This window comes from Epinephelus fuscoguttatus, linkage group LG13, assembly GCF_011397635.1.
Source record: "Epinephelus fuscoguttatus linkage group LG13, E.fuscoguttatus.final_Chr_v1".
Taxonomy (NCBI): domain Eukaryota; kingdom Metazoa; phylum Chordata; class Actinopteri; order Perciformes; family Serranidae; genus Epinephelus; species Epinephelus fuscoguttatus.
The window spans coordinates 6,457,049-6,581,882 of NC_064764.1; the positions used below are offsets into that span (position 1 = coordinate 6,457,049).

The 124,834-nt window shown below is 41.1% G+C and overlaps 1 protein-coding gene across 1 annotated transcript; it reads right to left on the reverse strand.

Moving 5' to 3' along the window:
• Positions 1 to 1,766: 1,766 nt before the first annotated feature.
• col6a3 (collagen, type VI, alpha 3) lies at positions 1,767 to 95,959 on the reverse strand. Its single transcript, XM_049594252.1, has 58 exons — positions 95,679 to 95,959; positions 81,849 to 81,963; positions 80,654 to 81,286; positions 78,381 to 78,977; positions 76,382 to 76,975; positions 66,609 to 67,232; positions 65,926 to 66,513; positions 62,875 to 63,477; positions 62,149 to 62,751; positions 61,201 to 61,794; positions 60,435 to 61,019; positions 59,705 to 60,298; positions 58,927 to 59,514; positions 58,216 to 58,815; positions 56,324 to 56,923; positions 54,211 to 54,374; positions 36,913 to 37,342; positions 36,080 to 36,679; positions 35,222 to 35,815; positions 31,426 to 32,037; positions 30,619 to 31,242; positions 28,824 to 29,414; positions 28,088 to 28,696; positions 27,652 to 27,986; positions 24,627 to 24,705; positions 24,319 to 24,464; positions 24,139 to 24,231; positions 23,976 to 24,029; positions 22,514 to 22,585; positions 22,365 to 22,391; positions 22,213 to 22,257; positions 21,956 to 22,009; positions 21,796 to 21,858; positions 21,445 to 21,510; positions 21,267 to 21,320; positions 21,135 to 21,170; positions 20,972 to 21,034; positions 20,643 to 20,705; positions 20,343 to 20,405; positions 19,947 to 20,009; positions 19,387 to 19,437; positions 18,226 to 18,261; positions 18,036 to 18,098; positions 17,666 to 17,728; positions 16,442 to 16,474; positions 14,586 to 14,622; positions 14,485 to 14,496; positions 13,887 to 14,380; positions 13,648 to 13,750; positions 11,873 to 12,574; positions 11,625 to 11,727; positions 11,473 to 11,528; positions 10,657 to 10,917; positions 10,356 to 10,442; positions 8,380 to 8,565; positions 5,604 to 5,663; positions 4,482 to 4,667; positions 1,767 to 2,607 (listed from the first exon to the last, which is right to left on the reverse strand). The coding sequence occupies exons 2-58, from the start codon at positions 81,931 to 81,933 to the stop codon at positions 2,567 to 2,569; spliced, it is 16,062 nt and encodes a 5,353-aa protein (XP_049450209.1). The 5' UTR covers positions 81,934 to 81,963; positions 95,679 to 95,959; the 3' UTR covers positions 1,767 to 2,566.
• Between the last annotated feature and the right edge of the window lie 28,875 nt (positions 95,960 to 124,834).

Genomic DNA, 124,834 nt, shown 5'->3' on the forward strand with positions numbered 1-124,834 from the left:
AAGAAAAAGTATCCAGAACGCCACCATTTTATTTATTTTTTTTAATAAGAGATATTTTGCACAGGTGTAATAAACTATGGTTGAATTGCATTTATTTGCTTCAGTTTCAGGTAGCTGGTATTGTGCATAATCATGCTAACGTTGTCATGACTTACTGGGACACTTGAGTAGAATAGAGCATTATCATCATTAATGATATTAATAACACCTGTGTTTCTCTATGATAAGTCAAGTGTGCTGTGAAAAGGGCCTGATTGATTTGAGATGACTTAACCTCACGTTTCCTGGGTGCTCAGTTTTGAATTGCTGTCTTTATGCAGATGACAGGGACATCTGAGAGTTTAAGAAACAAACAGAATTTAATGTGATTTAGTTTGTGGCTTGTAAAATATCTCACGTGGACATTGGTGTGGAAGAATTGTAAAATAAAAGTGGCTCTGCTTACAGCAAATTGTGACTTTATCAGATAGTCTCGTAAATTAGGAAATGGTTTGTAACAAAAATCTCAGAAGATTATCAAAAACATGACTCATGAGGACCACAACTCAGAATATGCTAATATGATTTAAACAAATGGCTCATACCGCCAGAGTAAAGATATTTCCTGTAAGTCTTACTTTTTGATTGCTTACTTTGGGGAACATAAACACAATTTTTTTTCCTAACAAAATGTGAATCAGATTCTGGACAGGGAATAAACACATGATATACTTATACTAAAGAGAATGTGATAGTATATAGCTGAAGTTTCAAATATGGGTGAAACTTTTTAAGAATTGTTTTAAGGATGTGTGACTCTCTCTAGGAGTCACATCCTGATTACATTATTACATCTGAAGAAATTCATCATTCATCATTTCAAACATTCATATTTCTCAAAATATTATCCATAATTTCTTGAGTTTGCATGTAAATATGGCTTCTCCTCGCTGTGAAAATGGTAGCTGAACGCTGAACTCTGACCTTTTAATTGACACCTCACTTGAGCCAATAGGAGCTTCCATACTTACAGATTTCAACAGGCAGTGAGGGCCTGTGTTGAGGCAAGTCCCTCCCATCTTCGTTTTGGCCAACCAACAGTCATTGTTTTGCCCGCTGGTTTATGGGTCCTGTAGTCAGTGAGGTACCTACCTCCAGAGAAGTTTTTTTCTTGTCATTATAGACCGTTATAAATGCACTTTAATGACAAACGCATGGCTCTTATGTTGTCTTAAAGTAATCAATTCAGGTTTTCTATAAGTAGTTTTATATACAGTAAGCTCCTACATAGACATTTCTGTCTGTCATATTCACACATTCAGTACATTGTTTTACCCTCCTTTTTTGAAAGGCAACTGAACAAAACCTAAAATGTTAATTTTCTGTGATATTGTTAACGATTTTGAATTTGGACTAGGTGAGGCTTTATGCTATGGTCCCATTGAGTTTTCCAAGTAATAAGTCCTAGTTCTAGTCATCTACAGCATCTTTTTTTAAGGGGATCATATGAATTGTCACTTGCATATACAGTGTGAGCACTATGTCAGCTGTATCTCTTTTCATTCCGGTTCTAGCTTATTTTAAATTAACTTTAAGACCCAAAGGCAGTAAAGTAAAAATAAATAAATGAAAGAAGATATTTATAGCTATCAGCTTTGATTTTATGCAGGCTTCGGCTCATCTTTGAGCTCCACCTTTGAGAGGATGTTGCATTTTGTTTGTACCTTAAGAACCTCTATAACTGTTTCTTGTGTATAAATCTTAATTCAATACAAGAAAGAAAAGAATGAGTTGCTCATGTTTATTAGAAAGTCTAATTCATGTTTATTTCCCCTATACCCAGATAAACACAAATTTCAGTAAAACCAAATGAAACAAAAAATAAAAACAGCTTGACAAGTACATTCCATTTCTCAATAGCTGGAAATTGTGTGTTTGAGGCAGTGGATCCAGAAGTGCACTTAACATTACATTAATGTTTGGACACTGTCATTTAAATACACACACCACCATACAAGACTTGTGTAAACATTGCTGTGGATTTTGTGACTGTAAAATAGTGAAGTAATGATTCCACAGGGATCAAGTGAGTTCTAAAACAATATAAATCAATAAAAGCCAATGTTGCTATGTGAATGTGGAATGTAAAAAACGCAATAAAAAAAACATTACTGCATTGAATAATGCCAGTCCTGCATGTACTGATTTATTGCTAATCTCTGTCCAAGATATTCATATATGTTTCTTGCTTAATTATAAAACTGCTTTTTAAAAATTATGAAAACTCATATGATGCCATTGTTCCAGAAAATGTGACTTTAAAAACTGAATGCACTTAACAACTCCATCGGTAAAACAAACATACTATGTAGCACCAGTAGGTTAAAACAAATCATGCAGCAAATTGTTTTGCTTTCCTTCTTGTTGTTTAAAAAAAGACTACTTCAAGAATTTGGGGGATAAAGTCCATTTTTGTGGAATCCAGTGCAGCCACCATTGCTTTGGTATTGCATCTTTACAGTATGGCCATTTGGATGGTTCTCCTCAGAATCCCCTAAACAGAGGGGAAAGCTGGCCATGTTGTGTCCTATGTTCTTATAGAAGCGATGACTCCTTGGCTGACGGGTGCTGTTGATAATGGAAACAAAAAACATGATTAGTCATTTCATAAGAAAAGAGACTTCTTCACACATTTAGATTATGTCTAAAAAAGCAGTAGTTCCCAAATGATGGTTCACTTTCCAAAAGTGGGTCGCGGGTCCAATCTGAATGGACCACAAGTGACTTATGAACGTATCAAGTTTGGAAAAAAGCATGTTCTACTTTTAAGTATGGTGAATTTTCAGCACAGAGCTTTTATTTTGAAGTGATGTTTCTTGCTGTAGGTTCAGTGACTAACAAACAGCTACTTGACAGAGACAGCAAATTAGCTTGATGGCGTGACCAAATGCAAGTGTGATGCTGAACATATTAAACTGTGTAGATCTTAGACTAATGGACATATCTGGACCCTGGGACTGGACCAGCTGGGAATCACTGACTTAAACCATCTTCTCAGTAGATGGTTTAATATAAAACTTTAAAACAAAAAAAAATCTCATAGTGCACATACCAAATTATAACTGTGCATTTTTAATATACTAGTCCATACCCATTGAGTACACAGTTGCCCACGTACAGTTTCAATGGTGTGTGTTTGGGATACAGGTCACAGGAAATTGCAGATTAAATAGTCAACTGAACCCATTAAGAAGAGCAATGTATTCAGACAGAGCTTTTGTGAATTTGATGGTACGATTGCTTTATTGAAAGTACAGTGGTACCATTGCCAATAGTGGGATAGTTAATGGGCGAAAACTGTACATTAGTAGTTGAGGCAGCACGTTGAAAGGCAGATAGTTAAAGTGGTTATATGTTGTATTGACTTAAAAGTGGGCGTACTGGTAGAATGACTTACTGACTAACAGAAAGACACACTGACAGTTTCTGTGATTATGTACAGCATACCATACCATGACTTAGTCATACCAAAAATTTGAAAAAAAAAAACCCAACAACATTCAGCCACAGGGGGAGCCACAGCGATCTGTCACATTTTAGCCATTTTTAAGCATTTTTCTGTTGTTATAGCGCCACCCAGTTGCCAATTAGAGTTAAATTTCAGTCACTTTGAGGCATCCTGTTCTACATATCTACCAAGTTTAGTAAAAATCGATATGGCGGTTAGGCCTAGATAAGAAATTAGCTCTCTAGCGCCCCCATTTTGTTTGATCAGCTCAATAATGGAAGGGTCCCCTCAGATTATGTGTGGTCATAATGCCTACAAAGTTGCGTGGTGATCGGTGAAACCCTTGATATGTTATACACCTTTACGTGATGAGCCACGCCCTCCGCAATATTCATTGCCTTATAGAAGCTCAGTTTTAGTAAGTTTTCCAACTTTTGCCAAGAGGGAACTTTAGATATTGGTCCCTAGATTATGTTCACCAAGGTTCATGCAGATCGGTCAAACTTCCTAGGAAGAGATCGATTTTAAGTGTTTTTCAAAAAATGTCGGAAAATCTATATAACTGGAAGTTATGGGTTCTTGAGGCAAGTTTGTTCCTCAATGGGGGGAGGCATCTCTGCGCAATGTTTCATGTCTCTACGACATACGGGGCATGAGATATGCGCATTCAAAGTTTGCAATTTCAGTTGGTTGCTATAGCGCCCCCCTTTGGCCAATTGATGTAATATTGCTTCATTCGCATCCTCCCATGACCTTCTACCACTGTGCCAAATTTCACATGGATAAAGGTTCTTTTATATTTTCTGTTGAGGATTCAATGATGTGAATCAAAGATTACTCCCCATGATCGATTGTATTTTGTATACACTGAGACTTAATGTGTTGTTACATGTACCCATCGCCCTGCAGCATAATCTACAGTGCTGCTCTCACTCAGGTGTTTCCTTTCATTGGTCAATAGTCTGTGCATTGAAAACATGAACAAGACATGTACCTGGTTTTCCACAAGCCTTCACACACTGCTGATGTGTGTCAAAGCGATTCTGGTTTCCACCGCAGCCTCCATACCAGAAGCGGGTGCAGCTCTTGCTAGCGGCATCGTAGTGCCACTTGAGGACAAATTTGGCACAAGTACCTTCCTCTTTGGGAAGCTGGCAAATGTCCACAGCTGTAGAGGCAGCTGTGAGGGAAGTGACAACCACAAAGTTTGAGAATACATGCAACTAGAAGAGCACATATGAGGCCATATGCTTTAACTAAATGACTAAATTAGACTATATTCATGAACAACAATGAGCGGTGCAATTAGCAGTAAATATATCATTACCATCACACATAATGTCTAGTAATGAAGAGATAATGGCAGTATTTTGCCAGTGACCAATTTGTGATGTGGAAAGGAAATCAGCTTATAAATGTTTCAAGGAAAGAACAAAAGTGCTTCCATCAGAGCAGACTTTAATTCTTTCATAATCATGAGATATAGCACAGACTTTGTATTACTGTATCTACAGTATCTTGTGCCAATTTACTCCAATGCTGACGCAGTACTGACAAATTGAACGTGCTCTGTATGAGGACTGCTGCCAAAAAAATAAAGATCCAGTGAACAAGGCTTTCCATTTATTTTCTCTGTGGTTATGACTTGGCCTGGCCTGTGACAAAAGCATAACCTTCTCAGTTTTCCATGCTGGGCTTTTTACTTGTTCCATCAGTCATTTAGACCATCTGAGGGGCAGCAGAGGAGGGTTTCCAGTTGAATACAAAGAACTTATTGTTTTGCAAAGTGAGCACAGTTTGTGGAAACTGAATTATGTAACAGAAGATGCATAACTGGTGACTTGATGTCCAGATATGTGCCCAACATTAGAGGTGGTTTGACAAAGTTTGATTCAAATCATGTTTCGAGGATGTGGATTGCTTGTTTAAACCTAGACTAGGAAGGAAGTGCTTTTTCTTTGCTATTGGCTACAATTTGCATAGCATACACGTGCACCCACATCAAAGTCAGTTATGGCTTCAAAACAGGGAGCGAGAAGGGAAGGAACATCCACATAATACTGTAGACCGACAGAAAACTCTTCATGTTATTTAGTGAGTGTATATCAGATCTCACCAGGAGCCGGGATGATCTCCACCTGTTCAACCTGCTGCACCTCTGGCTGAGGCTCTGGCACTGTGGAAACATAAAAGTAGTTTCAGCTTACAGAAACATACTTTCCCCAGGTGCAGGAAAACTACCAGGAGGATTTTTAACATGGTGGAAAATGGTCATTAATGACCACAGATATTTACTCAGACACATTTGTCATTATCAGTCACAAATTATCATCGGCAGGTTGCTTTTCTTTTCCTACTTTGACTTCCAGCACAATCATCATTCGTATGAATGACGTGAGCCGCATTTTCCTTGTGATCAGTCACAGTTTATAGGACAATTTCAATATTCCCTCAATTTGAAAATATAAAAAGTTATCAGAAATAAGAGTAACATTTCTTTAGCTTGTATGAATTGCATGTATTTTTTGACTGTTTGCTAAGCCCTGCTCCCTAAATTACTGTTGCTCTCAAGCTTTGCATCCTCGCACAGTTTACAATGATAACGGTGGCCAATTTACTGCTGAAATTTTGCAGTAATTTTTGAAACAATGGGTTTTTAGTTTTACACACAAACAAGGGCAAGTGTCTCATTTCTAGCCAGTGACCATGGGTTTTGTCAGCTAAAATGACAACCATGGCTTGTAGGTTTTATCAGCTATAGCTATCCAGCAAACACAACTGCTAAAGCTACAGCTTTGTGAGTTGGTTGGAAACACCAGAGATATAAAGGGTATTAAATATGCTCATCTTCAACATTGATATGTAATTCCTATGGTCTTAGTAGTAAACAATTAGTTAGTAAACATCAACAACTGTCTCCCAAATCCAAAAACTAGAGCACTAAAACTCAAATGTGTGATGACATAGGGTGTGAGGTCTGGAGTTGCTCTATAGACAATGAATTGGGAAAGATGTTCTAGATCACACTGAGAGCACCCACAGGAATGTTCTGAATATATGGGTACATTTTTTGTTTCAGAGCAGAGAACACTACAATAGAAGAAAGCTGATCTGGGTATAAAGAAGTAAACAAACATTCTTAGGCCTATGGAGCAGCTCTAGACTCTGTACCCTGTGACATCACCATTTTGAGACCTACTTCTCTGGTTTCTGGTTTTGAAAGAGTGTAGCTCATGTTCAAAAATACTGATTGATCTTTACTTGCCACTAAAATAACATAATGCAATTCTTAATTTGGGTGTTGTTCCTGATGGCTACATACATGATATTGTTCAAAATCTTCTGAAAATGCATTTTAAAAAAAGCACTGTTGTTTATGTATTCCAGGTTACAGCTAGTCATAAATAAACATAATTGAAACAGTATTTGCTCTAAGGGCCATTCAATGGTTTAAAAGCACACTATAGAAAAACGTGCCAAGACAAGTTAGCTAGTAATGCAAGGGTTTGCAGCTTGCATGTGAGCAGATAAACACACTGTTACATCTAGAATTTACAGTTTTCCCCTTTTCTTTTTGTTTTTGGTGTGGTGATTGAAAATAAAAAAAAAACACCCCACAAATAAGAATACCTCTTATAAAAATGCACACCGCTTAAGCACGTGGAGGAATCCAGAGCTTGACAGGCCTGACATTCGCTGCTCTGGAGCGAGGTTTAGCAAACAAGTTATGACTGTTTCAGTGATGAATTCTTGATCCATGTTAGGCTTGTGCCAATTTCCGGTTTAAGCGGTTCGGTCCGGTTTAAGAGCTCCACCCGGTTTAATTCACCTCAACTGGATAAACCGGAGGGAAAAAAAAACTTTTCACATCGGCAGCATGTCAAGGGACTATATTAAACTTATCTTGCATTGTAACATGCATTATGACAACTTAATAAGGTTTATGTTTGTTTATAAATGAAGTGGAGGAGCCTACAAGTGTTTTGTTTAGTTTGTCTCAGAGGCTTCCTCCGCAGCTCCCCTCCGCTCAGCTGTCTGCTGCTGCTGCTGCTAGAGATCAAATTTTATTGGGGGCAGGGAAAAGTGCGAGGGGGTCAGCAGTCATTAAGTGTGTTGCCCTAGTAACCCGTTTCCACTGAAGAAGTTCCTGGTACTATTTGGGGGGCTGGAACTACTACTGGGACGTCCTCTTGCTCAGCCCTCTCAACCGCCGTGCCTCCACTAAGAGAGCGGAATCGGAGGAAGGTTCCTTGGTGGCCTTCTGCGTCGTCTTCTTCTTGTGTAACCTTGTGTGTATTGGCAGTTAATACAGCATTACCGCCACCTAGTGGATTGGAAGTGCATTACACCCATTATGGGCTTTTTTTTTTTGGGAAAAATAGCTCAAATGCGACCCCAGTGGTAAAATTAGGTATATAATTCGGTATATCGGTTCGGTTAGATATTTGGCTTTAAATCAAACCAGTTGGAAAATTTTCAAACCAGCACAAGCCTAATCCATGTAAGTTTTATATTTGTAAAACTTTTCTGAAGCCGAGATAAGCAATTTTAAAAAATCTGTCATCACAATATGAAGTCTATAAGCCCAGCAGAAATGCGTGAACATGGCAATAGGAGAAAAACACTACTGTGCATATTCAGTGGGCCACATACCCTGGAGGTAAACCCAAAGGCTAGAAACATTTTTGGCATATATGCCAGGCGAGCAGTTCCACTGAATAGTGGATGCTTTAACTGAAAACTCGCCACCTTGGGATGTGGTATCCAGATCTAATAACACATCCACGGTTTTGTATCTGGAGTTGAAGCTTATAATATGCCACGTTATATTGCGCCATCACACCAGGGAGTGGCACATTCCCTCAGAATGCCTCACACTGACAACCACTTACCTGACCTCATGCAGTTTTTCAAGCAGAGGGCCTCAGTGTCGAACCTATTTTCATTGCCTTCACAACCTCCATACCAGAACTGTGTACAGATCCCGTTCTTTTTGTCAAAGAACCACTTAGCCTGATAGTCTTTGCACGGCATTCCAGGGTCATAGTCAAGTGAGCATGGGTCTGCAAATTCATTAACTAGAACATGCAAAAAGAAAAAAAAAACAACAGCATTGATGGACGACAGACAGAGAGAGAAAAGTTTGTGTCAAGATTAAATTAAAAACTACATGAGGCAGCAGTTACTGTGTGCTGTTAAAGAAGATGCTGGTAATGGATACATTCACATTAGAAGAGTAGGGGTGTTGAGATTGGTCTAATGGGGTCAAATGAGTCTTAGCGCTGATACAGTTCATTCTCATGGGGCAATGGAAATGGCATTCAAAATGGCATTACATTCTTCAGAGGGCTCAGGCTATTGGCATTATTGGGAGGCTGGACATTGAAAAATCAAGCAGTCAGTAGAAAGAAAGTGGTTTAAGTTAGGTTTTCATTGGGGAATAGGAAAGTTAGTTATAACTAGAGCTACTGTTTGTTAGTTCATTTTAGTCATCTAAGCCCAGCATGTCTCATGCTGTGTCCCAGGTTACCTGCGTCCCAGAAATTGCAAGCCTTCTTGTCAGCATGAATGTAGTACATTTCTACTAACCATGGATACATTAAATTTGTATGTTTTATATGTTGCAAACTTATGAAACTGTATGTCTTTTTATGTTTTTATTTTCATTTCTATGTTGAGACAACACTGTGGTTAACATGTGGTTAGATTGAGGCACAAAACCATTTGGTTATGACTAGGAAAAGCTCATTTTTTGGCGTAAAAGACTGGCCACAACCATGGCTGGAAATGTCACTGGACTCAAACAGTGGCCTGCTGGTTGGCTTGGCAACCGTCTCGCAAAGTCTCATACCTTCCACCATCCCCTCCTTCTCCTAATTAGTAGCTCAGCCAGTGTACATGTAATTTGAACTACATCACTGTAGAGGTGCTGATATAATACTTATGAAATGTACAAATGTATCATAACTGTGGTTTGTAGAAACATACAATGCCAACATATTGTTCTGGCGACTGGGCTAGAAATGGACCCCCTAGAAATACTATGCCACAACTAATTATGACAGAAAATCCGCTGGACTCTTGCCTACATCGTCTGTAAGTTCATTTCTGGGACATTATTTTGCAAACTTCAGGCTGCTAGTAAAAAGCATGCTCTTGCTCACATCAGCTTATCAAAGTCTTAAAGACAGCATTGATACTCTGATAATTCTAACTGAATGAAAGTAGGACCTCCTTAAAGAGCCTCCTGAATTTACAGCCGGTTCAGTTATGCCTGAAGGATTTACAGCATACAGATTTGTTTTAGGAGTGAAGCTGTAGAGCTGCTGCTTCTCAGAAGACAACTTGTCATGTGTTCCATTTTCCCACTAACAAGAGGCATTTTCACTCAAAAGTGACACAGAGAGTGCAACCTCAACTCCTTTGATTGTCACAACATATTAAGGAAAAGATTAAATCTGCAAACTAGTAGATTTCTTAAGTTTCCCTGAATGACCCACAGTATACTCTGGCATGTACTAGTGAGTTGATTAGTAACACATTTTGTGTAGTATTTTAGTTGAAATACTGCTGTATTATAGCACTTGATTTTCTTTGAGTTGAACGATCAGATTAAATTCATGCGATTAACATTCTGCCTAAGAGAAATAAATAATACAAATACAAAATACAAATACATCATGAATATTAACGGAGCAGGCAAATATAGAATACATATTGAATAGATTTTTGCTGAAAGTTTAAAGACACCACATTTTTTTTCTGCTAATTAACACGTTTTAAACATGACAGAATACAGGTAAAAGCAGAAAAAAGTAATGTATACACAAATGTGCATGCATATGCAAATGCATGTGCAGTCACTCACCAGTTTCTGGTTTGTCCAGAGGTGCGGTATTTACAGTACTGGTGCCTTGGCTGGCTGGCTTATGCGCTGGCTTCAGCTCTGCTGTTTCTGTCAAAATGAAACCGTCAGTCATGGAGGAGAGTGTTTAATATTAAGTTTTAGTTTTAAATTAGTTTAGCTTTAGTTTATATATTTGCATTTTGCTATCCTTTGTGTTATGGGGCAGGGAAAATATGGCTTATGGCTTTTTAAAATAATATGTCATCTTGTGGGGTAAGAAGAAACCCACAATATATTTGTATTGTTGTGTTTATGGACTTACTGGTAGTCATGATGCCTTTGCGGGTGGAGACAATTTGACCCTCTGCAGTGTGGGCAGTGACCACAGCATGATATGTTTGAGCGCTCTCTAAGTTGTCCACAGAAAGCTCTGTGCCTGACACATTGGTCTTCAGCACCAGGGCATGGTCATGCAACCGTGTCACCACAATCTCAAAGTAGACGAAGAGCTTCGGGTCTGGGCTGGTCCAACGCAGTTTCAAGCTGCTGGAGGTGACATTAGAGACGTGCAGCTCATCTGTGTCTGAGGGGGTAAGATAAAACAGTGTCAAGGCAGGACAGTGCAGAATAAAATTAAAAAAATAAATAAAAAGTTTGCAGAAAACAACAACAGGCCAGTAGCTGTTGTGGGTACATGTCAGTATGACTAAGATAATGTTACTTTCATGTCCAGTCATAATTTTTGAGGTAATTTCCTGTGTTATGAACATGATGGTGAATGCTAATATATGGGCAGCCAGTGTTAGCGGTTAGCTATGCATTACTCGCATTTTTTAGGTACATCAATTTCCCAGTATAAACACTCAAATAGCCCTTATTTAAATCAACATGTCCCCAAAAGTGGTCACTAATAGTCAAATCAAGACTTATTTTCAACTGTCATTCATTGTGAGCAAGACCAAGACCAGGGCAGGGATAAAGGAAACACTAGTGCACTTGCTCAATTTTTGCATTTTTTAAATGGACCCCGCCTTCAGTGCTGTATTCACTTCTCTTTACACATCCATGGTCCAGCTCTTTGAACTTGCATTGCCTGCTGAAGTATTTTAAGTTCATTTTAGTACATCCACAATCTTACCTTTGTGCTGTCTGTGATGAACTTCCTGGTGGTTTTCATGATGTTTCTGATGTTTCCTATAAATGTACCAATAAGTAGTGAATCAAACCATCAGTGTTTCCAACAATGAATGGAAACAAATGATAGGGCATTGAAATATCAACAATACTTACTCCTGTTGGCGTGATGATGTAAAGGGGTTTTTTAGTGGCTGGTCACTCTGGAACCACTTGCAGTTTTTGGACACTTCAGGGGACATGTAGAAAGCATTTTCAACTAAGAAGAAAAATAAGAGAACACAGTTTGTCACTCACAAGGGCTAAGTTTAACTGATACAATTGTTATGAACCTAAAAAAGTATATAGTTTTTGCAAAAAGGCAATGAAATGGATTGACTGACAGCAGTCTAACTTGAACTTACTGCTGATATACTTTGGTAGCAGAGTGCCAAAGGTCTGGATGTGTTTGTCGTAAAAGTGTGAGATGCTGTCCAACCGCTTAAAGAAGACATCTGATGGTTCACTGGCCATGCGAGACAAGACGCGAGCGTCTCCAGCACTCAGCTTCTTACCCACACCCAGGATGACCAGGAAGTAGCCTCTGCACTTGACCTCAGTGGCAATACGCACCAACTGCGCCTCTTCTTCTTCCACACTTCCTGTCACAAAGAGCATCAGTACTTTCCTGTTACGCTGGAGAGGAGCTTTCTCGAACACCTGCTCCACTGTCGATTCAATAGCCGCCGCCAGTGCACGGCCGCCCTCTAACTGCGGTGTCTTCTCCAGCAGAAATTTGACAATATCCTGAGCTGAGTTATGCTCAGTCAAGCCAATATCCACATGGATGGGGGAGCCAGTTTTGTTGTGAATGAACTGGTAAGGTGCTTGCTGGATCACAGACACTCTGGCCTGGTGAACGGATGATGTGGGATGTGAAGAAACCTGTAGCTGATCCACTATGTGCGCGATGTAACGTTTAATCTCAGTGAAGACGGTTGGGTAGGTAGACTCAGAGCTGTCCATGACGAAAGCCATGTCGATGTCAACATCTGTGGTGGAGGATCTCCTATCTCGGCTGGATGGTGGAGGCTTGTAGTCACACATTTGGTCTGGAGAGCAGATGTCTACAAAAAGAAAAGGTAATATACTATCATTGCTACATCGAAGCATTGTGTTTCTAATCAACAGGAAACGTATTGGGATTTTTGCTTAAATCTGAGTCACACATGGTTAAAATATTCTATGATTTGGGCTAATCTTTCTTATTTTTTCAGAAACAAGAATTACGGCCTCACAGTTGTATGCCTCTGTGGACTAGTCAAGTTTCTCTTACAGTTTATATCCATGTCTGTGAAAACATGGATGCTTCACACACATCTTCCCCTGGTAACACAGAAGATCTTTACAATCAGCACAGTTTCAAGGTGGACACCCCAGGTTAGTGTCACTAATTTAGTACCGGACCAAATATCTCCCCCTCTGTTCCTGAGATATAACATTGATTAATGGCAGAAAAGTGTTTTATGCAGAATGTTATGATGTCACAGTGAAGCTGACCTTTGACCTTTTGGATATAAAAAGTCACCAAATCATTATTATATCCTATTAGACGTTTGTGTGAAGTTTGTCATAATTACCATACAAATTCTTGAGTTATGGCCAAAAACATGTTTTGTATCTATTTGGTTCATTGTTGAGTCCAAGTGAACATTTCTGTCAAATTTGTAAAATAAATTAATAAATAAATCCTCAAGATGTTCTTGAGATGTTGTATTCACAAGAATGAGACAGCCAAGGTCACAGTGACCTTGACCTTTGACCACCAAAATCTGATCAGTTCATTGTTGTTTGCACCAGATTTGAATAAATTCTCTCAAGGCACTCTTGAGGTACGGACGGACAGACGGACAGATGGACAATCAGAAAACACAATGCCTCCAGCTACAGCTATTGTCTGTAGCAGAAATCTGGCATTGCATTTGGTTTATTCATCTTTTTTTCCTACAGAATTTTCTTAACAAAAGCATAGCAATTTCTACAGAAAATAAAGCTATTGTGTTAAAATCAGATCAAGACAAACTTAAAAAAACGCTGAAAGTGAAAATGTGAAAAAAAAAAAATAAAAATAATAATAATAATAATAAAAACAATAGGCCATAACTGTGATGCCATTAATACACAAACACAGAGCTCTTACCTAGGCAGACATGGCAGTGCATCACCTTTTGGATTACTGAATCGTACTGTGCACTTCCAGGGTTGGGAAGGGATATCACCTGAGCTAGAGCGGTGTTGTTGACCTGGTGTACAAAAAAACAATATTTAAAACTATTGAAAATACAATGTTCACTTTATTCTTTGGAGACAGATATGTGAATATGCCTAACAATTGTATGTACTGCAAAGTTTCCCTTTGAGATCTCAGCTTTGTTTTACCTGCAGTGCGCTGCTTAGTGCTTTGTCATCACCTCTGACCAAGAATAGAGTTGCGATTCCAGCATCATGGAGGCGAAGAGCTGCATTAGTAATTTCTTGTGTCTGACTGACAGATCCACCAACAAAGAAGATGGCCACCTTCCTCATGAGGAAGCCACTGCGCACTCTCTTGAAGGTGTTCTGGGCCACAAAGCTCATGGCCGTCTCCAGGCTGCGCTTCTTGGTGTTCTGTGGGATCTGCAGGCCCTCGATGCGCTGCACCAGGGCACGTTTCTTCAACGCATCAGCAAAGCGGACGTCAGTCAACACGTCTTCATGGTACAGGGCTACAGCAACACGAGCTCCTCTCGGACAGTTACTTTCAGAGATGGTGATGTCTTTGACTAGGCGCAAGACTGTGTCACGCATATTGTTGAAGACTGGGCGGCCAATGCCTTGAGTAACATCCAGGACAAAGGCCAGCTCAGTGGGGTAGAGTGGGCATTCCTGCTGACCTAATGTTGCACACACAGAGAATTTTATCCATGTATAGTAGTGCATACAGTATATAAACACTCAAACAGTTATTATCAAATGAGCACTATTTTATGGTACTTACCATAACAGCAAGCTGGTAGAAAAACAGGACAAAAAAATGTGGTGAGAGATTTTTGGAGCACATGACGCATGACTATCATTGTCTTATGAAATTATACTCACGACAGTTATCCCTGATCTTCTTAACCAGCTCACATTGCTGAGGAATACGAGAAATTTGGAGAAAAATAATTATGATCACAGGCACCAGAAATGAGTTTTGCTTTGTTCATTCAATACATTTTTAGGTAGCACTTTATAATACAGCCCGTGTTTTACGACGTAACTCCCCGTGTCTTACGGCGTAACTTCCCATGTCTTACGGCGTAACTTCCCGTGTCTTACGGCGTAATTCCTCTAAGACCTGCCGGGGTCTTACAGTGGAACTGCTACTGTCTTATGCTGTCACTCCCAGTGTCTTATAATGGAACTTCATGCGTCTTACCTTGCACTTACTGGGACTTCCCGGGTGACTCTCTGACATCTACCATGACATTTTGGGGGAGCCTATATGGTTTAGTTTCACTTATGACTTACAGTGTAACTCGCTATGTCTTACAGTAAAATGTCTTACAGTCCAACTCCTTTTGTCTTACCATGTAGGCCTACTTATTAAAACTTATAACTATAAAATCAGATATGATTTACAGTTTTAAAATACACGAAAATCATACTGCAATATGTAACCTGTTTAATCACACAATGAGTGTAAGTACCAGGTACCTGCATGGTAAGGAAGGGTGAACAGTGTGCACTTTACAATACAGCCCGGTCCCTGATAAGTACAGTGTAGGTCTCTGGTAATTACAGGGAAAGTCCCTGGTAGGTACAGCAGAAGTCTCGGGTGCTTAGAGTGTAAGTACCAGGTACCTGCATGGTAAGGAAGGGCGAACAGTGTGCACTTTACAATACAGCCCGGTCCCTGATAAGTACAGTGTAGGTCTCTGGTAATTACAGGGAAAGTCCCTGGTAGGTACAGCAGAAGTCTCGGGTGCTTAGAGTGTAAGTACCAGGTACCTGCATGGTAAGGAAGGGCGAACAGTGTGCACTTTACAATACAGCCCGGTCCCTGATAAGTACAGTGTAGGTCTCTGGTAATTACAGGGGAAGTCCCTGGTAGGTACAGCAGAAGTCTCGGGTGCTTAGAGTGTAAGTACTAGGTACCTGCATGGTAAGGAAGGGTGAACAGTGTGCACTTTACAATACAGCCCGGTCCCTGGTACTTACAGGAAGTCTTGGGCACTTAGCATGTAAGTACCAGGTGTCTGTAAAGAATAAAGATATTTTATAACTCTGAAGTTGTCATTGTGTGATTAAACACGTTACATATTGCAGTATGATTTTCGTGTATTTTAAAACTGTAAATCATATCTGATTTTATAGTTATAAGTTTTAATAAGTAGGCCTACATCGTAAGACATCAGGAGTTGGACTGTAAGACGTTTTACTGTAAGACATAGCGAGTTACACTGTAAGTCATAAGTGAAACTAAACCATATAGGCTCCCCCAAAATGTCATGGTAGATGTCAGAGAGTCACCCGGGAAGTCCCAGTAAGTGCAAGGTAAGACGCATGAAGTTCCATTATAAGACACTGGGAGTGACAGCATAAGACAGTAGCAGTTCCACTGTAAGACCCTGGCAGGTCTACTGTAAGACAAGCGAAACTACACAACAGGTTCCTCTAAAATGCCATGTAGATGTCAGAGAGTTACCATGAAAGTCCCAATAAGTATATGGTAAGACACGGGAAGTTATGCCGTAAGACACGGGGAGTTACGTCGTAAGACACGGGAAGTTATGCCGTAAGACACGGGAAGTTATGCCATAAGACACGGGGAGTTACGTCGTAAGACACGGGGAGTTACGCCATCAGACACGGGAAGTTACGCCGTAAGACACGGGGAGTTACGTCGTAAAACACGGGCTGTATTATAAAGTGCTACCCATTTTTAAACAGTATGATTAATGAGCACATACCACAACCCCTGGTCCTCTCGGTCCTTTCTCACCCTATGGGAACAAAAACAGTTGCGTTAACTGCTAGACATGGCCAACGATAAAAAAGCACTTTATTTTGGCATTGCTTATATACAGTGTTGGGTAATAACATGTTACAGCAGTAATATTACTTTTTCCAGTAACAAGTAGTGTAAGGAAGAACTCATAACATTTCAGTAATAATATAACAATTACCCCAAAAACATATCATTTGTTACAACCTTACTTGTCAACCCCCTAATGATTTGAAATCCAACAATCAACCACATTGATGGATTCATTTTCATTAACATTGCGCATCCACATCACCATGCAGCAAGCTAGCATGGAAGATGGAAATGCTTATATTCAGCAGCTAGACATATTGCCATTACTTTGATTTTATTGCTGCAGGTATGGGTACTAAGACTCTTTTCACTGCGAAAACCACAACCTTAAACCTCCTGAAACACCTACTACAACCGACAGCACAACAACATAAAGTTCTAGGAAATACATCCCACCAAAGGTGAGTCCACCTCGGCCGTGGAGGTTGGCTGTAGCCCAACACTTTCTAAACAACCAAAACTGTTTTTTAATCGTGGGACAGCTGCAGGCTACAAAGAACTATTGAAGCTTATGGCTGGATGTGTGGTGGATGGAATGTTGCCTACACAGTTGACTTTTCATACCTGTCACAGGTAGGTAGAGGGTAAAGAGGGTAAAAAAAACCCCATCAAGCTAGCCTTAGTTGTGCTTAATGGAGATAAACCTGGCATTCACACAGAGGTGCACATGCAAAATCTAAATTTTGAGGAGAAATGACCCAATTTCCAATTTTGTAGGGTGTAATGCAAAAGTCATATAACAAAGAGTGTAATAAATTACTGTTGACACAGAGAAATAAGTACAGTACTTATGTTACTTTTCAAAAGTGTAATGAGTAATGAGTAATTAATTACATTTTTTGAGGCAAAATAGACAAAACATTGTCCATATTTTTGTTAAATCGTGTTAAGGACTTAACAATTTTACATTTTGCAGTGTATACTACGTATCATACGTTTTACTGACAAGAGAAGACAAGACATGATCATTAACTGACCACTCAAGATAGTTTATATTGTTAGTCACAGCTACACATATTCTGCTCCAGTGGCTCCATGACATTTATACTGACTTTACACAGCTTTTTAGCAATGGGTATAATTTCATGTTGCTTACATATGGCCCAGGATATCCAACCTCTCCCTTTTGTCCAGGTGGACCAATCTCCCCAGAGACACCCTGGAAAGAATTAAGAGAAAAAGATTTAATTTTTGGACCTATTCGATTGTCAATAAAAAGCTTGACTTAAAATATTCACTCTATTCATTCAAGTGTCAACATTAACATCCATGCTCGTGCAACTCCCTCACTGCTGGAATTCCATAATTCATATTGGAAATAAACTTAAAAACTAGTCCTCGAACTCATCAAGCTGAACACATATCCAGTGATCTTTGGTGTTTGTAGTGATACCATATAGTATGTTGCATCAAGAATATATGCTCATAATAGCCTAATCTACTGTAAGATGGGTGTGAAAATGTACCCTCTGTCCACGATTTCCTCTGCGTCCAGGTCCGCCCTTGGTGCCAGGGTCACCAGCCGCTCCCTTAAATGATGGAAGTAAAGAGAATGAATGTACATGACCAACGTTAAAAGGAAGGCCAACTGGCCACAATGTGCAATGCAACATTATCACATGCAAAGTTTATTGAAGTTACACATGTTTTCATTACCTTTGGTCCTGGAAATCCTGGGAAGCCCTCATCACCCTGTAGATGAAAATGGTAACATACTTTAAGTATTATTTGTATGATAATTGTCTCATTGAATGAGTATATCATTCTATTTGTCCTGAGATTTTTAAGAGTGGTTCACTGATAATTGTTTTAATGGGCTTAAGCCACTCTTTATAGCGCTATTCATCATCATAGATGGGATGTGCTGTGTGTGTGTTTGGACATTAGACTAACTTGTTACATGGCTTTGTTGAATACTTGATTCTGATTTGGTTATTTCTTTTCTGAAGAGTGGGCCATTGGTATGAATGATAGACTGTTGCTCTGGACCAAGCTGCAACCTCAGGGGTTGAAAAATTAAGCCAACGAGGAAGGGCAGTTCCTTGAATGGCCACGAGTCCGGTTTTAAAAGCAAGTCAATCCCAATTGAACTTTTTATTACAATGCCCAACTTCACAGCAGAAATAAGTTTACAGTCTGGTACAAAAAACGCTTTTGGTCTCTACAGATGATTTCCGTGTTCATGAATTTTTATTTTTATTTATTTTTTCATATCCCCGTTTACATTAGAAGTTATAAATAATTCGGTCAGATTGCCCCTCCCTCCTCCACAGTTCCACCCCCTCCAAATTTTGTGACTTCTAGCTCCAAAAAGATGGTGACAGCCAAAAACTCAAGGCTTCAAAACAGGAGTCCACAAACCAATGGGTGATGTCATGGTAGCTATCTCCACATTTTATACAGTTTATACTGGATGCAGCTCTGATTATAGATGCTTAGCAGAGCCAATAAAATAATTTTTAAATCAATATTATTTGTCAAATTATTGATTGCTCGAGTAAGTAGCTGTGTAATAAGCAGGAAAATGTACAGTGAGTGGGTCATTGTTGCAAAATGAACCTGTTCCGGATGAGTTAAGACCACTCTGCTGCACAATAGGGTTCTGCATTACCTTTATTGGGATTCATTTTGCAATAATGACCTGCTTGCTATACATTATCCCTTGCATAGTAGTTAGACTGACAGTTCTATAACCACTTCTTTTCATACTTCTTTTCATTTCCGTTCATAATTTTAACATTCTCTTAGTTTAATTGCTAAAATATCAGTGTGCACTTTACCTGTGCCGTTTACTACTAGGGGTCAAAATTCACTTGCCTTTCTTCCTTTAGGCCCTGCGACACCAAATCCATCTCTACCATCTTCACCCTATAAACGAAATAAGAGTAAGGATGTAAAGTGCTTGGTAGTAAAAAGGAAGCAAGGGAAACACCCCCTGTCCCAATATAACTGTTGTTACATGATACTAAGCAATGTTATGGTCCTCATTCAAGACTGAACATATGTAATAAGATCCTTCTCAACAAAAACACCAATTCCTTCATTAAAACATACTGCATACCGCACATCTTCAGATATAAAACACACAGCAATATAAGTCTTGCTCCAAACCACACATGGCAGTGCTGCAAAGAATATAGCCTCTTCAACTTGCAGCCTGAAGCAGAATTTCTCCTGCCAAGGCATCCTTTTTCACCTGACAGTTATTGAGAAGATTTTCTAATAACCATCTACTGTAAGTATACACATTAGGTTTCACAAATAACATGACAAACCATGCAGCTCTGTTATCTAGGAGAGCAGAAAGTTTTTATCTTGCTTATTTTCACCAGTATTACATTACAGTCCATGCAAGGAAGATAAGGTTTCATTCTTACAGGCTCTCCACGGGGACCAAGAGGGCCAACAACACCCTTAGGTCCTGGCTCTCCCGGCTCTCCCTACAAAGGCACAGAGATAGACAGATACAGAGAATGAGACAGAGACATACAGTACACAATAGTTAGAGATTTAAAGAATGCGAAGGCTTCAAATTAAGAGTCAAATATTTCTATAAGCCGTCTATAGATTTAATTAAGTTACTATGCCTTTTCTGCAGTAGATCTCAAGCTGAGCCTTGATGTTTTCTTATAGTGCTTTCATGTTTGCTCAAATAGACTACACATGTGTGTCCAGTAATGTGAGAGAGCTAGGCTTAGGCCAGCATGTTTATAAATGAAACAAGCCTGTTATGGAAGAATCTAAGCCATGCCGAATTACGTTCCACTCAATACCTTGCGACCAAGAGCTCCTCTCCTTCCCTTAGCTCCTGCGGGACCTGGTTTACCTCCAGGACCCTAGAAAACAAAACATTTAGCCATCAGAGGACAAGAACAAAGGCAAGCAGATGTTTTCAAAATATTGTGCACATGATTTCCAGTCAGTTTAACAAGTTTTGTTGTGGTAATGTGGTGTAGACATAGGTTATAAGTGAGATTTTAATGGCTGGTCTGTGCTATCTGCATTTTATCATTTAAAACTGATGCTGGATATGATCCATTAATATCTATGATAGCCCTAACAGATTCACTCACCCTGGGTCCTGGATTTCCAGCTTCTCCACCGGTTCCAGGTGCACCTGGTGGTCCAGGTGGACCCTTAAAAAACACAAAGCAGACATCGACAATGCATCAGTTTCTTACATATTAGAGCTGGACTTCCAACCCACAAGTGAAGAATGAATACACATTTCTAGATATATAAATATTCCAGTCATAGTCCAGTCAAAACAATATTCACATTGCTAATGCAGCCAAGAAAAGCATGAACAGTGATGACAATATCCACTATAATACATGTTCTGGCAAGTGTAGTCATAGATTGAATAATGTGCTAAATACCATGAAAAGAATGACAAACTTACTCTAGATCCTCCAATACCAGGCTCTCCCTGAACACCATCAGCTCCTGGCTTTCCGGGAACTCCCTTGAATGACATGCGAGCAGCAAATGTCACAATCACTGCACCTACAAGAGTTACTGTCTAAGTATCAAATTATGTATGTTATCACCAAAAAGCGACTTACGGCCGCACCAGGTGGGCCTCTTCTGCCATCAGCTCCCTAATGAAGTGGGGGTAGAAATAAGTCTTGATTAACAGCAAACAGTGGTAAATCACTATTTAGTAAAGATAATGAAGACATAGTAAAATTATTTACCTGTCTTCCGACTTCACCAGGGCCTCCCTTCTTTCCATCCTCACCAGGCTCTCCCTGTCATTTCAGAGCAGATGTCCCAGTAAAATAAACACATACAAACACGACCAACCATGTAATGTTAATAATACATGAGCAGGATTATTTCAATAGCAATACAATGTATATAGGAAGATGTTACCGCTGGTCCAGCATCACCAGGGTCTCCCTTAGGTCCTGGGCTGTTGTTATCTTGTCCACTTGTACCCTGTTAAACAGAAATCACTTGTTCATTTTTATCTACATTCAAATGCTGACGAAGAATGTATGTATACAAACTGCATGGGAGGGCAATGGCAGGCTGAGAGGGATGTTGACAATCATATGCTGCACGATCAAACACCACCATTTTTTTTTAAACACTGGCCAAAACTGAATGCTAATACAGCATACATTAGAACAGTGGCCATAAACGAATGGATGGATGTCATTTCAATCCAAGCTGGTCTAGGAATTCGTACATGGTAATATAAACAATTTCCATAATACTCACAGGGTCTCCTCTGATTCCCATTTCTCCTCTGTCTCCTGCTTGTCCTTTGATACCTTTGGGACCCTAAAAGCAAACAAGCATTTCTCAGCTCTAACTGTTTGAGATTTTTAATGAAAAATGGACAGAAAAAGCTGAGCTAAAATTGTATTCAGTCACTAACTCTCATGCCAGGGTTTCCTCTTTCTCCCGGGGGTCCAGCCACTCCACTTTTGCCCTGAAAACATACAGCAAATGCAAATTAAAGCCCACAATCATTCATAAACCAAAGCACATTAACATGTTTTTGCCACATGAACACATCTTGCCACCAGCCTAAGACAGGAAGCAATTGTACATAATTCTGCATGATATATAATACTAATGATAATAATAATAATAATAATAATAATAATAATAATAACAATAATATACACTTACCTCTTCTCCATTGATGCCATCAAGCCCAATTTCTCCAAATTCACCCTGCAACACAGCAACAGTTGGTTAAGTAATCAGTGTATCAACCTTTCTTTTTCTAATAATGAAGACTTGGTGATTTTTTTTAATGAATTAAATAGAAAGATACTCACTTTTTCACCTGAGTAGCCACGGCCGCCCTGAACAAAAAAAGCCAGTGATACATAATTTTATTGAAGAAATAGATAAAATGATATTGACTTGAATTCAAAGTGCCAGATACATTTAATTTGAATGTTACAGTTAATATCAAAGCCTTTACCTTGAGACCTCTTGGTCCAGGACATCCCTGGAAACCCTGAGTTCCATTCACACCAGGAGGACCTCTCTCTCCCTGTCAGTACACAATGAAGACAATAAATATTATGAGAAAAACAGAATACAATATAAAAGAATACAAAGTATTGACAGAAAAATGACAGTTGTCTCTGAACTCCTTAAGAATAAAAAAGATTTAACAACAGTTATGGATCAGGACAGTTTACAGCAGGTGTCTAAACCATCCCTGAATACTAGTAATTATGTTTGTATATTACTAAACTGTGTTAATAATCGAGTGGCCCAGGAATGAGTCCTAAAACCCAGAAATTAGTTAGTATCTTAGCAGTTCCAGCTCCCTCGTCTTAAAGTCAACAGGTTTTTGTTTTTTGTTTTTTTTATGGATTTTTGATTAGATCAAATTAGATAGGTCTGTAGTTAAAATAAGCTTAAGAGATTTTCACAGTTTGTTCTATGACATAAAATACATCAGTAAATACCCCACTCATGAATTGTGCAGCTTTTATGTGTCTTTAAAAAAGGTGGTTGCTAACAAGTGGCTAAATGAGACTACAAACTGTCATCACACTGAAAACGGCTTTACAGTTTCACTGTGGTGACAGTGGTGTGGTTTGTTTATAGCCTAACATTAGCTTCTCATTTTTTGAGATTGCATTTAGTCTTCAGAAATCATCAAAATTATATTCATTTGTGAAGATAAACTTTCTGAAAAAATGTGTAAGTATTATAAATGTTTGTTTGCCATGAAGTTTATTTCCTGCAATAATCCAAAAATCAAATGGAAAAATCCCACAGGCTTTTTGATGAGGGAACCAGGGCGATGCTAACTTCCTCATCATTCTACAGAAAACATCACCCCTGCAGCACTCTATTACATTGTGGTGAGAATGTAATCACTGCCTGGATAATGTTCAAAGACAATGTTTTTTTAAGTTAATGAAACACTACAGTTTTGTACTGTTCTGGATTCACAGAGAGGGGGATGGTGGACATACGGCAGGTCTGTGACGCCAGAATCTCTGGTTCACATCCAGACTCCTGTCTGATGATAGGTTTTTGCTTCAAAGGCACTTTGGTTATGGTTAGGAATAGACTGTGATTTGGGTTAAATGATTACAAAAAAGGTAATAATAAAAATATAATGACTTAGTCACAACAACTGGATAATATATTGCACAATTGCCTATATTGGTGTAAAACAAATAAATAAATTGTCAGTGAACATTTTGCTAATACGTTCAGCAGCAACATTTTTGCGACCTGCCAGGCACGTTAATTCACAACATTTCCTCATAGTGCTGATACAAAACATAATTTGCTCGCCTTTACATTTCCCTCACAAAAATATCTGCTGTTTTTAATTTGTTGTATAATTTCTAGGATATAAGGCTTTCGTGGAAACATTGTCAGAGTGTTACATATGTAAGCAAGCTATTCAGACTTACAGGTCCACCCTCATCTCCAGGATGTCCTTGGCTTCCTGCTGCTCCTGGACTGCCCTGGAAGACAAAACAACAAAGTATTAGCCTCTGATAAACAATTATTTTCTGGTTAAATTAAAGACGGTCTAAAAAATTATCTTTTCTTATTTCTGTGAACATTGCATACCTTAGCACCTGGAAGACCAACTGCTCCTCGGTCTCCTCTGGTGCCAGTACATTTGCATGGCACTCCACAACACTCTCTCTCTGCGATATTATCCTATACAGCAAAAAAAAAAAAAATTAAATACTTCAAAGAGAAAAAAGAAAGCTCATAAAAGTCCTCTGACTTCTGATTAGTACTCACCAGTTCTTCCATTAGCTCATAGTCCAAGTCCATGATATTGAGGCGTAATGGTCTGGTGTACCTGAAGCCGCGACCAAATTCCAGCTGCAAAGCCTCCTCAAATTTGGGCACCCGCTCCAGCCCGACTAGGATGAAACTGTTCACTCCTGTTTTGCACATACAAGAATTTTTGAAGCTCTAATTACCTAAATATTGAAATCTTATCTTCTTATCTTCCTATCATATCTAAATATGATATTGCTATAATTTCACAGAAGTTTAAGGACAGATAGTCATGAAGGGCCGTTTGTACGGTATCATCTCTTTACCTGACCCCCGAAGCTCCTCAACTCGCCTTTTCATTTCAGGAAATGGGGCGTCAATACCATCAGTCAGATGAATGACAACCTTCAGAGGAAAAACAATTCAGTTTAACACTTCCTTACATTTTCCATTAAATTTGAGTATGACTTAAATGGTCATATACCTCGGATGGTATAAAGGTATGAAAAATTAGACACTGACAAAGCCTACTGTATGCTTGAGTCTGGCAAGTTTAAATGTGAGTTTTTGGATATTGGAAATGTTTTATATGTAGGCTGCAATAGATTGCTTTTTTTACTGTGTTTAATTCAAAGTGACAGCCGCTGGATGAAAACATCATTGGTAAATTGTTTCATATTTACAACGGAGTATTAGGGCCACATTGAAGAAGAAAAAATTTGGAGATTTCGAGAACTAAGTTGTAATATTACGAAGAAAAAACTCGTAATATTACGAGAATACAGTCGTAACTGAGAAAAAGTCATAATATTATGAGAATAAAGTCTTAATATTATGAGAATAAAGTCGTAATTTAATGAGAAAAAAGTCATAATATTACAAGAATAAAGTCGTAGCTTTTATGGAAATAAGCAACAACAAACAGAATGGATTACAGGATGAACCTGCTTGTGGCAGCTGCTCTTTGTCTCAGGTGTGTTGCCTTGACACACACATTTGGAGGCAGGGCCGGAGTGGCACTCATTTTCAGCCCTGGAGTTTCATGCCTCAGACCGGCCCACTTTAGCTCCCGACCTGAATATTTCCAATTCAGTGCAAGTAAGGGTTGCTTCACAATGTAGATTTATTTCAACATGAGTGCACATCTCCAACATTATTCTTAACAACACAACATCTTTTTCAGTGATATCAGAATCTATATTCTGTTCAAATAAGTAGTGGACCTGTGGGCTCATGGCTGGTGCTTGGTGCTGGATCTTGCTTCTGAGGGGCTACAACTCTGAAATTGTATCCACCCATCTAAACACAAAATCAGGGAGAAAGACATCAGTCTTTAGTTAAGCAAAGCGTCTAAAGACTGACTTGTGAGTCTAGGCACTGGGTATCACGTATGCTGCTGCTGCTATCCCTGGGCCGCCTTCACTGGCGCCCTCTGAGTTGGAGACACTGGCTCCGCGCGGCTGTGTGAGCCGCGCTCCGATTATGCGCGTATCTCTGGCGATGAATTTTGGAGTCGTTTACCGACACGCCTCTTCATTAACAAAGCGTACGGATGAAGGTGAAGTCTCTGCAGCAGCTGAATTGGTGAGGTGGAGACAACGGCTCCATGGAGCTCAGCAGCTGCGTCTGACTACGCATACATCTCCAACCACCACCGTTCAAGTCAATTAATTATCAAGTCAATGAATTGTGTGGCGTTGTAACATAGTATAACATAACATTCTATAATGTAAATGATAGTATGATGCAACGCCACATAACTGGGAAACTTTGTCTTGTAGCCCCTCAGAAGCAAGATCCAGCACCAAGCACCAGCCATGAGCCCACAGGTCCACAGTGGGCACTACTTATTTGAACAGAATATAGATTCTGATATTGTTGAAAAGGATGTTGTGTTGTAAAGAATAATGTTGGAGATTTGCACTCATGTTGAAATAAATCTACATTGTGAAGCAACCCTTACTTGCACTGAATTGGAAATATTCTAGAAAAATACACTGAATTACAAGGCTTTAGAGAACAGTGCGCTATTGTAGATTTAACATGTAAGGTTATCTAAAGTGGGCCAGTCTGAGGCATGAAACTCCAGGGCTGAAAATGAGTCCCACTCCAGCCCTGCCTCCAAATGTGTGTGTCGAGGCAACACACCTGAGACAAAGAGCAGCTGCCACAAGCAGGTTCATCCTCTAACCCATTCTGTTTGTTGTTGCTTATTTCCATAATATTATGACTTTTTTCTCATTAAATTAGACTGTATTCTCATAATATTATGACTTTATTCTCGTAATATTATGACTTTTTCTCAGTTACGACTTTATTCTCGTAATATTAGGAGTTTTTTTCTCGTAATATTGCTGCTGCTTATGTTATAGACTGCTTTGTCTGGTTGGTTATTTAAGTTATTACATTAATGGCGGCAGAACACATGCTGCTTTCACACTACTTTGTTGTCATGTGTGGATTAATTGGGTAATGTTTGGCATGGCTGTGTGGCTGTAACTTATGGGCATCCAACATCACTGAATGTAAAACTGTGTACTTATTTGCCTCATATCCCTGGTTGCCTGCACCACTAGTTAAAGGGGAACACCACCTAAACTAAAAATTCCAATATATTATTTCCATGGCCAAGGAAAGTTCATTCAATGTTTGTGTATGTGAGCTACTCTCTCTCTCAAAGCCAGAAACCAGAGATGTGAGTCTCAAACTTGTGATGGCATAGGTTAGATAATGCTTCACAGGCAATGGATGGGAACCTGAATTTGTGGATCTACAGAATGTTTGTTTCCTTTGTTATTCTTAAATGAGCCTTATGCTATGTAGTGTAGTGTTCTCAGTTTTGAAACAGAAAATGTACCCATATACTCAGAACATTCCCCTGGGTGCTTTCAGTGTCATCTAGAATATCTTTCATCTTATTGTCTATGGAGCATCTCTAGACTTTATACTCTATGACATCACAAATTTGAGTTTTAACACTTTAATTTTGGGATTTCAGAGAGAGTTGTTCATTTTTAGTAATATTTTTGAACTATCTTAGACCATAGGAATAACATGTGCAGAGTTCCCCTGTAAGTCTCTCTTACTTTTTTGTCCTTTATTTCTGAGGAACTGGAATGAAGGATAAAGAATTACCATTAACAAGCAACAGCCAATAGGACTTGCCTCGACAGAAGCGATGGTTAGCAATTGCTAAAAACAAGAGAGGCTACTACCTGTTTCGTACACTGCCCTTTGCAGTGTTTGCACTGATTAAGACAGAGTCAAAGTCTGAGATTAGACATACCATGTACATTTCCTATGTTATTTTGGCTCAGGACATCTCTAGTTAATACTTTTTCAGTAACCAACCTTGACAACGTCATCTTGTCTGGTTTTGAACCTATTGGTGTAAGCTGCAATGGTCTTGCCATTGAGGACAAAGGGGCCACGACTCCGTAGGGCTCTGAAGGCCTCAAAGAGCTCATCAGCATTGTCTGTGAAGTCCAGCTGGACAGGCTCAGAGGCAGAGTCCATAGCCAGCATGCCCACTTGCACAGAAGGAATCTGCCCAGATGAGCAACTGATAGCTGCCATTTTGGAAATCCTCTGCAAAATGGCCCCCATCTTGCTCTGGAGGTTGGTCTGAGCACTGAAGATGTTCTGGGCAGAAACGTCAAAGCCCACCAACACCTCTATGTTGCAGGCTGTAAAACATTTTTTGTGAACCACAGAAAACATATGAAACATGAAACAGCTTACCAATAAAGTTCATTAGCTAGAAAAAAAAAATTACTATGTCTCTTACGTTTAGATGTTTCTGGCACACCAGTACACAGCTTCCCTTTCACTTCATCATCCAAAGTCTCCAGGATTTGCTCAGTTAGATCCTCAAGTTTCTCAAAGTTCCTTTGTCGAGCCACAGTTGTGGACTCGCTTGCTAAGTCTTCTAACTCATTCTGAACGTTACCCACTCCTACAGCAAAGATTCTTGCACCTTTTTGCTTCAGACCAAGGGCTGCTGTTTTTCCATCATCAGCTGAGCGTCCTCCAGTGAAAAGCATTAGGATCTGAGGAGTGCCCTCATCAATCCTGCTGCCTTTTTCTTTGGTAAAGTGAACATCTTGAATGTGGCGAATGGCTGCACCCGTGTTGAGTGTACGTCCACCTTTGTACTCTGCTCGGTTGATAGCATCTACAATGTCTTTCCTGTTTTTGTATGTGTTGAGGTAGAAGACGTCATTCACATCTGCTGCATAATGCGCCAGGCCGATCCGCAGGTTGTCTTTATCGGTGAAGAACAGATCAAGTAAGCTCGTGATATACACCATCACTTTTTTAAAGTTGTCCCTGCCCAGGTTAATGGAGCCATCCACCAAAAACACTATATCAGCCTTTTTGGGTGGCATGTCTGGTGCTGTGAGAAGGAAGATGAGATATTGATGAGGACAAGGTAAAGATGAGTGAGTGAGTTTAACCATATTTATGTAGGACATGTGTTATATAAATATCTGTAATATGTGTAAATTTTATGCACTGCTTACAAGGATCTGTAGGTATTTCCTCAGGGATGTTCCCACTCAACCTGTCAATAACCCCCTGCTGGATTGCTGGCAGGCCACGGAAGTCGCGAACCTGGAGAACATCAGCTGGGGTGGTGGCAATTTGGTTTAGCTGTGTTGTGTCAGCACCAGCAGCTCCAACACCAATGCAGTTGACCCGTTGGCCCTTAAGCAGAGGTCCAAAGAGGTTAACATCTTGGGAGGAACGTCCACCTGTGAGAACCACAAGATGCTGGGAGGCCTCAGTTGGACGAACACCAGCAGCAGGTTTTAACTCATTCTGGATAACATATTGAATGGCATCAGCCAGATCTGATGACCGACCACCCATCTGACGAAGTCTTTTGACAGCAGAGACTACAGCTGGCTTGTTGTTGTGAGAGTTAAGTGAGAACTCTGTTTTAACACTGTCTGCATACTGGACAACAGCCACACGCACTTGATCCGGCTGCACATCAAGTTGTTTGACAATGTCCAGGATGAAGTCACGGATATGAGCAATGCCAGCAGGACCTGTATTATCTGAGCCATCAATAAGGAAGATAATGTCCTTTTTCCCAAGATCTAGGATTCCTGCAAAACAAGCAAACAAAGAGTAAGGGATATAGTCTTCATTTTGAAATATATATTTTAAACAGATTGATGTATTAAAAAAAAATCTACTACTGTAACAGAACTCTGAGAGAGAATTAAGCTCTGGGGCTTTGCAGTGGTAGATGGGTGACACTACCCCTGCAGTCAGTGCACCCTAACCGCTGTCTTTTTTTTCTAAATTACATGAGGAATGTAGGGATGCACTTATTTATCCGCTCAAAACTGGTATCGGCCCATACCCCTGTGGCCTATTGGAGAATAAGATGACATTTATGGATGGCAGTGGCCAATGTTTTTTCTGTTGTGTTACATCAATTGTGCGCAATCAATAAGCCGGTACAAGAAGAATACAGTCACTGTTTGGCAAATGGGCTCTGTGATCTCACTGTTGTGTGATGATATGGCTAGTAGCAGCTGGCATCCCGGCATCCCTAGAAAACATGTTGGGGTTGGAAAAGACCTTCCCTGGGATGCCTTTGGGATGAAGGGATGCAATAAACTCACTATCATCCCGTCAGAGGATGCACCTTATTGTTTCCCTGACAATAATGCACTGTGAACAATAAATCTGTATTAAAATCAGCAGGAGGAGTTAGTACATGTTTCCTGTTAGCAGCTGTGGCCACAACTACAGGTCACAGAGGTTGCTTTGAGTTACATTCTAATGTGTTCAAGCTCTGTTCAGTAAAAATGAGTATTGGATGAAGGTAAATTTTAACGTTCTAATGATGTGCTCAATGTAACCTTGTAAAATATCATTTTTGGTGAGAATCTTGAATAAATACAGCTGTTTAATGGACAAATTTGTGGGTGCTTTCACAGCAATATAAAACAGATAAAAGAGAGGGAATTACGATATAGTAAAACAGCTTTTGAAGCAGTTAATTTTGGGTAGATGTTTTGATGTAAATGTTGTAGTAAAGGTTGTTTCATAAATTTAGATGATTGAATTTGTGATCATTCAAAGATAGTGTAATTCACTATATAATAATTTTTATAGTGTAAATGTATTTGTTTCCCTGGCACAAATGGGAAATAAATAACAGAAAAACAATAATATTAGCCAAATTATTATTTTAAACATCACTATCAGCCCAGAAATTTTAAAGCTGGTGCATCCTTAAAGGAATGTCAAACAATGCTAAAAAGGAAACAATAGTAAATGACCAAAGCTTTGTCTTACCTATATCCACTGCGGGAGTAGTATAACTACTGATGATATCAGCGGTGGATATTGTTTTGACTGAATCAATGAGCTGTGACTCCACTCTTGGAAGCTGCTGGAAACTGTCAACTCTATATACCAGTTCAGGCTTCAAGGAAATTTTTCTCAGTTCATCAGGGTCTGCATTCCTTGAACCAATGGCTAGAGGTGCAACCTGGTTTCTCTTAAGTTGGTCAGCTGCAGTGGATACATCATCTGTAGACTTGCCACCTGTGACTAGAATGAGGAACTGAGGCACACCATCCTCAATGCGGCTTCCTGCTGCCCTCTGGTAGATATTTCTGTAGACCCACTCAAGAGCACGACCTGTGTTTAGACGGGTCCCACCTCTGCTTCGAAGTCTTGTCACAGCCTGGCGCACCTCGTCTTTGGTGGAGTATTCATTCAGAAGAAAGTCTGCTCTGGCGTCATCACTGTACTGTACCACTGAAATTCGAACCTTATCCAATCCTACATCCAGCTTCTCCACAACTCTTCTTATCATTTCACGGATGGAAGGGAACTCACTACGCACTGCTGTTGTGCCATCAATAAGGAAGACCACATCCCTCTTTTCTCCTTCTGTGGGTTGTGGTGTGATGACTGCTCAAAAAGAATGCAAGCACAATAACAAGGCATGATTACTAATTACAGTTTACAGTAGATATTGAGAACATACAGTATGACTGAGAAAGTAAAATATCGTATAGTAAAGTGGGTGAGGTGTGTGGGAATGTTTTTTAGGCTGTAAACTATTTTTTAAACGACTTAATTGAATTACATTACCTTCAGTGGTTGGGAATACTGGACGCATTCTGGTGATGTCATCATCTGATAGCTCAGTCAGAGTGGTGATCAAGTTTTCTTGGACTGTGTACAGGCCAGGGAGGTCATCTACAGTGAAGGCAAAGTTAGGCACATATGACACCACCTGAAGCTCTGTTGGGTTAACATCCCTGGTCCCAATACTGAAGGGAAGAACTCTAGATTGTTTGAGTGAAGTTGCTGCACTACTGATATCATCCGTTGAAGACCCACTGGAGACGACAATTACAAACTGCGGTACACCCTCTTGCTTCCTGCTACCACGTGCTGCTGTAAGAACATCCCCGCTGACAAACTGCAAAGCCTGACCCAGGTTCCGTTGTCTTCCTCCTCGCTGCCTCAATCCCCTGACAGCATTCAAAACGCCTTCTTTGGTTGTATGCGTGTTCAGAAACATGTCAGCCTGAGCGTAATCACCATACTGGACCACGCCAATCCGAATCTTATTCTCGCCCACATTGAGACTCTCCACAACCCTGCGGATAAACTCCTGGATGATAGGAAATTCCCGTCCAACACCATCAGATCCATCAACGAGGAAAACAACATCCTTCTTGGGGCCCTGTGTCTCAGCTGAAAGAGACAGAGAACAAGTAATATGACAATCTGCTTCAGAAGTTATCAAAATATGAAAAAAAAGGTCAAAGTTATGTACCAGCGGCAATTATACATCAATATATGATACATTTTTGAAAAGGTAAGCCCATAATATGTTCCTAAACCAGACTGTATGCTTAGCTGCCAAATGTATGGTAATCTGGTGTATATTCAGGAATGCTTTTACATTTTCTTCCAATTTTTTCTTTTGTGTGTGTGTGTGTGTGTGTGTGTGTGTGTGTGTGTGTGTGTGTGAAATTACTGTATATTCTGAATTCTTCTCATTGCAAGTGTACTTTGTAAACACTGCTGAACAGTGTCTTCCAGCATAAAATCTGGATGAAAAATAATGAAAGTTAAATTGGTTAAAAAAAAGTCTGAGCCTGGCAGCTAGAAGTCAGACCAGTTAAAGATTCACGATGAACCGCTTTGATGATTGCATTTTTCACAATAAACATTCCTTAAACTTGTGAACTACTTCTTATAAGTATAGCTGCCGTAGTCCTAAACTAAAGGACTTTAACTAGTGCACAATACTGCTGCTATGCTTGAATAATGCCATGAATACATAACTTCCATTTGATCTGCTTTACAATAGCTGCTTGCGTGTATTTAGAATGAGTTTTATGTTACAATAGGATCTTTTATTTCAGGGTTTCCATCTATTGCATATACAAGCTAGACAAGTCATCTGAAACATCAACCTCCTCGAAAGTCTACACTGGTTCCAAATGTATTTCCCAGAGCTGGAATTATTCTGACAAATATGGAGATCAACCCAGCAACCCTATTATCTTACTTTAAAACATCCCTGAAAACTAAAAACAGTTTCAAAAAATGCTTTACATTTTTGTAATTTAATTCTATGTGCATGTTACTATCTCTCTGCTGTTATAATTTGTTATTTACCAGAAATGCACAATATATTGAAGGCTGATATTATCCTTCTATCAATGTGGAAATTAGGTCATTGCTTGTGAGATGTGTTTTCCAACAACAAAGCCAGCATATGTAAGCTCTTTTGCAGCCAACTCTCATATCTGTCAGAGCTGACTTCACAACAACTTGAAAATGTCAGACTTTACAAACCATGAGAAAAATACAACAGAAATCCAATTTAAAATTAACACAACTGTTTTTTGTATTGATTAAAATTTGGGCTAACAATGTCTGTCATGTAATTCTAAATTGATTTAGTCTTGAAAATGTAATATTTATGACTTTACATTTCTAGACAACAGCTTTTTTGTCCCTTACGGATACAACGAAACCTGTTCACGTGACTGTCCATGATGATCTTCATCATTTATCATTCAAAAAACACACAAGTTAAAAAAATGTAAAATGTTCCACAGAACTGCTGGAATGTAGAAAGACAGGCCTTTTGACAAGAAATGGAAATGGAAAAAATATTATGACTGTTCTCCTTTATTCAGACTCAGTAGAAATGATTTTTCCATGAGATACTGACACAGTGTGGATGTGAATATGAGTAACAATAATCAAAAAGAGTCTATGAATAGGATTTAAAAGAATGTCAGGAATATAAAAATGGAAGATGAAAAAGAGAACAAGTGGTTGTTGGTAATGGAAAGGATGTTGCTTTAAAAAGATGCTATGTGTGCATTTGATACAAGTTGTAACGTTGCCATTGTTATACCAAAATTCAGACTCAAGAGCCTTCTCAGAATAAAAAATGACCTTATTTTTTAATACAATTTGCACATTGCAATACAAACAATGTGAGGGTTGACTTAATTTGTACAATATGTATTGTGTGTCCTGTTGAAAGATGAGAAATAACTGGTTGTTTTATTTGGCATGTTTTAAAATGTATAACGTACCTACTGTATGTAAAATGCATTAGCTTACACTTTTTCTTTCACATCGTCATTTTATTTATTCAGCGACATATTTTCATCTGCTTTCATTAAGTACGAATTAGTAGGAATGTAAGATTTGTGCCGTTTTATGTTCTTTGACAGATAATGACGTCATATGCTCTAAGGGCAGAGCATTCGCACCAGAGGTTTCTCATAATGAACTTCTGGTTTAGCCCTATGCCAGCTTGAATGGAGAAGAAATTATTCCATTGTGCAGCTCTTCGAGATTTTCCAAATGTTTCTGGACTGAACTGATGAAATTCTGATGGCGAAAGAAGTCATTTTGCAAAGTGGAGACAGTGTATGGGATGTTGGAGCCAATGATGAAAGCAAGTTCAAGTAACTTGGTTGTGACTGGCCGGTAAGACCAGTCCATAACACAAATGCAGCACATTGTCATGTCCACCCCAAATGAATGGCACATAGAGAGGGCAAGACAAGAGATAGACAGGGCCGGATGTCTGATCAAATCTTTATGGATTTCATGTTCCATAGGGGTTTATCACAGTATGCCAGATTGCCAGTAGAACACTACATGTCGTAAAATCAAGAAAGTCAGAAGAAGTCTATGTAAATATTGCAAAGTACTGGAATGGATTGCAGTACTTCTCAAAATGGAAAATGCAGAATAGTTAAATGAGAAAGGAATGCAGCAATGGATAAAAGATACCGTAAGAATCATTCATATGAATTTGAAAATCATTGCATGTGGTCCCTGATATTTCTAATATATATTAAAATTTTATGATTAATACATTATATCAAAATGGATCTACTATTTGGAAAGCATGAATTTATAATTGTTGATTTAATTCAACTTTATTTGGTAATTTGTTAACATTTTCTTGGACTATTTGGTTTGTTGTTGTCAACAAGATACCCAAATTGCAACAGAGATGACCTAACAGAAGAAAGAGGTAGTTTTAAAGGATCTGTAATCACTGCCACCCAAATTCCCCCAGACTGACAATAACATGCATAACCCTGCCCCATCTGAATTTAAAAAAAAAAGACAAATTCCATTGTCAGAATACTGCTCATGCTGATTGTAATAATGCTACCTAAATGAAATATGTACTGTCATTCACTTGGTGTTTATGAAATGCAGTGTTTTTAAAACGTAAAAAGCTAAATAAGTCAGGGAGCCTTGACTGTAAACATACCAGGTGAAGTTGGAAATTCTGGGGTGATTCCAATACCAAAAGCCACCAAGCCTCAAACTGCTGAATTTGCATCTTAATGTGATGTTGGAATGTAAAAATCAGTCACTTTCTTACCAGTTACTGTTGGTGTCATAGGCGTGGCCCTCGTTAGTACTCTGCTGATTACAGAGGAGAGCTGTTCTTGGACACTGGGGAGGTCAGTGAACTCAGACACTAATAGAGCGTAACTAGGCTCATGTGATATCTTCTGCAGCTCTCCCCTGTCAGAGCTCCTTGTTCCAATGCCAATCACAAAGATGCCCTTCTGTTTGAGAGCAGAGGCTGGGGTATCTACATTGTCATAAGATCTTCCACCCTTTAGCAGGATCAACATCTGTGGAACGCCTTGCAGGAGCCTACTCCCGGTGGAGTTTGTAAAGACGTTGTCCCTGACGAATTGGAGAGCAGCCCCGGTGTTGAGGGGTCTGCCTCCTTTGTGTCTCAGCCCTCTGAGCACATCCACAATATCCTCTCTTGTGGTGTATCTTTTCAGATCGAAATGGACCTGTGCATCTCTGCTGTACTGGACTACAGAGACACGGTCTTTGTTTTCTCCCACATTGAGCTTCTCCACCACCCTCTCAACAAAATCACGCATGGCAGGGAAGCCATTCCTTGTGCTATCAGAACCATCCAGAAGGAATACAATATCCTTTTTGGCAGTGTCAACTGAGAAAAGACAGGAAGACAAAAAATAAAAACCTTTGCCAAATGTACGCTCCTGGACTCATCATCAAGTGGTGGACTATTTTCGTCAAAACATCTAGCACTGCCTATTTCAATTCACAACAGAAGGACAGCACACCACCACCTCTATTTAAATACACACGTGGAGCTAAACATGTATATTGCACTAAATTTCTTTTCATCAGTCTAGGTGAAACAAGTCAGGTAGCCTTTCAGGCCAGCAAGTGGCTGTGCTTGTTAACATACCAAGTACAGTTGGTGGTTCTGAGGTGAATTCAATAACCACAGCCTCCACGGAGGACTGAAGTTGCTGTTGGACACTGGGAAGGTCAGTGAACTCAGTCACAGACAGAGCATAACTGGGATCGTGGGATATCTTCTGCAGTTCTCTGCTATCAGAGTTCCTGGTTCCAATTGCAAAGGTCAAGACACCCAGCTGTTTGAGAGCAGAGGCTGGTGCATCAGCACTGTCAAAAGACCTTCCACCACTTAGCAATACCAGGATCTGTGGAACTCCTTCCAGGCGCCTGCTTCCGCCAGAGGCCGTGAAGACGTTACCCCTCAAGTACTGGAGAGCTGCTCCAGTGTTGCGGGGTCTTCCGCCTTTGTGCCTCAAACCTCTGACAGTGGCAAGGATCTCGCCCTTTGTTGCGTACGTGTTCAGATAGAACTGGACAGCTGGATCTCTGCTGTACTGAACCACTGAGACACGGTCTTTGCTGTCATCCACACTGAGTTTCTCTACTAGTCTGTGGACGAAGTCTCGCATAGCTGGGAATTCACTTCTAGTGCCATCAGATCCATCCAACAATAACACAATATCCTTTCCTAGTGGCTGTCTCTCCACTAGGAAAACATAGAATTGAGACATATTTAGGTTCATGTGTCAAACATTTGCCATACAAAAGTCACACGATGAAAGCTAACCTCAAGGTTTACAACATTAACTCTATTGATTCTGGCACAACTGTTTTGTCAAAGTGGAACTGGTTGATCTCAGCTGAGTGAAGTACACTTTCAAACTGTTGAATTTGCATCCTAACGTAATGTTGGAATGTAAAAATCTGTCACTTTCTTACCAGTTACTGTTGGTGTCATGGGCGTGACCCTCGTTAGTACTCTGTTCATTACAGAGGAGAGCTGTTCTTGGACACTGGGGAGGTCAGTGAACTCAGACACTAATAGAGCATAACTGGGGTCATACGATATCTTCTGCAGCTCTCCCCTGTCAGAGCTCCTTGTTCCAATGCCAATCACAAAGATGCCCTGCTGTTTGAGAGCAGACGCTGGGGTATCTACATTGTCATAAGACCTTCCACCATTTAGCAGGATCAACATCTGTGGAACGCCTTGCAGGAGCCTACTCCCGGAGGAGTTTGTAAAGACGTTGTCCCTGACATATTGGAGAGCGGCCCCGGTGTTGAGGGGTCTGCCTCCTTTGTGTCTCAGCCCTCTGAGCGCATCCACAATATCCTCTCTTGTGGTGTATCTTTTCAGATGGAAATGGACCTGTGCATCTCTGCTGTACTGGACTACAGAGACACGGTCTTTGTTTTCTCCCACATTGAGCTTCCACCACCCTCTCAACAAAATCACGCATGGCAGGGAAGCCATTCCTTGTGCTATTAGAACCATCCAGAAGGAATACGATATCCTTTTTGGCAGTGTCAACTGAGAAAAGACAGGAAGACAAAAAATAAAAACCTTTGCCAAAAGTACGCTCCTGGTCTCATCATCAAGTGGTGGACTATTTTCACAAAACATCTAGCATTGCCTATTTCAATTTGTAACCAAAGGAAAGCACACCACCACCTCTATTTAAATGCACACGTGAAGCTAAACATGTATATTGCACTCAAATGCTTTTCCTCAGTCTAGGTGAAACAAGTCAGGTAGCCTTTCAGGCCAGCAAGAGGCTGTGCTTGTCAACATACCAAGTACAGTTGGTGGTTCTGAGGTGACTTCAGTAACCACAGCCTCCACGGAGGACTCAAGTTGCTGTTGGACACTGGGAAGGTCAGTGAATTCAGACACAGACAGAGCATAACTGGGATCCTGGGATATCTTCTGCAGTTCTCTGCTATCAGAGTTCTTGGTTCCAATTGCAAAGGTCAAGACACCCAGCTGTTTGAGAGCAGAGGCTGGTGCATCAACACTGTCAAAAGACCTTCCACCACTTAGCAATACCAGGATCTGTGGAACTCCTTCCAGGCGCCTGCTTCCGCCAGAGGCCGTGAAGACGTTATCCTCAAGTACTGGAGAGCTGCTCCAGTGTTGAGGGTCTTCCGCCTTTGTGCCTCAAACCTCTGACAGTGTCAAGGATCTCGCCCTTTGTGGTGTACGTGTTCAGATAGAACTGGACAGCTGGATCTCTGCTGTACTGAACCACTGAGACACGGTCTTTGCTGTCATCCACACTGAGTTTCTCTACTAGTCTGTGGACAAAGTCTCGCATAGCTGGGAATTCACTTCTAGTGCCATCAGATCCATCCAGCAAGAACACAACATCCCTTCCTAGTGGCTGTCTCTCCACTAGGAAAACATAGAATTTGAGACATATTTAGGTTCATGTGTCAAACATTTGCCATACAAAAGTCACACGATGAAAGCTAACCTCAAGGTTTACAACATTAACTCTATTGATTCTGGCACAACTGTTTTGTCAAAGTGGAACTGGTTGATCTCAGCTTAGTGAAGTACACTTTCAAACTGTTGAATTTGCATCCTAACGTAATGTTGGAATGTAAAAATCTGTCACTTTCTTACCAGTTACTGTTGGTGTCATGGGCGTGACCCTCTTTAGTACTCTGTTCATTACAGAGGAGAGCTGTTCTTGGACACTGGGAGGTCAGTGAACTCAGACACTAATAGAGTGTAACTAGGCTCATGTGATATCTTCTGCAGCTCTCCCTGTCAGAGCTCCTTGTTCCAATGCCAATCACAAAGATGCCCTGCTGTTTGAGAGCAGACGCTGGGGTATCTACATTGTCATAAGACCTTCCACCATTTAGCAGGATCAACATCTGTGGAACGCCTTGCAGGCGCCTACTCCCGGTGGAGTTTGTTAAGACGTTGTCCCTGACATATTGGAGAGCGGCCCCGGTGTTGAGGGGACTGCCTCCTTTGTGTCTCAGCCCTCTGAGCGCATCCACAATATCCTCTCTTGCGGTGTATCTTTTCAGATCGAAATGGACCTGTGCATCTCTGCTGTACTGGACTACAGAGACACGGTCTTTGTTTTCTCCCACATTGAGCTTCTCCACCACCCTCTCAATAAAATCACGCATGGCAGGGAAGCCATTCCTTGTGCTATCAGAACCATCCAGAAGGAATACGATATCCTTTTTGGCAGTGTCAACTGAGAAAAGACAGGAAGACAAAAAATAAAAACCTTTGCCAAAAGTACGCTCCTGGTCTCATCATCAAGTGGTGGACTATTTTCACAAAACATCTAGCATTGCCTATTTCAATTTGTAACCAAAGGAAAGCACACCACCACCTCTATTTAAATGCACACGTGAAGCTAAACATGTATATTGCACTCAAATGCTTTTCCTCAGTCTAGGTGAAACCAGTCAGGTAGCCTTTCAGGCCAGCAAGAGGCTGTGCTTGTCAACATACCAAGTACAGTTGGTGGTTCTGAGGTGACTTCAGTAACCACAGCCTCCACGGAGGACTCAAGTTGCTGTTGGACACTGGGAAGGTCAGTGAATTCAGACACAGACAGAGCATAACTGGGATCCTGGGATATCTCCTGCAGTTCTCTGCTATCAGAGTTCTTGGTTCCAATTGCAAAGGTCAAGACACCCAGCTGTTTGAGAGCAGAGGCTGGTGCATCAACACTGTCAAAAGACCTTCCACCACTTAGCAATACCAGGATCTGTGGAACTCCTTCCAGGCGCCTGCTTCCGCCAGAGGCCGTGAAGACGTTATCCCTCAAGTACTGGAGAGCTGCTCCAGTGTTGAGGGGTTTTCCGCCTTTGTGCCTCAAACCTCTGACAGTGTCAAGGATCTCGCCTTGTGGTGTACGTGTTCAGATAGAACTGGACAGCTGGATCTCTGCTGTACTGAACCACTGAGACACGGTCTTTGCTGTCATCCACACTGAGTTTCTCTACTAGTCTGTGGACAAAGTCTCGCATAGCTGGGAATTCACTTCTAGTGCCATCAGATCCGTCCAGCAAGAACACAACATCCCTTCCTAGTGGCTGTCTCTCCACTAGGAAAACATAGAATTTGAGACATATTTAGGTTCATGTGTCAAACATTTGCCATACAAAAGTCACACGATGAAAGCTAACCTCAAGGTTTACAACATTAACTCTATTGATTCTGGCACAACTGTTTTGTCAAAGTGGAACTGGTTGATCTCAGCTTAGTGAAGTACACTTTCAAACTGTTGAATTTGCATCCTAACGTAATGTTGGAATGTAAAAATCTGTCACTTTCTTACCAGTTACTGTTGGTGTCATGGGCGTGACCTCTTTAGTACTCTGTTCATTACAGAGGAGAGCTGTTCTTGGACACTGGGAGGTCAGTGAACTCAGACACTAATAGAGTGTAACTAGGCTCATGTGATATCTTCTGCAGCTCTCCTGTCAGAGCTCCTTGTTCCAATGCCAATCACAAAGATGCCCTGCTGTTTGAGAGCAGACGCTGGGGTATCTACATTGTCATAAGACCTTCCACCATTTAGCAGGATCAACATCTGTGGAACGCCTTGCAGGAGCCTACTCCCGGAGGAGTTTGTAAAGACGTTGTCCCTGACATTTTTGAGAGCGGCCCCGGTGTTGAGGGGACTGCCTCCTTTGTGTCTCAGCCCTCTGAGCGCATCCACAATATCCTCTCTTGCGGTGTATCTTTTCAGATGGAAATGGACCTGTGCATCTCTGCTGTACTGGACTACAGAGACACGGTCTTTGTTTTCTCCCACATTGAGCTTCTCCACCACCCTCTCAACAAAATCACGCATGGCAGGGAAGCCATTCCTTGTGCTATCAGAACCATCCAGAAGGAATACGATATCCTTTTTGGCAGTGTCAACTGAGAAAAGACAGGAAGACAAAAAATAAAAACCTTTGCCAAAAGTACGCTCCTGGTCTCATCATCAAGTGGTGGACTATTTTCAAAACATCTAGCATTGCCTATTTCAATTTGTAACCAAAGGAAAGCACACCACCACCTCTATTTAAATGCACACGTGAAGCTAAACATGTATATTGCACTCAAATGCTTTTCCTCAGTCTAGGTGAAACCAGTCAGGTAGCCTTTCAGGCCAGCAAGAGGCTGTGCTTGTCAACATACCAAGTACAGTTGGTGGTTCTGAGGTGACTTCAGTAACCACAGCCTCCACGGAGGACTCAAGTTGCTGTTGGACACTGGGAAGGTCAGTGAATTCAGACACAGACAGAGCATAACTGGGATCCTGGGATATCTCCTGCAGTTCTCTGCTATCAGAGTTCTTGGTTCCAATTGCAAAGGTCAAGACACCCAGCTGTTTGAGAGCAGAGGCTGGTGCATCAACACTGTCAAAAGACCTTCCACCACTTAGCAATACCAGGATCTGTGGAACTCCTTCCAGGCGCCTGCTTCCGCCAGAGGCCGTGAAGACGTTATCCCTCAAGTACTGGAGAGCTGCTCCAGTGTTGAGGGGTTTTCCGCCTTTGTGCCTCAAACCTCTGACAGTGTCAAGGATCTCGCCCTTTGTGGTGTACGTGTTCAGATAGAACTGGACAGCTGGATCTCTGCTGTACTGAACCACTGAGACACGGTCTTTGCTGTCATCCACACTGAGTTTCTCTACTAGTCTGTGGACAAAGTCTCGCATAGCTGGGAATTCACTTCTAGTGCCATCAGATCCGTCCAGCAAGAACACAACATCCCTTCCTAGTGGCTGTCTCTCCACTAGGAAAACATAGAATTTGAGACATATTTAGGTTCATGTGTCAAACATTTGCCATACAAAAGTCACACGATGAAAGCTAACCTCAAGGTTTACAACATTAACTCTATTGATTCTGGCACAACTGTTTTGTCAAAGTGGAACTGGTTGATCTCAGCTTAGTGAAGTACACTTTCAAACTGTTGAATTTGCATCCTAACGTAATGTTGGAATGTAAAAATCTGTCACTTTCTTACCAGTTACTGTTGGTGTCATGGGCGTGACCCTCTTTAGTACTCTGTTCATTACAGAGGAGAGCTGTTCTTGGACACTGGGGAGGTCAGTGAACTCAGACACTAATAGAGTGTAACTAGGCTCATGTGATATCTTCTGCAGCTCTCCCCTGTCAGAGCTCCTTGTTCCAATGCCAATCACAAAGATGCCCTGCTGTTTGAGAGCAGACGCTGGGGTATCTACATTGTCATAAGACCTTCCACCATTTAGCAGGATCAACATCTGTGGAACGCCTTGCAGGAGCCTACTCCCGGAGGAGTTTGTAAAGACGTTGTCCCTGACATACTGAGAGCGGCCCGGTGTTGAGGGGACTGCCTCCTTTGTGTCTCAGCCCTCTGAGCGCATCCACAATATCCTCTCTTGTGTATCTTTTCAGATCGAAATGGACCTGTGCATCTCTGCTGTACTGGACTACAGAGACACGGTCTTTGTTTTCTCCCACATTGAGCTTCTCCACCACCCTCTCAACAAAATCACGCATGGCAGGGAAGCCATTCCTTGTGCTATCAGAACCATCCAGAAGGAATACGATATCCTTTTTGGCAGTGTCAACTGAGAAAAGACAGGAAGACAAAAAATAAAAACCTTTGCCAAAAGTACGCTCCTGGTCTCATCATCAAGTGGTGGACTATTTTGTCAAAACATCTAGCATTGCCTATTTCAATTTGTAACCAAAGGAAAGCACACCACCTCTATTTAAATGCACACGTGAAGCTAAACATGTATATTGCACTCAAATGCTTTTCCTCAGTCTAGGTGAAACTAGTCAGGTAGCCTTTCAGGCCAGCAAGAGGCTGTGCTTGTCAACATACCAAGTACAGTTGGTGGTTCTGAGGTGACTTCAGTAACCACAGCCTCCACGGAGGACTCAAGTTGCTGTTGGACACTGGGAAGGTCAGTGAATTCAGACACAGACAGAGCATAACTGGGATCCTGGGATATCTCCTGCAGTTCTCTGCTATCAGAGTTCTTGGTTCCAATTGCAAAGGTCAAGACACCCAGCTGTTTGAGAGCAGAGGCTGGTGCATCAACACTGTCAAAAGACCTTCCACCACTTAGCAATACCAGGATCTGTGGAACTCCTTCCAGGCGCCTGCTTCCGCCAGAGGCCGTGAAGACGTTATCCCTCAAGTACTGGAGAGCTGCTCCAGTGTTGAGGGTTTTCCGCTTTGTGCCTCAAACCTCTGACAGTGTCAAGGATCTCGCCTTTGTGGTGTACGTGTTCAGATAGAACTGGACAGCTGGATCTCTGCTGTACTGAACCACTGAGACACGGTCTTTGCTGTCATCCACACTGAGTTTCTCTACTAGTCTGTGGACAAAGTCTCGCATAGCTGGGAATTCACTTCTAGTGCCATCAGATCCGTCCAGCAAGAACACAACATCCCTTCCTAGTGGCTGTCTCTCCACTAGGAAAACATAGAATTTGAGACATATTTAGGTTCATGTGTCAAACATTTGCCATACAAAAGTCACACGATGAAAGCTAACCTCAAGGTTTACAACATTAACTCTATTGATTCTGGCACAACTGTTTTGTCAAAGTGGAACTGGTTGATCTCAGCTTAGTGAAGTACACTTTCAAACTGTTGAATTTGCATCCTAACGTAATGTTGGAATGTAAAAATCTGTCACTTTCTTACCAGTTACTGTTGGTGTCATGGGCGTGACCCTCTTTAGTACTCTGTTCATTACAGAGGAGAGCTGTTCTTGGACACTGGGAGGTCAGTGAACTCAGACACTAATAGAGTGTAACTAGGCTCATGTGATATCTTCTGCAGCTCTCCCTGTCAGAGCTCCTTGTTCCAATGCCAATCACAAAGATGCCCTGCTGTTTGAGAGCAGACGCTGGGGTATCTACATTGTCATAAGACCTTCCACCATTTAGCAGGATCAACATCTGTGGAACGCCTTGCAGGAGCCTACTCCCGGAGGAGTTTGTAAAGACGTTGTCCCTGACATACTGGAGAGCGGCCCCGGTGTTGAGGGGACTGCCTCCTTTGTGTCTCAGCCCTCTGAGCGCATCCACAATATCCTCTCTTGCGGTGTATCTTTTCAGATCGAAATGGACCTGTGCATCTCTGCTGTACTGGACTACAGAGACACGGTCTTTGTTTTCTCCCACATTGAGCTTCTCCACCACCCTCTCAACAAAATCACGCATGGCAGGGAAGCCATTCCTTGTGCTATCAGAACCATCCAGAAGGAATACGATATCCTTTTTGGCAGTGTCAACTGAGAAAAGACAGGAAGACAAAAAATAAAAACCTTTGCCAAAAGTACGCTCCTGGTCTCATCATCAAGTGGTGGACTATTTTCTCAAAACATCTAGCATTGCCTATTTCAATTTGTAACCAAAGGAAAGCACACCACCACCTCTATTTAAATGCACACGTGAAGCTAAACATGTATATTGCACTCAAATGCTTTTCCTCAGTCTAGGTGAAACCAGTCAGGTAGCCTTTCAGGCCAGCAAGAGGCTGTGCTTGTCAACATACCAAGTACAGTTGGTGGTTCTGAGGTGACTTCAGTAACCACAGCCTCCACGGAGGACTCAAGTTGCTGTTGGACACTGGGAAGGTCAGTGAATTCAGACACAGACAGAGCATAACTGGGATCCTGGGATATCTCCTGCAGTTCTCTGCTATCAGAGTTCTTGGTTCCAATTGCAAAGGTCAAGACACCCAGCTGTTTGAGAGCAGAGGCTGGTGCATCAACACTGTCAAAAGACCTTCCACCACTTAGCAATACCAGGATCTGTGGAACTCCTTCCAGGCGCCTGCTTCCGCCAGAGGCCGTGAAGACGTTATCCCTCAAGTACTGGAGAGCTGCTCCAGTGTTGAGGGGTTTTCCGCCTTTGTGCCTCAAACCTCTGACAGTGTCAAGGATCTCGCCCTTTGTGGTGTACGTGTTCAGATAGAACTGGACAGCTGGATCTCTGCTGTACTGAACCACTGAGACACGGTCTTTGCTGTCATCCACACTGAGTTTCTCTACTAGTCTGTGGACAAAGTCTCGCATAGCTGGGAATTCACTTCTAGTGCCATCAGATCCGTCCAGCAAGAACACAACATCCCTTCCTAGTGGCTGTCTCTCCACTAGGAAAACATAGAATTTGAGACATATTTAGGTTCATGTGTCAAACATTTGCCATACAAAAGTCACACGATGAAAGCTAACCTCAAGGTTTACAACATTAACTCTATTGATTCTGGCACAACTGTTTTGTCAAAGTGGAACTGGTTGATCTCAGCTTAGTGAAGTACACTTTCAAACTGTTGAATTTGCATCCTAACGTAATGTTGGAATGTAAAAATCTGTCACTTTCTTACCAGTTACTGTTGGTGTCATGGGCGTGACCCTCTTTAGTACTCTGTTCATTACAGAGGAGAGCTGTTCTTGGACACTGGGAGGTCAGTGAACTCAGACACTAATAGAGTGTAACTAGGCTCATGTGATATCTTCTGCAGCTCTCCCTGTCAGAGCTCCTTGTTCCAATGCCAATCACAAAGATGCCCTGCTGTTTGAGAGCAGACGCTGGGGTATCTACATTGTCATAAGACCTTCCACCATTTAGCAGGATCAACATCTGTGGAACGCCTTGCAGGAGCCTACTCCCGGAGGAGTTTGTAAAGACGTTGTCCCTGACATACTGGAGAGCGGCCCCGGTTTTGAGGGGACTGCCTCCTTTGTGTCTCAGCCCTCTGAGCGCATCCACAATATCCTCTCTTGCGGTGTATCTTTTCAGATCGAAATGGACCTGTGCATCTCTGCTGTACTGGACTACAGAGACACGGTCTTTGTTTTCTCCACATTGAGCTTCTCCACCACCCTCTCAACAAAATCACGCATGGCAGGGAAGCCATTCCTTGTGCTATCAGAACCATCCAGAAGGAATACGATATCCTTTTTGGCAGTGTCAACTGAGAAAAGACAGGAAGACAAAAAATAAAAACCTTTGCCAAAAGTACGCTCCTGGTCTCATCATCAAGTGGTGGACTATTTTCGTCAAAACATCTAGCATTGCCTATTTCAATTTGTAACCAAAGGAAAGCACACCACCACCTCTATTTAAATGCACACGTGAAGCTAAACATGTATATTGCACTCAAATGCTTTTCCTCAGTCTAGGTGAAACAAGTCAGGTAGCCTTTCAGGCCAGCAAGAGGCTGTGCTTGTCAACATACCAAGTACAGTTGGTGGTTCTGAGGTGACTTCAGTAACCACAGCCTCCACGGAGGACTCAAGTTGCTGTTGGACACTGGGAAGGTCAGTGAATTCAGACACAGACAGAGCATAACTGGGATCCTGGGATATCTCCTGCAGTTCTCTGCTATCAGAGTTCTTGGTTCCAATTGCAAAGGTCAAGACACCCAGCTGTTTGAGAGCAGAGGCTGGTGCATCAACACTGTCAAAAGACCTTCCACCACTTAGCAATACCAGGATCTGTGGAACTCCTTCCAGGCGCCTGCTTCCGCCAGAGGCCGTGAAGACGTTATCCCTCAAGTACTGGAGAGCTGCTCCAGTGTTGAGGGGTTTTCCGCCTTTGTGCCTCAAACCTCTGACAGTGTCAAGGATCTCGCCTTTGTGGTGTACGTGTTCAGATAGAACTGGACAGCTGGATCTCTGCTGTACTGAACCACTGAGACACGGTCTTTGCTGTCATCCACACTGAGTTTCTCTACTAGTCTGTGGACAAAGTCTCGCATAGCTGGGAATTCACTTCTAGTGCCATCAGATCCGTCCAGCAAGAACACAACATCCCTTCCTAGTGGCTGTCTCTCCACTAGGAAAACATAGAATTTGAGACATATTTAGGTTCATGTGTCAAACATTTGCCATACAAAAGTCACACGATGAAAGCTAACCTCAAGGTTTACAACATTAACTCTATTGATTCTGGCACAACTGTTTTGTCAAAGTGGAACTGGTTGATCTCAGCTTAGTGAAGTACACTTTCAAACTGTTGAATTTGCATCCTAACGTAATGTTGGAATGTAAAAATCTGTCACTTTCTTACCAGTTACTGTTGGTGTCATGGGCGTGACCCTCTTTAGTACTCTGTTCATTACAGAGGAGAGCTGTTCTTGGACACTGGGAGGTCAGTGAACTCAGACACTAATAGAGTGTAACTAGGCTCATGTGATATCTTCTGCAGCTCTCCCTGTCAGAGCTCCTTGTTCCAATGCCAATCACAAAGATGCCCTGCTGTTTGAGAGCAGACGCTGGGGTATCTACATTGTCATAAGACCTTCCACCATTTAGCAGGATCAACATCTGTGGAACGCCTTGCAGGAGCCTACTCCCGGAGGAGTTTGTAAAGACGTTGTCCCTGACATACTGAGAGCGGCCCGGTTTTGAGGACTGCCTCCTTTGTGTCTCAGCCCTCTGAGCGCATCCACAATATCCTCTCTTGCGGTGTATCTTTTCAGATGGAAATGGACCTGTGCATCTCTGCTGTACTGGACTACAGAGACACGGTCTTTGTTTCTCCCACATTGAGCTTCTCCACCACCCTCTCAACAAAATCACGCATGGCAGGGAAGCCATTCCTTGTGCTATCAGAACCATCCAGAAGGAATACGATATCCTTTTTGGCAGTGTCAACTGAGAAAAGACAGGAAGACAAAAAATAAAAACCTTTGCCAAAAGTACGCTCCTGGTCTCATCATCAAGTGGTGGACTATTTTGTCAAAACATCTAGCATTGCCTATTTCAATTTGTAACCAAAGGAAAGCACACCACCACCTCTATTTAAATGCACACGTGAAGCTAAACATGTATATTGCACTCAAATGCTTTTCCTCAGTCTAGGTGAAACTAGTCAGGTAGCCTTTCAGGCCAGCAAGAGGCTGTGCTTGTCAACATACCAAGTACAGTTGGTGGTTCTGAGGTGACTTCAGTAACCACAGCCTCCACGGAGGACTCAAGTTGCTGTTGGACACTGGGAAGGTCAGTGAATTCAGACACAGACAGAGCATAACTGGGATCCTGGGATATCTCCTGCAGTTCTCTGCTATCAGAGTTCTTGGTTCCAATTGCAAAGGTCAAGACACCCAGCTGTTTGAGAGCAGAGGCTGGTGCATCAACACTGTCAAAAGACCTTCCACCACTTAGCAATACCAGGATCTGTGGAACTCCTTCCAGGCGCCTGCTTCCGCCAGAGGCCGTGAAGACGTTATCCCTCAAGTACTGGAGAGCTGCTCCAGTGTTGAGGGGTTTTCCGCCTTTGTGCCTCAAACCTCTGACAGTGTCAAGGATCTCGCCCTTTGTGGTGTACGTGTTCAGATAGAACTGGACAGCTGGATCTCTGCTGTACTGAACCACTGAGACACGGTCTTTGCTGTCATCCACACTGAGTTTCTCTACTAGTCTGTGGACAAAGTCTCGCATAGCTGGGAATTCACTTCTAGTGCCATCAGATCCGCTCCAGCAAGAACACAACATCCCTTCCTAGTGGCTGTCTCTCCACTAGGAAAACATAGAATTTGAGACATATTTAGGTTCATGTGTCAAACATTTGCCATACAAAAGTCACACGATGAAAGCTAACCTCAAGGTTTACAACATTAACTCTATTGATTCTGGCACAACTGTTTTGTCAAAGTGGAACTGGTTGATCTCAGCTTAGTGAAGTACACTTTCAAACTGTTGAATTTGCATCCTAACGTAATGTTGGAATGTAAATCTGTCACTTTCTTACCAGTTACTGTTGGTGTCATGGGCGTGACCCTCTTTAGTACTCTGTTCATTACAGAGGAGAGCTGTTCTTGGACACTGGGGAGGTCAGTGAACTCAGACACTAATAGAGTGTAACTAGGCTCATGTGATATCTTCTGCAGCTCTCCCCTGTCAGAGCTCCTTGTTCCAATGCCAATCACAAAGATGCCCTGCTGTTTGAGAGCAGACGCTGGGGTATCTACATTGTCATAAGACCTTCCACCATTTAGCAGGATCAACATCTGTGGAACGCCTTGCAGGAGCCTACTCCCGGAGGAGTTTGTAAAGACGTTGTCCCTGACATACTGGAGAGCGGCCCCGGTTTTGAGGGGACTGCCTCCTTTGTGTCTCAGCCCTCTGAGCGCATCCACAATATCCTCTCTTGCGGTGTATCTTTTCAGATCGAAATGGACCTGTGCATCTCTGCTGTACTGGACTACAGAGACACGGTCTTTGTTTTCTCCCACATTGAGCTTCTCCACCACCCTCTCAACAAAATCACGCATGGCAGGGAAGCCATTCCTTGTGCTATCAGAACCATCCAGAAGGAATACGATATCCTTTTTGGCAGTGTCAACTGAGAAAAGACAGGAAGACAAAAAATAAAAACCTTTGCCAAAAGTACGCTCCTGGTCTCATCATCAAGTGGTGGACTATTTTCGTCAAAACATCTAGCATTGCCTATTTCAATTTGTAACCAAAGGAAAGCACACCACCACCTCTATTTAAATGCACACGTGAAGCTAAACATGTATATTGCACTCAAATGCTTTTCCTCAGTCTAGGTGAAACCAGTCAGGTAGCCTTTCAGGCCAGCAAGAGGCTGTGCTTGTCAACATACCAAGTACAGTTGGTGGTTCTGAGGTGACTTCAGTAACCACAGCCTCCACGGAGGACTCAAGTTGCTGTTGGACACTGGGAAGGTCAGTGAATTCAGACACAGACAGAGCATAACTGGGATCCTGGGATATCTCCTGCAGTTCTCTGCTATCAGAGTTCTTGGTTCCAATTGCAAAGGTCAAGACACCCAGCTGTTTGAGAGCAGAGGCTGGTGCATCAACACTGTCAAAAGACCTTCCACCACTTAGCAATACCAGGATCTGTGGAACTCCTTCCAGGCGCCTGCTTCCGCCAGAGGCCGTGAAGACGTTATCCCTCAAGTACTGGAGAGCTGCTCCAGTGTTGAGGGGTTTTCCGCCTTTGTGCCTCAAACCTCTGACAGTGTCAAGGATCTCGCCCTTTGTGGTGTACGTGTTCAGATAGAACTGGACAGCTGGATCTCTGCTGTACTGAACCACTGAGACACGGTCTTTGCTGTCATCCACACTGAGTTTCTCTACTAGTCTGTGGACAAAGTCTCGCATAGCTGGGAATTCACTTCTAGTGCCATCAGATCCGTCCAGCAAGAACACAACATCCCTTCCTAGTGGCTGTCTCTCCACTAGGAAAACATAGAATTTGAGACATATTTAGGTTCATGTGTCAAACATTTGCCATACAAAAGTCACACGATGAAAGCTAACCTCAAGGTTTACAACATTAACTCTATTGATTCTGGCACAACTGTTTTGTCAAAGTGGAACTGGTTGATCTCAGCTTAGTGAAGTACACTTTCAAACTGTTGAATTTGCATCCTAACGTAATGTTGGAATGTAAAATCTGTCACTTTCTTACCAGTTACTGTTGGTGTCATGGGCGTGACCTCTTTAGTACTCTGTTCATTACAGAGGAGAGCTGTTCTTGGACACTGGGAGGTCAGTGAACTCAGACACTAATAGAGCGTAACTAGGCTCATGTGATATCTTCTGCAGCTCTCCTGTCAGAGCTCCTTGTTCCAATGCCAATCACAAAGATGCCCTGCTGTTTGAGAGCAGACGCTGGGGTATCTACATTGTCATAAGACCTTCCACCATTTAGCAGGATCAACATCTGTGGAACGCCTTGCAGGAGCCTACTCCCGGAGGAGTTTGTAAAGACGTTGTCCCTGACATACTGGAGAGCGGCCCCGGTTTTGAGGGGACTGCCTCCTTTGTGTCTCAGCCCTCTGAGCGCATCCACAATATCCTCTCTTGCAGTGTATCTTTTCAGATCGAAATGGACCTGTGCATCTCTGCTGTACTGGACTACAGAGACACGGTCTTTGTTTTCTCCCACATTGAGCTTCTCCACCACCCTCTCAACAAAATCACGCATGGCAGGGAAGCCATTCCTTGTGCTATCAGAACCATCCAGAAGGAATACGATATCCTTTTTGGCAGTGTCAACTGAGAAAAGACAGGAAGACAAAAAATAAAAACCTTTGCCAAAAGTACGCTCCTGGTCTCATCATCAAGTGGTGGACTATTAACTTCAAAACATCTAGCATTGCCTATTTCAATTTGTAACCAAAGGAAAGCACACCACCACCTCTATTTAAATGCACACGTGAAGCTAAACATGTATATTGCACTCAAATGCTTTTCCTCAGTCTAGGTGAAACCAGTCAGGTAGCCTTTCAGGCCAGCAAGAGGCTGTGCTTGTCAACATACCAAGTACAGTTGGTGGTTCTGAGGTGACTTCAGTAACCACAGCCTCCACGGAGGACTCAAGTTGCTGTTGGACACTGGGAAGGTCAGTGAATTCAGACACAGACAGAGCATAACTGGGATCCTGGGATATCTCCTGCAGTTCTCTGCTATCAGAGTTCTTGGTTCCAATTGCAAAGGTCAAGACACCCAGCTGTTTGAGAGCAGAGGCTGGTGCATCAACACTGTCAAAAGACCTTCCACCACTTAGCAATACCAGGATCTGTGGAACTCCTTCCAGGCGCCTGCTTCCGCCAGAGGCCGTGAAGACGTTATCCCTCAAGTACTGGAGAGCTGCTCCAGTGTTGAGGGGTTTTCCGCCTTTGTGCCTCAAACCTCTGACAGTGTCAAGGATCTCGCCCTTTGTGGTGTACGTGTTCAGATAGAACTGGACAGCTGGATCTCTGCTGTACTGAACCACTGAGACACGGTCTTTGCTGTCATCCACACTGAGTTTCTCTACTAGTCTGTGGACAAAGTCTCGCATAGCTGGGAATTCACTTCTAGTGCCATCAGATCCGTCCAGCAAGAACACAACATCCCTTCCTAGTGGCTGTCTCTCCACTAGGAAAACATAGAATTTGAGACATATTTAGGTTCATGTGTCAAACATTTGCCATACAAAAGTCACACGATGAAAGCTAACCTCAAGGTTTACAACATTAACTCTATTGATTCTGGCACAACTGTTTTGTCAAAGTGGAACTGGTTGATCTCAGCTTAGTGAAGTACACTTTCAAACTGTTGAATTTGCATCCTAACGTAATGTTGGAATGTAAAAATCTGTCACTTTCTTACCAGTTACTGTTGGTGTCATGGGCGTGACCCTCTTTAGTACTCTGTTCATTACAGAGGAGAGCTGTTCTTGGACACTGGGGAGGTCAGTGAACTCAGACACTAATAGAGTGTAACTAGGCTCATGTGATATCTTCTGCAGCTCTCCCCTGTCAGAGCTCCTTGTTCCAATGCCAATCACAAAGATGCCCTGCTGTTTGAGAGCAGACGCTGGGGTATCTACATTGTCATAAGACCTTCCACCATTTAGCAGGATCAACATCTGTGGAACGCCTTGCAGGAGCCTACTCCCGGAGGAGTTTGTAAAGACGTTGTCCCTGACATACTGAGAGCGGCCCGGTTTTGAGGGGACTGCCTCCTTTGTGTCTCAGCCCTCTGAGCGCATCCACAATATCCTCTCTTGTGGTGTATCTTTTCAGATCGAAATGGACCTGTGCATCTCTGCTGTACTGGACTACAGAGACACGGTCTTTGTTTTCTCCCACATTGAGCTTCTCCACCACCCTCTCAACAAAATCACGCATGGCAGGGAAGCCATTCCTTGTGCTATCAGAACCATCCAGAAGGAATACGATATCCTTTTTGGCAGTGTCAACTGAGAAAAGACAGGAAGACAAAAAATAAAAACCTTTGCCAAAAGTACGCTCCTGGTCTCATCATCAAGTGGTGGACTATTTTCGTCAAAACATCTAGCATTGCCTATTTCAATTTGTAACCAAAGGAAAGCACACCACCACCTCTATTTAAATGCACACGTGAAGCTAAACATGTATATTGCACTCAAATGCTTTTCCTCAGTCTAGGTGAAACCAGTCAGGTAGCCTTTCAGGCCAGCAAGAGGCTGTGCTTGTCAACATACCAAGTACAGTTGGTGGTTCTGAGGTGACTTCAGTAACCACAGCCTCCACGGAGGACTCAAGTTGCTGTTGGACACTGGGAAGGTCAGTGAATTCAGACACAGACAGAGCATAACTGGGATCCTGGGATATCTCCTGCAGTTCTCTGCTATCAGAGTTCTTGGTTCCAATTGCAAAGGTCAAGACACCCAGCTGTTTGAGAGCAGAGGCTGGTGCATCAACACTGTCAAAAGACCTTCCACCACTTAGCAATACCAGGATCTGTGGAACTCCTTCCAGGCGCCTGCTTCCGCCAGAGGCCGTGAAGACGTTATCCCTCAAGTACGGGAGAGCTGCTCCAGTGTTGAGGGGTTTTCCGCCTTTGTGCCTCAAACCTCTGACAGTGTCAAGGATCTCGCCCTTTGTGGTGTACGTGTTCAGATAGAACTGGACAGCTGGATCTCTGCTGTACTGAACCACTGAGACACGGTCTTTGCTGTCATCCACACTGAGTTTCTCTACTAGTCTGTGGACAAAGTCTCGCATAGCTGGGAATTCACTTCTAGTGCCATCAGATCCGTCCAGCAAGAACACAACATCCCTTCCTAGTGGCTGTCTCTCCACTAGGAAAACATAGAATTTGAGACATATTTAGGTTCATGTGTCAAACATTTGCCATACAAAAGGCACACGATGAAAGCTAACCTCAAGGTTTACAACATTAACTCTATTGATTCTGGCACAACTGTTTTGTCAAAGTGGAACTGGTTGATCTCAGCTTAGTGAAGTACACTTTCAAACTGTTGAATTTGCATCCTAACGTAATGTTGGAATGTAAAAATCTGTCACTTTCTTACCAGTTACTGTTGGTGTCATGGGCGTGACCCTCTTTAGTACTCTGTTCATTACAGAGGAGAGCTGTTCTTGGACACTGGGGAGGTCAGTGAACTCAGACACTAATAGAGTGTAACTAGGCTCATGTGATATCTTCTGCAGCTCTCCCCTGTCAGAGCTCCTTGTTCCAATGCCAATCACAAAGATGCCCTGCTGTTTGAGAGCAGACGCTGGGGTATTTACATTGTCATAAGACCTTCCACCATTTAGCAGGATCAACATCTGTGGAACGCCTTGCAGGAGCCTACTCCCGGAGGAGTTTGTAAAGACGTTGTCCCTGACATATTGGAGAGCGGCCCCGGTGTTGAGGGGACTGCCTCCTTTGTGTCTCAGCCCTCTGAGCGCATCCACAATATCCTCTCTTGCGGTGTATCTTTTCAGATGGAAATGGACCTGTGCATCTCTGCTGTACTGGACTACAGAGACACGGTCTTTGTTTTCTCCCACATTGAGCTTCTCCACCACCCTCTCAACAAAATCACGCATGGCAGGGAAGCCATTCCTTGTGCTATCAGAACCATCCAGAAGGAATACGATATCCTTTTTGGCAGTGTCAACTGAGAAAAGACAGGAAGACAAAAAATAAAAACCTTTGCCAAAAGTACGCTCCTGGTCTCATCATCAAGTGGTGGACTATTTTTGTCAAAACATCTAGCATTGCCTATTTCAATTTGTAACCAAAGGAAAGCACACCACCACCTCTATTTAAATGCACACGTGAAGCTAAACATGTATATTGCACTCAAATGCTTTTCCTCAGTCTAGGTGAAACCAGTCAGGTAGCCTTTCAGGCCAGCAAGAGGCTGTGCTTGTCAACATACCAAGTACAGTTGGTGGTTCTGAGGTGACTTCAGTAACCACAGCCTCCACGGAGGACTCAAGTTGCTGTTGGACACTGGGAAGGTCAGTGAATTCAGACACAGACAGAGCATAACTGGGATCCTGGGATATCTCCTGCAGTTCTCTGCTATCAGAGTTCTTGGTTCCAATTGCAAAGGTCAAGACACCCAGCTGTTTGAGAGCAGAGGCTGGTGCATCAACACTGTCAAAAGACCTTCCACCACTTAGCAATACCAGGATCTGTGGAACTCCTTCCAGGCGCCTGCTTCCGCCAGAGGCCGTGAAGACGTTATCCCTCAAGTACTGGAGAGCTGCTCCAGTGTTGAGGGGTTTTCCGCCTTTGTGCCTCAAACCTCTGACAGTGTCAAGGATCTCGCCTTTGTGGTGTACGTGTTCAGATAGAACTGGACAGCTGGATCTCTGCTGTACTGAACCACTGAGACACGGTCTTTGCTGTCATCCACACTGAGTTTCTCTACTAGTCTGTGGACAAAGTCTCGCATAGCTGGGAATTCACTTCTAGTGCCATCAGATCCGTCCAGCAAGAACACAACATCCCTTCCTAGTGGCTGTCTCTCCACTAGGAAAACATAGAATTGAGACATATTTAGGTTCATGTGTCAAACATTTGCCATACAAAAGTCACACGATGAAAGCTAACCTCAAGGTTTACAACATTAACTCTATTGATTCTGGCACAACTGTTTTGTCAAAGTGGAACTGGTTGATCTCAGCTTAGTGAAGTACACTTTCAAACTGTTGAATTTGCATCCTAACGTAATGTTGGAATGTAAAAATCTGTCACTTTCTTACCAGTTACTGTTGGTGTCATGGGCGTGACCCTCTTTAGTACTCTGTTCATTACAGAGGAGAGCTGTTCTTGGACACTGGGGAGGTCAGTGAACTCAGACACTAATAGAGCGTAACTAGGCTCATGTGATATCTTCTGCAGCTCTCCCCTGTCAGAGCTCCTTGTTCCAATGCCAATCACAAAGATGCCCTGCTGTTTGAGAGCAGACGCTGGGGTATCTACATTGTCATAAGACCTTCCACCATTTAGCAGGATCAACATCTGTGGAACGCCTTGCAGGAGCCTACTCCCAGAGGAGTTTGTAAAGACGTTGTCCCTGACATATTGGAGAGCGGCCCCGGTGTTGAGGGGTCTGCCTCCTTTGTGTCTCAGGCCTCTGAGCGCATCCACAATATCCTCTTATGTGTATCTTTTCAGATCGAATGGACCTGTGCATCTCTGCTGTACTGGACTACAGAGATACGGTCTTTGTTTTCTCCACATTGAGCTTCTCCACCACCCTCTCAACAAAATCACGCATGGCAGGGAAGCCATTCCTTGTGCTATCAGAACCATCCAGAAGGAATACGATATCCTTTTTGGCAGTGTCAACTGAGAAAAGACAGGAAGACAAAAAATAAAAACCTTTGCCAAATGTACGTTCCTGGACTCATCATCAAGTGGTGGACTATTTTTGTCAAAACATCTAGCATTGCCTATTTCAATTTGTAACCGAAGGAAAGCACACCACCACCTCTATTTAAATGCACATGTGATGCTAAACATGTATATTGCACTCAAATGCTTTTTCTCAGTCTAGGTGAAATAAGTCAGGTAGCCTTTCAGGCCAGCAAGAGGCTGTGCTTGTCAACATACCAAGTACAGTTGGTGGTTCTGAGGTGACTTCAGTAACCACAGCCTCCACGGAGGACTCAAGTTGCTGTTGGACACTGGGAAGGTCAGTGAATTCAGACACAGACAGAGCATAACTGGGATCCTGGGATATCTCCTGCAGTTCTCTGCTATCAGAGTTCTTGGTTCCAATTGCAAAGGTCAAGACACCCAGCTGTTTGAGAGCAGAGGCTGGTGCATCAACACTGTCAAAAGACCTTCCACCACTTAGCAATACCAGGATCTGTGGAACTCCTTCCAGGCGCCTGCTTCCGCCAGAGGCCGTGAAGACGTTATCCCTCACGTACTGGAGAGCTGCTCCAGTGTTGAGGGGTCTTCCGCCTTTGTGCCTCAAACCTCTGACAGTGTCAAGGATCTCGCCCTTTGTGGTGTACGTGTTCAGATAGAACTGGACAGCTGGATCTCTGCTGTACTGAACCACTGAGACACGGTCTTTGCTGTCATCCACACTGAGTTTCTCTACTAGTCTGTGGACAAAGTCTCGCATAGCTGGGAATTCACTTCTAGTACCATCAGATCCGTCCAGCAAGAACACAACATCCCTTCCTAGTGGCTGTCTCTCCACTAGGAAAACATAGAATTTGAGACATATTTAGGTTCATGTGTCAAACATTTGCCATACAATAGTCACACAATGAAAGTTCACCTCAAGGTTTACAACATTTCCTATATTAATGCTGGCACAACTGTTTTGTCAAAGTGGAACTGGTCGACCTGAACTCAGTGTACACAATAATACAGTTGAATTTGCATCCAAACATGACTGCTACAAACCCTGCCCTCTCCATGTTTGTAGTACACCTCAAATAAATTTTCTTAAAGATGGTTTTCGTCATTTTACAGTGTTCTGATCACACTGCTGTATGTTCAATTGTTCATTTTTCATTCGTTTGATTTTATTTAGTTATTTGATACTATAAAAAGCAGACATCTGACATTCTGACTGACAGCTATGTGTGCTAATTGGTGTGTTTGTAATCAATGGCACTCCTCACAGCTGGAACGAAAGGGTGTTTGGGCAGGAAATTGACAGCTGAGATCACTACTGCGGATACTCTGACTCCAAATGACGTCACCAGTGCAAGATGGCAGCGGACGTATCCGTGACATTTTGTCTTCATTTTTGTACAGTGAGGGGAAGTGTAGATGCATCATCCATCTTCAAATACAGTCTATGATGTCATAGTTGTGTGCACCTCTTTTTAGTGCTGACAATGATGTGATGTTTTCTAAATACTGCGCATGTGTTGTCAAATTGGAGGAGATGTTTAACTTTATTTGCTTGTGTTGTGTCTGTTTGTGTCTTTTTGTTATTTGCAGCTTGTTGAACTCTCAGGACCACAATAGAAAAGTGTAATTCACATTCAGTCTCCATTTGGGGTGGTAGCATACTAAGTCCTCTGTTATATCTGGTGTTGTGTTGATACTGTTTTAGAAAAAAACAGAGCTTGCACTTTGCTTTTCTGCTGATGTTTTATGCATCTGCATAGTGATCCCCTGATTAGTTCATATAATTCACACACGAAACACTGGTTCTATTCTTCTACAAAAGGCCTGGAGTTTAATTATGTTTAACGAAGGAGAGTTAAACAAAATGCTTAATGTTTGACAAATCATTTAGCAGTATTGGTCTCTGTATTGATATTGGTGATTCTGACCCTGGTATTGGACACCTCTTTCTGTGTATCAGAGTAACAGACACAAATAATACCTAATAGTAAGTGTTAATGAGGATCCATGTATTGAGATCATGTTAAAATGGCAAACTAAACATGAATTAGATGTGTACTTGTACTAGGTGTACTTGGGTATAAAATAAATCATGCAGTATACAGTATCTATGGGATCATTCTTACCAGTGACTTCTGGTTTTGAAATTTCATTTTTCAATTTTTCTTCTGTTATTGCCCCTACAACCTGCTCTTGTATATTTGCAAGTTCTGCTACTTCAGAAACTGATATGATGTAGCTTGGGGCATGTGATATCTTCTCCATTTCCTTGGGATCAGAGTTTTTTGTTCCAATGGTTAATATTGTGACACTGCTTTCTTTTAGAGAAGCAACAGGCAACTCTACACTGTCAGATGATGGTCCACCACTTAAAACAATGAGAATTTGTGGCACATCTGCAGTGTATCTGCTCCCTGAGGCAGCTGTGAATACATTGTCCCTAACATATTTTAGAGCTGCACCCGTCTTCAGAGGTCTTCCACCTTTGTGTGAGAGTCTTCTGACAGCTGTTAGAACATCCTCCTTCCTCATGAATGAATTCAAAAAGAAATTGGCTAGTGCCACATTGCTAAACTGAACCACAGCAACTCTGTCTTCATTTGGTCCAATGTTAAATCTTTCTATTACTTTGTACAGGAAATCCTGAATGGCTGAAAATTCATTTCTGGTATTATCAGATCCATCCAAAAGAAAAACTATGTCTCTTCCCTTTTCATCACTTTGCTCTGTTAACAAAAAAATGGATATAATTTGTGTAATGTTATTCACAATTTCACAATAAATATATCACACCCAAAGATGATTTAAATAATTGATCAAATAATCTAAATTCTTACCTGCTTTAGCTTCCTCCTCAACCCCCATTTGAGTAAGATGACTCATCAAACTTTGTTGAACACGAGGGAGATTTACAAAGTCAGGGACTGAGTAAGCAAACTTTGGGTCAGAGGAAATGACTTGCATCTCAGCTGAATTTGACAGTCTTGATCCAATTGCAAATGTAACAACCCCCGCAGCCTTGAGCATACTTGCTGGGCCTCGTGGAGAATCTCTAGATCTTCCACCAGCCAATATAACAAGTATCTGCTTTGCATCTTCCTGATGTCGTCCTCCAGCATTTGGAACAAAGACATTATCCCTCACAAACTGCAGTGCCGCCCCAATATACTGAGGCCTTCCGCCTTTTGGTTTTAAGCTTGCAACATGCTTAAGCACATCAGCTTTTGTGTTGTAAGTATTCAGATTGAAATTGAGTTCAGCATTGTTGCTATACTGTACAACAGCGACTTTATCTTTTCCTTGGTTCACATCAAGGCTGTCAACAATGTTTGCAACAAATTCACGTATGGCAGAGAATCGACTTCTGACATCATCAGATCCATCAATGAGAAAGACAACGTCTCTATTTGCACTGGAGCTTGAACCTAGAAAAGTCCACAATCATGTAAATTGTGTTAGTTAACAATTTAACAGAAATCTGTTTTCTGTTGGTATAGTATGCAGTTTACAAGGTTTGAATATACTGGATATAGATATTATTAGATGTGCCTTTTAAAGAAAGATAGAAATTTTAAGAAATAAAGTTAAGTAAAATTAATTCTTATTTTCACTCACCTACACCAGTGCCTTTGTGAGATGCAATGTCTGACAGCAACTGTTCTCTCACAAGAGGAAATTCAGAAATCTCCTTGATGGTATACTTTGCTCGTGGGGTGTGAGCTAATTGCTCCATCTCCTCCCTATCTGCATCAGTCACTCCAACACCAAAAAGGACAATTCCGGCTTTCCTCAGTCTGTCCACCGGACCTAAGACATCATCTTCTGACTTTTTCCCACTTAAGAGAATAAGTATCTGTGGGACACCCTGCTGAGCTCTGCTTCCACTTGAAGCAGTGAACACATTGTTCTTCACATAATCAAGGGCTGCACCTGTGTTCACAGTGAACCCCCCTTTCAGATTTACATTACTTAAATCATTCAAGACATCATCTTTGAGAGAGTGCGTGTTCAGGAGAAAATCAGTGGTGGGCTCTGTGCTGTACTGAATCAAAGCAACTTGCACTTTGCTAGGCCCAATTTCCATTTGCTTGACAAGCTCTCTGACAAAATCCAAAATTTGTTTTTCAATTCCTTGCATATTATTAGATCCATCAAGGAGAAAAACAACATCGGCACTCTGCAGTTTTAATTCTGCAATTGTGGAAGTGTCTGAAATGAATACAAATAAACATTTTACAAAGCCAGCTTTTGTTGTAGACAGAAACATTTTTAATTTTCCCCAACTTCTACAGCCATATAGAAAAAATGATCTCTAAAATGATGAAATTATTTCGCTCTGTCTTACCAATGACAGTGGGAAATTCAGTTGTTTCATGAGCACCCCTCATTGTGGCTTCCACAGATGGATGTATGCTTTGCAGATTGTTAAAGTTTGTGACATGAAAATAATGTGCTGGCGTGAAAGAGATGGTTTGCATTTCCAATGTATCTGCATTCTTTGTTCCAATAGTGAAAGTCTTTATCCCATTTTCTTTAAGAGACTGTGCTGGTCCTCTGACATCATCCCCTGATCTCCCACCACTAAACACATACAGATATTGAGGAACTGATTCTTCACGTCTGCCTCCAACTGAAGCAGCAAAGACATTGTCTCTGACAAACTCAAGTGCTTTGCCAACGTTGAGAGGTCTCCCCAACTTATGCCTTATTGTTCTAATGGAATTGAGCACATCGTTCTTTGATGAATAGGAATTCAGGTAGAAATTGACTGTGGCATCACGGCTGTATTGAACAACAGCCACTTGGTCTCTGTTCTCATCTACATTTAAACTTTCAACCACTTTTTCGACAAAGCCTCGTATCTCTTCAAAGCCATTTCTTGAGTCATATGATCCATCAATAAGAAACACTATATCATGTTTCTCAGAATCTGCAACAATGACAAAAGATGTAAAAACAAAGATAATGGGATTTTCTGCAAGTTAGTATCTATAGTCACAGTACCATGTAATTCAGTCACAGAAATCATTTCAGTCCACTATGAGCCCATTCCCCTCTTGTCTTTACTAAAAATAATGTTTTAACTTAAGGGTTAAAATAATACATCTTACCAGAATCCTTTGTGGGAGCCGTTTGCTCTACATGGTGGGAAGCATCTCTTAAAAATGACAACACATTCTGCTTAACAGTGGGAAGCTCCTCATAATCAGTAACGGTGACTGCATAATTAGGTTCATGAGATATTGTCTGCAGCTCTAGAGTGTCAGCTTCAGATGTTCCAATGGCAATCGAAGTGACACCAGTCTCTTTCAGCCTTCTGACTGGGATTCTTATGTCATCTTCAGATCTTCCACCACTCAGTAGTATGAGTATCTGTGGGACTCCCTCAAGAAGTCTACTTCCTGAGTCAGAAGTATATACATGGTCCCTCACATACTGGAGAGCTGCTCCAATGTTGTGAGGATAGCCTCCTTTGTGACTTAGGCCTCTTACTGCATTAAGAATGTCATCCTCTGTTGAGTAACGTCTTAGGTTAAAATCAGTCTCTGCCGTGTTGCTGTACTGCACCACAGCCATGCGATCTTTGTTTGCATCGATATTTAGGTCTGCCACTATTTTCTGCACAAAATCTTTAATAGCTGTGAATCTTCGCTGAGAATCATCAGTTCCATCAAGCAAAAATACAATGTCTCTTCTGTTGGGATCTGTAATCACACAAGCATTTAAACAAATTGATGATGAAATTTGTAATGAAAACTTTCATTCCTGCAAATGTTCAGCAACCTCCATGTGTCAAATTTGCTCAACATTTCTGATGACACAATCCCCACCACTGGAACAGTGCAGCACAACTCTTTGCTTGACAGGATTGGCCACAACTAACAAAACAACATGAAGCAAAGCCTACACAGTTACCATGACCAAAAGGCCACAAGTCTGCTGTTGTTCATCATTCACCCTCAGTTGGAATAAATGACTTGAGGTTAACATCAATCTGACAGCTTGTGAAGTTATGCACATGGCGTACAACACAAAGTCAGTAATGTCTACATTCTTACCGAACAATGCTGGTTTGATAGCCGGGGTTTCAGGCTTCTTGATGACAGAAAGTATTTGTTGTTCAATGCCTGACAGATCACTGGAGTCTGCCACAAAGAAAGCATGACTGGCGTCCTGTGAAATAGACTGAATCTCAAGGGTGTCTGCATTCTTTATTCCCACTACAAATATCATCACACCAATTCCTTTTAAGTTTTCTACAGCATTTCTGATATCATCACTGGACTGTCCTCCAGTAAAGAGAACCACAATCTGAGGGACACCTTGCTGGTGCCTACTTCCTGAAGAGGCAGTCAAAACATTATCCTTGATGTACTGAAGGGCTGTGCCAGTATTGAGGGGTCTACCTCCTTTATGCCTCAGATTTTGCACATTGTCAGCAACGTTTTGCTTTGTTTTGAATGTGTTCAGAAAAAATTCAACAGAGGGTTCTCTGCTGTACTGCACCACTGAAACACGATCTTTGTTCTCATCCACACTGAAATTGTCCACCATTCTCTCAACAAAGCCAAGCATTGCCTGAAAGTCATTTTGCATTTCATCTGAGGAATCCAGTAAAAATACAATATCACGCTGAATGGATTCAGTTTGATCTGTAGAAACTTTAACAGACACAAAAACGATGGTCAGTTATTTAGTAATGAAAAAAACATTATGAAATAGATAGATAGATAGATAGATAGATAGATAGATAGATAGATAGATAGATAGATAGATAGTCTTACCTAATTCATTCTGTGGTTTTTGTCTTGGCAGCTGTCGGGGCACCCTTTTAATAAATGACACAAGTTGTTGATGGATGCTCCCAAAATCATCAAACCCAAGCACAGAGAAAGCATAGGAAGGGTTATGTGCAACCATTTGGAGCTCGAGTATGTCTGCATTTCTTGTTCCTACGCAGAATGGAACAACTTTGTCCTGTTTAAGAGCCACAGCAGCACTTGCAACATCATCTTGAGATCTTCCCCCATTCAACAGAATCAGTATCTGAGGGACACCATCCTGATGCCGACTCCCAGAAGAATCAGTGAAAGCATTATTCCTCACATACTCAAGAGCTGCTCCAGTGTTGCGGAGTCTGCCCCCGATATGATTCAACTGCTGGACAGCAGCAAGGACCTTTTGTTTGTCTTTGTAAGTGTTCAAACTGAAATGTGTCTGTGGATCTCTGCTATACTGGACAACAGACACACGGTCTTTGTTCTCTCCAACACTGAGCGTTTCTACCACTCTTTGGACAAAACTTTTAATTGCTGGGAAGCCACTCTGTGTGTCATCTGACCCGTCCAGTAGGAACACTATGTCTCTTTGTGGGGATTCTAATTCAACTAGAAAAGAATAGGAAAATCTTGTTTAAGAATCAGACAGATAATACATAAGCTAAAATACAGTATATTGTGGTGCAACTATTTAACATTTGATGGCTAGCAAAGCCAAAGAGCTAGTAATTGAAATTCAAACAAATTTCAGTAATAAACAGGGTGTTAGATGCAAGAACATTTAAGACAACTGGTAGATGAAGAAGTTATTGAGAAACTTGGAAATGACTACATGAACTACAAGATAAGGAGCATATTCCTCTTTCACAAAAGAAAATGGAGAAAGCTGAGAAAAAGATTTCAATATTCTTTAACTCTAAATATTCCATCAATGATGTGATTATCATTGGCTCAAGGAAGAGCATTACATTGGCTGATGGGGGGCTGTCAAGAAAAGACTCCAGAGAAGAAAAAGGATGAGAGCCAAACAAGAAACAGCATTACCAATAGGTTGCCTCTAGCCAGTGGAGACCGTTTGAGAAACATGAAACTGATCAACTGACATTCTTCAGAAGATGATGCAGTTTCATTGAAATTCAAACTATGAAAGGCCAAATGTATTAAATCATAAGTGGCGAGTCAGTTTGATTCTCAAATATGAATCTGTGACACATCTTACCTACAACAGTGGGAGGCTCAATTTGTATTTCAGCCTGGACAAATGCAGCTATCTCTGGCTGAATGGACAAAAGTTCACCAAAGACAGGAAGGTTGAAAAGAAATCTGGGGGAGAAGGCAATTTTTTGAAGCTCCCCCTGTTTAGTGTTTTTCATTCCAATGGCGAAAGATAGAACACCTATTTGTTTTAGGTCTAATGCCGCTCTTGAAACATCATCATTGGATTTTCCACCAGTCAATAAAAACAGAATCTGAGGGACTCCCTCCAGGTGCCTACTCCCAGATGAAGCTGTGAAAACATGGTCTCGCACATACTGTAGAGCAGCTCCAGTGTTCCGAGGTCTTCCTCCTTTATGACGTAGACTTCTAACAGCATAGATGATAGCTTTTTTGGATCTGTGAGTTTTTAGGTTAAAGTAAACCATGGTGTCATTACTATACTGTACGACGGCCACTCGAACCTTATCTTCGCTAATGTCTAGCTCCTCTGCCATTCTTCTGATGAACTCACGAATAGCGGGTAGTCCATTTCTGGAGTCATCCGACCCATCAAGGAGAAACACTATGTCCCTCTTATCGCTTCCTGTGCCAACAAGGTGATACACGGAAAGACAAAAAGAGAATTCACGGACTGTGCGTTCAAGACTTTTCTACACTCATGCATATTTATAAGCATGAGCAAGCTCAGAAGAATGAACTGAGCATGGAAAGAAAGATGAGCCGCTGCTCTGAAAGTGTTATTTCAAGTCAAACTGCTAGAGAACCATCTTTTTATCAGAAAGATGTATGAAAGAATTTCTTGACTCATTTTCACAGTTACATCGATGTGGACAGTTTGAAAGAAGTATAAAAGAGGGCAACATTCTTGTAGGAAATATAGAACACTTCCTTTATCAAACAGAACTGATTTTCTAATAAGGGTAATTATGCATGTTATGCAATAGAAATGTGCCAAAAAATTCATAACTGTTTATCATCATTAGATTAGAAATGTATAGTATATTGAATATTATTGTGAGAAAGAGTATTAAAGAAAGTAAAGAAGGGTTATTCTGAAGACAGATAATGTAAAGATGTACTCAAATTTTAGGCATATATTCCTGTGTGATGTTCTTACCTACTAAATCAGAGATTCCAGTTATGGTTTCCTCAGTGTCTTTGTTTATATTCAGTGTTGCAACAAGTTGTGAGTGGAGTGAGGGCAACTCTGAGAAATCAGTGACCTTGTATGTAAAACCAGGTTTGAAGGCAATTATTTCCAACTCTGAAAGATTGGCATCTCTTACTCCAACCCCCACTGACACAATGCCATGTTCTTTAAGAGCAAAAGCTGGGCTTCTCACATTATCAGTGGATGGTTTAGTACTTAGAAGAATTAAAATCTGGGGCACTTCTTCTAGTCGTCTACTGCCCATGGCAGATGTGAAGACATTATGCCTCACAAACTGGAGAGCTCTCCCAATATTAAGGCGCCTCCCACCCTTGTGCCTTATATTATCTATGGCATTTACAGTGTCATTCTTTGCCTTGTGAGAATTCAGATAAAAGTTGACCTCAGGGTTATCAGCAAACTGAACCACAGATACTCTGTCTTGGTTTTCACTGACAGAGAGGCTCTCCACTATGCTCTTAACAAAGAGTTTTATCTCTGGGAATCCATTTCTTGTATTATCAGAGCCATCCAGCAGGAAGACAATATCTCTTTTTGCAGCATTGCTTTGTACTAAGACACAACAAATAACATTCAGTTATTCTGATAAAGCAGCAAAAATATCAGCAGAAGTGTTGTTTTTCTTAATGCAAGTGCAACACGCCACTCAGAAAAAAGATTTCACTTACCTTGCTGTAGAACTATGGCCAGCTCCTCCCTTGGAAGGCTCACGTAGTTATTAAGCTTTTGTGGTACGCTGCTAAGTTCACTGAATTCCCTCACGGTGAAGGCAAAGGAAGGGTTGTGTGAAATGGCCTCAATCTGCTTTCGGTCCGCATCCTTGACACCAACACCAAACGGTACGACTCCCTCTGTCTTCAGTGCACCAGCAGGATCCTTCACGTTATCCCTGGACCTGCTTCCAGCCAAAATTATCAGGAACTGTGGTACATTTTGTGCAGCCCGGCTACCATGCCTTTCAGACAAGATGGTGTCCTTCATGAATTTTAGAGCAGCTCCTGTGTTTAGGCTGCGTCCACCAGCCACTGACATTGAGTTGACAGCATTTATCACCTCCTCTTTGGTTTGATAACTGTTAAGGTAGAAACTTGGAGTTGGCCTCTCACTGTGTTGAACCACTGATATTCGCACTTTATCAATCCCAACATCAAGCGGTTCAATGATTTTAATGATGAAATCCCGAATGTAGCCAAATTCCGCTCGTACATTTTCTGTGCCATCAATGAGAAAGGCAACATCCCTCTCAGCTCCAACAACTGAAATAAAAATTTTAAAAAATGTTACCAAGCAAAACTTTATATACACATACACACATCTAGTTCATTAACAGAAACAGAGGTACAAAACTCACCAGTCTCCTCAGGGAATTCCGTCACATCTGTATCTCCAACCACTGTTATCAATTTTGGCATGATCAGTTCAGCCATAGCTGGTAAATCAGAGAAGCTTGCTTCATGGTAAGCTAAATCTGGAACAAAGGCAACTGTTCTCAGTAGTCCTTCATCGGCTTGCCCAGAACTGACTGTGAAGGTCAATACACCAGCCAGAGCCAGTTTATCAGCTACTCTTTTAGCCTCATCTTGGGCCGGACCGCCTGTGATCAGAACCAACACCTGCTGGACTCCCTGCCTCCTGCGTGAGCCAGTTGATGGCTGGAACATGTTGGAGAGGGCATAATCCATGGCAGCTCCTGTATTCAAAACTGAACCTCCAGTCAGCCTGATTTGGGAGATCTTATTCACAACATCTTGCCTGTTGTTGTAGGAGTTCAGATAAAATTCAGTTTTTGGACGTTCAGCAAACTGCAGGAAACCAATCTGGACCCTGTCAGGACGTACATCCAGCTGGTTGACCACGTTGATTATGAAGTCTCTCACATAGGGAAAGTTACTGCTGCCAATGTAGTTAGAGCCATCCATGAGGAAGACAATGTCTCGAACCACTTTTTGAGTTTGCACTGTTGTTATTTCCACCACTAGGGAAAAGCACAAAGGCAAAACAGATTATCCTTTGTGTAATACCATGTACATTTACTTTCAGAACCTAGAAGATGTAGCACTTTTAGTGACATATTAAAATGTAAAATGAAGTCCACTGAAATTGTTATCTGTTAATGCTTTAAGGTTTTTTGCTTTGAGCATTTCCTGACAAGAACCTGTCACTGGAAGCTGAGTTAGGGAAGAGGCTACACATTTAGCACTGCCCAGCACCGAAAAAGTTGATTCTGTTGTCTCTCCAGCCTGTTCTCATTCCCATGTCATGAACTACCACCACTTTGTCAGTGATCTTGGCATCAGATATTGACTTAAAAAAGCAGTTTTCGCCGCGGTATGATATGCTGCAGGGGATTGTCACTTTGGAACACTGCCAGATGGCATCAGTTTGTGACACTGTCAGCAACAACATAATATAAAATGTTGACAAGTTCTGTAGGTTTTTTTTTTTTTTTTTATAAACCTAATCCTTGATTTTGTTGTACGAGGAAATAACGTAAAAAGAGGTGTTTATGTTTTAAGCAGGCAGAAGTGACGTTGTTGTTGTTCAGGGGCAGGGGAGAGAAGCAGCAGGACCTAGCAAGCGAGGCTAACGTTTGTCTTGTATGGCGTGGTTACAGCCAACAGTTACCAAGTCTGTTCTTGAATCAACACTCAGTTGCAGGCAGGTCAGTCCTGCTGTTCATTCAACGCAACAGTATGTTAAAATAGTCCATGCAGTGTAAGTTATCATTGTAAATTGAAGAACATATTGATGCATCTATGCATGCTTCATTATAACATTTCATTGTTGGTGCTAAGTAAAGTGTGATACCTTTTCATGTATTTAAAAGAATCAATGCTGCTTCAGAAGTGATTAATGCCAACCATACACTAGAATACTTCAAAAAAGACTTTGAAAATAATTTCAAAACACCCTCTCACATCTTAAGACAATGTGTCATGAGTCTGAGAGTTTTTAGGATTGGATGGTTTTTGTAAAAACTGGGTATCTTGCATAATCACTATTTGCTAGATTGTTAGCTTCAGCAAGTTGTTACAGCCCTCAAAATTGCCAGGAAGTATATGTTTTGCAGTAGCTAGCAAGCTAGCTAAACACTTTCCCCATTTCAAACAATGCTGTTTGTAAGTTAAAGTTACCTACTGGAATGTTTGCTAACCATACATTTCAGCTCAAGATTTCTAGCTTCACTCATATTTATGGTTATATGATGTCATTTTTGAAGCAAGCAGTCTTCAGCTGAAATGTACAGTTAGCTTGTAAGCTACTAGCAAACAGTAGGTCACAATATCTTGCAAGTAGCCCCTACAGTGGTTAGCTAGCTAGCTATGTAGCATACATAATATAGCCAACAATATTATAGACCAAATGTTAATCTAATTATTAATGTAGAATGTATTTAGCAAATCACCACTCTCAACTGGAGACAGCAGCAAAAAAAAAAAAAAAAAAAAAAGGCATTATAAAAAGCCGACAAATAGTGTTAATTAATTGACGTGAGACATTGAAGAGGTTGTCTCCTATAGTCTGTAATTTTTTTTAATTTTTTTTTATCATAACTTCTCGGAAATTACTCAAAAGTAGAACATGCTAAAAGTAAATACAATAATAGGCTAAACAGTATCTAAGCAATAATAAAGTGTCTAAACAATAGTAAATATTATCTAAGTTATCTATTAGGCTACCATTCCACTCTGTAAATAGATTTTAAAATTTCAATATGATTTTAATATTATTTTTGCTTATTTCATTATTGTTATTATTGTTTTTACTTTTTAGTAGTATTGTCTGAGGATGACTCATTTTAGTAACTATCTACAGTAAAAAAGAAAAAAACAAGCAAAGAAACAAACAAAACTCATTTTATACACTGGGCCTTCAAAGTGCTCTCTGAAAGTACACCTGGCATGGTTTGTGTCCAAAAAATGAAAAAATCTAAACGTAGAGCTAAACCAAATACATCATTGGAAAGGTCTCAACCTGGAGAGTAACATATGTCAGTATGAAGATTCTACATGGCTCCTGCTTTCAGCCATTGACCTTTGAACCTTGACCTCAGTGCATGTTTGAGGGCTTATAACTCAGCAACGAAAGGGGGTACAGACATGGGACCAACTGTTATAGAGAGCTCTTGACCTCAGCTATCATGTGAGTGTAGTCACCAACTGAGGGTGTTGTCAGATATGGATAAAATATGGATAAAATTAATTTTCACCCATTTAGAAATTAGATATTTAAAATCTGATTTCACAAATGTGTTTACCATCCCCTTAAAGTCCACAGTGTACTCTCAATTCAGTATTTACAACTTCCAAATCTGGGAAAAACACTTAGATTTTTAAAAAAAACTACAATTCCCTGGGACCGTGCCATGCAGTTTGATACATATCAGCAACATAGTTGTAGTTCTTCTGATTTGCAAAGTAGGGCTCTAAATAGTGTTGTAAAAAGATATATCTACTGAATATATCTAATATCTAGTAAAGCCGAACTAGTTATTACACTCCACCTAGATGAACTATGGTAAGAAAAAGTGAAGATGTTGGCTAATTTTCGATATTTTAGCGAATACACTAGAAACAGCGTTTTTGGGACAGTAGGTTCATTTGCGGCTTGTAAAATAGGGTTGTAAAAAGATAGATCTACTGAATAAATCTAATATCTAGTAAAGCCGAAGTAGTTATTACACTGCATCTAGATGAACTATGTTAAGAAAAAAAGCAAGGATGTTGGCTAATTGTAGTTATTTTAGATAGTACTCTAAAAATGGCGTTTTTGGGACGGTAGGTTTTTGCGGCTTGTTGTAAAACAGGGTCGTAAAAAGATACATCTACTGAATATATCAAATGTCTAGTAAAGCTGAACTAGTAATGACACTGCACCTAGATGAAATATGTTAAGAAAAAGTAGGCATGATGGTTCATTTCAGATATTTTAGCAAGTTCTCTAGAAACTGCGTTTTTGGGATTGAATATTTGAATAGGCTATAACAAATATCTAGAACAGCCGAACTATCACGTTATCATCATTATTATTATTATTATTGGTGGGAAATTATAACAGAGGAATGTAATTGCCGTTTTAATATCAAGAACACTTTAGTGTTTTTGTGTGTATACAGGAATGTTAAAGATATCATTGAGGAAAACGAGGTTGATGTGACGTGATTGAATCAGGGAATCCGTGTGTCCACCACGGGAGAGGACCCTAACTGACTTTACATTGGCATTGTTTTCATGGTGGCAGCACGTAATTTCAACCCATTATGTGCTGCCACCACGGAATGCGGTGTTAAGAGGTCGTGGTCATTTCATGTATTTCTGTGAGATCAGGTTGCCACGACTCTGCTTTCTTTAACATTCCCTCACATTTGTGCCACAATAGAGAGGAGAAGGAAAAAAGTGGACAGAATTTGCTGCAGCCCTCAAAATTTCCTGTAAATATGCAATACGCTACTGAATTGTTTGCTATTAGCTTATAAGCAAACCATACAGTATGTTTCAAGTAAAGATTACTTGCTTCAAAATCACATCATGTAACCATTAGTATGAGTGAGGCTAGAAATCTTCAGCTGAAATGTATGGTTGGCTTATATGTAAATAGTAAAGATTCAAGAAGCTAACGTTAGTTTACAAGTACCTAGTTAGGTAACCATGCTTTATGCTATAGCTAGCACTGGGGATGTCGAGGGCTGCAACCAACCATTTCTGTCCAAGATCCCCAGTCTTTGTAAAATCTGCTTCTGTGACTATAAACTCTTTGACTCATGACACATTGGGCTCTATTTTCCTGGCGCAGCGCAGGGTGGCGCAGGGTGGCGAACCCCGCGCAGAGCTATTTTCGAGCAATGCAACCCAAGGCGCGCTCAGTTTGGCAGTTTGACAGACCAAGGTGCGCTGAGATGGGTGTGGCGGCGCAGCAGGGGGAGGTGTCGACAGATCCAGCTTGGCGCAGTGACAGTTTCATGCCAAAAGGCTTCCCTGAAGGTGCGCTAAAAGCTCGCCAGCTGAAACCAGGTCTACTGTCAGCGCAGGCGGAGCGCAGCCAGTGTAAGCCAAAGTTTGGCTGACCGGCGGACAGTGCGCACACGTCACCAAAACCTCGCAGGCAGGTTTCCAGAATATCAGGCAGGATAGAGGGGCTCATTTGATTGGTGTGATGTGTGTAAAACCCACTCCACACCTTCTCTCCTCCTTCTTTCCGACTTGCGCAGGTAGGAGGGACGGGGTGGGAAAGAGGAGTAGCTGCGCCAGCGCGCACGGTGTGCCAAACTTGCAAAATCTGCCTGGCCACACCCAGTTGGCGAAGCACAAGCGCACTGTGCCCCTGCCTCACCCGGTCTGCAAAACTACAGCCCATTGTCTTTAGGTGTGAGAGGGTATCAGACTTTAGTATTTTAAAATGCATTATTAATGCAGTGCATTAGCCTATATAGATGCATCAATATGTTCTTCACTTTACTTAACACATACAATTATAACTGGCATGGACTATTTTAACATACTATGAGTCCTTACTACAGTTGATTGTTTAGGTGTGTATAGGCGAGTATAGGCAGGGCTCAACAATAAGGATTGCCCGATTGCCCGGGGTAAGTAAAACTCACGGTCGGGCATGTAAACTAACAACTCACTTGCCCGATCGGGCAAGTTGCTAAAAATAGTAAAAGTTAATAACTAATTGATAAAATAAATGTATTTTAAAACGTGCTCTTCTGCTCTGATGCAGCAGTCTCTCTGCCTGAAGTCACAGGCAAAGCTGTGTAACGCTGTCCTGCCCACAGCCCCCAATGATATTATTTTGTGCGACAGACGCTTCATATAATAACATAACAATATACTATTTATGGTGTTATGCTATCGTGTCATTTCTGTCTCTACATGGTCATGTGTTAACAATTCTCCTCTGCTCTCTGTATCGCGCACGGAGGAGTTCCGCCACACACACAGGTGATCACTCTAGAGTGGCTCGGGCATTTTCCTGACCAAACCTGACCCCAAGCCCGGTGCAGTTTGTCAGCTGACAAAGTTATTGTTATGGACAGTGTGTAAATAACCACCAACAGACTGCTGTTACGCACAGACAAACACGCTGCTCGCACAGCAGCTCAGCACGGCACTCATGCTGAGCTTGTGTTGCATTCAGGCATTGTCACGTAAATAACAACTTCCAACACTTAAATAGGTCATAGCACAATACAGCAGCATGTCAAGTGACTTTTTACTTTATTATATTCAATAAAATTGTATGTTCCTAAATCTTGAGACGCCTCATATGTAAGCTAGACAGACATTTCACCTGCTCATTACTGTGCACACATGTACTGTATGTACTTAGTCCTAAAGAGCCCTTCTGGTGCCAGTAGATACAGAGAAGCATCCCAGCAGGCTGTGCTTTGCAAGCATACAAAAAAGTTTCACGCATGTGAAAATTATTTTTCAAGTGTGTGCTTCACCTCCGCTGCTACAACTCCATCCTAGGGGAAACACTGCTGTGTGCGTTTTGTGCAGCAGGTGGATGTGGTAGTCTACTGGTAGAGTAGAGAGAGCTAAGTAGCGTTGAAGTACAGTAGAGCAGGGCAGAGAGATGGAAGCAAAATATATTAAACCCAGTGTTAATACAACAGAACTGGAGAGAGGGGTGAAAAATAAATAGAGGTGGGCATGGCTCACGTAGGGCGCAAAATTATAAACGGAGAACAACTGACAAATTTTTCACTTTAAGCTTTGACACTGTCATATTTGTGTAAGAATTAAGCTACAATACATGACATATGTTGCTTTAATTAATAACTACAGTGTGAATAAAGATTACATAACATAAAAATAACTGCAGTCTTTGTTATTTGATAGCCGCTTAAATTAAACAATGTTTATAGGGCAAGTACAAGCTGATTTCGGGAAAGTAGATCTCTGACCAACTTGCCTGACCAGGCAAGTGGAAAAAAACCTTAGCGCTGAACCCTGATAGGTAAAATGCATTATAAGTCCCATCAGCCAGCCTCTAGTTTGTAACTCGTCAAGAGCATCTATAAGACACTTAACACCTGTAATTCATTATAAGTCACATCTATAATGTTTTATGACTGTTGATATATTGCATGAGGAAGCATTATGTGTGTTTATGAGTGCAGTCATAGAGCATTACAAATGCGTTATAATTCACTATGAATGCCCTTGTAATTTATTATAGATAGAAAGCATTACCAAAGACTGTAGGCACGTAATGAGTAGAAACTTCACATTTCCTGTGAAAACGGAAGTGTATTTTGAAAATACAGTTTGCGAGTAACAAGCACAAAGTGAAGCTGTCCTGGAACATCTACAACAGATGGAGAAGGGTACCTAGCGTGTTATAATTAGTCGAGAAACTCTAACAAAGTTGCCATATTGGGAGGACACGGTCTCTCAGCAATGAAACACAGAAATCTCTGAGATGCTGAATGCTATAGGTCAGTACATTCAACTAACTAACTAGCACTTTAGCTACAGAGACATTGAACAAGTTAACCTGACACGTGTCACGAACAGAAAGCAGAGTAGCTTGCAGTATTTAAAAAAAAAAAAAAAATCACCCTTAACTCAAAAACAACATCATCTGTTGTTTCAGGAAATATCCGAAAACTGTATAGGCCTATGTATAACTATAACTAAGCTGATGATGCAGCAAAGGTAGCGCTAGCTGCAACGTTAGACATTGCCAGCAAACACACTAGGCCTATATTACAAGTTTACTGCCTATAGCCATCAGCATCAGTCATGGAATTTTTGCTATTCTCTTCACCAGTGAGAGACAATTCATAAAATGTGTAGCCCCTCCCTCCCATAGTGAACAACACTTAGGCACACTGCAACTTTCGGCTTGCAGAGAGGGTACTCTCCTTACAGATGAGTGACAAGGTTCAGGTTGTGGAAGGGGGTACTCACTCTGAAACATGAGCAACTGACTCCACAGTGTGCTGAACATGTGCTGGCTTACACAAACTGCAATAAGAACCTGTCAACTCCAGCTCTTCAGCTGTAGAGGTCCCCGTGCCTGTTCCTTTCTGGAATATTTAAAATTACCCACTCACTGTTTTTTTCTTATCTAGTAAGGTAGGTCGGTTTTTATTGAGATATACCACAGATAACAAAGTAAATCTTGGCTTTCTTGAAATTGCTTTATGATAAAAGTCTCAGAGCAGTATGCTTAGTATGCTTTAATCTAAAGCAGCAAGAACTGTTCAGTTTCTGCTAGCGAGTATATAGATTAAATTAATAATAAATCAAAACAGCTTAAAGCTTACAGCTGATGTCTGTTATATGAAGAGCCAAAGGGACTTAAAGGAATCCTTACCCCCAAATGTATTTATACACCCATTTCTCTCCCTGTTTAACATTGCATTTGTGAAAAATCCCCAAACTGGAGGAAATTATTGATGAATTGAAGTCACTGGGGACCATGTTTAACAACAGCATCCATTTACACTTGACATAATTTTGCTGTCGTTTAACACAGACCCCTATGATTTCAATTCATCAAGGATTTTCTCTCTTCTTGACATTTTGTTGTTTTCAGGCTGGTCTCTTGTATCCCACTATTGTTGGTCACTTGTATTGCACTGTTAGTTCTCATGTTTTACACGTGTAAATAAATAAATAAATTAAATTAAATTAAATTAAAAAATAATGTATATATTGTTTGATTTTTTTTTTGTTCACCAGAGGCATCCGAGCAAAATAAAGTTTTCTTCACAAGTCCAACGTACCACAGGTAGAGTAGTTGATATACAAATAGTCAGTTGGAGAGTTAAAGTATTTCCTTAAGAGTCAAACTAAACTTCACACACTGACAAGAAAGAAAAACACTGCCAACTGAATACAAAGAGTCTTTTTGTCATCAACATATCCCCCTATAAGGGTGCACACATAGAGTAATCATGATTGTGATAAGCACGGTACAACTATAGGTACGAATGGGTATGACACAGCAGAGGTGTCAACTCACTGGACTCTGGAAAAGTTTAAAAAAAAATGCAGTATTGTAGGGGCTCATTTTGCTCAATGTGAGATATGGTGACGGAGGGAGCCTTCTGTCCATAAACTGCATTTATTTTGTCTGTATTTGAGCACGTGTTCTTAAAGCTTACAGATACGGACAAAACAGCAGTACTACAGGAGATCATGGAGGCAGTGCAGCATATTTTAAGCAAGATAGGACTGTAGGACATGGTAAAGAAATTTAATTAATGGCGAAATGGAACAAATAAGTAATATAGAATAATATATGATGAAAACAGTACAGAGAATTCTCCGTCCACATGTCAGGATGTATGTAATTGCTGCACAGACCATTGCTGTCCACAAAGCTGCCTCCATTTAAAAGTACAATGTTATGACCTCCTCCACTGTTGCCTTGTTTGCCATGTGAAACTTTTTTTTTTAAAGATATTTTTAGCCTTTATTTAATAGGACAAACAAGTGTGAAAGGGGGAGAGAGAGAGGGAGTGACATGCAGCAAAGGGCCACAGGCTGGATTCGAACCCGGGCCGCTGCGGCAACAGCCTTGTACATGGGACGCCTGCTCTACCACTAAGCCACCAACGCCCCTGCTGTGTGAAACTTTTAACTCTGCCCTCTAGTGCCATCTATTGGGTGTATCCATGCCATCATAAAGGATGCATGGCAGTATGAGGGCCCGTTAACAACATTTGAAACGGATGTATCTATTTTCGTAGGCAAAGGGAGTATAAATTAGCCTTAAGGCAAAACAGTTGAACCTGGCCACTGACAAAGCGGCAATATGTGACAACTTGGAATGAGAACATGTTTGAGTATTCTAATCTGCTGTTTCATTGGCCGCCATTCTTCCAAAAGGTAGTGACAGAAAGTGCTATCAAATAAGTTGATCCAGAGTTTCCCAGTTGTGTTTAGTTGGGTTTTTCATACATTAAAGTGCATGCAGGAATTTAATGGCTTAATTTCTTCATGCAGTACCCTTCGGAAGCATCTGCATTTGTTGTTTTTCCCCATATTTATTAGAGGTTTTTCTTTAACTTGTCACTCATCTGTAAATTTCCATTTCATCACTTAGTTAATTCACTGAATCACTCTTAAAATTACTGAATGTGCATAGAACACAAAGCGTTACCTGGTTCGGTGGGTACTTCAGTTACCAACACCCCGGCTAGAGTGGAGAGCGCATCAATAATTGCCTTTGGGTTGCGAAGCAACACGCGGAAGTCCTTCATCATGAATGCAACACTGTCAGCAAAGGCAATGCGTTTCAACTCCTGCTCATCAGCAGCTTTGGAGCCTGCAGCTAAAGTCAATACACCCATTCGCTGCAGGGCCAAAGCAGGTGCATCCACACTGTCACTGGACTTTTTACTTGTCATCAACAGTAAAACCTGGGGTACACCCTGTTGAAGACGACTGCCCCTCTCAGACCGCAGCATGTTTGTCCGCACAAAGTCCAAAGCTGCTCCAATGTTGACTGTCTGTCCGGGTCTTGGTTTGATAGTGCCCAAAGCCGCAACTAGTTCATCTTTGGATCCATGGGTGTTGAGGTCCATCTCAAGTCGAGGGACATTGCTGAACTGGGCCACACCCACTTGAACTTGGTCTGGACCAATTGGCATGATGTCGACGAACCGCTTGATGAATTCACGTACGGAGTTGATGATGGTGGCACCCATTGTACTGTCGATCAGGAAAATGATGTCTCTTTTTCCGACTGCCAGGACTGAAAAGAAAAGAAAAACATTAATATGAGAATAAAAAATTTTTTCTGATTTTGAGAGATGTTACAGTAATAAATCTTTAAGTATCAAAGGCATACAAAGCCCACCAAATATATTCTATAATAAGATTCATATTTTATATCTATATTAGATTATTTGGAATATGTGGAAACAGATATTGACATAAGAGAAAAAAATAGTCACCTTCTAAATGGTTCATCTTAAAGACGTGTTCTTATAAGGCATAAAATAATACTTGCACTCAGAATTTAAAAAATTAACTGATGTTTAGACATATGCATATGGCTATGACATTATATGAAGATATATTGTACCATTAAAGGTATAAATTAAGCTTAGAATGTGAATAGAAATGCTCAGTAATAATAATGGTTAATAAACAAAATGGGCATTATAAATACATAGCCTGAAAGTGACACTTGAGCTCAGCTTTTTTAACCTGCTAAATCCTATTTTTAGGTCCTTCGTATAGTTCATAAATTTAATTTAATTTTATAAGGCCTAATATAGGTGGGTCATATACTTGAAGGGTGTTCTCACCCTTGCAGTGATTGTTCTCTTTCTCACAGGCTGACAACAAGAAGTATTCAGAAGTGAGCTGCATGCTTTTGCATTCAAACAAAATTGTTAACTTGTGGGATTGATTATGGGTGCATTCGGAAATACTCAGTGCTAGAGCGCACTCTGGAACAAACTGGACTGTTTGTAAATTTGCAGCGGTGTTGGAATGTACTGTTTGGTTATTCGGCTCTCAGAGTAGCAGAGCGCACTCTTGGCACTCTGGCTGGGGAGACGGAGCAGAGTGTTAATGTATGATTGTCTTAATCGTTTGTGAATTCATGTAGAAATAGAAAGCTCTGTTACTTCAAGCAGCAGTGCCCTCATTTTAGTGTAGAGTGTCAGGTGTAATTTAGGAACACACCCAAAGTCTAATCTCATCTCGAATGCAGGATCTTATAACTACAAAATTTTTAAGATTTATCATGGAGTATATATATATATATCAAGTAAATATATCACATATGCCCTGTGATTTGATTTGGACACAACCCCTTCAGCAATCCTATGCAGATTTTCGGATCTTGGACTTGAGTCTCTTTTCAATAGATTGATGGAAGAATGTAAATCTATGCTGTACCTTTGCAGCAGCTGAGTCAAATTCCAAATAAGGAACACTAACAAGAGTTAGTATTTCCTGCTTTTAATGTGTTTTTACCACAGCTGTAAATTGCACCTTTTTACAATTGAGAATATAGCAATTTCAAGTTTAGCACAAGCATATCTTACCTGGCATGCTATATTCTAATAATTATGAGCTCTTTTCCTTTTTTAAGTCCCTTTTCACAACTACATTGCCTCGTCAACATTTACAGAAAAGTTACATACCTTCTGTGAACTCATTCTGAACTATAATGGTGCGCTGGACCACCCCGTTAATGTATGGGAGCAGCTGGTCACCCATGCTTGACAGTGCTCTGAAATCAGAGGCTGACAGGACAAAACTTTTATCTGTCGCAACTGCTTCCAGATCTGTTGTGGCTGTGTCACCAATTGCTGCGCCGAATGTGATAACACCAGCCCTCTTAAGGGCCCGGTCACCAGCACCAGTATCATCAGTGGATGGCCCAGCACTGATAACCACCAACATCTGGGGCACACCCTCGTCTGCCCTTCCCCCAGCAGATTGGCTCAAAAGGCTACTGGCCACTTCCTCCAAGGCGTACCCCAGGTTAGACTCGTCGCCCCCTGAGTAGGCAAGGCCCTTCACCGCTTCCAGGACTGATGACTTGCTGTCATAGCTATTTAGATAGAACTTTATGTCTGGGCTGCCGTTGTACAGGGCCACAGCCACCCGAACAGTGTCCCTGCCCACATCAAGGCGCTCAATGATTCTCACAACCAAATCACGCACATAGGGGAAGTTTGCTGCTCCAATGTTCTGTGATCCATCAATTAAGAATATTAGGTCGGCTGAATCTTGTGCTTTAAGGAGAAAGAGAGAAAACAAAACAAAATGGAACTTGTGAAAGCGTTAACATGGTGAGACAGAGACAAAGAATCCAATCAAAGAACTCGTGCTAGCATATCATTGCATGTGTCAAGTAACACTGAAAGTGAACAAATCAATAACAACATTGCAAAACACATCATACTGCATGTAGGCTGAACCAAGGAGATTTCCTAAAGTTATGTCATTTGTTCATTTTTTTCTTCTTTTCCTAAATGTAGATAGATAGATAGATAGATAGATAGATAGATAGATAGTATTAAAGATGTGTAAAAAATATTATAAATTATTTTAACTGTTCAGAATGATTGATTTAAAAATTAAATTTGTATAAAACAGTTTATTAAAACTTAGTCATTATTTGTTACAGAATCAGTTTGCAGAGGAAAAAGTTCAAAAACATGCATAATTGGTCAGGGAATATTCAGAATAAAATTTATTTAAAACCAAGGGTTCTCTATCATAAGATGATACTATGATGACAACTGCAAGTCAAAAGAAAAACAATGCATAAAAAGAAATATTACACTGTTTTATCTTTAAACCTATAACAAAATCCTTATTAAATCTGTGTGGTTTGTATCCCTTTTATACTGTAAGCTCCATTGAGTTCAGCCATTCCATGCAGACTCTTGTTATGGACCTCAGATTAAGTGACCAGTCATGACCCTGTGGCATATCCTTGGGGCCTACAAGTTTACAGTACTTGAGAAAATATTGCATGTGATTCTATGAGTAAAAGAGTAAAATTTGTACATAAGTGATGTTTCTAATTCATTCTAATTTGAATCATGTATACTGGCAAAGATAATGCCGTCTTTGGGACACTTCATTTTTTATGTATATAGTTTCATAGGAAATGTATTACGGAGCTGCTTCAAGGAAACATTCCAGCAACTTCCAGTTACTTATTGTAACATAAAGCATATAATTACTGGGCATCTATATATACATTTATTCTCAAAGTACTTCTGCAGGTCAAGGATGAGTCCAAGCAGGTTCATCACTGTTTCAAATACAGAATATTGCACATATTTTACACAGATAGACATTGTGACTGATAAAGACAAACACAGGAAATGCAAGACACATAAGCAGTGGTGCATGGTTAGCTTTTGTTAAAAGCTCATTGATTGATTTTGTGACGTCTTAAGAGGCAAGGCATCCTCGAGTCCATTTTCTTTTCCAAAGGTTTTCTGAAGGAATGTCAGTCTGAGGTGTCAGTATCTTGATTTTACAATGTTATTCTGTTGCTGTCTGTATTGTGTCCTCTCACCTACAGCTGTGTCTAATACAAACAAGCATTATCTAAAGATGTTGTCTTAAGTTATGAATGAGGTTATGGCTGTGTGCCAATACAGGACTCAAATCACTATCAAATGTAAAAGCACCTTTTTATACTTTAGAGGCTGTCAGAATGTCAATCACATGCAGATCTTATTGTGATTTTTAAAGCATTAGGGTCATATTAAGTGTGGTAAGACAAAACAAGTGATGTTAATTTTGCAGGTGGACACGGAAAGGTTATTGTGGTTAAAAAATACTTGATTGTGTTAATAATAAAATCCAGTCATGGCCACATATGCAGCAGTTTCGTCCTGCACATGTAGACACGTTAGTAATGGTAGTGACACTGGTCCCATTTCATTACCTGTCCCTCCTCCAGCCACGGGGGCCTCGTTTGCCACAGGACCACCCCCTGACTGCGTCACTGCACCGCAAAGCCCCACTACTAAATCTTGGATTATATCCCGCAAAGTCAGAAAAGAGTCTACACTGAATACATGAGTGTCATGAGGCTTGCTAGCCATCTCCCTGAGCTCCGAGTCAACTGCGTCCTGAACTCCAACTGCAAACACCTCCACGCCTGCCAGCCACAGCACCTGAGCTGGTTCGGCCACGTCATCTTGGGAGCGCCCGTCTGTTAGCACCACCACCACCTGAGGCACACCTTCAACAGCACGGCTGCCTGCAGCAGTGGTCAAGTGTGTACGAATCAGGAAATCCAGGCCCAGGCCAGTCCGGGTGCCCCCCCCACGGTACGGCATAGCATTGATGTGTGACAGGACTCCCTTTGTTGTTGGGTAGCTGTTGAGCTGGAACTCAGTTTGAGGCTTATTATTGTACTGCACAAGGGCAAATTTAAATCTGTCCCCTCCAACGTGGTGCAGTGATTGTATCAAGCTGTATAGAAATTGTCTGACATGCTCAAAGTTCTCCGCTCCCATACTCCAGGATGAATCCACTAGAAAGTAAATGTCAGCTCCAAACCCTTGTGCACAATCTTCGAAGGAGAGTGTTTGGAGGACAAAAGTGAAGACCAGTGAAAAGGTGCTTTGGTGTTTGGTACCAAAGTATTGTTTAAGTGCTTAACACTAATACTGTTGCACAATACAACTAAAATATTAAGGGTAATTCTAGGTTTGACAGCATCATTCTGCTTTATTTATCAAAAGCATCTGACTGGACTCAGTACTCAAAAACTGCTGAGGCGTCTTTTGTAACTTTTGTCCAATATTGGGATACATATTATAATTCAGATTAAAAAAAAATAATAATAATTACAATAATCAATAACTGAAAAATAGACAGTTTACCAACAATGCTCATTAGAAGTGAAAAAAAATGTGTTTACTTCATCTATATTAATGTTTTGGTTTGCTTAGAATATTATAAATCTCGCTCTTTCTTTGCAATGTATGACCACATGTAGCCGTAGATATATGTGAAAAAATACATGTATCCCACTGAGCATTGCTGAAAACTGGAAAAACCATTACAAGCAGACAGATCATCTGCAAAATGAGCACACCCTGCTAACTGCAGCTGAGATGAGTTAAACTTACCTTCCTGAGCCTCAAGGTTAGGGAGGAGTCCTGCGAACAGGACACCCAGGAGGGCACATAGCGGTAACAACCGATGCCTCCTCATCTTCTATCACCAAAACAGCAAAGGGGGCACCTGTGAGACCAGAAACAAATATGAATATGAACCAGCTGCTCTATCCTAATATCACAAGACCTGACCAACATGTCACACTTTAAATGAGTCAACTGTTGTTACATAATTATTATAATACAATTCCTACTGTGTGTCCACACAGCACACAATCTACATAAAAATGCTCAATCCAGTGCAAGCTGGGTTTAAGGTTAAAGAAGTAGTTCACTGCTGGAAAGATGGCCTTTTAATAAAAATAGGATGTCTATGCAGTAGAAATATGCAAATACTTTTGACAGAAAAAACCTGAGAAAAAAGCAGGCTTTTGCTCAAGAGGGAGAAAAACTACAACCACCAGAATGCAGTGAGCCACACCAGATGGTGGGTGACGTAATGTGAACACGTCTGTTTGAAACAATGGCGGCCAGCTGCCAAGAACTGATCTTGTATTGTATTACAGTTAAACAGTAAGCTAAAATGTGTTTCTGAAAACATTTGAGGTAAAAAAAAGGCAACTCAGTGACAGAATCTTAGTTTATATTTTATTAATGCTGCTTAGTTTTATCGTTTCATCTCCAACCTCCATTTTCACTGAGCAGTATGGCACCCACTTTCTGTTCACAGACTCTCACTATTATTGAACAGGGCACTAAAATGTGTTTCTTTAAACACTGTAGGCAAGAAATACCCTGGAAATCCAGAGTTCTTGCAAGAGCACAATTTGAATTTGCTCAACGAGTCACTCTGGCAATCAGTAATGATGCTCACTACCTATGCCCACGAAACTGAGCTGCACCAATCACTTCGGTGTATCTGATATAGGCGGGCCAGAGGCGAGCTAAACAGATGACGACAGCACTGTGACGACGAAGTCCAGAATCAGTCAGTAAACATTGCAAGATGGCTATGGATGAACACCAGTTGTTTGAAACGGCTTTGGCCGCTACAATGAACGAGTTAGAGTTGGCTTTATCTCTAAAAGAGGAACAGAAGATGGCGCTCGAGTCTTTCCTTAGCAAGAAGGACGTTTTTGCTGGTTTGCCGACCTGTTACGGCAAGTGTCTAATCTACCAGTTAGCTCCGCTGGTAGCTAAGCGTATACGTCACCCTGTGTATTGTTCTGATTGGTCGTAGTGTGCAGTGATATTTACAAATGCATGCTTGGTGCTGCCCCTTGAGTTGGGCCATTTTCATTACTCATGGCCAGACCCTAAATCTTTCTAGATTTGGGCCCTAGATCTAAACCCTAAATCTTTCTAGATTTGGGTCTGGATAGGCAATACAGTCACATAATCTTGTTATATTCAATCAGCACAGGTTAGTTTTACCATTTGATCGGATTTCAGGCTGAGTTGGAGTGAGAAAGAGGGGCTGATCTGTCTCTTGATCTGCTTCTATACTCTTTGTGTGCATGGTGATGGAATAGTCCACCAAGGATGATGTTTTCTGTAGGCCGATTTGGAGTTAGCTTCTCCCAGGTTCCCTAATCAAAAAGCCTATGGGATTTTTCCATTGGCTTTTGGATTATTGCCAAAAATAAGATCTATGACTAACAATTGTTTATGTTATTTACTTGTTTTGTTCAGCAAAATAATCTTTACAAATGAGCACCACTTTCATGATTATTGAAGTCTGAATGCAATCGCCATGAGTAAAACGCTAACATTAGGCTTTAAACAAACTCCACTTCAGTTGCATGGTGTATTGTTCACAGAGGGGTATTTACTGTCATATTTTATGTCGTAGAACAAAACGTGAAAATCCCTCAAGTTTGTTTTAACCACAGACCCATATTCCAGGTTCCTAACCAAAAACCCATAAAAAAAAAAGAAAGAAAAGAAAAAAAAACGTCAACTTTGAGACAGGGGAACTGGAAGCTCTAAAATGCAAACTCACTTACGGGTTTTAGGACTCATTCCTGGCAGGCTTTATGGGTGGCAAGCAATATGATAATGCATAAATACAGCCTGTAGTTCAAGCAACAGCCTGAGAGCAAGCCAAACTCCATGGGGGGGTGAGGCCGTATGGTATATCAGTGCACTAGTTAGATGAGCGGAGGTTTACCAGAGTTCATTTACACATACATTGTTTTGATAGATACTGTACATTCTTGTCTCATACAGCTTGTATTTTGGGAGTGGTTTGGTGAACAAAATTGGGATATCCTTTTTGAAATGTGCATTTTTTGTTTCACTGCTTCTCTAACTGTGACACTCAACACTCCACGTTTTCTTCTGTCAGCCTTTGTATGTATGTGCAAAAATAGGGGATTTCCTAGTGCTTAAAGGAATACTTTAATCACAAATTGATCATTTGCATGTCAATAACTGTAACCCATGTTATGTTGAATTTGTGAAGAAAACCTTTTTTTCACATGCCTCCAGAGTTGGGTATAACGTGTTACAAAGTAATGCGCTATACCCATACAGTTCTGGCAGTGACTCAAATAATAGTCAAAGTAGGCCTAATAAAAATAGGACAAGAATAACCCGATGAACTGTATAGTACTTTGATTACGTTTTGCAGTAACGAGTAACCTAACGCGTTAGTTTGCTGTTTGAGTAATCAAATACTTAAGTAGGCTACATTTTCAAACAAGACATCAGTTACCGTTGGACTAATGGGATGTCGGACCAATGGGCTGTTGGACCAATGACATGGACCCCATGCTACACGCTGGTACTCACCAATTATCTCCGGTCATCTTTCACGGAGTGTGTGATGTCATCGGGTTATTCTTGTCCTATTTTTATTACTTTCACTATTATTTGAGTCACTGTGTGTCTGTTCATGTGCCAGCCGACATGTTGTTGTAGTCACCTAAAAGCGTCAGCAGATGGCAGGAGCTACATTGGAAGCGCCACACGTAGACTGTCAAGTTACTGTATCTTACACAGGAAGTTCTGACAAATGTTTCAGAATAAAAGCCTATTTAGAGAATGGAGGGATTCTCTAGGCGAGGTTATAAGGGGCTTTAAATTTGAAACAAGTGTTGAGTTTGAAATGACGGTGCGATATGTTAACTTTACAAAGACAACAGATCGGATTAAAAGGAAATATGTAAACACACAGAGGGATTAATAAATAACGGACCGTCTATAACAGGGGTGCCCAAATACTTCTCAGTGGAGGGCCAAAAATGAATCAGGGTGGAGGGTCATGGGCCAAAACTAAACATTCATGTTGCAGTGCATTTAATTAAATGACTATGATATAACTATGCAAAATAAACAGTCATACAAAGTAATTTAGAAAATGAATAACATTTCTGTTTATTGAAAGCAGAAAAATAATAAGTACCAGGCCTATGTCTCTAAAAACATGGGACACAACATGTCCCTACAAGACCAATATATTATAGTCTCCACTGTCTTGAACAATCATTTTCAAATAGGAATATAATTGAACAACAGCTTTAGCTTTTTAGCCTTTTCTTGTAAATCACTGAACTGTGTTTACATTAATTTCAGCTGAAACATTAACCATACAGAGCAGAACATGCTCCAAAGTGCCAGACATTTCACGCCTAGGCCTCCAATACATTCATCACTGCTGACGGGAGCTAAACAGCGCCACCCTACCCTCAATGTAACACAATGCTGATTTGTGGTCAGTAGAGGAAGTGCAACATTAAATAAATATTTAAAGAGATATTCCGACTGCTGGCAGCGGGAAAATAATAATTATTTAATTATTGAAAATTTGAGCATGGGCCGCGTTGGCCCGCGGGTCTATAATGTAGTCTGTTTCAAATGAAGCTGGGAGCCTCTGCAGTTGTGGTGAGTAAAAGCCCCGCCGCTATTTGTTAATGTTATTACTTTATGTCTGACTGTGAGGATGTACCATTGTTTGCTAGCTTGATGCTAATGACAGTAACGTTAACTCAGCGGGTTGACAAAGTGCCTCTGCTGTTTCACACCATCATTTCCCCCTTTTACTCTGTGTGGTAACATCCCTAGAGGAAATATTAAAAAGGCTGGGGTGGTGTTGTCATACAGTTGTCTACGGCAGCAGATCGTTCTGTGTTTCTACTGGTCAAAGTGACGGCTGTGATGGGAGAATTGGATCTCAGTGAAGGGCAAGTGGTCCATAACTTTAATTTTGGAGACAAAAAAATGTAGGCTTAGCGCCCTGTGGTCCATTGCCCAATAGGAAATGTAGAATACTCAAAAGTACTTTAAAAGTGCTTGAGTTACTTTTCTCAGGGAGTAACGTTGGAAGTAGTTTTAAAGTAACTGAGTTACTTTACTCAGGGAGTAACGCAGTACAGTAACTGGTTACTTTTTTAAAAAGTAACGCAGTAACGTACTCTGATTACTTTTAAAGTAACCCTTACCCAACACTGCATGTCTCTATGATGAATGGAGAATCTGTGCACGAGACTGTTTATGCAGGAGTCTTTTAAATACCAAGGCTTTAGCTAAACTATTTGGACAGTACTGAGCATATCACTGGATATATGAAACTTGGATTTTACTGCATGATTTGTGTGAGAGTTTGTTAATAGATATAGACATCTTGTTAAACACAGACCGCTTTTACTCCAATTTATCATGAATTGGATTCTTTGTTTACCCTGGAAGCATGCAAGAAAAGCAATGTTTTCTTCACAAATTCAACATAACGCAGGACAAGTAATTGTTGCACAAATGATCCTTCTGTGGCTGGAGCATTTTTCACATTAACACAAGGCAGCAGCAAGCCTGCACATCCTGCCCAAGCTTTAAAACAGACATGATATCTGTCAGTAAAGGCCGCAATGTTTCAAAGGAAAAATAAGTAAATAAAAACAAATGAAAATAAATAAAAATTCCAGTCTCAAGCACTTCTGATAACAGACATTTTTAACCTTCTAGATTTAGTTTGTATGTGAGGGAGCAGCAGTGTGTGCTGGTGTATCAGTAGCAGACCTGAAGCACAGAGTGGTAATGATCAAAACCACCTGTTAAAACTACCAGCCAATGTGCTTTAGTAATTAACTGCTTGGCAAGGATGGAATTTTCCAGCTCACAAAATAAAGTGTTCTTAAGAGGGGTGTTGGACTGGAAAGTCCAGTTTCACAGCAGGGGTGTGTGTTTTCTATTTATTCAGATTTTCCCCCATTGTGATGTTAGGTAATGTCACAGGAAATGAAAGGAAGGTCATATGTGGCCCACTACTGAGAAGGTATGCATGTACAATATGTATGTAACCCTGAGAGAAGACAGAGAGAATATGAAGGTTTTCATGCTTATTTATTAAGCCTATTGTACAAGAAATATTTCAAACTTTAAATCTAACTTACATTTTAAATACTGTGTGTAATCTCTGTTGTCTCACCTAACCATTTCTCTAATTTCAGGTCACAAGCACAATTGTTACCACACACACACACACACGCACACACACACACACACACAATCGTTCTGTAGCCACAGCCAGAGTGACCCCAAAATAAGTCCTGTGATGAGCCTCATCACACCAACATGTCCTCATTATTAAATCAACTCTCACAAAGACAGATATAAAGATTCAAACACACACATTTGTACTTCAATACTTAGACCATACCAGTCCCTAGCCTGTATCCCTTCAGTGAACTATTGCAGCTACATGGTAAACTCAAGTCATTATTCTAGCCTTAACTCTCAAACAGCCCTCTTAGAAGTGAGGAATTCATTCACTCCTACAGGCCTCAAACTCACCACAGTCCTCACAAAGATACATGTCAAGAGCACAAAAACACACATAACTTATTCAATTTCAGACCACCCTGAGGTGATAATATGGGTCCAGAAAAAAAAAGCAGCCAGGGCAATTACATTTTAATTACACTGACGGAAACTTAAAACTACAAAACTCTGATGTGAGAAAAACAAATGCCACCCAAATAAACCCTAACTCCCCATTGTGATGTGGCAGCTTCGCCACCCTGCTATAAGGAATGATTTTCACACAAGCATTTAAAGACTTAACTACAATAAAAAGGGGATCCTGAAAAATAAAATTGTGTTAGATGGCACATATGGCCAATTACGAATGAAGCCTTTACCATTAGGCTAATGATTGGGCAGTGAATAACTCTTAAAGTCCCAGAGGAATCTCTTTAACAGTCTTTATGCCTGCTGGCGTTGAAGGGCAGCTCTAATGAGTGAGCTGTAAGTGGTATTTAGGTAATAACAGATTTACTAGATGACTACTTCACTGGGAATAAAAGAAGATGAGGTTTTCAACAATGTGCACGGAGTTTGCATTTTGAAGTTCCAGAAAAGGAATGATAATAAGCTATGCTTTCTTTATCCATTATGAATTTACAATGATGGAAGAGGGTATCATAGACACTGAGGCACAACTGGGACATGGCTGAAAAGGACTAATGCCCTCTAGTGGAGATTGTAGGGATAACACACTATGATAAATCCTGATTTTCTAGAACAAAATAGCACATGCACTGTTCATTTATCTTTAATCAGGTTATTTAATGGAATATGAATAAGACACAACAAGAATAGATCATGTAGAACAGATACCCAAGTCTGTGTGAGTGAAAAAGCTTGGGAGACTGCCTAATTTACAGTATGATTATTTAATTCTATCCCTCCCATTTTGTGCTTTCTCAGATTAGCCCGTCAATTATTTTCAGTGAAGTTGGACATGATCTTTACTGCACTGGTGACATCAGGTGCTGGTAGGGTTTTTTACCTGCCTATGGGTCAGCTGAGTGTTATACCAAGCTGTGAGGGTGGCTCATTTTTGCTGTTTGGGCATCCCAGGGCGACTGCAACCCAATATGTTTGGGGTTGAGCAGCTGGGGGTTCACAATCTTGCTCAAGGGTACCTCCCCATCCAGACTTATTCTACTGTTCCAGGGATCCGACTGGCAACCCTCCAGTGCTTCCCTAAACTTTAGGCTACCTCTTCAGTACAGCAAACTAAATTTTTGAATAGTGCTATAATTGAAACGCTAATTGGGCTTACCATTGCAGCAATTTGAAATGAAAACTAAGAGAGAGAAAATTCTGACAAGCAAATAAAACATAGACCAAATTAACACAAGGCACAGGCTGCACAGGTTTTATGCCGGAATGCAAATTAGATCATGCTAAAATTTATTTTGTTCTAAATCTTCACAAACAACTAAAACCCATATTCTCAGTTGTGGAAAAAATGTATCTGTCTACAGTGGATTCTTGGACCCTCTGATCTTACCAAATGTAGACTTCAATCCTATTGAAATTAAAGGATTTATTTGCTGTGGAGTAAAAGAGACCCTTTCATGGGTATAGGAAAACCTGGGTCAGCTAGGCTTGAATCAAAGCCATCCACAATACACAGCAATAATGAATTATAAACACACGGCTGTCGAATTTAATGCAACACTGCAGGCGTTGAGTCTCCATGTTTATACTTTGCTGTGTCTGCTGTTTATGTAGACTGCACTTTGCAGATGAAAATCAAACTCTGATCTGGTGAGGAAAAAAGCAGTAACAATGGCATTTGTATTCAATTTTTAGACAGGCACATCAGCGTGATAATGAAAACACACTGACCAAACACACTTAACAAACAACTTTAAGAGTGAGGAAAATTACTGAACTAAAAATATTAGAAGGCAGCTGCAAAGTTATGGCACACAAAATTTCAGTGTCTGCCCACTGTGAACTGGGTGGGGTCATTTTATGGTGCTGACAAGATCATGATTGCGTTTAAGAACTTTCTGTGATAAGCATTGCCTTATAAAACAAACATGTTAAACACTTGGAGAAAATATTGCAACTTGCAGTTAGACATATGTTTCACTTCAGCCCCCCAGTGCTGTCACTCTCCAGATATAGGACCTAAATCACCAAGTTCCTTTATTTCAAGGAAATCTAAGCTCTCTTGGATACTGAAACAGATGTTTGTGTTCTCCGCTCATGCTCATGTGATTTCAGGTCACTCAAAAGCCACTGCAGAGTTTGCCAGGCCTGGCCAATGTGTCAACACTATGGCTTCCCCTCACCGCCACAGAGGAAAACACAGTAGCACAGTGGAGTCCTGTTTTCCCTGATAGAAGCAGCCAAAACAATGGCAGCATGGGGAGTTACTAAAGTGAGAAAATTAAGAGCGAAAGTAAAAAAAAATAAGCCATCTCCAAATGATTTCACTAACTTAAAGCTGCATTTATTTTTTATGCTAGTTGTTATGGCAAACATGTTAGCAACAGACATGGAGAAACACTTGTGTTTGTTTGGTCCTCTGTTTATGGCAACATTTTGGTCTTCACCAACTCCTGACGGAAACATCAAACTATGTTCACCACCTAGTTGTTAACTTTGTCTGTCAGCAGTTTGGTGGTGGGCAGGTCATGCACAGTGGGTTTATCTGAGTTTTTTTAATTCAAACAGCTGCCTGCTGCTGCTGCTGCTGCTGCTGCTGCTGGGCATGAGATTAATTAGAGCAAAGAGAGTGAACCAAAGTGTGGCTTCATCACTACGAGCAACCCCTTTCACATTACACGTTGTCTTTCATCCATTGTGAATAAGAAATGTTGATAAGTGCAGCTTTAATATACAATTTGTCATGCAGCTTTAAGATCCAGTATGTCTGCAATATTATCAGGGACAGTGTAACAGCAGAGAGAAGGAGCTCACAAACTGTAGGGAAAACTTCCTCACTAATGAATTTGATTATTACATAAACTCTCTGGCAAACACCTCCCAAAAATGATCACTAGGTCTCAGCCCAAATCATCTGCACCAAACATGCTTCTGGCATTCCAAAGGAACTCAATAAGTCCATTGTTAAGCTCTTGTCCTTTCAGAAAACCTTTCTCTCTCACTCACTGCATGTTCCATATACTTCAGCCGCATGTGAGATACAGGTCACAGCCTCAATACTGCCATCCCTCCAAACCCAAAGCCCCTATGTGACAAACATCTTTAAAATTATTACATTTTGTTTGAAGATGAATCAGAAAGTGACAGTAACAACTAGCATCAGTCTTTGTGCTGCTTTACGCTCATTCCATATCGGTGTTGTCAAAAATATTGACTTTTCAATACATGTTGATTCTGAACATTTGAAATGAATATTTTGTCCATATTTGTGCAGGTTTCCTGAAAATTATTTATGGTTAGGGATAAAAATGGAGCAGTACTACCAGAGATCATAGAGGCAGTGTAGTGTAGTTCAAGCGAGATACGACCAAGTCATTTAAAAAAATTGAAGACCGTACTGAAATGGTGTTTATAGTGAAAAGAATCCTCCATCCACATGTTGCAATGTATGTATTTACAATGCTGCCTCTGTTTAAATGTACTACAACCTTGCCTCCATTGCATTGTCTGTTTCTATGAGAAGCTTTTGAGTCCACCCTCTAGTGCCATCTATGGCTGTATCTTTGCCATCATAAAGGATGCATGGAAGTATGAGGGCAGTGACGTTTACAACGTTTGAAACAGATGTATCTATTTTCATACGTAAAGGGAGTATAAATGAGCACTAAGCCTGCATGGCCCATCCAAGTACATCTATTAAAGTGCATGTTTGGGCCCTTTAGCAGAGCAGACAACTATATGTAAAACATCATGATGGCTTACCATGACAAATAGATTTAAAAGATGAGTCATGATCTGTTAGCATGTTTGTTTGTTTTTTCATCTGCTGAGGTCCACTTGTGTGCCACTATGATATGCTGAGTCATCATTTATTCAGTTACCACATTAAGGTGACTGGCTTCAAAGGGAACTCGTCGTTTAAGCATTAAGCAGTTTATGTTATACAGTGAGCAGAACACGCTGCACCGTATGGCGCATATAACAAGCATATCTCGCTCAGAGGTAGGCTATTATTAGTATTTATTAGTATTTATTGTTAATACTGTCAGTTTGCATTTACACAGCAATATAGACACTGCAATGTGCCTGTGAGCACTTAGAAGCATGTTCCCAGCTGGACCTCACACAATCATTTATAGCAAAGACCACACACATACACACACACACATAAACATGCACATACATAAACACACACAGTGCAGCACAGCACAAAATTTCATCAACCTCAATGACAGATAGCAGTATAATTGACTGCATGTTACACCAGCTACACCAAGCAGACCTCCTAGGATAGAAAACAAAAGCTGCTAAAAAAAAGAAAAAAGAAAAAAGGGTCTTTGTGCACAAAGGGTGGCTGCAATTGGTAAATGTTCACATTGGTTAAGATACTCTAAATATAGAGTTTTAAAAGGTGTCCCTTAAATTATACTGAGCAAAAGCTACAAGACAAAAAACTACACACTGACATTTCAGTTAGTGGGGACCAGGGCACAAAGGAGAGTGAAAGATGAATTCACATTCATCAGGTGGTCAGAAACATTACTCTAAACAAACACTAATCTAGCTCTAAATGTGTAAAAACACAATTGTTTGCTGACAAGTTTGCATATCAGCTTAAATGTTTTATGTTCACAGCTGGTTTCCACTGCCACAAGTGGCCAAAAAATCTGCTTTAACTCAAGTCTAGATTCTATAAGTCAAATTACAGTGAAATACATACCTTTCCCATACACCCTGAACAAACACTTGCTTTACTCAAAAAAAGAATTTCTGACGTAGTGTGATGTCTACATGTGAACATTTTGCCAATACAGACATCCAACAGGGGCAGTGACATTTGCCCCCCAAAAATATTTTCCAACACCAAAAAAGTTGCATGTGAGCATAATGGAGATCCTGTCACAGTGGCACAGCTGCATTTCTTTTGGCAACCAACTCCTCAGCCACAGTGCAGCTGAAATTACATCATTTAAGATGTTAAATATGTTCCCTACCACCTGTAGACGCTGTGTAGTATTATTTCATTTTTGTTTTAATTGTGTCATTGCATAGTTCACATTAAGCAAGTGGAATTTGTCCAAAATGATACGCATCTAATAAGAAAACTTAACGTACAACCGCACGTTACGCTCTGGGCTTCATGGGTCATAGTCAACTTGGCTCAACATTAGCAGCTCCCTTAACACTTAATTACAGACTGAAATCCTTGTACATATCAATTATACTGTCAGCAACAGTTATTTATGCTAATGTGCATCAATAAATTCTAAAGACCTGTTTTTTTTCTGTGCACAAGACATCACTTCACCAACCGTTGACAAATTTGAAGCTGAGAGATCAGTAAAATAAGTGAAGTCACGGGGGACATGAGTCATTTCTACATTATAATGCAGCGTCTGAGAGTGAGACAACTCTACACTGCCACTCACTGGTGCAGACCTGCACACCCAACCAACCCTCCAACTGGAAGGATGTGACGTGACATATGTGGCACAGATGAGAGGAGGATCAATGATAAAGTATAAAAGAGGGAGGGGGAGGCAGGCCGGGCGGGCAGATCCTCACAGCTGGTGTGCATTAGTCCGTCTGACACCTAGCAGATGTGTGTTTAAGCATCGTGGCCAATGTCAGCCTGCAGGCTGAGTTCGAGTTTTGAATGTGACACTCATGCACCATTGGTTAGGATTGGAGAGAAACACATGGGGATGGCTTGTAGCAAAGATGGAATATACTTTGGGAACAGCTCAGTGAGATCAGTTAGTCGGACAACTTAATGTCTAAGATTTTTCCCCTGATACACCTTTTAGCCAAGTGGGGGTCCTGTTATCTCTTATCAACGTTAACAAAAACCTGACAACCCATGGACCTGGTGCTTACATACACAGTAGTGTCAATGGTTACTCCTGACTTACATCCCTTGCGAGTTGTAATTATAGATGGTTTTTAGCTGCAACCACCAACTCTGTAGGTCACTCTTTTGGTCAGTCGACAAAAATTTCCCCACCTCTTGGCTGGCAAAGTTTTTGCCTTAGGAGCACATAATCTGGCATGGAGGAAAAGTGTGTGAAGGTGTAAACATAAGTTTTTATGTTTCTGCAATTTGGCAAAAATGGGAAGGGCCTATTGCAAAAAGGCACATAACTTCATAATGGATTTACAGACTTGCCTGAGATTTTATAGAAAGACTGGCCATGAGCAAAAGGACAGCTGGATTACTGCTGACTTTTTCCCAGGTGGCAAAAAAAGGGGCATGACATGGATAATTGCATGTACGTGGTTGCAGTTACAGTATTGCGCATGTTCCCTTAAAAAAGAACATTGGAGCAGTAGTTCTGAGGCTAGACTTTGCTGACAAATGTTCCAACCTTCCAGACATCTGTGCTGCATCATGGAAAAAGGCAAAAATCCTGGACAGAGTTCAGTAGTCATAAAACATAGTAATGCTGATTTACACAGTATATCCAAAAACCCTTTGTTAAAAATCCTCCTGATGTAACTCTGCCAATAACAACACAGATATTAGCTTCCATGGGGAGCTGTTGCATTGTCGTAAGGCTGGTAGTAAATTATGTGAAAATATTTCAAACACATAAAACTGAATCTGGAGCGCACACCAAGTTTCCTCTCGCTTTTGAACAATGACCAAGTTCTGTTGTATCATAGCAACAGATTACATGCAAACATAAAACTGTGTGAAGGCAGCAGCTCATGAGATTTAATTCCAATGTAATTTTATTATGTTTTGACTTGGGAGTCACAATAAAATAACTTAATTTGTGCATCAAATCCCACATGCACACACAGCAATGAAGACACAGCTGAACTCCTCCGTCTCTGTTTTTACAGTCATGCAGGAAGATTAATGGCTCACACCTGGTTCACTTAACAGTGCAGCCCACCACCCACCCACCCCACCTCTTTTGTCCAATGGAATAAAAAAAATCTCCTGGTTCTCCTGATTCTTCTGGCCAGTAGTGTGGAAAACACTTCTCCACACTTTTCCACTCGTGCACTCATTTCAGAGAGGGTGTGGTTTTGGGCTACTGCTGCAGTGGAAACATCTACCCATCCAACTACTCTTCTTTAGAGCTCACATGTGGGTGTGGAGATTTTATACATTTGGATGTGACTGTACCATTACCAAGAGATTCCCTATTTAGATTTGATTGAATGTCCAACAGATCCTTCCAGAATACGAATACAGTGTGAAAAAATGAGCCATTGGAAGATGATCACTGACATTTCGTAAATCTTGACATAACATACAGCATATTTAGCGGCTTTAGATAGGAGACTTAAATAATCTTTTGCATTATGTGACAGATTAATTACACAAAATTCACAATCTACCATAGAAAGTACATCACAAAGTTTTTATAAAATGACATTTCTGTCCTTACAGGTTCATAGTTCTAACACTGATCTGGAATCACTTCAGAGGTAGCGTCTTGGGGATCTTACTTTTATCTCACCACATTTATTTCAGACCTATGCAGTTAATTAAACTCTGTACAAACCAAGAATGTCAAACACATGCAAAGCATTTTAAGATTTTTTGAAGAGAAAAAGAGACTACTGGAACACATCCCTCTACACTCACATGCATCGTACATAACATTGCTGAGGTCTCCTCCTTCACCCTAAGTGCGGCTCACCTCTTGCCCTTGCAGCTCTCTCACCACTAAAGTATAGGTTTCACTCATGCTGCTAAACGCATGCTCTCTGATATTTATGACCTATAAGCCAAAATCTCTGCGCAGCCCTGTGATTATGACACCCATCATAAGCTTACATGTTATGACTAGAAACTTTGCTAAGGTCATTGCACTAGGTCAGTCTTTAAAAAATTATAAATAAAGCGTGCCTTTGTAAAGACCAAGCAGAAACCTCTTTCTGCAACATGAATCAACTAAAGAACACTGCAAATTCAAAACTTACCCTGAGCTGAAGCAGTTGTACTCCACTGTATTTGTTTTTGAAGAAAAAAGTAATATTAGTTATGTAAAAGGACTTTTGGTCATTATCCTCCGGGTAAATTCCCCTTGCTGGCTTTTCCAGCACCTCCCAGAGGAAGGCGCCTGGGCAAAGCTGTGATAAGGTCACTAATAAGAGATGTGCAGAGAGAGAGGTCCTGAGTGAAGGGAGGAAATGGTTGAGACAGAAAGAGACAGACACCCTCCCGGTCTCAAACCAGAGGAGCTGTGGTGCTGAGTTCAAGGCTGGGATGGGACAAACTTCCAAACTTCTGGAGTGCTGCCACCTCTTTCTTCCTCCTCCCACTTTCTGAAGAGAGGAAAAAAAGAAAGAGAGGAGGGTGAGAAGAGGAGAGGGTGAGCGGGTAGTAAATGAAAACCAGACACATAGCCCTGTTTGGTCTGGATGTGAGCATTGGGGAGGATGATGTCACAAATCTGGAGTGGGATTTTCTCCTTACCTTTTCCTACATTCTGCCATTTCTCCCTCTATCTCTGTGGGTCCTTTTCCCTTACATTTCATTGTTTGGATGTTCATTGTTACACTGTAATGACACTTAAGTAAAAGCATACTGTGGTTTGAGTAACTAGCATAAATTGGTAGAGTAATTTAGGCCACATTTGTCTTGAAGATGGTTAATTAATACCCAATCGCCAGAAAAATGTTGGCATTGTACGTTTCTGCAAACCACGGATATGTTACATTTGTATGTTACCATGTAGCAATGAAAATTATTTACCTGTCATTAATATTTGGTTATGTTTAGGTACAAAACAAAACAGTTTGCCATCTTAGAAAAAGAAAATGTCTTTCACAAATGCTGCAGGAAAAACATAAAAGGATTGCTAAAAGAAAACACCAATGTTCTGTGGCATAAATGCCCCTGGGAAAAGCAAACGGGTAATTAAAAAACACCCATGTTCATGGGCAAAAAAGACCACTGGAAAAGCGGCAACAGGTTGCTGAAAAACACCTGTGTATAACTACACAAAGGCCACTGGAAAAATGGCAGCAGTGCATTGATAAACACCCATGTTCAGTGGCACAAAAGCCACTGGGAAAGCAGTAAAAGGGTTGCTAAAAAAAAGATACCAATGTTTGGCTGTATAAAAAGCACAAGAAAAGCGTCGACAAGTTGCTCAAAACACCCACATTCTGCGGCACAAAAGCTGCTGGAAAAGCAGCATTGGGTCTCTGAAAAACATCTACATTCGTTGGCACAAAAGCTGCTGGAAAAGCAATAATAGGTAACTAAAAAAACACCTATGTTTGGCAGCATAAATGGCATAAGAAAAGGGGTCAACAAGTTGCTAACAATACACCCACATTCAGTGGCACAAAAGCCAGGGTTGTTGGTCTCAAACAGAGGTCTGCAGCTTTGCAATCACCTCACCTAGGTGTCATGCCATCCATCATCCAATGACAAGGTCATTTCATCTGCTACATCCTTTAAAAAATGCTCATATGATAGATATGAACTTCCAAATGTGATCTATCAGTGGTGTGTAGAAATGTACAGTGGTAACATTTTCTTCTGGCAACTGAGTTGATTAATGACTGACTACATCCTCTGTCAATTTATATCCAATTGTCTCATCAGCTGATAAATATGATCTGTATTATCTGCGGACCAATCTGTGAAGTCTTACCAAATGAACAAATCAACTCACAAATCTCCCACGAAGGAATTTGCACGATAGCGCTCTGGCAGAGGTTGAAAATGTGAATGCTGTTAAGTAAGAGAAATGACACAGTGCCATGAATGTAACTGCCCCACAACAATAAAATTAGCATTCAGCAAACACAGCCTATTACATATGAGTTCATTTTTATTACTAACACTCTCACACAGTCAAACATTGCAAAATATATGGGCCTTGTTTAGATTTAGCTAATGGAAAAAACATGTGGGAGTACATGAGAGACTGGAGCTGTGTCCCAACTGCATACTGTAAATTAACCTTGTATATAAAAGTGTAGTGCATTCACACTGGGAAAACAACTAAAGAAAGAATATAGTCAAATTCCAGCATGTATACTAAAATTCATTCAGTTTTGAGTGGGCTGCTGATGTGTTGTCAGAGGATGCCCTGGTCATGGTATACAAAACAAAAAATAATAAGTCTTCGGATGGCTGTGTAATGTTGAAAAGGATGTTCGTAATGATGAACCCACAGAGATTCATCACTGCGCCCTGCAGTTTCCTTTAGTCCAACAAAACCGTTTAGCCTGTTTGTGCTCATTGTTTTGGTTTTCTGGGCTGCAAATTTGCTCTCATCAACTTTGTTTCCAGCCACATTGGGGTGCTGTTTGCAGCAAAAAAAAGCTTAAATAAACATACTACACAATACTTCCCTACCACCGGGCAGCAAACAGAGAAAGTTAGCAACTAGCTGGTAAACCTAATGAAGCATTGAGCATCTAAAGAAACATTTCAGTCCATAGATGGTGGAGACCAAAAAAGAGCTAAAGGAGGGAAAGATAATTTACTCACAATTTTCAGGCACACAATAACACATTCTCACATGAATGCTAATGTTGCTCTGTGTCTGCTGCTAACATATTTGATATATATATTTGACATATATTGTATATGTGTTTTGAGGTATATTCTGCTGCATGGTCCAGCTGCAGCTTTAAACATTTCAGCTTATTCTTATCAAATGAAGACACAGTTTGACTGCTGTATTCATGTGCATACCTTGTGCATATAATATCAACAAGAACATCAGTGTATATTTTAAAGCATTAATAGAATGTATAAAAAGCATGCATGTTTTTATCTATCTATATATATATATATATATATATATATATATATATATATATAGATATATATGGACTACCCAATTTATTACAGTATCTGTCAACAGGAAGAGAGTCCTCAGCAGTGTAAGTGCAGGCCAAATAAAGGGAGGGTTGCAACAGCATTTTTCTGTCAGTGAGCAAAAACAGACTTTGGTCCCAAAGGTCACTATGCTGTGAAATCAACTTCCTCACTTCAGTGTGAATAAAAGTCGAAAGCTGAGTTCTAACAGCAGTTGATTTTCAGGCAAATTAACCTCTGTTACCCAACAGCCCAGTCACCAGGAGAAAATTTTGGCCTTGTACATTTCTGCAAATCACGGAAATGTTACATTTGCATGTTTCATACACATCATATGAACATTTCTAAAGTGAAGTCAAATATGAGCTGACTTTGTCAGCAAGAGCTTGAGGGGATGGCAGAGTGTTTTATGTAAGCAAGATGCCTGCCAAGCTGCAGACCACTGTTTGAGACAAACAAACAACAAAACTGATTTTGATTTAGTGAGTCATTGCTGTGTTTCCAGCAGCTTTTTAGGCTCCAAACATGCGTATTTTGCAGCGACCTGTTGCTGTTTTTTACAGTGGGGATAGTGACACAAAAAAGCGATTGTTTTTACCAGGACATCGCTGCTTTTCCAGCAGAGATTGTTGGCTTAAAACCAGGTATTTTAAGGCAAAACATGTTTTTGTTCCATAATCAAGTTGTTCTAAGGCCTTAATTTAACCACACATTAACCACAACATTGTAGAAATAGAATGTTTCAGCGTGCCCACGACATAATAACGTTCAAATGTAACGTATCCATGGTTTGCAATGGTGACATTTTTTTCTAGCGATAGGGCTGCATTAATTAACCATCTTCAAGAAAGTGTGGCCTAAATCACTTCAGATTTTTCCTAGTGATTGAGTTGCCGCAGAACCATCTTGGCATATGCACTGTATTTCTTACATGCCTATAAGAGGCTCCAAAATGCACCATATGGAAGTATTTAGAACACTGGCCCACTGCATCCATGTTCTGTTGTCTGTAGGTCATTACTCAAACCCCTTCAATATTTCCTGCAAAGCATTGCACTGTTATGGTGGTGCTAGGCAACCAGTGTTGTAATATTCATTGAGTTACAAGCTGTTATATGTTCTGAGAGAAAATGTGATAAGCAACTAGATTGGCCCACTATGCTGAATAATTAAAATGTTTGTTTAATGATGATTGGTGACTAAGTTTGTCCTTTTGTTTCAAGACTGAGTATCAGTTATGTTGATCTATGTTGTATGTTGAGATCAAAGCAAGAATCGGGCAGATCAACTACATCCAAATATTCCGTCATCATTTAGGAAACAAGTCTCACATACGTGTACATTCCCTTGTGAGTGCACACTAACTCAACACAGACCCTACAAAATCAAAACCTTTCACATTCACAGTGGGACAAGGACTAATAACAATATTGTTGGTTGATGTTAATGTCACGCTTACAGCTTTTAACAATTACCTGATATGTCAAGGCATAGCAGAGTTGACATCTGTGGTAAAGGGATTCTCTGATGCATGCCACCAAGGTGACTTCATGTGGGTGGATAAAAGTGCAGATTGTTTCCTGTGATACTTTTAAAAGCTGCCCTCACTCTTGTTTCTCTTATTAATAACTGCCAGCTTTGATAACACAGACAGGTATGTGACTTAAGATGAATGAAGATCGTTCAACTTCTTTTTTTATCACTTTTAAGATAAAAACTAGAACAAACGGACATTTTCTGAAGCATCCAGATGATGTTTTTGGGTATGGCTGTAATGTCACAATGTTTCTACAGTATGTGGAAATTATGAAAAGCATAGGAAATGTGTCTTTAAGCTCTATAAAACCGTGAATACACACTCAGTGTTTATTCTATTCTCAAATAAAAGCATGAGACTCCCCTCCACATAACTGGAGTATTCAATCTGGTTTCTGGAAGTTGCTTTCCTTGCCTGTGAAGACGTTACCATTAGGAACAAACTGTTCACTGGCCAGTTTGAGGAAAATGCATGTGTTGATTCCATCAACACACTTATTTCCATCGCAGCATAAGCAAATAAATGGGTGGAGATGGATTGGCCTTACCTCACTTCAACCATGTCTGATGAGGAAAGTATTAATACTCACAGTAGTGGTACATGCTCAACAGAAGGAGGTGCTAAAAAAGGGAGAATAACACTGAGCAATTTTTTTTCCTTTATAAAGCTGCCTTCCTTCAGCTGTGAAACAACATACGCGTCCTGCATCCTAGTAGAAAGGTAAAGTGCATATCAGGTTAATCTGCGTAGGAACATTATACTGACAACAGTACTTCTATCTTTGTCCTCTGCTTCAAGGTTTTATGAGTAGTATGAGAGCAAGTTATTGATTTTTGATTCCGAGTTAATTCAAGTTGTATTTTTATTTTATTTATTAATCTCCCTGAGGGGAAATTCTTTTTTTTCACTCTTTTTGTCATTAACACACAGGTCCGAAATACACACACATGCAGAAACAGGAACCTATACATGCACAAAGTGGAGAGATGTCAGAATGAGGGGGCTGCCTTGGTCCGGCGCCCCAAGTGGTTGGGGGGTTTGGTGCCTTGCTCAAGGGCACCCTGGCAGTGCCCAGGAGGTGAACTGGCACCTCTCCAGCCAGCAGTCCACGCTCCTTATTTGGTCCGGACGGGGACTCGAGCAGGTGACCCTCTGGTTTCCAACCCAAGTCCCTATGGACTGAGCTCCTGCCGCCCTTTCCTGTAGATGGATTTCTTTTAAATTCATAATATAACATAACATAGAGCCTATCTATTGTCATAAAATCCTGGTGCTAATCCTTTTTGCTTTCACACCAAGCAGCAGCCTCCGGTGCTGAAAAATGATGCCAACATTGAATGGCCAAAAACTGCAGTTCCACTAATGGCCACTTGAGGTTGGCTCTGGAACTGAGTCAGTCCCCATAGACCCCCATGTTAAAAAGCCTTATTTTACAGCAGAAATAAATAAAATAAACCTGGTACAAAAAAAATGGTCTATAGAACTACTTTCCCACTTCATGACAACTGTACAGAAGTGATTTTTATATAACTCACCCATTCACATTAATCATATTAAGGTTTAGAATTACACATAACTACAGGCCACTTTGAGTGACAAGCTGTCTGCTGATGGTGTCCTCGGCTTCTCAGTCAGATCAACCCCTCACTCCTCCACAGTGCCACCCTCTCACTCAAATATGGTCGCTTCACAAACCACAAACCAATGGGTGGCATTGCAGTAGCTATGTCCCTTATTTTTAAAGCCAATGTTCACACCACAAACAAACTGCTCAGTTGTTTAGTTCATACCAGGGTTCAATCTAAAGCTTTCATCGCAGTCCAAAAGAACCAAACTAAACAGTCAAATTGGTTATATCAAATCAATATAATAATTTGGCTTGGGGTAATTTGGCTTTACTGACAGCTGCAGACAGACAGGAAGGTTGGGTGAGAGAGTAGTGATGACATGCAGCAAAGAAGCAAAGGGCCACAAGTCAGAGTTGACTGCTGCAAAGGACTCATCCTATATGGGTGCAATGTGCAACCCTAGCCCAGTGATTCTTGAGGCAAATTTGTGCAGTGATTATAGATAAATGTCTGTACCAAGTTTCATGTATATTGGACAAGTTGATTGGGGTCATATTTGTTGAATAGTATTAGGTACCAGCTTCATTAGTGAAAACGTGAAATCATGTGACTTTGATGTACAATCTCACAGGAATATGAAAAAAAGAATAAGAAATTAATAATTATTTACAATAATAAAATATAGGGCTTCAGCCCGTTGGGTCCCCTAATAAGCAAAGTCACTAAGTTTTAAAAGTCTCAACAAGCAGTTGAGTTTCAAAAAAATTGAAGTTTTGTAAATTTTGATGTTATTAGTCTAGTTTTGTTTAGTTAAGCAAATACAATGTACACTATACCAATGATGCACACTGTACACTGTGTAGGGCTGTCAAAATTGCTCAAAAATGACGTTCAAATATTCCTTCTAAAAATAACTCATAGGTTCGAACCAAACTAATCGAAACTAATACAAGGAAACATACTTGTATATGAAACATAACTACCTGTAGGTATTTTTTTTTCAACATAAACGTCTTTGAAAACATTTCCATACCTACGCATTAAAACACATAAAACAATTATCTATAATATTACGTTATAAACGACCACGGACCTCTCGCTCGCCCCCCCTCTCTGACCTGTGACCACACCCCCCGCGGAAGCGCTGCGAATAGCCTCGATCCACTGGACCATGACCGGCTCGTGCCAAGCAGCGATCATTTCGGCGTCTGGTCTATTTTCTGTGCAAGCCGCGAGCGAATGTGTCAAGCCGGGTGACGGAGACAACAGCTGGGAGCAGAACCGCTTGTCGACCAGCGTGGAGAAATGCGCGTCTGATGCCAACGCCCACTTGCAAAGAGGACAGCTGCGGTGGTGTTTTTTTTCTCTCTCCACAATCGAATATCAATTTTCACATTCGAAGGTCCATTTTTTCTTCAAATTCGAATTTAAATTCGAATTTAGAATATTCGTTGACAGCCCTAACACTGTGTAGGTTTTACCTGCATTCTGTAACTTTCAGGCCTCACAAAAAGGTAGGATTCTTCAAAAATTCCTGTAATCTGAGATCAACATGACAGCATGATTGAATCAATGTCAGCACGTGAGAAGAGTCAAAATGTGTGTACACTGACCTCTAGCAGGGATGAGTTCAGGATAGGAGGTCAGATGCCAAATATTCAGTTTTGGACAGGTTCAAAAGAACACCAGAGGTCTGCTGAGAATTTAAATGAAAGCCAGTGATACGCCTGGTGAGGTGATCTGCTTTTTCTTTTGAGCTGGATCACACAAGAATTACTGTTCAGTCTCTTATGACAGCGCAAGCATGTGGTGCACTAGACACTACACAGCCCCAAGTCAGCTTCAATCCAACAGAATAGTCTACATTGCTTCTAATAACCGTTTGGGTAATCATACTGGTCTGCTGTGTTTGACAAAAGACCAGTAACATGGATGGCTGAAGCACAAAATCATAGTCAAATCTTTTCTGTGGTTTTCATATCCTGCGTGGTATAATGCTGACTGGTATATGTGCTGTACTTTCCACTTTCTGAATGACTTTGACTCAGTACCACCCAATGACTCATGAAAATATGAGACTCCTATGAAACAAGCATTTTTTTGTTTTTTTACTCCAGGACCTATGGTCTCTTCTATTATGAATTGCAGAGGTGGTACTAACTCTGCATTAGTACATAATGTACCGATTAGTTTAGCAATAACAAGACACTAAAAGTGAACAGAATCTATTGTGATATCTAGTGTCTTAGATGTGACTTAACGATAGAATCTGCACTGTAAGCATGCAGAGAGGGCGAGTCTTTGAGTTACTTTTTGGCCATATCAAAAGCCCAAGCTACTGTTCATTTCCTGAAGTAGGATATAGCGATCACATCTGGACCTACAAGCCAAGGCATCAGTCTAAATATGGAACTTATCTAAAGGCAATTCTGGTGAGCCCTGACTTGAATAAGTGGCCAGATCTTAGGCTTCATTCGTCCGGAGTAAAATGCTGAGTAATATCTCTAAGTTCGCTCGGCAGGAAGATGGAGGTCAAGCTAATGCTTAGGAAGCTTTTTGTTGTTCATTCATCTTCCGTAACCGCTTATCCTGTTGGGGGTCATGAGGGAACTGGAGCCTATCCCAGCTGATGTTGGGTAGGAGGCAGGGCACACCCTGGACAGGTCACCAGACTATTACAGGGCTAACTCATAGAGACAGACAACCATTCACGCTCACATTCACACCTACAGTTAATTTAGAGTCACCAGTTAACCTAGCCTGTATGCCTTTGGACTGTAGGAAGAAGCCGGAGTACCAGTAGAAAGCCCATGCTGACAAGGGGAGAACACGCAGACACTGCACAGAAGGGCTACCTAATCCTGGATTCGAACCACAAGCCTTCTAACTATGAGGCAACAATGCTGACAATGCACCACCATGCTGCCACTTTTTGTTGTGTACATGGCAATTTGAGTGTGGCGTTAAGCAGTGATTTCCCCTCACAGATTTTATGTATATTATTTCTACAAATATTCATGTTATTCTAGGTTTATACAGTGAAAGGTCTTTTTCACAAGAGTAGAATTGAGTGTACTTGTAATAGTGCCAAATGAAAACGGAATACCATTTACTTAAGTACATTAACAAGTGCCCTATGAATATATATTTTGTTTGCTCATTAGGACATTTGATGTTTATTATGTTGTACCATGCATATCTGGGCCATTGTTGCTAATCTGTATTGTTCAGTTCAAATTCTTGCAGTTTGCTGTGAAACATGAACATAATGTTGCAGAGACATTTGTACAGGAAACAATTTATCACAGAGGCTGAAAAATATCACTTTTTCAGACAATGGGCCTCAAAAGACCATATTGCAATGCTGCAACAAATAATGTTGCAATTATGAGAAGGTTCAACCAAAGACATCACATCCTTTCCCCTCTAATCCTCAGTCCATTCTTTCTTTTTTGCAATCTCTTGGCTCCTTCCAATCCCTTACTATATATTAGTTTAAATAGTCAAATAAAGGTGGGAGGTGCGGACCACGGATGGACTGGGGGGCTACATGATGGGGCAGGCTATGGGACAGTGGTGTCCGGTAGCCCTCCATGCTGCCCCCCAGCCCATCCTTATCTGCTCTCCAATTTTAAAGCACCACATACACCTACATCTTGGGGGACAGATGGGAACAGGTTCCAGGTGCCTTATGGCTGCACGGGCTGCAGGACAGCAGTGGGCTGTAGCCATCAGCCTTGTCCCCACCTGTCTCCTATGTCCCTCAATTTTAATGCACCACATCACACTTATGGGCACTCACATTCACATTCACGGTGTAGGGTTAATGTTTCTCCGTCAGGGATCGGAGAATCATAGTAAGAGGGGGGGTGGTGGGTTTACACACACTGTAGATACGCATGGCATGGCTAGTGGGGCCCGGCCCTCCTGGGCTGAGGGTTGAAGCCAGGGAGCCCATTTACATCATGGTGGTTTGGCTGGGTTCCCGGTGTCCGGGGGGTCCCGCGGCCCCGTGGCGGGTGGGCCGGGTGGCGCCCTGGGGGCTCTGTGGGTTCCTGCCGGGGTTCTGCCTCCTGACCGGCTGTGGTTTATGGGCCCTCTGCTAGGGGGTCCCGATGGGGGATTGACTGCTCGTGGCGGTCCGCTCTCTCATGTGTGTTGGTGGGGGCCCATCCTGGGGTTGGGCGGGTGGCCTTCGCGGTCCCCTGGTTCCCGATGCGCCGGGACATATGCCTTGCAGTACCACCGCCTCCTTGCCTCCTCGTCCGCCCGGGCCTGGGTGGGCTCTCATTACTGTCCGGTCCGGCGTCTGCTGGTGGCCGGCGCCTGGTGCGGGCCCGTCCGGTGCGGTGCTGGTTCTCTCCCCGGGGGCGGTGCCGGGCCCCCGCGCCTGGCTCCTTGGGTTGGGGGTGGTCCCTGGGTGCATCCGTGGGTGGGGGGTGGGGGTGGGGGCGGGCGGGTGGTCGGGGGCGGGTGGTGGTTGGGGTGGTGGGGGCGGTCCGCGTCGGGCGGTGGGCGGGCGGGCCCTCCTGCCCCGCCTGTCTGGGGTGTGTCTCTGGCTCTCTGGGGGTGCCGGCCTTCGCCGCCCTGGGTCCTTGGGCCTGCGTGGTGTCCTGCTGCCTCTGCGGCTCCCTGGTCTTGGGGTCTGGGTGCTCCTGCGTTCTTGGGATGCCATACCGCCCCCCTTCCCCCGCAGGGCTGGCCCTGGACCCTGGTGATGGTTTTCATAAACACATTGGGAGGGTTCAAATACATGCATGCATGTTCAATACTTCAGCTCCGTGGACGCATCGCAAAGAACCGATGGGATCACTCCAAAGGGGCCCACTTGCGTCTCAGACCTACCACACCGCGCTGGCAACTCTTCTCTGCAATCAGGCTTTCCCCCTCCACCAAGACTCTCACATTTTTGGTGTTCAGTATAGACTTATCTTTTGTTTTTGTTTTTCAGTACAGTATAGTAGACATGTATATGTTTATTTTTGATAATCTGCATGGAGCACAACCACCTCAAGGCCACAATACATCAGCTACACTGCCTGTTTCTCCCCTGTTTTTTTTCTTTCCTTTGTTTGTTTATTTGTTTGTTTTTCCTCCTTCTTCTCCGCATGCACTGTCACTATATAACTCAGGACTTAAGCACCTACCCCCTCCCCCTTGCTTGTTTCCTTACTTTCCCCCTGACACACTTTGGTGTATCACGGCCCTCTCTGACTCATATTAGGAAGTTTTTCCAATAAAGGCTGTTAGGCTAGTCTCCAGGGAGGGTGGGTGACGGTCACAACCACGCATTAGAAAAAAAATAAAAGAGAGAGAAAAAAAAAAATTTAAAAAAAATAAATAAATAGTCAAATAAAAGGGATAAGAGTGTGATATAAAAAGCATTTAGTGGTATCTGAGTTTATTAGCTTGTATGTGCTTTTTGTTTTGGCTATTTGCTGAAATATTTACACTGATAGACTGATTGTCCTGTTTTGTCTTATTTGTAGTTTAGTTGGTAGTGTTTGTCTTCCATACCCCTTAGTTTCAAAAATGGTCTTATCAGCTGTTATAATCCTATTTGCCCTCAGCTTGATTTTTTTCCTGTTTATGTTAGAGAGGCAAATTAAGCCTTATGAGGCTCAAGGGCTTTCATTCTGTTTGTCCCAAAAAAGATTCAAAGCTTTTCAGCTCCAAACCCAGAAAACCCAATGAGTGCATTTACACTGATAATAATAAACTGTTTATGAGGCTTATCCTGGTTATAATCATATTTGAGATATGGTGTTTACATGAGCACAGTGGTTTATTCATATCCCCCATATACATAAAAAAAATGCTTATGGCCTGGTAACCATACAACTCCAATTCATACCTCTGGCTTTTATTTGTTTCAAACACTGAACTTAAACAGTATATAGGTCTATCTGGGACAGACATCTATATGGGACAGACCTTTAATAACTTTAATACAAAACTCTTACTCAGCAAAGATGTGAAATTCTATCAAACTGTTTATTTGGATGGGTCCAGCAACTTTATCTGTATCTGTATATCTGTATGTATGCATAAATATCGCTTAGCAAAAGACAAACTGAACCGAGCGCTGACCTTTGAAAAATGTGAAGATTCTGAAGTGTTACCAATACTGCTCTTTCTATTCCCTCAGTCACAAATAGCTAGATGGCAGGACAGCCTAGTTTTATGAAAAGACTTTCCAGCAGTGAAATACTTCTTTAAATGTGTTAAATGTTAGTTGATGTGTTGTATAGGGGACTTGTAATGGACACAAAGGAAGAAGACATTTTTCCACTAAGCTGCCACAATTCATAACAAAAAAATCATTCTTTGTAAAACTCTTTATGAATCAGTGGTGACATCTGTGTTTCCTGCTCTAAACTGCCCTCCCTGGGACTTCTTTTATAAAAATGAATGCATGCAGGGTGCAACAGCAGTCAGTGGTTTTTCTTTATTGAGAACACAGCTCCCCATTCTGAGCACAAAAAGAGCAAATCATTGTGTCAAAGTTACAGCTGTCTAGGCAGTAACAGATTATCTGCATATTTCCTCCTATTAAGACTTTCCACTTTCCAGTTGTAGAGTACTCTTACAAAGTTTACCTTAATGTTGTCACCAGGGCTGCTATTCCCATTAGGAAGGAGATACAGAATTGGATGTAGCTCATAACTCTGACAGATGCACCAGATGTACGTGTGTGTGTGTGTGTGTGTGTGTGTGTGTGTGTGTGCGTGCGTGTGTGTGTGTGTGTGTGTGTGTGTGTGTGCGTGTGTGCGTGTGTTCAGGTGTTAAAGCAAACTGCTTACAGATGACCTTGGAAGGAAGAGCAGAGTGGGGATTGAGGGCGGAAGACAGTAGAGGGGGAACACACTGGTCCTCCCTGAGTGAGGAAACAGAAACTTAACTCTCCTGCCAACCAGGCATTTTTTGAAAACTGCCTTTTTTGCTGTCTACGTTGTCCCTCTCTTGTTGTGTCCGAATGTGTGTGTCTGTGTATAGACTGTACTTGGGTGCATGAGTGTTTTGCTACTCTTGTGTAAACCAATTTGTGTTTTCGACCATTAAGATAGCAACATTTTTGTCAAGTGAGGTCATTTTGGCCAGACGTTGGGTTTTAGCTTTAGGGCTGAAAATAGAATAATGATACGACTTTTATCACGAGTCAACAGTAGCACTATCGTTACAAAATCAAAACTCTGAGTTTTTGTTGATATTAGTACCTATTATTTTAAATGTTTTCGTGTTTAACATGTTTTGCTTTAAAATAAATACTTTAATAGTTAATGGTGGTCTGACTTTGACATCCAAATTCAGTTATGGACTATGTACACTCAGTTATGATAGGAAATGTGAGGCAATGGGTTGCAGTGAAACAATGATGGATTGGGTATTGAAACAATATTAACTCACACTTCACAGCCATGTGCAGTTGAAGTGGAATTTTGTTTTGTTACCTCTAGACAAAGCCATGCAACTCGTTCCCTATTACCAGTCTTGTGCTAAATTAAGCAGCTGCTGGTGGTATCTTCACAGGAGTAGGTTTTACCTCAACACTGGTGGTGACACCAATTAAGTGGGTGGTCTGGGGGCCCTCCCCCAGGACATTTTGAGCATCAAACACTTCATTCACTGCATTCTGGTGAAGTTTCATGTGGTGATTTATAGTGGAAATATATTTTTTAATGTAAAGAAAAACACAAAATAGAGGCAATAGGTGACAATGCAAAATATAAAAATACAATGGAATATGATGCAGTATAGCTCTCAGACATTCTGAATTGCTTTCAAATATTTATCCTCCTATAGATCAACTTTTTTCATCTAATGTTATCTGCTGAGTCAGCACACATGTAGGCATGATTGTTTACTTTTACGTCCTACTTTGTGTCTTTAGTTTGAGAAAGTCACCTCTTTAAATGTGCATGTGGCACCTATTCACATTGATAATAAACAATTCATTAATTTCATTGAGGCCATAAACTGCTGGACTTTACGAGCATATATGTGTTTCAGCAAGACTTCTGCTCAAGTTCAAAACTGTCTGCACATTTTCAACATATCCAGCATTTCTGCATTCTCTGAGAAGTTGCAAATTAAGTTGTAATATTATGAGATTAAACTCATAATCTAATGATAATAAAGTCATAATGTTTAAAAAAAAAAAATAAAATCTACCTGCTTTATAGTCTGCTCTGCATTACGTTACTGCTCTGCTGATATGGTAGTAGTCCCTTTAGACTGTCTGACAGACACAAAGCCCCGTTTGGGACTCTCTCTAGACAAGAGGGGCCATGCCCTGCAGCAGAGGTGGAATACCAAAACTAACTGAAAATGCTTTTTATCAGGCATAATGCAAGATCGCCCATATTGAAAACTAAAATGAACTGTCCCTTACTGAAACACCAGTGAGAACACCACTCCCTCCAGACACTGTATGAATAGTCTGTTCTCAGACAAGCACAGAGAATACTGTCTGACTCTTCCCACATTCTCCATGCCAAGTACAAGCTTTTACCCTTGGGTCGATGATACAGGATGCCCAGATTTAAGCTGAACCATTAAAAAAAATAATTTGTACCAACCTCAATTAAGATTTTAAATAATGTCGCCTGATGCTTAGGGGTTGTGTTGTTTTTGCTTATGGTGCCCTGTTGTGTGCTGGTGTTATGTGCAATACATGAGTGTCTGATGTGCAATACTGTTATGTGTGGTATGTGTTTTTATGGGGGTTTTTTTAACTATGGTGTATGCTTTTCATTGCTTCTGGACTATTATTGTAAGGCAGCAATACTGGTGCAGCTCCTGATTCAAAGACAAATTTCTCTACAATAGAGTATATTGTATATATAATATCGTATCGAATCAAAACGCGACACAATTAATTGGCATAATTCCAATGAGTTGACTCAAATACTGGAAGGGAAAATTCTGTCTTCTCAAAATATTGATGGAGATATGTCTCTGGTGTTCACTGGCAACTTTACACCCTCGGGTAGCTTCATATTTTCTACCATTTATTTTCTACCATTTATTTGTTCTCAGCAAGAAAGCAATTACATATATTTTCCAGAAAGCTGAACTTTTTCTTTAAGGTTAGGGAATGCATTTAATCAGTCAGGGTCCTCAAAAAGTACCAAATTAGAAACGTGGGTTTGAAACTCTCTATGTTGGTGCTTGGTTATCCATAATATAAGTTTTTGAAATATATATGTATGTATTTTTCCAACACATTTTCACTCCTACCTCGTTACATATCAGTGCTTGGTCATGAATTTGCCAATGTCGACCTGTCATGCAAGGTACCCGGATTGCACTGGTTATTGACATTCTGGGGCGTCCTGTCAACTTCAGCCTGTTACATGCACTGTGCGTTTTCAAACTACCCTTCCATTTTCACAGGATATGTACGTACAGTTTTTATACAAAATAAATGCATTACGTTGGTACAAAACTGCAAATTGACATTTTTCTCCTGCAACAAACGCATGTGGTTACATTTAGCTAAGACATGCACATAATTGTGTTTAGAAAACAAAAGCACATGGTTAGGTTTCGAAAAAAATAACAGGGTTTGACTTTACAGTCATACAGAAAGTGAACGGTGAAGCAGTGATTGTTGGACCCATCCACTACCCCTCCCACCTGTCTTACTTGGGCTTTTTGGCCCCTTAACTTACTGTACATTGTTGTCCGGCTGCATTTCCCCCTGATGCCACTAGGCACCGTTATAAAATGGCCAGCCAGATATCATGCCAATGTGAAAGGACAGCTTTTTAATCTGTGTCTAATGCTGGAAGTCATTGCCCAATTGCTGGTAGTCAAAGACTTCGGAATGACACCGGGTTGTTTTTTCTCTGTGTGTATGTGTGTCTCTGTCTGTGAGCCGTTGCTAAGGGACATAGACAGAAACACGGCTAAAAATTATTTATACAGGCCATTTCCTCTGCAGGGAAGAAGCCAGCCAAATCTGCCAAATGAATCTGCCAAATCTGCCAAATGACTTGACATTCAGTTGTTGATGTACTCATCAAATTGTGCATCTGTTTAATCTCATATCCTCCAAAAGCTGTGCTTTATCTCAAATATTTGTATAATCTCAGATCAGCAATAATGATCAGGGAGAGGCATGTGCCTTGTCCTTTTTTCTGCTTCATCATCTCCAGCTTCAAAGCTCAGCATTTCAACATCTGAGGAAGTTACAGACAAACACTGAAACATGTAATCCTTACTGAGGTAGGCGGAAGGCATAAAACAGTCTTTTATTTAGCTATTTCTGCACAGTGGGAGGTTCCCACCTACCTCTGTTTTGGGGATTTAATGTCTTTTATTTAGGCATGTTGTTTGTGAAACAAACAATGGCAACAATAATTGGAAAAACATGGATGAATGTTAATAATCCATGATGTGCACTGAGCATTCATAAACTAAATAAAGTCAGTTTCAGTCATAAAGAGAGCAAAAAAAGGTGCAGTACAGCTCACCGCTGAGAGCTAACACATTCAGATACAGACCATTCTTTGTATTTTGTAGATAAACAAAAACATATGTCCTTTTTGAGCCTATGTGATTAACACAGACTAATGATTTTTTTGCCATTATTTTTGACACCCTCTATGGGGTCACTAAGAAATGAAAGATTTTTGAAAGACAAAAGCTAAATAGGAAGCAGACAGGCCTAACAGCTGGCCAAGAGGGGGAAAAAGCAAAAGAAGAAATGTTTTAGGCCCACAAGGAGTTATATAATGGAAATGTGTTGCACACATGAGGAGCACAGCTGCATACCATCCTTCATTTCCTTTGATTTCCCTACCCTAAGTCTTATCGGGATTAAACACTGATATTTTGGAATGACAGCAGTCCAGATGATCCACACTGGTGGACATTACACTGACGTGGCCTCTCAGCTACATACCTGGATCGTCATCTGGCTGGCCACATATGTGCAGACACTCCAAAACAGTCACGTTATACAAACTTACAAAGAGAAATTAAAGCATTTTAGTTCACTCTGGGTCTTTTTCAAACTTTTCTTATGTCTTGATGCCTTCAAACAAATTGTTAAAGTGCATCATCAATTAGAATTCAAAAATACAACCATCCATCCAAGCCCATCCATCCATTTTCATCCACTTATCCAAGACCGGATCACAGGGACAGCAGGCTAACAAGGTATTAAAGATGTCCCTCTCCCCAGCACCACTAGCTCCACCTGGGGGCATTCCCAGGCCAGATGGGATTTATAATCCCTCAGGCATGTTCTGGGTCAACCCTGGGGCTTCCTACCATCTGGGCGTGCCCAGAAATCCACAGGGGGTGCCCAGGAGTTATCCTGATCAGATGCCAGAACCACTTCAACTAGCCCATTTCAAAGCGATGGAGCAGTGGCTTTACTCCAAGATCCCTTTGAATGTCTGAACTCCTTACCCAATCAACCTGCAGAGGAAACTCCTTTCAGCTACTTGTATCCATAATCTCATTCTTTCTGTCACTACCTAATGATGCCACACCAAACTGCCTGACCATCTCAAGCTCCATTTTACCCTCACTTGTAAACAAGACCCTGAGATACTCAAACTCCTTTGCTTGAGGCAGCAACTCACTCCCAACCCGGAGGGGGCAATCCACCATTTTCCAGCAGAGAACCATGGCCTCAGACTTGGAGGTACTGACACTCATCCAAATTGCTTCCCATTTAGCTACAAACCACCGCAATGCATGCTGGGGTCACAGTCTAATGAAGCCAACACAACCACATCATCTGCAAAGAGCAGAGATGCAATTCTAAGGTCTTTCCAATAAATGAACAACAATAAATCTTGGGGCATCCCTGGCCTCTTTTGAAACCCCATCTAAATATTTAGCCATCTCAGGCCCAGTGCACACTGTGTAGTTTTGGACTATCCCAGGCAAAACATTAAAGAAATGTGGCAATATCTTTGGTCATGGCTCTAAAACGATCGTCCTACGTCACACAGTGAAAGAGGTTCAAAGATGGCTGTTGTCACAGTCTTGCAATTTTAAGACAACCTGGGATAAAATTCTGACAGTGTCAAATTTAAATGCTGTTACAACCTACGTCTGCTAACCAACCAATAGAAAAGCAGCATGAAATGATGCACTGGTGCTAAACCCAAACAAATAGATGGTGAGCAGCTTGCCATGGAGGCAAAACACGCTAAAAGAAATGTGTAGAATTCAGCGAAGACGACCTTGTGAAGTTGTGGCAGCAGAAGACTTGCCTGTATGATGAGTCCTTCAGCTCTTACCATGATCACGTAAAGAAGGATGAAATATGGAAGGAATTAGCGGCAGAGTTGCAGCTGCCAGTGCCAGGTGAGCAACCCAGCAGCTAGCAAACACACAGACACACTGCAGTATATTGTGCCCACAAAAACTTAACAGTGTGACCATCTATGTTGTGCTTCACTGTTAAAGAAGTAATATTCGGTGCAGTATCCTTGTGCACTCAATATGGGAAGATATTGCATCGTACATCATAGCTTGCAATTCAGTAGGCACTGTCATCATACAGTCTGCATACATCTAAAGTCTATCAGATCCATGTTGCACAGCGTCACTGCACTAAACTTATCAAACTGTTGAAATCTCTGTAGGTGACACTTTAGTAACTAGGCATACATGCTAAACACAACAGAATCAACACCGAAAGTGAAACCATTATCTAAAATAAAAGATTTAACTTTTATGTGTCTGTTGTATGGGCTTTTATTTGGATAAGAGGATTCCTAAGGCTGCAGAATATGAAAGCCCCTAAATCTGAAGGAACCAGTCATCTCTGTCCAAGTGTCATTACTCAATAATTTCTCTTTGAAATACATTCACATGGCTCCAACAGTATTTTTTTTAACAAACTGCTTTGAGCAAAAGAGACCACTAACATGGTCAGTCACGTGATGCACACATATTTCCATCCCATTTTGGGTTTGGAAAGCCCTTCTGGAATATTCCTCTCTTAGTTTTCCCATGGCCAACCTCAGACCCTGTTACACCTCTTCTTACATGAAAACGATGGAGTAACTGACCACACCTTCTTCCCACACCACCCACTCAATCTCACTGGGAGGTAAGCTCAAAAATAGGACCAGATACTATCATTTCACAATCAGGAACAAACCCCTCTAAACTATGTTGTGGACCACTGATGTTCTGTTATCAGTGGTTTTTATTTAGGTAAAATGTAACTTCTGGTTCTGATAACTTAAGGGCATACCTACGTTTTTTATACAAGCTTTCCACAAATGTCTATTCTACAAAAAAGTAGCTGCTGTTTCTTTGGCTCCCACTCGTCCCCACAAAGAGGCTGGGACTGAATGTCTTTCCAACACTTAACCGTTGCTGTAACTTGCTTCTGGTGTATCACATCTCCCTCTTGCTCTGCCAAGTGCAGCCGCACAGTCCCCCCGCCTCCGGTGCTCCTCTGACTCACCAATCCAGCTGAACAATGCCCACCATTGAACTCTCTATGGGTGTCTTTAATTGACAGCTGGAATCTATTAATGCTGTAGCCAGTTGCCATGACTACTCCACAATAAATTACATACGTACATATTCATGAATGAGAATACATTTTCAGCTTGATTCAAGATGGAAACGTGGTCGGACTCATGTCTCATAGTCCGTAGCTGTCCTGAAAAGGCCCTTCAGAGCTGCAGATGTTTAGGGGCTGACTCACTATACCGTCGCCTTTTCCACCCTTGGTCCATGAGTGGTATTTACCTTGAGAAGTTATAATTTCCATGATTTGGATAAATTAGTTGGTTTGCATGACATCTGGAAATAATTTATGCTCATCAGGCTAACAGTTTTGTTCTCCCATCTCTCTTAATGTCAAGTACAGTGCTGACAGTGTTTCACACCACTGTGGGGGGATAACGGGGGATTAGACAACCAGACTTGTGTGCTGACATGTTTGAAATTGATAGTTACGCAATTCTGAAGCATTACATAGTTTAACCCTCCATGTGATTTTGTTAATGTGCAAAATTTGTTGCAACTAAAGTTAAGCGACATGGATACTGAACCAACTGTTTGCAACTGGACAAAGTTTGCAGCCAAACATGACTCATTTTAAAAGAGCATCCAACTCACTGTCATGACACAAAAGGTAACTTACAATCTGTAGCATGGGTAATCATAAAAAGCCTGAACTATGCAGCAAGATGCACAGTGTGGTAGAGGAGAGGCAGCCAGCTTTCTGACAGAGCGGAATAATGTTTAAGACTCTGGATGTTCTGCTTTACAGGTTCACTTGTGGGAGCAGCTGTTACGTAATGGCAGAGGCATGACAAATGCTTCAACATGGGAGTAAAGTAAACACCACTTTGAAAGAATGCATTGCCATATTCCAGACCTAAATTTGCATTTACACACAGTGTTGTACAGTATATAACAAAGAACAGCCACTTCAGCATGGTGGTATTTTGTATGGCAAAAGGTCATTGTCCAATTTGGATAACTGGGTTTCAGTGACCTAACCTTGGCTTCTCTGCATCATATAAATGATTTGTTCTAATTGTGGTTTTTCAGTGTGTCACTGCACATCCATTAGACGGTCAATCTTCATCTCTATTCTTTTTTTGTCATCCTCCTCTTTTGTATGAGCTGAAAACTGACCTAAGTGGTGCCCCCATTTTCCAGGTGGCCCAATAGTAAGAATATTACATGGCTTTGAGGTTTCTCAAGGAAATTTTGTAATTCCATACCCATTAACACTTGGACCATGTGAAACCCCCTTTGCCCATAGTTTCGAGCTGCATGAAGTACCAATGTGACCAATATTTAAATTAAAATGCATTTGCAGAAATGCTTTTTCATTTTAAGAATGTGGCTGCATTTTTTGACCCATAAATAAAATTAATCATCAATCATCCTATTTGCATTTTAATTTTCTTCTTCAAGACTGCTCATTTTATGCCATAATCAAAAAGAAAACAAAGAAGACATTGCTATTTCATTTTTGTGGTCTGCCCTGCAAAATAGTGCCCATAATTCGAAAATGAGTTGGCAATCTGAGCGGCGCAGGAGAGTGACGTCAGTAGCCGCTCTTCTTCAGCTCCGTGCTGACCATGGTGCTACCCATCTAATACGGTAGGGGCGGGGTGCACATTTGATATAAGGATGCATCACAGATCATGGCGCTCCCTGAGATTGTGCTTTCTAAACATCGTAATTTCCCAAAAATGAATAAATACCACACATAGCAACACCAAACTGCTTTGCTAGCTCAATCATGTTGTAACTAAGATATCTGCTGGAAAAAATAATTTTTTCATGGACTGTTCATTGAGTTACGGTGTTAATACGTCTGCTGACTTGACAGTCATTTAAGCTAGTAGCATGTTATACTTGTACTTATAGCTTATACTTTGTAGACATCGTGATTTCCCAAAATTGAATAAATACCACACAGTCCAGCAACTTTTCCGGGGGAAACCCTGTGACATTGACACGTTAAATAATTGTCATACATACAAAGCTGCCTAATATAATTTAGATCTGCCCTGTAAAAGTGTGTGTATAGCGCACTGAATGAGTGTTTGGTGCGAAGAGGACCTTACAAGTGTTTTCTTATGACAAGCGGTAATAACATCCTCGCACAAAACACTCATTCAGTGCGCTATACACACACTTTTACAGGGCAGATCTCAATTATATTAGCCTAAATATTTAAGATGATAACTTATGTATGCAATGATTTATTGATATTAAATTGTGCTAATATTTATATAATAGATAATATAGATAAACATACAGTCCAACAATTCCTTTGATCAATGGATATTTTTTTTGCTTAAAAATTTAATGCAGAACAGCTAGATGGCATGATGCAATTTAATTTCTATCAGGCCTCCAAGCTTAATACACACTGATGTCAATAGGTACATATCATATCAGTTAATCTTAGCTGTGCATAATTTATTAATTTCACAGTGCAGCAGATTCCATATCTGACAATCATATTTTATTGGTTAGAATCAAACCAAGGCAGCTTTGTATGTATGAAAATTATTTAACGTGTCACTGTCACAGGGTTTCCCCTGGAAAAGTTGCTGGACTGTATTGTATAAACTCAATCTGAGTGTATCGGCAATCCAACTACAAAAAATGCCAGTTGAGGGAATCCGAAGCCATTTTTAACTCATGTTGGTGTGCAAACACAAGGTCCTCCACGGTACACTTTGAACACTTTGACTTACAAAAACGTTAAAACACCTACAAAAAGCCGAGTGTAAAAACGACTTAAAACGAGCTTGTGCAAAAGGACAAAAATACTACGATTATAACGAAAACCCATTCACTCAACACACACACACACACAGACACGGTTGAAAAACTGTGTGGCCTCCCCTGATTCTCATTCCCTGACACTGATCAGCTGTGACTCCCCTATCTAACCTACATGCGACTGATCACCACCTACGCCCACAGCTGTGCAGGTAACCCGTAGCAACCATAGTGCCTACCATAAACACACCCACATTCACACACACAAACAGAGACACGGCACCTGCTACTAGCTTAAATGACTGTCAAGTCAGCAGACGTATTAACACCATAACTCAATGATCAGTCCATTAAAAAATGATTTTTTCCTGCAGATATCTTAGTTACAACATGATTGAGCTAGCAAAGCAGTTTTGTGTTGCTATGTGTGGTATTTATTCAGTTTTGGGAAATTACGATGTTTAGAAAGCACAATCTCAGGGAGCGCCATGATCTGTGATGCATCCAATGGCCCAATTCAAATCCGGCCCCTAAAGACTCAAGCCCTGAACCCTCACTGACTTAACTGACGTCAACTGTAAGTGACTGAGTGTGAGAGTCTGAAAGGGCTCCGGATGCTACAAATAGGAATGGGACAGCACTTATACCCCTCTCTACAAAATATTGTTAACATTGGCGGCTCTGGGCGTGATCATTTATCGGTTATTGTCATCATATAGCCTATTCCACACACAAAGAATATATATTTAGATATATATTCTTTGTGTGTGGAATATAACCACTGGTATTCCTCTGACTTCATGTGTGTTTATGTACCATCTTAAATCCTTGTTAATGTAATGTTTCATTGTTTATCTAGCCTATCTGTTTTTTCGCTCTCCTTCCATAACTTTAACGTTTGCATATCTGCCGACCGTGTTACTTCCGGTGTTCCGAGGGCAACCCCTGTATTTGATGTCACAACGCTATGAACTGTGGGTAATTTCCTTACCGTAAGTCCACATCGATGCTGACCTACGGTAAGGGGGCATAAAGGGCTCACTCACTGACTCACTGACTTGACGATTTGACAGTGGGACAGCCCTCACACACTCACGCACTTCACATGAACGCGCCTCTAAGTCAGTGGTCCATAACTTTAATTTTGGAGACAAAAAAATGTAGGCTATGCGCCCTGTGGTCCATTGCCCAATAGGAAATGTAGAATACTCAAAAGTACTTTAAAAGTGCTTGAGTTACTTTTCTCAGGGAGTAGTAACGTTGGAAGTACTTTTAAAGTAATGGAGTTACTTTACTCAGGGAGTAACCCAGTAAAGTAACTGGTTACTTTTTTTAAAAGTAACGCAGTAACGTACTTTGATTACTTTTAAAGTAACCCTTACCCAACACTGTTCAAAATACACGTACTACATTGGTACAACACAGCAAACTGACTTTTTTTTTTCCAGCAACTTTTAGCTTACTGTGATGGTTATCTGAGTGAGGAGACCAAGATATTTTACTGACGGAGTGCCACATCATGAATGTTGGATTTCAAAGAGATACTCCTGTTTGTCTGTCTTTATGCGTGAGTATCTGACTGTTTGCTAACTTGTTAGCCATATCGATTAATATGTAGACTCATTGCTGAGAGGTTGTTTTTGAGTCTGTCTGCCCAGTACAGGACAGAAAAGGTTTAATGCAGTATACTCATTAGCAACAAATAAGTAATTTGAGCCTATATCAATTTTCAAAAGAATTTTTAAATTATATTATTAACTTATTCATTTTAATTTTAGAATTATTTTCATTTAACATTTAGCCCAAATACACTTCTGTTTTCATAGGAAATGTACAGTTTGCATACAGTCTCTTTCAAAATACATGTACTTCATTGGTACAACACGGCAAACTGACGTTTTTTTCCTTCAACAACAAACACGTGGTTACATTAAGCCAACACACGCAAGTGATTGGATTTTGACAACAAAAGCACATGGTTGGGTTTAGGTAAAAAGGACAGGGATTGGCTTTACAATCTTACAAGAAGTGAACACCAGCCTCCTGGGTAAAAGTTGGTGGCTGCCGGACTCATCCACTACCCCTCCCACCACCCTACTCGGACTTCCACCCCCTTAACTGACATTGTTGTCCGGCCACGTTTACCCCCGACACCCCCGGCACCATTACAGAATAACAGCGACCAGCCGTGTATCACGCCGACTTAGTGCGGCTTTTGTTGGCGCTGTCTGACACCGGAAGTCACTGACCGGGCCGATATTCGACGACTTTGGAGTGAGACCAGGTTGCCCACAAGGCAAGAAGCTCAGCCAATCAAACAAGCAGGCAGCTTGTAACAAATAGTGTTTTTCTCTGGCAGACAAGTGCTGGTAGGGCACTGTGGGAGTCCTTATCCCAGTGCCGAGCACTTTTTTGATGAAGCAAAAGGACTTTTTTGTGTTTGTTGTGATCATTTTTGACTGACATATACAGCTCAGGATCGACAGTGGCTAAAGGAGCAACAGGGACTACACCAGTGCCTTTTTGAAAGACTCAGAGATTCTCAACTAGAAGCGCAACAAGTGGCTGCACAAAAAAGCCAGAGTGCTTTAAATTACAAAAGCTGAGTTTTCTTAATGAAAAAAAAAAGCTGAGTGCAGTGCCATTTCTCCAGGCAGCCACATGCAGCCACATATGCTCCCTCCTCATTGGGAACAATTGAAAAAAAAGACACTGATGCTCAGAAAAAACACTATGTGGACTCAGGCCCCAAAGCTACATTCTTAAAACAACTTAAAAACAACTATTTGTAGATAAAACCCAAAGTTAGTGTATTAAGTGCTAGTAATAATTGGTTACTATAACACACAATCTGTGTGTGTACATGACAAGTAAGGCAGGTCATAATGGAAGCAGGAAGTCTGTAAACTGTGACAGATGTTTACAATGGACAGTTTATGCAATTATTTTACACCTTTTGTTTTTTTCATCCAAATACATCTGGCCAACCTAAGAGGGTTGTTTAAAACCTGTTTGATCATCTGACTGCTCATGTTTCTTTCTACATTTAATGTATTTTTAGCAATACTGTCATGTTCCCAGATCTCAGTCAGTACTTAACCTGGTGAGAATAATGTAATCATGACTGATGGTAATTATGGTCAAACCTCTGAAAATAGTATCCATGTTGCAAAACAGAGTAATCATCCTTTAAGTCTGAGGCCCATAATGGTGTGATATTTAGACCTAGTATGTTTTCTTCAGCTAAGGTGTATCAGCAAGATTAGGTGTTCTTTTATTCGCATGAAGAGATTTATTCGTGCTTGTATTATTTCCACGCTCATACTGTATCTCCCTTTATCCATGACTCAGCAAGAGAAATATCTCCCGTCTCCAGTCAGTGCAGAGTGCTGCTGCCAGCCTGTTCACACTCTCTAAGAGATGAAACCTCATTACTCCAGTTTTTGCTACCCTTTGCTGGTTGCTCACCAATTTTTGAATTGAAACAACACACACAGCTCAATCACTGCAAGAGATCTTGTGGCCCTTTTGCCAGAACTTGGAAAGAACATGATGATGCACACAGCTGTTGCCCCCGCTAACCTTGTGGAGGAAACATTGGTGGGAACAGCAGACCCTGAGGACGTGCGATAATACAGTGTAAAGGGAATTTTTAATTTAAAGATTTTTCCAATTAAATTGCATTCCCAGAATTTCCCCATCCCACACCATGTCTTTTTCAACACAAAGCTGGTATAATTCTTTGTTAAACCTGACCATTTTGATATATACAGAACCGTGTGCAGCATCTGGTTCAAGGTAAAGGAAAATCTTTGCACGTAATGGTGTTGCATTTCAAATTCAAAGGTGCAGATGTCATTCATAAGTGCCAGTGGCTAAAGAAACCTGATAAACTGAAGAGGAGGGTTTTCAGGTCTAAGCAGTTACGTCTAGCGGGAACCACTCATTACTCTTTATATCAGCACAATCCTGCGTTTTGCCTGTTTTCAGTCTCTATGCTTAGCGACGCTAGCCAGCTGATAGTTGTGTACTTAGCTGCACCGACATTAGAGTGGTATCAATCTTGTCATTTAAGTCTAGGCAAGGAAGCAATGTTTCCCAAAATATTTTATTATTCCTGTACTGTAAGTGTTTCGTCACAATATTTAGTATCTAAGTGCTGAGCATTTCCAACTCATAGTTTGGTTTTGCTGATGCAATCCCATTATTGTCAACTGAGGTTGCTGCACTTAAAACAGAGCTCATCCTCAGATGGCAAAAAAAACCAATTTCACCTTGCTTTATTCTACTTCATTTGCATGTAACTCCAATCATACTGGGAGTGTCCTGTCATCATTACGTCATGCAGGGTATAGACATAGAGCCCTGAGTGTCTCTGTTACTCCCACAGTTCAGTGAAAAAGCTTTTATTACCTGACCTAATGCAGTGTAGAAAAGAGTCACTTTTTAGCTTTCACATTGTTTTACAGACAGTGCTGTCAGCTGTATAAGTCTGAATGGACAGGCCTATTTTAAACCTAACTCCTAAGTGCAAAGACATCCAGGTTAATTGGTGACTCTAAACTGGCCATAGGTGTAAGAGTGAATGGTTGTCTGTCTCTACGTGTCAGCCCTGTGAAAGGCTAGCAACCTGTCCAGTGTGTACCCCGCCTCTTGACCAATGTCAGCTGTGATAGGCTCCAGCCCCCTGTGACCCCCAACAGGATAAGCATTTATGGAAAATGAAAATAGGCAACTTCTTGTGATGGGATCACTCCACTCAATTCACTACTTCAAATGAATGTGGGCTAGGGGCATAATGTGGGGGCCCAATGGCTGCTCCCTACCTCCTACATCCTACCCCGCTACCTCTGACTTGCTTGCTTGGACCACACACATCTTTGAAGTCGGTCTTCATTTTGATCTTAATTACACACCTGCAAACTTCTGGATAACATCATGCACGGATGTGATGCTATTGGGTGACAAAGACAGACAGACAGACATATAAACACCTGTTAAAAGAGTTGAAATGGCTTCTTTGGTAGTTCCTGTTATAATTTTTGTCCCTGGGACCACATTTTGCTAAGATGACATACACTCACAAGGATAAAACAATACCAGCCATCACGACTTTGTCATGGTTGGCAACACAACAAACTATATCAAGGAGGCTGTAACACAGGGACCTGACAGCAAAGTCCAGTTTGTTTGTTATGTGTGAACACTGTGTATTGTACCCGTGCATGGTTCGTTGATCCAAACACTTGAAAAGGTGGTATGAAGTACGATTCATGTGTCATCTGGTGTGGTTCACACCAGATGTGAAAACCCAAACAGTGGAGTGGACATCTACATAGCTGAAGTAGCAACTGAGGAGTAGAGTTGCTAAGGTATTTCTCAACGTCACCGGTCCCCTCTTTCTGCAAATGTGGGCAGCACATGTCAGTGTCATCCTATGAGCTGCACAGTCATGAGTGATAAAGGAGAGCAGGCTAGAGGGTTGCTCTTGACATTGTCATCAAAATATAAACTATAATAGGTATAATGCTGAGGTCGACTTTATTCTATGGACTTGAGATCTTGCGATTGCTGTGGTGTCCTTCATTATATAACAATATACACAAATAATGCAAGTGTACTCATGTACAGAACAACATTACCAATGTGAAAGCTGAGCAGTAGGAAGGGTCAGTCATACTCTGGTACTACTCTACTACTCTACTCTACTCTACTGGTTTGAATCATTGGTATCCAATATTAAAGGTCCTTAAACAATACATTATAGTACTTAAGTATAAGTCGACCAAGCTGAAGGAAAAAATACATCTTTTGCAGATGCCCTCTAGACGTCCCTAGGGATACAACAACACATTCTCACATATCACATATCGATGTTTGGTCATGGACTTTCCATGTCGAGATATGATATGCAAGGTACCCTGGGTGCATTCGTTGTTGTTGACATTCTGTGATGCCGTGTTAACTTCAGCCTGTCACATGCATTGTCTGTTTTCAAAATACACTTCCATTTACACAGGACATGTACAGTTTACACACAGTCTCTTTCAAAATAGACACACTGCATTGGTACAACACTGCAAATGACGTTTTTTTTCCTTCAACAACAAACACATTTGGTTACATTTAGCCAACACATGCACAACACATGTTGTTCTTTCTTTCATTGGTTTCTTGTCGCATTACCCCCTGATGCCACCCGGCGTCATTAAACAATAATAGCGACTGGCTGCACTGACTGGCCACATATCATGCCAGCATGTGTTAGTGTTTCACGCCAGAAGTTACTGACCAAGCGCTGGTTTTCGACAACTTCAGAGTGAGACTGTGTTGGGTACAACAACATAATTTTTCAGTCATGTGTGAGCAAAACTAAAGGTTTTCTGATCCAACACTGCTATGGTTAAAGTTAACTTAGCTTTAGCCACAAAAACTACTTCGTCAGGGTTGGGAAAAAAATTGTAGTCAAGGTTTAAAGAAACCAACACTAACTTTAGGAAATAGGAATCAGACAGTGTTCTGCCATCTCAGTGTCCTATGTTTTCACTTTAGACAGATGCAGATTCATATTTCTTGCTGCCGCTAGAGGGCTTCGTCATTTGAACATAAACATATGGTGTAATTGGTCATTTTATGGAATGACTGATGCTGTCATTTGACTGATGCCTCAGACCAGTTACACTGAAGAGGATTTCCACTTCCTCTGTTGGTCTTTGTTTTCCTCTTTCACACTCAGAATAGTCAACACAAACAAAAAAAACTTTCACACCAGAAAAAGAAAAAGAGTGACATTTTTAGTTGTTCCTTTATTGTAGGGAACATGCGACACTCTGTAAAAGACCCATGTGTGCTGCAGTACTAAAGCTGTCTTTACAATAAGCCTTTGTCATTTGGTCCAAACAGCTTTCACATAAGAAAAAAATGCATTGCTGGCCAGCAGTGCCCA

What these genes read in the sequence shown, in the direction of transcription:
- col6a3 (XM_049594252.1), bottom strand. Translation starts at nt 81,933, where the DNA reads ATGAGGAGGCATCGGTTGTTACCGCTATGTGCCCTCCTGGGTGTCCTG. An exon ending in AGAACCACCAACTGTACTTG is followed by an intron (nt 54,375 to 56,323) that starts GTATGTTGACAA and finishes GTCTTTTCTCAG; the next exon opens with TTGACACTGCCAAAAAGGAT. An exon ending in GCTACCAAAGTATATCAGCA is followed by an intron (nt 11,728 to 11,872) that starts GTAAGTTCAAGT and finishes TTTTCTTCTTAG; the next exon opens with TTGAAAATGCTTTCTACATG.